Source organism: Elephas maximus, chromosome 2, assembly GCF_024166365.1.
Source record: "Elephas maximus indicus isolate mEleMax1 chromosome 2, mEleMax1 primary haplotype, whole genome shotgun sequence".
In the NCBI taxonomy this organism is placed as follows: domain Eukaryota; kingdom Metazoa; phylum Chordata; class Mammalia; order Proboscidea; family Elephantidae; genus Elephas; species Elephas maximus.
This window is the reverse complement of record NC_064820.1, coordinates 12,116,213-12,232,375: the sequence shown is the minus strand read 5'-3', so window position 1 is coordinate 12,232,375 and position 116,163 is coordinate 12,116,213. Positions and strand designations below refer to the sequence as shown.

Here is a 116,163-nt window from a genome sequence, read left to right as displayed (position 1 = left end):
AGCCTCCACCGACAGATGGGTGGTGGCTGTGCCCGAGATACATTGGTGGGGAATCAACCCTGGATCTCCAGCGTGGAAGTCGAGAATTCTGCCACTGAACCACCAATCCTCCCTAAAATAACAATAGTTCAAGGGGAACAAACAAAAATTTGGAGGTTTCAGTTCATTACAAGATCAATGTCAGCCAACAGGGCACTGTGGCTACAGAGAGGCACGTTCTGTAGCTCTGTGAAGAAAAGACCTTGAACTTTTGCATGTCTAACCATGCGGGGTGATGGGACCTTAACAAATCACTGCAGAGGAGGGCAGCTTGGAGCAAGGCGGAGCCTTAGAACCACATCCCAGAAGACAGCGTCATGGCAGCTCAGGGTGTTTAATCTGTGAAATAAGAATCTGCATGTATTAAGTTATGTAAAGACTTGGAAGGGGGAACAGAGAAGGGTGTGGGGTAGCTGACTCCAGGTATGCGATGGCTTTCAAGGGGAAAAGAGGTCCCTGGAGGACGTGTTCATGGGGGACAAGGAGAGTGCTGTGTGCAAGGGGGTGAGGGGGACCGAAGCCCAGTTCCATTGCTACCATTGACATGCCCTGGAGTGGCCATCTTTAGATGTAGGGGTCAATCGAATGAAAGGAGCCCCACATTCTTGGCTCCATCTTTGGGGTGAGGCAGTAGTGGCGATCACCCCTCCTTTGTAGGCATACTCCCAGCCATGTTGGTTGTGTTTCTTCTTGGCCCTTTGCTGGCCATCTTGGCTTCAATTGTCACCCATGGGAGCAAACGCCCTGTGGAAATGGCAGGGCTCCCAGGGTGTCAGGGTGGCAAGTGGCTGGACAAGGTCACTGTCACGCAACATTCATGAATTGTTCCGGCCACCAAATCGATTCTCTGCCCTCCCCCTTTATCTTGCCCACCACTCTGTACGGTGCTAATAGGGCTAAAAGAATCATCACCAACTGGTGCACCCAAGGGGCAGTGAACTGTCAGGGGCAGGATGTGGTTATTTAACTGGGCCATCTGTGTTTAAATCCCAGCACCCCTGCTGACCAGCTGAAGGCCCTTGGGTGAGCCCCGTGACCTCCGCCTGGCTCCTCGTCATCAGGGCATAGAAGGCTTTCTGGGAAGGTGGGTGTGCAGGTGAAATTTAAGTCCTGAGCAGGAGCTCCGAAAATGGGTGATTCCTAAGAATCGCACTCTCTCAGACGAATAGCAGCAAAATAGTGTCCTCTGCCTCCTGCCACCTGCAGCTTCATGCACTGAGGGCCTGTCTACCTTGTACCTGCAGAGCAGGCAATGCTGAGGGCAATCACTCAGACTGCCAGACACTGACTAGAAGGGCATCTGCGGGGCGGAGGGTGTAAGGTGGCCTTGCTGTGCCCCTTGTCGTCCCCTGGTCTCTGCTTACAGGAGTGTAGATTCGAGGGTCCTTTTGTCTGGCGTACAGGGAGTGTCGGGGGGGACAGACACAGGTCCACAGAGCCCACACAGGGTGGTCAGGGATTCTGAGAATGAGAGTGGAGCTGGCTGTTTTGCTCCCGTTGTGTCCCTTGTATGGGGGCGGGCTCTGGGCGGTGCAAAAGGTTAAGCGTTTAACTACTAACCAAAAGGTTGACAGTTCAAACCCACTCAGAGGCACCTCAGAAGAAAAGCCTGGTGATTTGCTTCCAAAAGGTCACAGCCTTGAAAACCCTATAGAGCACAGCTCTACCCTGCACTCATGGGGCCGCCCTAAGTTGGAATCGGTTTTCGGTGTCCCCCGTGCCCCAACAGGAGGCGCTCATTCTATGCCCCTCAGTGTTGGAAATGGTGAGGAGGCGGGCTCCTCTGAGAAGCTGTTCTTTGGGGGTGGCTCCTTGGCTTGCATCCTCCCCTCCATCCTGGCTGATTGACCGCCCCCCCCCGCCCACTGAGTTATCAGTGTGGGGGTTACAGGTCCTTGTCGATAAGAAACAGGAAGGCAGAGCTTGTCCACACTGCCAAGACCAAGGTCCCCAGGAGGATGAGCAAGCAGCTGAATTTCCCCTCTGCTGCTTCCTAATCGGCTCTCTGGAGAGGGTGCAGCTCCTATCTCTGGGATCCTGGGCAACATGTTTGGGTCCATCCTGCATTCATCCCAGGACATAAGGAACTGTGTTTACACCGTGTTCCCTGATGCCACGCTGACAGTGCAGAATCCCAACAGACATTTGCTGACAATACAAGTTAGGGGGCATAAGTTTCTTTACCGTCAGGTCATCTGGATCTTCCCAGGGGCACACCCTACTCAGTGAGTAGACAAAAGTCTTAGGCCCCCTTAGCTGTGTAGGGCTGAAGAAAACAGCAGGGCCGGTTCTGAGGACTCAGGCGCGCCTGACCCAAGCCATGGTATTTTCAATCACCTCATATGCATGTGAAACCTGGACAATGAATAAGGAAGATGGAAGAAGAACTGATGCCTTTGAATTATGGTGTCAGCAGAGAATGCTGAACATATCATGGCCTGCCAGAAGAATGAACAAATATGTCTTGGAAGAAGTACAGCCAGAACGCTCATTAGAAGCAAAGATGGCAAAACTTTGCCTTACATACTTTGGACATGCTATCAGGCGGGATCAGTCCCTGGAGAAGGACATGATGCTTGGTCAAGTAGAGGGTCAGTGAAAAAGAGGAAGAACCTCAACAAGATGGATTGACACAGTGGCTGCAACAATGAGCTCAAGCATAACCATGATTGTGAGCATGGTGCAGGACTGGGCAGTGTTTTGTTCTGTGTTACACCTGGTCACTATGAGTCAGAACTGATTTGATGGCACCTAATAAACAATGACAGAGCTGAACTGCAGGTCATGTGTCAGCAAAACACAGACTCCCATGATGTTTAGGGAACAAAAGCAGTGAATGACTACTGAGGGACATCTGAAATATAGAAAAGCACAGAGCAGGAAATGATGATTGATGACAATCACCCTACTAGATGGGGGGAAGGTAGTATGGGGTGGTGGTGTTTTGGTGGTAGACTTCTCACCTTCTCTGCGGGAGACCCAGGTTCGATTCCTGGTCAATGCATCTCATTCAAAGCCACCACTTATCTGTCAGGGGAGGCTTTCATGTTGCTATGATGCTGAACAGGTTTCAGTGGAGCTTCCAGACTAAGATGGACCAGGAAGAAAAGCCCGGCAATCTAATTCTGAAAACCAGCCAATGAAAACCCCATGGATCAACCCCATAGTGCATGGGTCCCCATGAGTTGGGGGACAGTCAACAGCTGTCAACAACAACAACAACCCTACTGGAGAAGGCCATAATGTATTTCGTTCTAATGTTGTTCTCCACGAACATGATTGTGTTTTTAAATGGAGCTGCTTCTTAGCTGTCTTTGCCACAGGGTAGTAAACAATAGTCCTACACAACCCCACTTTTGATGGCCACAGAGTACTTGGTCTCCTGTGCAGACAGCCAGCTGATTTAACCAGGTCTCTGCTGGTGGATAGAGGAGTCCTGTTGGTGCAGTGGTCAGAGTGCATGGATGCTAACCGAAAGGTTGGTGGTTTGAATCCACCAGCCTCTGAGGGAGGAAGGTGGGCAGCCTGCGGCCATAAAGCTTACAGCTTTGGAAACCCAACGGGACAGTTCTACTCTGTCCTATAGGGTTGTTACGTATTGGAATCGATTCAGTGGCAACAGGGTCACTGCTGGTAGATACCAAGGCTATCCCCAATGATCAATCTGGTAGAGAAGCCGGTGTTTTGTTACTGTGATGGTTTCCTAGAAATGGAACTCCCAGGTCAACGTCAACATATTTTTAAATCTTCACTTTTACTCTTATCGAGATAAATGCCTATTGTTTAACAAGGCATGTTTCCACAAGGTTTATAATAAAGACCAGCAGCCTTTGCCCCACCTCTCCCTTAACCGTTTCCTGGTGGCAGCCACTTCCAATCCAGTTAGCTTTCCTTGCCCTAGTATTTACCTTCATGTTTTAAAGACAAGCAAGCGAACCTATGCTGCTATTTCCTGATGCTCCCTTTGTTAGCTCTTTTCTGGTATGGAAAGTAGGAACTCAGCTCTCTTGCACCCCCTTCTGCCTTCTTTCCCAATTCCCTTCTCCTGACCCTCCCAAAAGAGTTACAATGCAATTTTTTGATAAATCTGTTGTATTGTAAAACAAAATAAAAAAAAAAAAGGGAAGAAAGAAGGGAGGAAGGAAGAAAGGAAGGAAACTAAATAAAAATGAAACACAAGCCTGGGCTAAAATTCCTTGGACCATGAGCCCTAAAATCACCCCAAACCCCAGACATGCCAGAGGGCAGGAGGCCAGGAATCCGTGTAGCCCCAGATGTGGCGGTGCAAAGGGAAATGAAGGCAGAGCCCCCTGGGGTGAGGTGGGGCAGAGATCACACAGAACACTGCAAGGACGCTCCTCTAGGGAGCTGGGCAGGGGCTCCCTACCCCGTCTCCTCTCCACCTCATTTCCTGACAGGGTAGCCTCACTGTGGGACCCTGTTTCTGCTTTGTTGTTGTGTGGTGGGCTGTGTGTGCTGGCTCACCCACCATTGGTGGCCCTGATAGGGAGGGTCAGTTTACCCAGAGGTCCTGGACTCAGGGTGGGGGAAGCCCCTGGAGGGACTTGGATGGGGGCTTGCAGAAAGGAGGACCGTCCCATCTTTGGTGCCTATTGGAGATGGATGACTGTGCACCAATATCTTGCTTGTCTTTCCATGACTTAAGAGTCCCCTGGTGGTGCAGTTAAGTGCTTAGCTGCTAACCTAAAGATTGGAGAGTCTAATCCACCCAGGGGAGCCTCAGAAGAAAGATCTCCCAATCTACTTCCAAAAACTCGGCCATTGAAAAATCTGTGGCGCACAGTTCTACTTGACACAGTGGGGTCACCATGAGTTGGAGTTGACTCAGTGGCAACTGGTTTGGTTTTTGTCTTTCATAACTTAGAAGTGTCTCTGGGAAACCGCACATCCTGAGGTACCCACAGGCCTCATTCTCTGGAATCAACAGCATTGCTTCCAAGCCAAGACTTTAAAAAGCTCCCCCCATCCCACTGATGAAGATGTTCAAGGTCCTAGAAGTCATGAAGGGGCATGATCTAGTGTACTTCCATCCCTGAGTCTCTGTGCAAAGAAACACCACCAACCAACCAGGAACAATCACTTGTGTTGTTCTGTGAGAAGTCAACTGTTGTCTTCGAGCCAAATTTGAAGTGTTCAGGTTGATTTGTGGCCTCTGAAAAATATGTTCAAGTTCTAAACCCAGGTACCTGTGGACGTGAACTTATTCGGAAATAAGTTCTTTGTAGGTGTGATCTGTTAAGATGAGGTCATACTGGAGCACAGGGCCTAATTCAACAGGAATGGTGTCCTTGTAAAAGGAGAAGACAGACACACAGACGCTGAGGGATGACGACCACGTGAAGACGGAGGCAGAGATAGGAGTGATGCTGCCACAAGCCAAAGAACACCTGGTGTGACCAGAAGCTGGAAAGTAGGTACCAGAGAGAGCACAGCCCTGCCGACACTGTAATTTTGACCTCCAGACCTGCGAGGGCCTATTTCTGCTGTTTTAAGCCATCCAGTGTGGGACTTCATTACTGCAGCCCTAGGAAGCAGCTCAGAGTCCATTTGTTCCTGAAGTTGTATGTGGTCCTAAATACAATATCTCTCCTTTGTCTCACATCTTTATCCCTGGGCCAGATTGACTGTAGGCATCTACAGGCCCTCACCCCACCCCAGCACAGAGGCAAGGAGCCTGGAAACACACTTACCAGATGCAAAGATGTCACACTTGAGGACTAAGGTGCACCTGACTCCAGCCATTGGTGTTTTCAACTGCCTCACATGCTTGTGAAAGCTGGGCAATGAATAAGGAAGACCTAAGAAGAGTTGATCCCTTTGAATTTAGATCTTGGTGAAGAATATTGAATATACCACAGACTGCCAGAAGAAGGAACAAATCTGTCTTGGAAGAAATACAGCCAAAATGCTCATTAGAAGCAATGACGGGAAGTCTTCATCTCACATACTTTGGACATGTTATCAGGAGGGATCAGTCCCTGGAGAAGGAGCATGCTTGGTAAGGTAAGCAAAAAAGAGAAAGACCCTCTACGAGATGGGATGGCACAGTGGCTGCAACAATGGGCTCAAGCATAACAACGATTGTGAGGATGGTGCAGGATTGGGCAGTGTTTCGTTCTGTTGCACACAGAGTGGCTATGAGTTGGAACCGACACGACGGCACCTGACAACAACAGATGCCCTTGCCAGCAGGGCTCAGGATCAGGTTCTACAATGGGAAGCACCTGCCTGAGATGGAAGGAGGAAGGAGGCAGAAGTTTATGTTCTGGCTGGGGTAGCAGTGTTTGGGGGAGGTGAGGGCCAGCACCTGTAGTGGCAGCACGAGGTGAGGAATCAGGAGCCTCCTGTAGGGTGGAGCAGCTTCCCGAACTTCCTCAACGCTGGGTCACACCTCGACACACAATTTTGTTCCTCCAAACATTTTTACCCTAATTCTCTGTATTAAATCCTTCTCTGTTTGCAATCTGTACAGTGGCTTCTGTTTTCTAGACTGAGATGTTTATATCATTAAAAAAAATTTTTTTTTTTTAGTGCCCTGGTTGGGTATTGGCAAGTTTTACAGCCGCTAACCAAAATGTTGGCAGTTCAAATCCACCAGCTGCTCCTTGGAAACTCTACGGGGCAGTTCTACCCTGCGCTATAGGGTCACTATGAGTTAGAGTCACCTCAATGGCAATGGGATTTTTTTTTATGTAGTGCTCTAGGATTTCATTTTCTTTCTTAGAATTTTTTTTCTTTTTTGCTTTCACTTGAGTTAGTAATTGCCTATTTTTTCATTGGTTAATTTTCCATATTCCTTTCATTAATTTGGAGGCCTGGTGGCACAGTGGTTAAGAGCTTGGCAGAAGGTTGGCACTCCTTGGAAACCCCATGGGGCAGTCCTACTCTTTCCTATAATGTCGCTATGAGTCGGAATCAACTCAATGGCAACATTTTTTTTTGTTGTTTATCATTAATTCATCACCAAACTCTCCAACAGAAGTGTAAATCTCCTCTAGAACCCGTACCAGTTGCTGTCAGATCGGCTCTGACTCATGGTGACTCCATGTGTGTGAGTAGAACTGCGATCCATAGAGTTTTCAAGGTGTGACCTTCTGGAAGAAGAACACAAGGCCTTTCTTCCAAGGCACCTCTGGGTGGGTTTGAACTGCCAACCTTTCTGTTAGTAGTTGCGTGCTTAACTGTTTATACCATTCAGGACCCATAAATCTCCTCTAGGTCTATTAGGTAGGTTAGGTCTAATTAAACCACAGGAGGCAACATGTCAGTATTTTGTTGTTGTCATTATTATTATTATTATCATGTAGGTCCTCCTCCAGGAGCCTTCTGCTTCCTTGCTCCAACATGAACAGCTTATTCTCTAGGCCCCTGCTCAGCTCTGGTCACCGCATTTCCCATCATGACAATTATGAGCACTCTTTTAAGCACTCTCCTCTGATGTAGCCCCAGTTCCTAGGATCCCACACGCTGGATGATATTTTATCATCGCTTATCACCACCACCCACTCTTCGGGTTGCCCCTGCATCACAAAGGAGAAGCCAGGAATTTCATTTCCCAGGGTCCCTTTCCCTTTATGTTTCTAGGCTACAGTGTGCCAATGAGATCAGGGAGTTAAAAGACGAGTAGAAGCTATTCTTCTCAAGATGTGTTGCAGTTAGAGTGTTGGAAGACTTAGCGGCTTCTTGGTGAGCTTCTTAGAACAACCTGCTCTGCTTCTACAGCCTGAGATGGTTGGAGACACTCAGAAATTCTTGAGAATTTGGCTTCTCATCAAATTACTTCTATTAAAACTATTCACACCTGGAATGCATACAGTGGCTTCTGTCTTGCTCAGGGCTTCAAACCGGTTTGTTCTGGTATGAACCCCTGCTGAGAATTCACATTTCCATCCCAGATATACTGAAACAGAATCTACATTTTAACAAGACCCCCAGGTGGTTCTTATGCAAAATAAATTTTGAGAACCACTGCTCTACTAGTGGAAACCCTGGTGGCATAGTGGTTAAGTGCTATGGCTGCTAACCAAAAGGTTGGCAGTTCGAACCCACCAGGCACTACCTGGAAACTCTATGGGGCAGGTCTACTCTGTTCTATAGCGTTGCTATAGGCTGGCTATGAGTCGGAATTGACTTGACGGCAATGGGTGGGCTTTACTGGTAGTTCTCAGAATTGGTCCCTAACCAGCAGCATTAGCATGGCCTGGGAACTTGTCAGAGAAACAAATTGCCAGCAGGGGTTTGAACCTGAACGAATGGGTTCAAGCCCTGGTTTTGCTGACTGAACCCTGACTGATACAGTTCAGATACTAGGAGGGAGCTGGGGCTTCTGACTACACTGGAGGACTTAAAGAAAGAAAACGACAAGCTCAAAGCTTTGAATTCCCATATCAAGGCAGGGATAGACAACCAGAGAGCTTCTATGTCTGCCCTGAAAGAAACCATTATTTGATTTGTAACCAAAGGGCCAAGATTTCAAAAAGTCAAAACAAAAGACTGTTTTCAGAGGTGGTAGAATTGCAGTGTGTGTTGAAGTCACAGCTTTGCCAGGTCTCTTATGTAAAATGTAGGGCACTGGTCAGGAAAAAGTAGGATCCTGAGAATTGAAATGGGTACATTTGGGCAATTTCTAATAAATATGGGTACCATAAACCTCCTAATCCCACCAAGTATCTCTTGACAGTGGAAGCAACTTCTATTCCCCTTTTGTAGAAGATTAGCTTCTCCTTATGGTGTTGGCGAAGAATATTGAATATACCATGGTTTGCCAGAAGAACAAACGAATATGTCTTGGAAGAAGTACAGCCAGAATGCTCATGAGAAGCAAGGATGGTGAGACTTAGTCTCACATAGTTTAGACATGTTATCAGGAGGAATTAGTCCCTGGAGAAGGACATCATGTTTGGTAAATTAGACCGTCAGTGAAAAAGAGGAAGACCCTCAATGAGATGGGTTGACACAGTGACTGAAGCAATGGGCTCAAGCGTAACAATGATTATGAGGATGGTGCAGGACTGGGAAGTGTGTTGCTCCGTTGTACATAGGGTCGCTATGAGTCAGAACCAAATCAACGGGACCTAACAACAACAAGAACAGATTCACCTTGTCTGGAGACTTTGCCATGGCCTCACCCAAGCCACTTGTCTTGCAGTGGGTTGCTGATTTTCTTCACGACCTACCCTTACTATGCTTCATTGCTTTCAGATCGATAACTAGCCTCAAATCCAGGCAGAACCCAGGGGGATAAGTAAAAACTCTGACCTGGAAAGAGGTGTCATACATATGAAATTATTATAAGAGTTTTCAATTTATATTGACATAAATTTGGGGAATATTCATAGGAATAGATTCTAAGGGTGCTGGACCAGGAAGAAAGGAATATTATGGTAGAAGAGCCCAAATTTGATTTGGACATAATTCTGGATTCAATTTTGTTAACCCTAATAGTTTTGCTTGGGTGACTGACTAAAATTTGGAATTTACAGGGCCCCACATTAAATGAGGAAACCCTGGTGGCATAGTGGTTAAGAGTTTGGCTGCTAACCAAAATGTTGACAGTTCGAATCCACCAGGCACTCCTTGGAAACCCCGTGGGGCATTCTACTCTGTCCTATAGGATCGCTATGAGTTGGAATCGACTCGACAGCAATGTTTTTTTTTTTCTTTACATTAAATGAAGTTGATATGCTAGACTTCCTTAGTTTACCAGAGAAAAAGGAATGTGAAGGCTCAGGGAAAATAGGAGTGCTGGAGTATATTTATTATGGCAACCTTCTTGCCAATTACCTACCTATGGTTCTAGGAATGTCCAGAGAACACTGTCTTCTCTCAGGCACTGAGAAGAAAGTTGGGAAGGGGAATGCAGGCCTTCTTGAAAAGCTATACAGAAGCTGTTTTGTGCAGGTCAAGGAAAACTGAGATGATGCCATTGAATTCAAGGTGAATGGTGGGATCTCAAAAGGGCAGAGGCTTGTGGTGTCACTTACGTGTCAGAGACAGGTGGGCAAAGTTACAATACTGAGCAGCAGGACCAGATGGATAATTATAGTGATTTTACCTACAGAGATCTTTGTTGGTGGCTCTTTAATCATGGCAACCCTACATCCCTACTTGAGCTATATGAATGAACAGATCTGGAGAACCCCTATTTTAAGTCAGCAGTAGAAACATGGTCCCTCCCCAGCCCACAGGCATGAGCCAGTTCATAATCCCAGAGCCCCAGGAACGGTGGCTGTCATTGGGGAAGGAGGCTTTCACATGGACAAAAATGTTTTATGGTAAATCTCTCCTCTCATTCCCCAAAGGGAACTAGTTTTTCACCAGGGTGACTGTATATTGGAGAAAGAGAAAAACCCAGGATTTGCAGAGAACAGCAGACTTTGAAGTGTGATTCGTAGCAATCCAACATGCTGTTTTGGTTCTTCCAAAGTAGGGGCTTATTTAATAAAGTGACAAATACGGTTTTGGTGCAGGTCCATTTTTCAGTGGGTCCTGCAGGCCCCCAAATTTACTCATAGTTGTTCCTTAGTTCTGGGAAGCACAGTTGAACTAGACATACTAAAACAAACAAACAAAAAACCAAAAACCAATTGCCATTGAGTGCGTTCCAACTCATAGTGACCCTATAGGACAGAGTAGAACTGCCCCATAGGGTTTCCAAGGCTGTAATCTTTACAGAGGCAGAGTGCTACATTTCTCTCTGGTAGAGTGGCTGGTGGGTTTGGACCACCGACCTTTCGGTTAGCCACTGAATGCTCAGCCATTGCACCACCAGGGGTCCTTAGACATACTCAGTATTTGGCAAAATCCCCATATTTATTTCCTGATCCGTGATGGTAGGAAGAGCAAAGCAAAAACCATTAGTACTGGTTTTCCTGATCAAAACATTCAACCGAAAGCATTGCTTCACCTCTATGTATTTGCCAAGATTGGTGCTGCTGTCAAAGGCTTGAAAAATACAGAGGTTGTGATTTCTAGCCCATCCCCATTCAACTTGGCTATTTGGCCCCAGCTCTTGGAGAATGGCAGAAGATTATCATAAACCTCATCAGATGGAGACTTCAGTTTTAGCTGTTTTTTTCAGGTTGGTCTCCTTACTGGAGTAAATTGGCACAAACCCTGGTCTACTGATGTGGTGAATGCCAGCGCTCCCCCACACTTGTTAGGACAGACTATAAGAAACTGTTTTCTTTTACTTGGCAGGGACAGCATTATTCCTTCACTGTGTTATCTTAGAGCTGTGTCCATTAACCAGCTTGCCAGCGTTTCTAGTACCTAGAGATGTTTATTAACTTGCCATTCCACAGGATATCACATTAGTCCACTACACTGATGACATCATACTGAATCAACTTGGTAAGCAAGAAATTAAAAAAAAAAAAAAAATACCAAGACTTGGTAAGACACATGCTTGCTAAAGATTGTTGTTGTTAGGTGCCATTGAGTCAGTTCTGACTCACAGCAACCTTATATATGACAGGATGAAACTCTGCCTGGTCCTGCACCATCCTCACAATCGTTATTGCGCTTGAGCCCATTGTTGCAGCCACTGTGTCAGTTCATCTCATTAAGGGTCTTCCTCTTTTTGCTGACTCTCTACTTTACCAAGCATGTTGTCCTTCTCCAGGGACTCGTCCCTCCTGATAACTTGTCCAAAGCAGGTGAGACAAAATCTTGTCATCCTTGCGTCTAAGGACCATTCTGGTTGTACTTCTTCCAAGACAGATTTTTGTTCGTTCTTTTGGCAGTCCATGGTATAGTCAATATTCTTTGCCAACATCATAATTCAAAGGAGTCAATTCTTCTTATGTCTTCCTTATTCGTTGCCCAGCTTTCACATGCATATGAGGCAACTGAAAAATATTATGGCTTGGGTCAGGCACACCTTAGTCCTTAAAGTGACATCTTTGCTTTCTAACACTTTGAAGAGGTCTTTTGCAGCAGATTTGCCCAATGCTATGGGTTGTTTGATTTCTTGACTGCTGCTTCCATGGGCGTTGATTGTGGATCCAAGTAAAATGAAAATAAAATGCTAAAGATTAGAGAAAAGTAAATATAAAAGTTTCAAAGCTTGACACCTTGGCAAATTTCTATGGCCCATTGGTCTGGGAGATGTCAAGAGACATATCCATGCAGAAACATAACTTGCTGCATCTTGCAATCCTGACACTAAGAAACAAGTCCAGCACCTGGCAAGCCTCTTTGGATTTTGAGGCAATATACTACACACTGAGGAGTGCCTCTCTGACCCATTTACGCAGTTAAAGCTTTCAATTTTGAGTAGGGCCAGAGAGAGAAAGACTTGCCAACAGTTCGGGATTCTTGAGCAATCAATCTCTTTTCCCAAGGGGGTAGTATAATCTAGTGCATTAGTTCTTCAACTTTAGAATGCATCAAAATCACCTAAACAAACTCCGGTGTGCATTAAAAACAGATTTCCGGGCCCCATACTCAGAGATTCTGATTCAGTAGGTCTGGAATTGTACCTGAGAACTTGCATTTCTAACAAGTCCCCAGATGATGCTAATGCTGCTGGTTTAGGGACCCCACTTTGAGAACCTCTGATCCTGCAGAACTAACAGGGCTTGAGAGATTTTTGGTGATAGAGGTGTTGTATGAAGCCTTTGGCAATGCCCTATAGGTGATTCACAGTGCAGACACTTCAGAGTTTTGGATAATAGCAAAATGTACTTCTCAAGATAATTATTCTCCTTTTGCATAATGTGCTGAGCCATACCCCAAAACCCACTGCTGTTGAATTGATTCCGACTTATAGTGACCCTATGGGACAGAGTAGAACTGCTCCATTGGGTGTCCAAGGAGAAGCTGGTGGATTTGAACTGTTGACCTTTCGGTTAGCAGCTGAATGGTTAACCACTGTGCCACCAGGGCTCCACTGAGCCACAGTAGAGACTCAATTTTTAACTGTGGAATGCCAAGCTGAGAAGCTCATTGTAAACTATTATTTGACCTGTACATCCATGAAGTTTGGTATAGACAGCAACTGGTCATCATCCAATGAAAGTAATGGGTAAGACATCGGGCTTGAGCGGGATCTGAAGACACAAATAAGTTGCATGAAGAAGTACACACTCTTGTGGCATTGATATTACTACCTTAACCCATACCTGTGGCTTCATGGGGAGTGTCTTATGACTTTTCGAGAAGTGAAAACAAAAATCAAGCCTGGCTTTTATATGGTTGTGCACAGTATACTGACTCCACCAGAAAGTGGAAGGCTGAAGCATTACCACACTCAAAGGGCATGAGGAAAGGGACTCTTCCCAATGGGCAGATATTCAAGCAGTGCATCAGGCTGTTCAGTTATCCAGGAAGGAGCGATGGCCAGAAGTACGAGTCTAAACTGATTCATGGGCATTGGCTAATGGTTTGGCTAGATAGGAAGAGACTTCAAAGAACATGGAAAAATTGATAACGATATCTTTATTGGCAGATTACACGATCATTTACACATAAAATGTTAATAAATCTACAGAATAACTACTAGAACTAATAAGTAAATTTAGAAAGGTTATAGGACATAACAAAAATCTTTGTATTTCTGTATAATAGGAGCTAACAATAAGGTTTAATTTTATTTTATTCACAGTAGCATCCAAAATAAAATGCTTAGGCATAAAATATGTGAAAGACATGTATACTGAAAAACTCGATGACAATGCCGAGAGAAACTTTAAAGAGGCCTAAATAAGAGAAATACCATGCTTACATTGAAACGTTCAGTATTATTAAGATGTCCCCAAATTGATATAGACATTCAACTCAGTCCCAATCAAAATCCTTTTTTTTTTGGCAGAAATTGACAAGTTGATTCTAAAATATACATGAAATGCAAAGGATCTAGAGTAGCCAAAACAATCTTGATAACGATGAAAGAAATTGGAGGACAGAGAAAATATGTCATAGTCCCATCATGCTAACAGAAACCCTGGTGGAGTAGTGGTTAAGTGCTATGGCTGCTCACCAAGAGGTTGGCAGTTGAAATCCAGCAGGTGCTCCTTGGAAACTCTATGGGGCAGTTCTACGCTGTCCTATAGGGTCGCTATGAGTTGGAATCGACTCAACGGCAGTGGGTTTTTTGGCAATTACCTTGTAATTCCTGCCCTCTTTTGAAAAACAGCATTCTTGAGGTATAACTGACATACAATAAACTGTTGTTGTTGTTAGGTGCCGTCAAGTTGGTTCTGACCCATAGTGACCCTGTGCACAACGGAACGAAACACTGCCTGGTCCTGAACCATCCTTACAATTGTTGTTATGCTTGAGCTCATTGTTGCAGCCACTGTGTCAATCCACCTCGTTGAGGGTCTTCCTCTTTTCCGCTGACCCTGTACTCTGCCAAGCATGACATCCTTCTCCAGGGACTGATCCCTCCTGACAATATGTCCAAAGTATGTAAGACACAGTCTCGCCATCCTTGCTTCTAAGGAGCATTCTGGTTGTACTTCCTCCAAGACAGATTTGTAAATGAACAAATACAATAAACTGCACATACTTAAAGTGTACAGTTTCATAAATTATGACATGTATGTAGCCGTGGAAACATAACCACAATCTAGATAACAAACATCCTTCCAAAACTTCCCTCATGTCACTTGGTAACACTTCCCTACTCCCACCCCTGATTCTCAGGCAACCACTTCTTTGCTTTCTATGACCATAAATGAGTTTCCATTTCCTAGGATTTTATATAAAGGGAATCATACAGTACTGTTGATTGGTCTGTTTTCTTTCAGCAATTTGAAATTACCCCATTTTCATGGCATGTATCAATAGTTAATTCCTTTTCATTGCTGACTAATATTCCATTCTCAAAACCTTGGTGGCTTAGTGGTTAAGTGTTACGGCTGCTTAACCAAAAGCTTGGAAGTTTGAATCCTCCAGGCGCTCCTTGGAAACTCTGTGGGGCAGTTCTACTATGTCCTACAGGGTCGCCATGAGTTGGAATAGACTCAATGGTAACGTGTAACATTCCATTCTACGGACATGCCATAATTTTTTCACTCACCTATTGGTGGACATTTGGCTACTGCAAATAAAGCTGCTATGAACATTTGTGTACAAGTCTGTACACGGACATGGGCTTTCATGAACACTTGTGTTGTTATGCTTTCTTGGTGAGCCTTCAGACCTGGTAACAGTCTCCACCGTGTAACTGACATTGCCTGATATTAAAACGGCCACTCCAGTTTTATTTTGATTAGTGTTAGCCTACTGTATCTTTTTCTAACCTTTTCGTGTCTTTATGTAAGTTCCTTGTAGGAAGCATGTAGTTGGGTCTTGCTTTTATATCCAATCTGATAATTTCTGCTGTTTAATTGGAGTGTTTAGGCCATTTACATTTAATGAAAATATGGATACCAAAACCCACTGCTGTCGAGTTGATTCCAACTTATAGCGACCTTATGGGACAGAGTAGAACTGCCCCATAGAGTTTCCAAGGAGCCCCTGGAGGATTTGAACTGCCGACCTCTTGGTTAGCAACTGTAGCACCTAACCACTATGCCACTAGGGTTTCCAATATGGATGCGGGTGGGTTTAAATCTACCATCTTGCTGTTTGTTTTCTATTTTTTTAGTGTGTTACCTGTTCACTTTTTCCTCCTTTTCTGCTTTCTGTCGAGTATTTTTTATTCCATTTTTTTCTCCTCTGCTGGATTTTTAGCTTCAGCTGCTTGTTTTGTTGCTTTGACAGACGGTTTAGTGTTTATAGAATTCATCTTTAATTTACCTCAGTCTACCTTCTGGTGAGCTATACCACTTCACACATGGTGTAAAAAGTTTAGGACAGTATATGTTTTTACCCTCTTCCCTCCTCCAGATTTTGAGCTATAGTTCTCGTACATTTTACTGCTACAGATGTTATGGACTCCAGGATGCCTTGTCAATTTTGCTTTAAATAGTCAATTATCTTTGACAGAGATATAAATAATGAGAAGAAAAGGTGTTTATGTTTACACATGTATTTAGCACTTCCAGGGCTCCACATTTCTTTGCGTAGATCCAGGTTTCCAAACGGTGTCATTTCCTTCTGCTTGAAGGAATTCTTTTAACATTTCTTGTAATGTGGGTCTGCTGGTGATGAATTCTTTTAGCTTTTCTGTTTCTGAAAAGTCTTTATATCTCTGTTTAAAAGATATGGGTAAAGAATGCTAGGCTAATGGTTTTTTTTTTTTTTTTCTTTCAGTGCCTGTTTACATAAATGCTGCTCCACTGTCTTCTAACTTGTATTATTACTAATGAGAAATCTGTTGTCATTCATATCTTTGTCCCTCTGTATGAAAAAAAATCAACAATTAGCACCCATGGGAACAGCAGTCAAGAAATCAAACGATGTATTGCATTGGGGAAATCTGCTGCAAAAGACCTCTTTGGAGTGTTAAAAAGCAAAGATGTCACTTTGAAGACTAAAGTATGGCTGACCCAAGCCATGGTATTTTTAATTGCCTCATATGCATGTGGAAACCAGACAATGAACAAGGATGACTGAAGAGTTGATGCATTTGAATTATGATGGTGAAGAATATTGAATTATACCACGGACTGCCAGAAGAACGAACAAATATGATGTGGAAGAAATACAGCCAGAAAGCCACTTAGGAGAAAAGACAGTGAGACTTAGTCTCATGTACTTTGGACATGGTACCAGGAGGGACCAGTCCCTTGAGAAGAACATCATGCTTGGTAAAGCAAAGGGTCAGTGAAAAAGAGGAAGACCCTCAACGAGATGGATTCACAGTGGTTGCAACAGTGGGCTCAAACATACCTACCATTGTGAGCATGGCACAGGACTGGGCAACGTTTGGTTGTTATACAGTGGGGCGCTATGGATCAGAACCAATCAACAGAGCCTAACAACTGTATGAAATGTGTCTCTCTTGTTGCTTTTAAGGTTTTTTCTCTTTATCATTAGTTCTAAGCATTTGATTATGATGTGCCTTTTTTTTTGGTGGCGCTTCCTTCGTGGCTCTTATGCTTGGGGGTTGTTGAGCTCCTTGGATCTCTGGATTTATAGTTAACATCAAATTTGGAAAATTTTCAGACATCATTTCTTCAAATATTTTTTTCTTTTTCCCCTTCTCCTTTGGGGACTCCAATGGCATGCATATCAGGCTGCTGTGCTTATTTTTTAGTCTTTTTTCTCTGTTTCGTTTTGAATAATTTACACTGCCATCTTCAAGTTCAGTTACCTTTACTTCTGCAATGTCAAATATACCCTTAATCCCAACTAGTATGCTTTTCATCTCACACATTGTAGTTTTTGTCTACAGAAGTTAGATTTATGTTCTTTAAAAAAAATCTTTCATATCTCTATTAAACATGTTCAATCTTACCTCTAACTAGCTTCCTGAAAACCACAATGTAATTATAAGAAGTGTCCCTATTGACTAATTTTCTCATCTGTGGCATTTCTGGGTGTTTCTATTGATTATGGGTCATATCTGTCTACTTTTTTGCATCATAGTAATTTCTGATTGGGTGCCGGTCACTATAAATTTTACCCTGTTAGGTGCTAGATTATTTTATATCCCATGAATATCCTAGAACATGATTTTGAGCATATAGTCTATTTTTATCAACTGCTTCACGTGCACTTGAAATGTCAATTAAGTAAACTTGGTAAAAACCAAAAAACCAAACCCATTGCTGTTGATTCCAAAGGAGAGCCTGGTGGATTAGAACTGCCGACCTTTTGTTTAGTAGCAAGCTCTTAACCTCTGTGCCACCAGGGCTCCAATTTGGTAAACAGGATTGTACAAATTTTCTACATAATTACATTTTTTCCCTGATGGCCCTTTCACTGGGAGAAATGTGTTAAAATCTCAGGGCTTCGAACTGTTTTTTTTTCTGGTTTGAACCCCTGCTGAGAATTTGCATTTCTAACAAGTTCCCAGGCAATGCTAACACTGCCGTTTAGAGACCAGTTCTGAGAACCACTAGCAGAGCAGTGGTTCTCAAAATTTATATACAGAAGAATCACCTGGGGATCTTGTTAAAATGGAGATTCTGATTCAGTGTATTTGGGATGGCAATGCAAATTCTCAGCAGGGGGTCAGTTCGAATCCCCGTAAAATCTCCGAATGTTTATTGATTTGCTTATTTCTTCTTTTAACTCTGTGAATGTTTGCTTCATATATTTTAAACTATGCCATTAGGTATGCAGAGCCCTGGTGGTGCAGTCAGTGCTTAAGAGCTTGGCAGCTAACCAAAATGTGGGCACTTCAGATCCACCAGCCACTGCCTGGAAACTCTCTGGGGCAATTCTACTCTATGAGTCACTATGAGTTGGACTGGATGGCAATGGTTTTTTTTGGGGGGAGCGTGTATCAGGTATGCAGAACTTTAGAATTATTGTGTTTTCCAGTTGAACTGAACCCTTCTTCATTCTGAAATGTCCCTCTAACTCTGGTAATCCTCCTTGTCTTCAAGAATGACTTAGTTGATGTTAATATTGCCATTTCAACTTTCTTATGCTTATGTTTGCGTGTTATATATCTTCCCATTCTTTTACTTTTAACAGTGTTTAAACAACATAGAGTTGGTTTTTTTTTTTTTTTTTTTAATTCAGCCTAGCAACCCTGTTGTTTAGGATTTTTAGTCTGTATTTAATGTAATTACTGGTACAGTTGTATATGTTAGTTATTATGTGCCATCGAGTCAGTTCTGACTCATAGCAACCCTCTGTACGACAGAATGAAATGCTGCCTGGTCCTGGGCCATCCTCACAGCCATTGTTATGCTCAATCCCATTGTTATAGCCACTGTGTCAGTCCATCTCATGGAGGGTCTTTGTCTTTTTCACTGACCCTCTACTTTACCAGGCATGATGTCTTTCTCCAGGGACTGGTCTTTCCTGACAACATGTCCAAAGTATGTGAGACAATTCTCACCACCCTCGCTTCCAAGCAACATTCTGGTCACACTTCTTCCAAGACAGATTTGTTCATTCTTTTGGCAGTCTATAGTATATTTAATATTCTTCTCCAGCACAATTCAAAGGCATCAATTCTTTTTTTTTTTTTTTCTTTATCATCATCCAGCTTTCACATGCATATGAGGCATCTGGTCGGATATAGGTTTGTCATTTTAACTGTTTGTTTTCTATCTGTATCACTCATTCTTTGTTCTTTTCTAATTTCCAGTTTATTTTGGATTAATATTTTAAAAATATCCCATTTCATCTCCACTATTGGATTATTAGATTATTAGCTATACTTCTGTTTTTTGGATTTGTTTTCTTTGAGGAGACTTACAATATACATATTTAATTATCATAGTCTACCTTCAAATATTTATCCTTTATGTAGAAATCAAATTTCCATATGGAATCTTTTTCTTTTTGCCCAAAGAACTTCTGTTAACATGAATTTATAATGCTGGTATGCTGACAATGAATTATCTTTTCTGTTTATTAAAATATTTTGCTTTGATTTTTGAAATTTTTTTTTTTCTGGTATAAAATTCTAAGTTGACCATTTTGGTGTTTAATCTTCAGAGGTGTCACCACGCAGTTTCTGGATTGCATAATTTCTCCTGGTAAGTCTGCTGTCATTCTTTGTTTCTTGAGTGTTCTTCCTTTTTGGCTACTTTCATGATTTTTTATTCATCAGTCATTTTCAGCAATTTGCTATAATAAACCTTGTTGTATTTTTTGTTCTATTTATTGCTTGAGGTTATTGAGCTTCCTGGATGTCTGGGTTTATAGTTTTCAGGCTATTATTTCTTTGAATAATTTTTTGTCCCAACCCTCCTTTCCTGGGACTCAAATTACATGTGTTAGATCACTGGATAGTGTCCCACAGGCCAGTGACATACACACGTGGGTTTCCCTAATTTTACAAAGCTCCATCTCCTAGAAGTGGCTGGCCTGACAGAATGACTTACTGAAGCTTCAGTTAAGATGCAAGTGGGAGACTGCACCCTAGCCTTGCAGAGTGTTAACAGATGTAACTTGTGCTTGCCCCATGGACCGATATGTGGTACTGTTTCAGTCAGAAGACACATCTGTGATGCAAAGGGGTGGGAGTAGGAATGCCTGTGATGCCTAGTAACCACCGTAGGGTAGACTGTCAATGCTCCTTCTTCGGTGGCCTTCTGTGCAGGATTACATACCTGTTGAGTTCAGTTGTGCCCATGTGATTCACTCTTGCCAGTGAAATAAGAGTGGAAGTGATATATTTTACTTCTAAATAGGAAATTCAGTCTGCTGCATGGTTTTCCCTCTCTCCCTGCCCTGCACCATTTGACTGAAAAAATCCCAGGAGATGGGCTCCTCTGTCAGGCTTGGGCAGGATGGAGATGCCACTGAGCAGAGCTGCAACTGCCCCCCCAGAAATGTAATGAGTGAAAAAGCAAATCTATTTTGCTGACTCCTAAATCTTAGTGCCTTGTTGAAAACAAGTAGATACCTATCCAAATATCTCACAAATACAAAACTCAATACATTCATTTTCTAAACCTCCTAATACCTTCCAATAACAAGCATGCACCCCAAGCCACACCAATGATCCCGCCATGCACACTATTTCCACTGCTCACATGGCCTGTCACTATTCTCATACCCAGGCCCAGGCTCTGGACTCAGGGTTTACTTAGCCGTTAGTCTTGCTCTGACTGTTACCAACTCCTTTTGATTCTTAGTAATAGTTTCCCAGTCTAGATTTAAATGTAAAATGTCTTTTATCCCTTTTCTTTACTAAAAAATTTAAACATATTTAACCAATTTCCAGAAGCCCTGGTGGAGCAGTGGTTAAACACTCAGCTGCTAACCAAAAGGTTGGTGGTTTGAACCCACCAGCTGCTCCATGGGACAAAGATGTGGCAGTCTGCTTCTGTAAAGATTATAGCCTTGGAAACCCTATGGGGCAGCTCTACCCTGGTCTATGGGGTTACTAGGAGTCGGAATTGACTCAAAGGCAGTTTTTTTTGTTCCTTTTTTGAAACCAATTTCAAAGGCTATACTCACTTATTAAACAGACTTGCTGTTTGTCTGCTTCTCTGACTTATTTTGGTGAACGATATCACTATCACTTGATCTGTGAAGGTGGTAGCTACAGAACCTTGATTTTTCATATAAAAAATTTGGTGGGAGCTCTATTTCTTCTACTTCTAAATCCCTTATTGACTCAATAGGACGATGGAATGCATGCCTATTTTTCTCTTTTCCTTAACTAAACGTATCTAAAGTGTGTGTGCTTAATGCAGAGGAATTATGTAAACACAACTCACCAGGTAGGCAAACAGCCATCGCATTTGAATTCTGTAAAACGTTTGCTACTGTCCACATAATATCGAGACACTGCAGAGCTTCCCTTTGCTGTCAGCAAAGCTTTCTCCACAGAATTTCAACAGCTGTGTTCTCAGAACATGCTAGAAAAGCACTGAGAGAAGGCTTTGTGTTGATGGTATCTCAGCTCACAGTCTAAGAGGTGTCTGGTAGGGCCTTTCTAATAAAAATCAACACGTAACAAAATACATCTTCAAGTATATAAGATCGTACATTTTATTTATTCCATTGGGAACCAAATCCATAAGTCTTCCCATGCCAACCACCCCATGGACCCTGGCCCTAGCCAGGCTGCTGCAGAGCCTGGCCCCTAGACCATCCTCTGTGGGTCCCCATCTCACAAACAGAGGGATTTTGACTAGGAGGCTATGTACATTCACAGTTCTGAACGCCGCTGACTCTAAGTTACAAGGTAAGAGAAAAGGGAATCAGGAGGAACAAACATCCATTACAAGTCTGCTTATCAGAGGTTTTTTTTTTTTTTTTCCTGAAAATACCAGAGGCATATCATTAAAAAAAAAAAAAAAAAAACCCTTCATGCACAGACCCAAGGGAACTGAGGCCACTGCCTGGCGCCCCTCCCCCAGAATATCTTCGTTTATTAACCTCCTTCATGGATCGTTTGCAGGCTTTTCTCTTAGGAATGACTCTTTATGCACTCCGTGATGGTAAAATCAATGACGGCAGCCGCCAAGGCTGTAACCAGGTTCCTTCCATGTCCGACCCCTCAAGAGCCCTGGCGTTCCTGCGGCCGGTCCCACTCACAGCGGGCGCCATCTGCTGGTCGGCAGTGTGCACGCCAGCGACAGGTCGCAGAGGACCCAGCAGAACTGAAGGTAAAGGTTGGGCTGTTTTTTTCACTTTCAATCTTTATTGGTGAGAAGAGCACACAGAACAATCTCTCAAGAGGTCAGTAAACATTTTTGTTCATATACTTACTGGCTCCGGTTGCCACTTCCTACGTAGATGCCCCAAATATAAAATCCGATTCATCTTAGGAATGCTGATATTCCCCCTCCCCAAACCAACCCGGAGGCTTTGCTTTAGGGAACGGCTACAGTCTATAGCTATGATTGTGCTTTAAGAATCCGTTTCTAATAACTCCAGAAATTGTGAACCAGACCGACATCACCAAGACGACAGGCGATGCCGCACGGCCCCGTGTTCCCAGTGATCCCAGGGAGCGCTGCTCTCTCCGTCTCTGACTCCAGCACCACAGGAGACCCCACACACAGGAGACGGTCTCCGTGCCCTGCGCAGAGGCCATCTCATTCCCTGACCGTGGTGACCAGCGAGGCAGCGCCACTGACGAGGAGAGGGCTTCCGGGTGTGTGCCCCGTGCCGGACCCCCGCCCTAACCCCCCCACGCCGCAGACCCCGCTCAGCCCTCTGTGGGAAGGGCAGCAGGATTCAGAGAAACGGCTAATGGGGGGGAGGGGGGACCAAACCAGCTGTCATCAAGCTGATTCCAACTCCTGGTGACCCCATGTGTGTCAGAGTAGAGCTGTGCTCCTTAGGGTTTTCAACAGCTGATTTTTGGGAAACAGATTGCCAGGATTTTCTTCTGAGGCACCTCGGTGTGGATTCAAACCTCCAACCTTTTGGTTAGCAGTCGAGTGTGTTAACCGTTTGCGCCACCCAGGAATTCCAAGTCACCATAGAAGTCGGAGCTAAGAGGAAGGAAAGGTCTATTTCCCCTGGGACTTGACCTGTCAGTGATGGAGGAACTGCTCAGTCTACCCCCAGAGCGTCACAGTCTGCCCGCAGCATAGAAAGTCACAACCACTCACAACATAGGTGGATAACGCCTAGCTCTTTCTTACCCTGAGGCCTAATCTATTTCACCCACTCTCAGCACTTCGCCTGGAGCTTAAGCCACAATGAAGCAGACCACGTTATCCTGAAGCAGACCCACCAAATGGTTAACGTTTATAAAACAAAGGGGCAGGGGACTCAGCAAGAATGGGGGAGAGCAGATACAGGGTTTTGGGGCCAGGTCCTCTTGGCCAAGCCTCCCTGGGGGTCCCCACCAACTGGGAGGAGAGAAATTTACCTGGTAGAGAGAGGCCTGGGAGAAATTTAAGTCAAAGCCCCAAAGAGCTTCAGAGCCTATCAAAAACGGGCCTGTGAATAAATATCCTCTGACCCTAAAAGGAAAAATGAAGTAGAAAAAACATTCTCTCTTTTTTAAAAAACGCTGAATGTTTCCTGAAGTACTGAAATGAAGTTTATAAAATACACATGGGTTTCCACACAAATATAGAAATATTTAAAAAATCAGACAATGCCATTGCAGCGCTGGGAACCCATGAGGTGGCGGGTAGTTTGTGCTGGAATGAAAACACGGTGACACGTTCCGGGTTTCAGGTGTGTGTGGTAGGTGTACAGAGGGCCCCTGCCTTCTCTGCATGCCACCGCCAACAGGCAAAACAGGCCATTAGGAAAGATAGTAAGGAAAACTGAAAACCAGGCTACTTTAGGTAAAGACACAGCAACACCTGGTGTCCACTGGGCCCTGCAAAGAAACTGGGCAGCCAGCAACCCCCTTGCAGAGGCATCCCACGGGCAGAAGACCAGACGGTGGGTATAAACACATGTGTGGCTTCCTGTCAGATACACACAGGGCACAGGATATACCCTGAAGCTGGGGTCTTAAACTGAAACTCTCCACAATGAAACAATGAAGACAAACCCCACCAAAAACCCAACCCATTGCTGTCGAGGCGATTCTGACTCATAGCAACCCTACAGGACAGAGCAGAACTGCCCTATAGGGTTTCCAAGGCTGTAATCCTTACGGAAGCAGACTGCCACATCTTTCTCCCGTGGAGCTGCTGGTGGATTTGAACCGCTGACCTTCCGGTTAGCAGCTGAGTGCTTTCCCATTGTACCACCAGGGCTCCTTACACACCCCAGGTCTTCTAGAACCTGGGTCTGGAGACAATAAACATAGAGAATGAGGGGAGAGAACATCAGATGTCCTCACGCGCGAATGGGGAGCCACAGCCCTGTGGAGGGCATGGCTACAGAGCTGGGAAGCTCTCATCTCTCTGGAACCTTCCGTCCTAGTCCAGTTTCCTATGGAGGGGCTGCCCCCCGGGGTCAGTGCTTTCAGGGCTGAAGTCAGTACAGAGGCCGTTCGGGGTTGGTGCTGATGCAGTCTGCGTGCAGCTTTCAAACCGTGTCTGGTCAGGATACAGGTATTCTTCTGCAAAGTTGGGGTACATGTCTGCAAATCTGGTGAAGTCGGCTGGGAAAGACAAAGGCAGTGTGGTTATGGGGATGTGGGAGGCGCCACCGCCTAGCACCTGGGGTCCTTTTCCTGAGCCCCAGTGGGTGTCCACCTCCCCTGACTCCCACACACCCTCGGGGAGGGTAGACTGACGAGCAGACACTTCTGCAGGTGACAAGAACTTGAGCCTCAGGTTTTCTTTGCTGGCACTAAGTCACTGTGAAAACAAAAGGGCAGCTTACCTGTCTCTTTACTGTTCCCGCTTTGGGGAAAAGCTAAAGAAAGCTTATGACTTTTTGATTCAATGGATATACTCTGGTTGTTTAACACAAGCAGCCCAGCTTATTGCCATCAGGTTGATTCCGACTCACAGCGATCCTGTGGGACAGAGGAGAACTGCCCCAAAGGGTTTCCAAGGCTGAAATCTTTACAGAGGAGGGTTGGTGGTGCAGTGGTTAAGTGCTCCGCTGCTAACCAAAGGGTCATGGTTCAAACCCACCAGCTGCTCCATAGGAGAAAGATGTGGCAGCCTGCCTCCATAAAGATTACAGACTTGGAAACCCTATGGGACAATTCTACTCTGTCCTGTAGGGTCGCTATAAGTCAGAATCGACTCGATGGCAATGGGTAATCGTTACAGAAGCAGGCTGCCACATCTTTCTCCCTCGAAGTGGCTGCTGGGTTTGAACCCCCCACCTTTCAGTTAGCAGCTAAGTGCTTTAACCACTGTGTCACCAGGGCTCCTAGTACATGCAAAGTACTGTTAATTGGAGAAAATGGTCTGAAGAAAATGTGTTCAGGTCATAATCTGACACTCTGGGAGGTAGAGACTATTGATCACTGTCATGGTTAATGTGTCGACTTGGCTAGGCCATGGTTCTCAGCAGTTGGCAGATACGATGTAATCATCCTTCATTTTGTGATCTGATGCGAGCAGTCAATCAGTTGGAAGGGGAGTTTCCTTGGGGGTGTGGCCTGCATCAAACACACACGGATATTCCAGCAAAATTCGTTTGCTCTTGACCCTGCATCCAACGCGTCATCCTCTGACCTCTAGTTCTTGGGGTGTGAGCCAGCAGCTTGCTATCCGAGCTGCTGATTTTGGGTTTGTCAGCCCCTGCCACCACATGGGTCAGGCAAGGCCCCCAGCCTGAAGCGGGACCTGTGGATTTGAGACTTGGCAGCCTCCACAACTGCACAAGCCACTTCCTTGAAACAAATCTCTAAGTTTATATGTATATACTTTGTATATATATTCATTAGTTTTGCCTCTCTAGAGAACTCAGCCTAAGACAGTCACACGTGGAGGAAACCAGGCGCGGCGGGGGCTACCACCTGACCTTCTTTGTGTTTGGGTCTGTGCCTGTCCCTGGTCGCCATGTGCCACCATGTCTGAATGGGGTTGGGTTTCCGCACACACCAGCACCGTGGGGGGGTTCTGCTGAGCACAAGGGGCTGGACGTATCAGATTACAGCCTTCAAGTGGCTCTGAAGGCACTGAAGACGCTGAAAGCCAGCGACACCTTGTGGAAAACCCCACAACAGTCCTTACTGGAAAGAGTCTACAATTGGTCAGCATTCATTAAAGAAATCCCCAACAACCACACGAAAACCAACCACGCCAAGCAGCATTATCCACTGTTAATGATGACAAAAACAAACACACAAACACATATAACACACACTACACACACACCACAAACATACATACCACACAGACACACCTACACACAGACACACACACACACCCACGGACACAGACACACCTTAGACACACATACACACATCCCACATAGACACATATACATACACCACGCATAACTGCAGACACACCCTGCACACTCAGATACACATACCACAGACATACACATACTACACACACATACACACCACATAGAAACACACACCACACCACAAAAAACACATACACACACCACACACAACTGCACACACACCCCACACACTCATAGATACACACACCAGACACATCACCCATACATACTACAGACACACACATACACACCACATAGAAACACACATGACACACACACACACCACAGACTCACACATACCACACCACACATATGCACACATACTAGACACACATACCCCTCCCCCCCACAAACACACACAGGTACCCAGGCACACACACACGTCACATGGGCACACGTACCACATGCACACACACACACCACAAACACACAGACCACACATGCACACAGCACACTACACATACGCCCCCCCCACAACACACCATGCAGACACACAGACCATGCAACACACCATACAGACACACACATACACACACATTCTGTGTCTGACAACTGGACACAATTTTAAGAACATATCTTAACAAGACATGAACGACGGCCATTCCAGAGATTTCCTTGGTCAAAAAGAACAGATGCTGGCGTGTGTCACAGTGATGATACACACTGATTCTGAAATGGGTGTGGTGGCATGCGTCCCGCCAGGCTGCCTTGGTGTTTCTGCACAGGGTTCCAGGGCCCCATTCCTGGGCATCTTTACTGGCTCACTTGGCTTGGGGACACTCTTTAGAGAAGTTTCCTGAGAATCTGCCTTCTTAGAATTACAGCCTCATTTTGCCTCCATGGCCCCAGATCCCATGCCCATCTTCTGACCTTGCTAGGGAGCGCTCGGTGCTTTCATGGAAGTTTTTCTCGCTTACTGAAGACAGTCATCCAAGGCTGGGTCACTGCACCCACCGTGAGACATGGGATGGGGTGCAGAGAGGCTCACCACGTGGACTTGGGGGGTGGGCGAGGAACGGGAGGGGTTGAAAGTCCCGCTGCATCACCCAATCCTTGCACCGGTACCCATCCACTTAAATGGGAGGGAGTCACACATGGGATGGCTTTCCTCACTGTCTACAGCGATATAAAAACCATGCCGCTTCTTGCCCTCAACCCTGGTCTCTGCCATCAACTGCCGTGCTCCAGAAACGCAATCACTGTCCTAGTGACCCAATGACACACCCCCAAGAGGCCAGTTCGCCGACAGGAAGAGTGTCTGCACTGGTCCTGGGGCACCCTCCCTGCGGATGGCCCTACGGAGGTGCAGTGGTATGGATGCATGCCTGTGGTGTGACAACACTAGAACTGCTCAGGGTGGAAGGACACCCTCCGAGCAGCCTTGGACTCACCCCTCCTGCACCCAGGACCCTGGTCACGGACCCTGGGAGTTGCCACCCCTGGATGGAAACAGCCTCTCTAATGGGCTGAGCTTCAGCACATGCTCGGAATTGGGTCATGTGAACCCATTGAAGAAGCGAGATTTGCAAGTTCCCTACCCATCCCTGCCAGCTTCCTGGCAGAACCTTCCTTTGAGAAAGGAATTTCCGTGTTGCTGAGGAAATGGGGAGCCTGGTGAAGAGGGTGGGGGCCTGGACTCCATGTACCCCACCCGCCCAACCAGGACACCTTAACTTTTCCCCACCCCTGCCCGGGTCCCTCGGGGCATAACCTCACTGTGCAGCCACTCACCAAAGGAGATTCTTCCCTTCCTGTCTTCATCGATAGCACTGAAGAGGTCAGTCACAGGGAGCTCTGCCACACCCAAGGCCGTCTTCAGAATGCAGGACAGGTCCTCCTCACTTATGCAGCCATCGTCCGGTGACGCATACATCTACAAGCAAAGGGGACATCGGTGCTCAGCTACCCCTGCCACGCCCACCCAGCCAGTCTTTCCAGGGCTGGGTCTGATTCTCCCCAGGGTTGGTTCCAGCTCTCCAGCAGGTCTGGTCCTGCCCTCCCAGGATCTCCAGGACAGCACTTATCAGCCCACCCAAGGGCACGCGAGCACCTAGGACAGGAGCCTGCAGGTCACAGGGCAGACAGGGGCTGCCAGGGCAGAGCCATGTTGTAAACTCTCTTGGACGTGGGCCTGCAGCACACTCCTGACACCTCGTGGACACTCAGCAAGTAATTCCAGACCCACAGACGTAGACTCTGCTGACCCCACCTGCATACTAACTTACTAAGGAACCAGTAGGACAATGAGATCACCAGTACTGTTGTTGTTGTTAAGTTGGTTCCGACTCATAGCCACCCTATGCACAACAGAACAAAACACTGCCCGGTCCTGAGCATCCTCACAATCGTTGTTATGCTTGAGCTCATTGTTGCAGCCACTGTGTCAGTCCACCTCGTTGAGGGTCTTCCTCTTTTCCGCTGACCCTGTACTCTGCCAAGCATGATGTCCTTCTCCAGGGACTGATCCCTCCTGACAACATGTCCAAAGTATGGAAGACGCAGTCTCACCATCGTGCTTCTAAGGGGCATTCTTGTTGTACTTCTTCCAATACAGATTTGTTCGTTCTTTTGGCAGTCCATGGTATATTCAATATTCTTCGCTAACACCACCATTCAAAGCCATCAATTCTTCTTTGGTCTTCCTTATTCATTGCCCAGCTTTCACATGCATATGATGTGGTTGAAAATACCAAGGCTTGGGTCAGGCACACCTTAGTCTTCAAGGTGACACCTTTGCTCTTCAACACTATAAAGAGGTCCTTTGCAGCAGATTTACCCAATGCAATGTGTCTTTTGATTTCTTGACTGCTGCTTCCATGGCTGTTGATTGTGGATCCAAGTAAAATGAAATCCCTGACAACTTCAATCTTTTCTCCATTTATCATGATGTTGCCCATTGGTCCGGTTGTGAGGATTTTTGTTTTCTTTATGTTGAGGTGTAATCCATACTGAAGGCTGTGGTCTTTGATCTTCATCAGTAAGTGCTTCAAGTCCTCTTCACTTTCAGCAAACAAGGTTGTGTTATTTGCATAACACAGGTTGTTAATGAGTCTTCCTCCAATCCTGATGCCCCGTTCTTCTTCATATAGTCCAGCTTCTCGGATTCTTTGTTCAGCATACAGATTGAATAGGTACTAAATCAACTGGCTCATGGCAACCCCTTGTGTGTCAAAGTAGAACTGTGCTCTGTAGGGTTTTCAATAGCTAACGCTCCTAGGAAAATCTCCAGGTCTTTTTTCAGAAGTGCCACGGGGAGGACTCCAACATACAACGTTTTGGTTAGCAGTCGAGTGTGTTAACCATTTGTACCTCCCAGGTACTCACAATGAGGTGATCGTCGTTGTTAGTTGGCGTAAGTCAATTCCAACTCACAGTGACCCCACATGTTACAGAGTAGAACTGCCTCATGGAGTTTCCTAGGCTGCGATCCTCACAGAAGCAGTTCGCCAGGACATTCTCCTGCAAAGTTGCTGGGTGGGTCCAAACCACCAACCCTTAGGTTAGCAATCCAGCACTTAACCGTCATGCCACCAGTGCTCTCACGATGAGATTAACTGAAAAAATTCACTGCCATCAAGTTAATTCTGACTCATAGTGACCCTACAGGATAGAACAGAACTGCCCCATAGGATTTCCAAGGCTCTAATCTTTACAGAAGCAGGCTGCCACATCTTTCTCCCGAGGAGTAGCTGGTGGGTTTGAACCATCAACCTTTTGGTTCGCAGCTGAGTGCTTTAACCACTGTGCCACCAAGGCCCCTTACAATGAGATTAGAAGGTGAATATTTAGCTGGGTTAGGAGGCTGTGCCTCAGAAATAGAAGTGATTCCCATTTGCAAAATGATGGGCAGGCCACAAGGAAAGTCCCAGGTGTCCTGCCCTGTTTGCAGAGTTCCATGGGCACTTGCCTTTAGGGATTCATGCTACAGGGAACATGTCCACAGCATTAACAGAAAGAAACAGGTGGGTGACGAGAGAGATGTAAGGACACCAAGCAGAAATGGGGACACAGGGAGGAGGCGAGTGGGAGGTACTGAGGGTGCTGGGGGCTCTGTGGGTCAGGGTGGGCACTGGGGAGCAGTGGGTGCCTAGACTCCCGCCCATCTCTAGCCCTCCTCCTGCTGCTGGGCCCTGGAGACAACACCCCAGTTCTGGATAGGGAGGCTCCTCTGCTCTGCCTTCTCTGCCTAGACCAGGGGCTTAGAAAGGTTGAGACCATCACCTGTGGACAGGTGCCTCAGAACACCTGTGCTCAGCCCCTGCTCAGCCAGGTCTGCAGCACCCCCCACCAGCTCCAGACCCTCACCTCTGTGCATTCCGCTGACCCTTGCCTGGCTTTGCAGCCCATCTCCCCACCTCTGCTTCATAAGGCCTCTATGATGGCCCCCCCCCCACTCATCCACTCAGAGCCCACCTCTCAGGAAGGTCCTACAGGTAGGCTCCTTGTGTGAGGCAGAACCAGAACAGCCTCCAGGCCCTGGGCTTGCATCCCCCTGGGTCCTGGAGCCCATGCCCATCCCATATGCCCTGGGTCATGGAACCCCCCCCCGCCCAACACATCCTGGGTCATGGGGCCCGCATTCCCCTGCCCATCGAGGCTGGCTCTGCAGTTAATTCCTCCTTTCCTGTTTTGTGGTCCCTGTTCTCAGTGACTTCACCCTCTTGGGACATGAACACATGTCCCTCTGGACCCTGGGCCTTCTGGATCCTGGTCTCCCTCCTTTCACTCCCAATCTTTCTTCAGCCAGAGTCATTCTGAAGGGGCCTTGTTGAGATCACTAGATCACAGTGCCCAAGTGGTCAGTCCTTGGTCTGGTCCTGTCCCTTCTGCTTGTGGCTCATTTGCTCTCAAACCTGCTAGCTTTGGGATGCATGCCCCTCCGGGCGGCCATGCCCTCCCAGAGGCCACGCCCCATCAGAGGCCACACCCTCCCAGAGGCCACTCCGCCAGCCTTCTCTTCCTTCCCATGCACTGAGCTCCAGCATACCCACATCCTGTGTGGTACTTTCTAGTTTACACTCTGCCACCTCCTCCCATCCACGGGGTGGCTCCCCAGGGCAGGACGTCCATTTGTCCCTTCAGCACTGGTCCAGATGCCTTGAGGACTGCAGATGCCACATGGGCAGTCATGGATGTTTGCTGGGTGGAGTGAATAAGCCAGTCTTCCCTGACCTGTCTGTGTGCTATCTGACCTGGCTGACAAGGCCCTCTTTGGACTTCTGCCACACATTCCATCCTGACCATGGGGTGTTCCCTGTCCCCGATGGGCACCGGTGTGTCTGAGGGCACGCTGTCTGGTGGCCCTACCTCTGCTGGGCAGCTCTTCCTCCCCACGTGACCTCCTGGGTACACATGGGCACACTTGGCTTCAAACCACAGCCTTTACCTGCTGGCGACTCTGTAATCTGCATCTTGGACCCCAAGTTTTCTCCTACCTTTAGACTTGTTGAAACAAATATCTGCATACTAAGTCCATCTGGGTGCTACTGGAAGCTCACGATTAACCTGGCAGAAACCCAAGGCACCTTTATCTGCCTCTCGCTCACCTGCCTCCACTCACTATACCCCCACCTCCCAGGCCAGAACAACCTGGGCCTCTTACCCCACCTAGTGGTCACACGGCTGATTCACCGGGGACGCAATATCCTGACTGAGCATGAATACTCTGCAGCTAGCTTTGCAGTTTCAGCTCTGAAAAAAGAGAGTGCTCTTCAGACAGGGATTGGACGGGACTATAGGACAGAAAATGATGCTGGTGAGAAGTGAGCTTCTTGGCTCAAGTAGACACATGAGACGATGTAGGCAGCTCTTGTCTGGAGGGGAGATGAGAAGGCAAAGGGGGACAGGAGCTGGCTGAATGGACACGGGGAACACAGAGTAGAGAGAGGGGGTGTGCTGTCTCGTTACGGGGAGAGCAGCTAGGGTTACACAGCAAGGTGTGTACAGCTTTTTGTATGAGAGACTGACTTGATTTGTAAACTTTCACTTAAGCACAATAAAAAAAAAGAGTGCTATAGATGGGTAATCCCCAATTTACAGCATATTTGAGTTACAACGTATCACACTTAAAACCATCCTTTTTTGGTACATCTTATCATTAAGAATCCGTGTTATATACGATGTTGCAGCATGTAGTCTGCTGATGCTATCATTCTCACGCCAACCCCCGACAAAGACAAAGACTAGATTTATAAAGACGCTGATAATAAAATAAAATAATGAAAACTAAAAAGCAAGCAAACAAAAAAAGGCATTTGACTTACATCAGAACCAGCTTATGATGGAGCTGTTAGAACGGAGTCCGGTTGTAAGTCAGGGACTACCTGTATAGTAAACCCTGCGAAAGCCAGAACCTCTGTAAGGTGGAAACCTGTCAGAGAGGGGAAACTCAAATATTTTCCACTAACGGTGACAAAAAAGTGGTGACTGTACCCTGTCAAAGGTGGAAAACTTACGAGACCCGGAAAAACAAGGCAGTCCAAATGAGTTCCGGCTCTCACAGGCTTCACTGTATATATATTTCTGTTTTCAGAAATTTTAGAAGAACGCGTAAGAAACTGCTGAGAAGAAGAACGGGGTCACAACAGTGCACAGAGAGCCCTCTGGGTTTTCATTTCCTACCTTTCCGAGCTGTCACGATTTCTACCATGACCACAGCTTTCGGTTTTATATAATAAGGTTTTATATATATGGTGCTACCGGATGCTCACATCATGCAGTTAATTCTGCGTAATCCCCCTGAAGACCGCAGCTGAATTTGCCAGGGCGGCCATGGAGTGGATACGCTGGGGTTGGAGTGAGAGCGGGGTTTCCCAAGCAGTGAGAAACAGATAGCTTGACTCACACATATGGCTTGTGTGAGTTTGGCTAGTGTGAGCCACTCCTTCGAGAAGCACCCACTGTGTTGCCCCGATAGGCAAAGCCAGACTTGGCTCCAACCCAGGTCTGGGTAAGGCAGGCGATTCTGTACGTAGGTCAGGACTCTATTACTCCAGAATCCCTGCACTCTGCCATCCGATGGAGGATGGCTCGGCCTTGGATTGACCCCAGGATCTGAGCTGAGCCGGGGCAGCTTCTTAGCTCTGCTTCCTGCCGTGGCCAATGGGCTGATGCAGGAGCCACGCTGCTGAGAGGCAATGAGGGGTGGGGGTCCTGCAACAGGAGGGACAGGGGCACACAGCAGCTCCACCCAGGCACCTGCCACTCAAGCAGCCCCTGCTCCAAGCCCTTGTTATGACTGTGCACCGTTAATCCCAGAAGGAAATAGATTCTTGGAGGTTTACTGGCAATTTAAAAAGAAGGGCTAACACAAGCTTACGTGAAAATAAAAGGTAGGCAAGTAGTAAATTTACCAAATATGTCATAAAGAATCTGGCCATCTGGGGAGGTAACCTCTCAATCTTTGCAATCTCCTGAGTGGTAGGAGAGTCTGTTATTCACAGTGGGCCTTTGAACCCCACCTGACAGCTTATGCTAAGGAAGTGACACAGTGACACAGTGGGGGGCACATGATATCAGCCTGACCTCCAGGGAGGGGAGGGGGCTGGAGACTGAACTCAGCCACGTGGCCAATGATTTAATCAACCATGACTAGGTAATGAAACCCCAGTAAAAACTGGAGGCTGAAGCTGGGTAAGCTTCTCTGGCTGGCAATCTTCTGTGCTTTGTTAGACATCAATGCACCAGGAGGGGTCGTGTCCCTGGGGACAGAGAGGCTTCACGTTTGGGACCCTCTCAGACCTGGCCCTGTGCCCATCTCCCTTTGGCTGGTTCTGACTTGTGCGTTTTTTGCTGTAACAAAACTGTAAATGTAAGTATAGCTCTTTTCTGAGCTCTGTGGGTCATTCTAGTGAGTTACAGAAACTGAGGGGTCATGGGAACCCCCAAATTTGTACTCATCTGGACAAAAGTCAGGGTGGGGCCCTGGGACCCCCAAACTTGCAGCTGGTGTCTGAAGTGAGGGCAGCCTTGTGGGGGCTGTGCCCTTACCCTGTGAATTTGCCCCCCTCCAAGTCCCAGCGTAGTAAGATTGCTTACACAGGCTTGACACAACCCACGTCTCATCTTCCCAGAGTGAAATGACACTCACCTTGAATGCCAGCTGGATGGTGTCCAGAGTCTTGGACGGTCTGCAGACGACAGACAAGGCGACCACATATTCCCGCAGGTCCATCTTGCCACTGCCGCTCTGTGGAAAAAAGGCACCGTCAGGTTATTGTCCAGCTGTCTTCTTCAGAACGGAGTAAAAGCCAGTGTTCAAAAACCTGGTAACAATTCAATGGTTAATTAAAGTCTTGCTTCATCATATTAGCCTAAAGGAAAACAACCTTCAGAAAAATATCCATAGCCCGCTAATTTCTCAACTGTACCCACATACATTTTTTGGGACGATTACAATTAATTTTCAGCCTATTAGAACCACTCAGGAGTCTCCAGGTGGCAAACAGTAAAGTACTTGACTACTAGCCAAAAGGTGGACAGTTTAAACCTACCCATGTGCACCATGGAAGACAAGCCTGGCCCTCTGCTTCTGGAAGGTCACAGCTTTGAAAAATCCTATCGAGCAGTTCTACTCTGTACACGAGTTCGCCATGAGTGGCAATCGACTCCATGGCAACTAACAAGAACAACAACAACATCAGAAACACCACATAAAGCTTCTCAACAGTCAACCAAAAACCAAAACCGCTGCCGTTGAGTCGATGGCAGCCCTGTGTGTGTAAATACAAAAAATGGCTGCCACCTTCTAAGGCTTCCGCTGTAGAAGATTAGCCCAGCAAACATCAGGGCTCCTAGTTGGGCCCTGAGAACGTGGTCTGTTTATGGCAAAATATCGAGCATCAGGAAAAGCAGGTTCCAGCAGCCGAACGTGGTACTGAGCACCCAGTGCTGTCGGCTGTGACACCCAGTCTGCTCAGTGCTAACTGTCCTCAGTGATGTGCTAGAGGTCCCTGTGTGGAAGGTGCTGCTCTTAAAGAGCAGGGAAGCCGGGGATGTGGAGTGTGTGTTTCTGACAAATACAAGGACATTCTAGACGGGGCCGGTAGACACAGCCAGGGCACAGGATCACTGTGGGAGGGTCATGCTGTACAGGGGCTGCTTCCCCCACAGCTTGAGGGAAATGTCCCCACGTCACCCTGGGAGCCACATTTTTACAGGAACAGGGGAAAATACATGGGAAAGGGGCCTCATGGACTAATTCTAGCACGCTGTCTCTAACTGATCCAAAAAACAAACCTCATTGCTGCCAAGTCGTTTTCAACTTAATAGTGACCCTATAGGAGGGTAGAACTGCCCCATAGGGTTTCCAAAGAGTGGCTGGTGGATTCGAACTGTCAACTTTCTGGTCAGAAGCCAAGGTCTTTAACGACTGTACCACCAGGGCTCCAACTAATCAAGAGTGACCCTCATTCATCAAAAAAGATTACATTTTACTCAAAGACTGCATATAGCCCTGCAATATCAATTCCTATCACAAAGGCAAACGCTTCAATCGAAGCCTTTAGGCGCCCGGAACATGGCATTCTGAAAGCAAACTAAGGGAAATACATCTCCGGAAACACAGACCTACCACCCCACCACCCACAGACGACCAGGAAATATTAAATAACAAGAGAGAGAGAAGGAGAAGGGGGGGAGGCAGTGGGATACAAGAAAAGAGGAAGTGAGGGAGAACAGGGAAGGACAGACAGAGGATCAGCTAAGCACTCTGGAAGGTCAGACATGGCCAACCGGAACTTCAGAAAGAAGGAACAGAGGAGGTATGGTGGGAGGGAACGCTCTAGGTGTGAGTCTTGCTCAGTGTCCAGCACCATGGATATAAAGTTTCCAACAACGCTGATTCAGGTCCAAAGAACAAGGAAAAGACTGAGAGCCCCCAGAGTAGCCACGAGGCACCAGGTACCTGGGATCACTGGGGTCACCTGTCCACAGCAACCTGGAAAATCCAAGCTCTCAGGGGAAATCATCTTCAACCCTATGTCCAGGCAGGCAATTAGTTCAGCAGGAGAGGGGGGACCTGTCCACGCATGAGCAACCACGAGGGTGGAGAAGCAGGAAGAGAGGGCCTCCTTGACCCCAGGATGACAGCTGCAGAGCCGGGGGGCAGGCCCAGGTCGGGAAGGGGATGGGGGGATGACAGGGCAAGACCATGGGGGAAAAAGCAACAGTGGATTTTCCTTTGGTGGGCTTGGAAAACAGCATCAATGGGCATTCAACAGATTGGAAGGAAAAGGCAGGAAAACTGTGGCTAGGTACCTGGAAAACAAGCGGCTTTTTTAAAAGGACGCAGTTACTGACTCCAAGAAAATAAAAATGCCGTAAGGATAGAAACAACCACAGGGTGTCGCGGGGTGGATAACATGAGAATTGACTTCTCATTTAAGCAGGACTAAAGACTCAGTTGGAAACCCTGGTGGTGTAGTGGTTAAGTGCTGCAGCTGCTAACCAAAAGGTCGGCAGTTCAAATCCACGAGGTGCTCCTTGGAAACTCTATGGGGCAGTTCTCCTCTGTCCTATAGGGTTGCTGTGAGTCGGAATCGACTCGAAGGCAATGGGTTTAGAGACTCAGTTACGATGTGCGGGTGGTGGAGTGAGAGAGAGGTGATTGTGTGCGAGGTTCTCCTGAGCCAACCACAAAGCCATAGAGGACTGCTAAACTGAGAATTGGAGAAAGAAGCCCATTATCTGCAAAGCCAGGGGGACGAGGAGGTCCTGTGGGTGGGGTGAGCGGTAGGCCAGGAGAAGGGGACCATGGGGAGACCCCTCCGGGTGGGAAGTGCTGTTTGATATTAATAGGCCTTTTTTTTTTTTTTTTAGTAATTGGATTAAAACACAAAAACAAACAACAACAACAAAACTACTGACATTTTTATCAGGAAAGGTTAATTTAAAACTCAAACTTCTACCTGCATTTAAAAGGATGAAAGGAAACATAAGAAAATGATAAGGATGAGTTACTAGTGTTCGCCAAAGAAGGGGGGTTTTCCGCTCTCTAGTCTCCATATTGCCTAAAATGTGCTTATCTTACGGTGAAAACAGCCCCCACCTCGTCAAACAGTGAGAACATGCCCTCCAGTGTGTCCGAAACGGGGACCTCCAGGTACGCAGCGAACTCTGACAGGTCTATCTTCTCGCCCTTCTTCAGCTTAGCGTTTTCTGCATATTTATCCAGATCTTTTTCAAGTTTTTCTGGCTTTAATCTAAAGGAAAGAGGGAAAGATTTCTTTCTTTTCAATAAAATTGCAGAATGCTAAAAAACAGATTTAATGTTATATATTTTAAAAATGAACAAAATATTAAAATTATTTATCTAATGATCAGTGAGTTTGTCTTCAGGAAATGTCACTCTAGCCAAATGAAGGTGCTGCGTGTATTTTTTCTGAGCATCTAAGCAGGTGTTTGTACCCCTCTCCAATCTGTGGAGCCCATAACCACCCAGCACCGTGGATTTGGGCATGGATGCCTCATGTGATGTTGGCCAGCAGGGGCCGCTGTACGCACTCTGTGGTGGCTACTCCTCGTTACCAGCAGCTCCTGGGGATGGGTGCCTTGGGGGCCCAGGTGGGACCAGGGCTGGGGCTGCAGAGGGCTGGGTGGCGGAAGGGGAGGCTGCCGTGGCCTCCACATCCGGAAAGGCACCTATACCACTGGTCTTCCAGTATGTCCACGCAGACTGCCCCTTAAGTGGTGGCCCTTGAGCCACATGCGGTGGCTTTAAAGAGGACAGCAGTGACCGGGCATCTGCTGTTAGCCTCAGGGATGGCCTGGCCTGGGGCCAATGCTCTGAGCATGGGGGCACCCACCTGGTCTGGCCAACTGGAAGCTACTGAAGCAGAGACCCCAGCGATCTTTACAAAAGTCCAGGTCTTCAGGACCGAGGCTGGGGGGTCTGGTTCAGTGGAACTGGTCTTTTGTTTGTCATCAAGTGTGTCAGAGTAGAACTGTGCTCCATAAGGTTTTCAATGGCTGATTTTTCGGAAATAGATAGCTAAGCCTTTCTTCTGAGGCACCTCTGGGTGGACTCAGCCCTCCAAACTTTCAGTTAGCAGCCAAGCATGTAAACCATCTGCACCACCCGGGGACTCCACCCTGGTCAGGAAATTTGTATTTCCTTCACGTTCCCTGTGACCTTCTGCTTAGAGAGTCTCTAGCTGAAAGCCCTGGTCAAGCCAGGCTTTGGGCCTCGGGAAATGAAGTTGGGGAGAGACAAAGGCTGGGCCTGACAGAGCCTAGACTCTTGAAGCATCTGTGGGGCCACTTTTCACTAACAGCTCATGAACAAGAATGAGCCGGGAGCTCACCCGAGGCCTCTCACAAGCCTGGCAAATTCCAGAAGGCAAGTGTCCGAGGGGAGACGGAGCTGTCCTTCTGCCAGGGCCAGCTGGCAGTCCTCGAACGTGTAATCCGTGATGGAGACGCCCAGGGCCCTGTGGGAGAGAAGAGCGACACTCTGAACCTACCTGCTGTAGAGCTGCCTGTCCCACACCTGCCCCTTGGGGACACCCGAGGTCACAGCACAGAGAAGGCCCAGGGCTGGGGCATCTGAAGGCACAGAAGGTCAAGTCCACCCTAGCTGTTTGCACCCTGGGAGCGACGCAGCAGAAACGGAGCAAGGGCCAAGAGCGAGGGCCAAGGCATGGGACGGTAGGAGGTAAGGCCATGCCAACTAGAGGAAGTCAGGGCTGGCGAGGAGCCAACTTCATTAAAAACAATAGCACCGGCCATCTAAGATACTCCACTGGTCCCACCCCATCTGGAGCAAGGGAGAATGAAGAAAACCAAAGACACAAGGAAAAGATTAGTCCAAAGAACTAATGGACCACAGCTACCACTGCCTCTACCAGACTGAGTCCAACACAACTAGATGGTGCCCGGCTACCACCACTGACTGCTCTGACAGGGATCACAATAGAGCGTCCTGGGTCAGAGCTGGAGGAAAATGTAGAACGAAATTCTAACTCACACTTACACACACACACACACAAGACCAGGGTTACTGGTCTGACAGTCTGGAGACACTCTGAGAGTATGGCCCCGGACACCCTTACAGCTCAGTACTGAAGTCACTCCTGAGGTTCACCCTTCAGCCAGAGATTGGACAAGCCCATAAAGACAAGACTAACGTGGCACACCAGCCCAGGGGCAAGGATGATAAGGCAGAAGGGCACAGGAAAGCTGGTAATGGGGAATCCAAGGTCAAGAAGGGAAGAGTGTTGACGTGTTGTGGGGTTGGCAACCAATGTCACAAAATATTACATGTGCTAATTGTTTAATGAGAAACTAATTTGCTCTGTAAACCTCCATCTAAAGTACAACAAAAATGACAATGACAACGGCACCCACTGCGTGGGGCTCCGGTCACCACAGGGGTATCTCCTGAGCCAGTGTGAATACCACGGAGCCACACGGCAGTGCAGGGTGGTGTCTACTGATGCCTCGCCTCAGGCCCACTCTGAGACCATCCACACGGCGGGTATGTGTCCATGAGACAGCAGGAGTTTTCTAAAGGCACCTCCTCTCCCCGTGGGATCTAAGAAGTAGCTCTGTCTGCACGGTAAACGATGCCTCTTCTGAGGTTTCAGTGTCCTTGCTTTGCAGTCTGCACAAAATATATTTTTTTAAAGTGTTAAACAAGGAAAGTAATATGAATACAGATGGGAGCTGTTACAGACTGAATTGTGTCCCCCAAAAATCTGTGTTGGAAGCCTAACCCCTAGACCTGTGGATGTAATCCTGTCTGGAAATAATGCTTTCTTTGTTATGTTAATGAGACTCCTATCAGCGCAGGGTGGGTCCTAAGTCTAATCATTTCTGAGATACAAAAATAGTAGATTAGACACACAAGTCGGCAAAAATGGAAGGGGGAAGATAGAAGTCACGCCAAGGAACCCAGGAGCGCCTGGCTACAGAAGCTGAGGCAAGGGTCTTTCTCCAGAGCCGACAGAAAGAGCCTTCCCGTATCTCTGGTGCCCTGAATTTAGACTTCCAGTCTCTTAAATTGTGAGAAAACAGATGTCTGTCAGTTAAACACACCCATTGTGGTATTTCTGTTACAGTAACACTAGGCAAATGAGACGGAGGCCAAGACAAAAGTGAAAGCCATGAACAGATTTTCCCAGAAGCAGGAACTGTTAGCTCTGACCTGAAAACCCCCTTGGTGTTCCCCCAGCGTGACTCAAGTCCTGGCCTCCCAGTGCTTCCAGAAACCACTCGAGGAAGCAAAACAAACCACCCATGTGTGAGAAGAGCCAACGTGAAGACCTTTAAAAAGTACTCCAAAGCACAAAGATACACTGGACTTGGCAGGCGGATCCTTAACTCAAGTCTTCATCTCGTTGAGGGTCTTCCTCTTCTTCACTGACCCTGTACTTTACCGAGCATGATGTCCTTCTCCAGGGACTGTTCCCTGCTGATAACATGTCCAAAGAACGTCAGAAAAGTCTCATCGTCCTCGCTGCCAAGGAGCACTCTGGCTGTACTTCTTCCAGGACAGATCTCTTCGTTCTTCGGGCAGTCCAGGGTACATTTGATATTCGTCAACACCACAATTCAAAGGAACATAAATTTCCTTTTTGGGGACCACAGTAGACCCTCCAGCTTCCCCAGGGCAAAAGAACATGGTGTGTGGAGAATCAGAGTAGGACTTAAGCAGAATTTTGAATTACTAAAAAGGAAAATGAATAACATTCTGCATTAACTCCGGAAAAATTCTACAAGTTCCTCCAAATCTGTTTTAGACAGAAGGATCTAGAATAACCACTGAGGCCCGTTAGCACTCTCTCATCCTTGAGTTTTGTAAAATCTGCTCTTCCTCTCATGTCCCCAGAGAAATTTGAGTCGCAGAGGGGCCTGGGGTGTAGGAGGCCAGGCTCACACACGTGGCTGGTGTCCCCTGGTTTAAGGTTCCCTCCAACTCAATGTCTGTGATTGTTAAGAGGTGCAGGCTGGTGAGACCCTGGGGCACAGAGACTCCATGACTTGCCTTGTACCCTCTGAATGGATGGGCTGGTCATAAAAGGACAAAAACGACCAGGCTGCACTCGCCACATGCCAGGTTAAGTATGGATGACATGATTCAGACGTCAGAGACGGGGATCACCAGTGCCATCTGAAGATGCCAGGCAGAGCAGTGGGTCTCAAAGCTAGACTGACAGCATTAGCAGCATTGGGGCTTTCAAGATGTGCAAGATCCTCAGCTCCGGCCTGGCGGTGTCAGGAACCCCAGGGCTGGCCCAGCACCTGAGTGCAGACAGCCCTCCTGGAGACTGACACAGCCGGCTGGCCGACACTCCACGGCAGAGGTCACTTTTCAGCTGACCCTCGTCACTGGTACCTGATCACAGCCCTGGAGGAAGAGACGGCACAGGCCCAGAGGGGAGGCGCTTCGTCAGGCAGGGGTGGGTGGAGAGGGTCATGGTTCCGGCTGGAGGCAAGGGCAGGAAGTGAATGTAGGGGACCTGTTTCAAGGAGGGGGCCTTGGGGTTCAGAAATGACAGTGCTTGAGTGAGTGAGCATGGGGAAGCACCATAGGCAGGGCCGCTGGACCAGCAGGAGGGTCGCAGGAGGTGAGGGCCCCACGACCCACCCTACCCATACCTCCATGCACCTGGTCAGCAGTGCGACCTGGGGACACACAGCTGGGGTGGGGTGGGGAATGTAGTCAGACATGGCAGCGGGGGGCTGGCTGCACAGGTAGGTCCCCACCAGGTGAGGTATCCAGGCACACTTCCTGTCACCACAGCCACAGGCTCTAGCGGCCGCCCAGTGGTGCCCAGACAAGGAGCTAGGCAGGGCATATACTGCTTTGGGGCAAACCAGGGAACCCCAGTTCACATCCCTCATCTGTGACTGGAGGAAGCTGCACTGAGATTCTAGGTCAGGTGTGGGGCAGTCTCGGGCTGTTGAGGCCAGGGGTCTGTGGGTACACTAACTGCCCTTTCCTGCTGACCACAGAAGCACTTCTCCTTCCATCAGTGTGGACAGCATTTGACACCGTAAGTTTCTTTGGGAGACAATTTTTAAAATAGTAATAATAGCTCAGGTACAGCAAAGTCCACTGTAGCACTCTTCGCAATAGCCAAAACCACCCTAGATGTCCATCATGAGATAAATGGATAAACACAGCGTGCTACATACTCAGGACGGACTATTACTCAGCCATAAAGAGAGATAAAGTTCCAATGCAAGCTACAACGTGGAGGAACCCTGAAAACATGCTGAGTGAAAAAAGTCAGTCACAAAAGGACAAATACTATATGATCCCACTTACGTGAAATATCTAGAATAAGCAAATGCATAAAAAACCAAAAAAACCCGTTGCCGTCCAGTTGATTCCGACTCATAGCGACCCTATAGGACAGAGTAGACCTGCCAGTTTATTAGCGGTTATCAAGGGTGACAGGGAGGGAGAAAGGAGAACTGACTGTTTCGGAAGCACTGAGTGCTCATGGTGATGGAAAACTTGACAACTGACACCGGGGATAACTGCACCAATGATTGATGTAATTGGTGTCGCTAAAAAGTATACGTAAAAAATACTGACTTGGTGCATGTTGTGTCATACATACTCTTAGCACAATAAAGTTTTTTTAAAAAATAATTAGACCCCCTAAATGAATCGTTCTGCCACTTGTCTGTCAGTTGGTTGTGCTGAGCTGGCTTGCATGTTGCTGTGATGCTAGAAGCTATGCCACTGGTATTTGTAATGCCAGCAGGGTCACCCATGGAGGACAGGTTTCAGAGGAACTTCCAGTATTACAATGAAACGTGCAAAGACCTGGATGGAGGTAGAGAGCCAAAAGGGAAGCACAGCCTCAGCATTTTTCAAGCTGAAAGAACTGAAGAAAAACATCAAGCCTCTAGTTGCAATGTTGAAGGATTCTATGGGCAAAATGTTGAAGGATGCAAGAAGCATCAAAAGAAGATGGAAGGAATACACAGAGTCACTGTACCAGAAAGAACCGGTCGACGTTCAACCATTTCAGGAGGTAGCGTACGATCAAGAACCAAGGGTACTGAAGGAAGAAGCTCAGGCTGCACTGAAGACATTAGTGAAAAACAAGTCCCCGCGAACTGAAGGAATACCAGCTGAGATGTTTCAAAAAATGGATGCAATGCTGGAAGCACTCACTCATCTCTCCCAAAAAATTTGGAATAGAACTACCTGGCCAACTAATGCTATCTGTGCCTATTCTAGAGGAAGATGATCCAAGAGAATGTGGAAATTATCAAACGATACCACTAATATCACACACAAGTAAAACTCTGCTGAAGATCATTCAAAAGCAGTTGCAGCAATACATCGACGGGGAACTGCCAGAAAATCAAACCGAATTCAGAAGAGGATGCAGAACGAGGGATATCACTGCTGCTGTCAGATGGATCTTGGCTTAAAGCACAGAATACGAGAAAGATGTTTACGTGTGTTTCATTGACTAGGCAAAGGCATTCGACTATGGGGATCATAACATATTATGGATAACATTGCAAAGAGTGGGAATTCTAGAACACTTAATTGTGCTCGAGGGGAACCTGCACATAGATCAAGAGGCAGTTATTTGAACAGAACAAGGGGACACTGTGTGGTTTAAAGTCAGGAAAGGCGTGTGTTAGGGTTGCATCCTTTCATCATACTTATTCAGTCTGTATGCTGAGAAAATAATCTGAGAAGCTGGACTATATGAAGAACAGGGCATCAGGATTGGAGGAAGACTCATTAACAATCTATGATAGGCAGATGACACAACCTTGCATGCTGAAAGTGAAGACGGCTTGAAGCACTAACTGAAGAAGATCAAAGACTACAGCCTTTAGTATGGATTACACGTCAACATAAAGAAAACAAAAATACATCTAGATCATTAAGCAACATCATGATAAATGGAGACAATAGTGAAGTTGTGAAGGATTTCATTTTATTTGGATCCCAATAGATGCCCACGGATGCCAACAGTTAAGAAATCATATGGTGTATTTATTGGGCAAATCTGCTACAAAAGACCTCTTTCAAGTGTTAAAATGCAAAGATGTCACTTTGAAGACTAAGGTGCACCTAACCCAAGCCATGGTATTTTTTTTCATATGCATGCGAAAGCTGCACAATGAATAAAGAAGACTGAAGGAGAACTGATGCATTTGAATTATGGTGTTGCCAGAGAATATTGAACATACTATGGACTGCCAGAAGAACAAACAAATTTGTCCTGGAAAAAGTATAGCCAGAACACTCCTTAGAAACAAGGATGGTGAGGCTTTGCCTCACGTACTTTAGACACGTTATCAGGAGGCCGATCCCTGGAGAAGGACATCATGCTTGGAAAAGCAGAGCATCAGCAAAAAAAGGAGGAAGATCCTCAATGAGATGGATTGACACAGTGGCTGCAACATAGCAGCAAAACTCAAACACAGCAACGATCGTGAGGATGGCGCAGGACTGGGCAGTGTCTCATTCTGTTGTAGATAGGGAGTTGGAACCGACAGCACCTAACAGCAACAACACGAACTAGTAGTTAAGGAGCCCTGGTGGTGTAATAGTTAAGCACTCACTCAGCTGCTAACCAAAAGGCTGGTAGTTCAAACCTGCCCGGTGGCTCCACGGGAGAAAGGGCCAGAGATCTGCTCCCGCACAGATTACAGCCAAGACGTTTTGGAGCAGTTCAAGTCTGTCACATGGAGTCACTGAGTGGAAGTTGACTCAGTGGCACCTAACAACATCAAATCAATAACTTATTTGAATATGTACTGAAAAAAAATCACTTGGCATGTCAAGCCTGTGATTCCATGGGCATTCTTTCTTTATGAAGGTTGAACAAAGGATGCCACGGACCGCTACAGCTACCTAAAAGTCGAGGGTTGGGTGTGCCCTTCTCACTGGCTGCTCCCCACATCTTCCTGTGAGCGATTCGGTGGGGGGGAAGGAAACAGAGCTCTGGAGGGTGAGGGTGCCCCAAGGAGACAAGGAAAGGGCTTAGGGGACCTCTGTCCCTCAGGTCTAACCTTCCAAGGAGTGTGCGGACATACAGCAGACAGAGTTGTAGTTCGTGTATGTTGAGGTGAAAAATTGTTTTATTCTACAGGGTCTCATAGAGTGTATTAGAACAGGGGCATGCCAAGTATAGTGAGAAGAAAGAACGTATTCTGGAAACCCAAAGTTGTATCACTTGAGCAACAGCACCCCCTGGTGCCCACACTGCACCCCTTGGCACGCTGGCCTGCCCGCTCTGTCCCCCTGCTGCCTGCATGGTCAGGGCACTCACTGTTCTGGCTGCTGCGCTGCTACCATTGAGGCACCTTGTGGGCTGAACTCAGAGGGAGCCCCTCCTGCCCAGGAATAGGAGAAGGGAAGTGGAGAAAATAGGAGGAAGGGGGAGTATGGGACACGGAGGGAGGAAAAGAGGTTAGAGAGCAGAGCAGAGAGGTCATGAGCTGATGCCACCATGGTCGGTAATAACCAAGGAGTGTATGGATAAAGGAAGCGAGATTCTCCATATCCCTACGCACATGCATACTTGATGGGAACTAGCACAAGTTATCTCACAAGGAAGCCTCTCAGAGAAGCTACAAGTAGCACCGTCAATGCAGTAAGGTGGGGCGAGAACGTCAGGAAGGTGGGGCGAGAACGTCAGGAAGGTGGGGCGAGAACGTCAGTAAGCACCAATGTGGGCAGATGAAGAAAGGCCAGCTGAGCAGACACTCCAACGAGACTCAAAGGTCTGCCCAGGACCCGTCCTCTTGCTGGGTCACTGCCGCTGCCATCCTAAACGGGCCCCGTGCGGAACACACCACCTGGCTGCCGGTGACTGTCAGCACTTTGCAAATTTGTAAAATTAAACGACAACTAAACACGTCCTGAGCAACCTGAAAAGTCGTTAGACAAAACCCCGACACGTGAAGTGTACAGCCAAGGCCACTACCATCAGCAAGCTAAGTCAACGCGTGCACACTCACTTTTGCGGGAACCCATTTTCCTAATGCTATTGGCCACTTGCTCTCATAGCAACGCTACAAAGAGGGGTACAGCAGTGAGGAAGAACGCAGAGTAACAGCGAGCTCATGGGGGTCATAAAAAGCCCCTCGTTGTTTAAAGAGGCATCTCCACACAAGGTGATGGAGGAAGGACGGGTGCTTACTTACTCCGCCATGACGCGCCTCACGTTGCTAGCATACAGTGCTGGGTTCCTCTTCTCCTCCTCTGAAGGGTGGTACACTGGGAGAAACTGCAAACAGGACTCCATTATTTCCACAGAGAGCACACACACCTGCCTTATAAAACCCACCACAAGTGACCATTGCGATTCTGATGAATGTAAGATCTGTCAAAGCACTTTGAATGAGAACCATCTGCAAAGTTCTCCCTCTCTCTCTCACACACAAACACACACAGGCATCCCATTCTTTACCAGTCGCTCCTGCTCCCGTCTGTGTTTGGAGCTCACGGGATCATCCGTGCACTGTATTTCTCATTTCACACCGGGTTTAGCCTTTAATGCAATAAATGACATCCATGTTTCCATTTCTAAAGGTCTCTGTTCTGTGTCAGGGATAGCACGACACATTACTTGTACATGAGAATAACTATCGTTAATTAACTTTTTGCCATCCACTCTATTTTGAAATGAAAATAAACTGTCAAGGAATGTGTGTCTTCGCGTGAGTGACTGGTGTCTGTACATTGTTTAAATGATGAGGTCTCATACTCTGTGTGAGAAGGCAAGAGACCATCACTGAATCCCCCTTTCTTTAATGTGGATATTTAAGAATACAGGAAATCCTATTAACCCTCATGTTACAACTCTAGTCTCACTCGCCACTACACTTTACAAAATTCTGCAAGTGCCAAGCTTCTCATGTGAGCAGGCGCCAGGCTCTCTCTGGTAGGAGGGACGTGAGCAAAAACATTCACCAGTGAGGTTGCAAAACCATACAGTTACCTTTCACCTCGAAAATATAGGTATTCAAGACAAAGCAAAACAAAGAACTTTGGGAAAGCCCCCACGCTGCCTAGGCATGTGTCCCTGTACTCTGGCAGCAGACTGGCCCCGTGTCTTCATCTGAGCCAAAGCCAGGACAGGCTCTCCTTCTGAACATAACATGTCCTAAGTAACAGGGTCTGTCACACTCAGACTTGGGCCGGGCCCTTTCTGCTCAGTCCTTTGTAATTACAGTGGCTTAGATTTTACTAATGTGAACTACCTGATTGAAAACCACAGTAGTTTATAAATTCGGTATTACTCAGTAGTTTTTGGAAGATAGCAAATTCTTTCAATAAATACTTCAGTTGCATATGGCACCTTTAGTTTTCAGATGCAGGAGTAGCATATTACTTCCCTTTTTAAGAAAAGAAACTCTTTTTGTCATCCACTCAGATAAAATTTACAGGCTGCATGAATGTGACAGCATATAATTTAGCCCAGAGAATGGGGATCTTGACTTCAGAGACAGCCAACGGGCTGAAAACCAGGAGACAGGTTAGAGTATCTGACAAGGTATTAGCAGAGGAGGGTAATAAGATAAAATCAACAGCATGCATTTATATTAAATACAAACAAAACAAAAAAAATAATTCACTTGGAACACTGTATCTACATGACATGCAAGAATATATAGATGGTGCGTAACGCTGTATCTAGGTGATGTATAACACTGCAAATGACAGGCAACGTTACACACAACATTGTATTCACACGGCATGTAACACTGTACCTAGATGATGTACAACATTGTATTGGCACAAACCTCAATCTCCACCTGATTGTGAAACTGACACAGTGTGAGCCACAGGATTTCCAACCTAAAACAACACATGGAATGGATTTATGACACTGGTTAAAAAGTTAAGGGTCTCCATTCTTTTCTGTTAAAATACTTCACATTCTGTGGGAAAATTTTTGGACTTGTTTCCCCTCTAGAGGGCACTACTGGGTAGTTGATTCTCCTCAGTCTAAATCCAAAGGTTAAAACACGTGATGGAGCGATAAGGCAGGCAGGCATCAGGACAAGCTTAAACCTAACCTGTTGCCGTCCAGTTGATTTTGACCCATAGTGACCCCACAGGTCAGAGTGGAACTGCCTCATAGGGTTTCCAAGGCTGTAAATCTTTATAGAAGCCGACTGCCACCATCTTTCTCCTGCAGAGTGGCTGGTGGATTCGAATCTCTGACCTTTCAGTTAGGAGCTAAGCGCTTTAACAACTGTGCCACCAGGGCTCCCCGAGGACAAGCCTACTGCTTACTAAATAGTGGTCTTCACTGCTCTATTTATACCCACGCCTGCGCCTTTAGGTGTCCCGCACTCCACCATCTCCCACGGTGTGCCCTCTAGCTCAGGAAACCTTATCTGCCCTGTACCTGGGCCCCTGCAGGTGACAGCTCTCCTTACCGCCCTACCAGCACGGCACACTGGGCAAGCCCAGTCACACCACCCTGCACCACACCTCGTTCCTGGGGTTCCTGACCTCAGTAACTGACATCCACCCCCTCCTGTTCGTGTGCATCAGAAATGGAAGTCATCCAGAGTCCCCCTCCTTGGACCCCACGCCTAATCCCCCAGTGGACAGTCAACCTCCTAGCCCTGTCCCCACCTCCCTGTTTCCGCATCATCATCTGCATCGGCACTGCCAGCCCCGAGCCCTGGTGCGGATTTGTCCATTTAGTTTCACGTGGGCTGAGCCTATGACTGTCAAACAGCAGAGGGTCACTTGTTTCAAGTGTCTGCATCTGCAAAGGTAACTAGCACACTGGTGATCCATGCCAGCAGCCTCTGAGGTCCCCATGTGACATGACAGACGGGGTGACGTGGTGTGTGACTTACGCTCTGGGTCCTTGCCACGTCCACGTGATCGTGTCCTAGGGGAAATAAACAGGCAGAATTAGTCATGATTGGAAGTCAGCATTCTAAGTACTCCACGAGTGCCAGTGATCGGCCCTTCCTATGGCCAGGAAGCCTGTCGCCTGCCCCAGCCACATTCCGGTGCACCTGTGACCCCAGAGGCACGTAACCTCTCCCTCTCTCCCAAGTTTGCTCTCAGGCAGAGGAGGAGAGGGGTGTACTGTCTCCATATCCTGAGCCACCCGGGGGCCAGAGCCTTCCCTCCTGCAGACGCATCTGGGCCTTCTCATAGTCCCACAGCTGTCAGTTTAAACCGAGAGCCAACCCCGGCTCTTTTTCTGCCTTCCCCCAGCTCAATATCCCTGGTAACTGTAATGTCTAATCTGAGGAGTCTCTTCCTCGTCCATTTGCTCTCTCAAGCTTGCTCAAGCCACCTCTGCATGCAGGGCAGTCACCTGCCCTGCTCTGGCCACTCAGCCACTTGATGCCATTGGAAAGCTCCATGGCAACTCCTCTCCAGCTGGTGCACTCCCCACATGGCCATGCATTGGTCAGCCCCCAGCCTCCGGAGCGGGCAGAGCAAACCTCTGCCACCCTGTGTGTGCCCAGGGCTGTCCCTCCCAGGGACATTTCCTATGCTCTCCACCCTTGACACATATACTTAGCCTCAGCGGCCACGCCGGCCACCTGACTGAGCGGCCTAGTAAGGACAGGTGACAAACACCCTGATCTCCCTCTTGACATTGGCCACCCATCTGTGACTTCCTTCTTCCCAGTCTCCTTAACACTAAATCCCACCTGCACCCCTCTTCTGGCTCCTGAATGTACCTCTGCCCAGGGTCTGCTCTCTACCCCGCCACTCGGCCCTCCTCTGCAGTGTCTGTGCCTAAACCTGCTCACACCAGTTACTGCAATTACAACAGGACGTGGAAAACAGTACACAGGGTGGCAGATGGGAACACACGGCAGAAATTCTGCTTCTCTGACAACAAAGAGGACCGCTTCTAGAAGACCCAGGAAAGGTACACTGCCTAAGAACAGCTGATGAAAATGTTTAAAGAAAAATCTAGGATTCTGCACAGATGACTTTATAGGTTCTTCTATTCTTGGGTTTATTCTTTTCACAGGAGACACATTTAGGGTGTAGCTCATGCAGACCAGATGGCCTCCAGCAGGAAATTGGCTAACAAGTGGATCTTGTCACAGTGCCAGTAAGACAGAATGGACCCCACCCATCAGCGTGTAGCTACCAGCTCTCTGACCAACCACTGCACTCACTCTCAGCTGACGGGACAGCCTCCCTGGCAACCATGTGCACTCCTCACTCCTCCCAGTAGAGTGGGATCTGCAGGTGACAAGGACCAGGTGTGTGCATCTTTGCATCCTCCAGGCCTGGCCTGACACCCCCGGCTCACAGTGCCGCGTGAGTCCGCAGCATCTGTATCAACAACTAGACCCTGCTGTGCCAGGAGCTGCACATGTTTCCTTTTAATAAACTTGCCTTTGACATCACAAAGGTGAACTACCATAAACAGAGAAGTGATGCCAGTAAAAAAAACCTGCCCCAAGGCTAGTTTATCAGACAGACTGCAGTACACACAGTGCTGCGTCAGGCCCCAGGGGGACAAGTCCTGAGAGCAGTCCCTCGGCTGCCAGCACCCGCAGCCCATAGAGGCGAGAGGACGCTGGTCCCAGAGGGAGCTGCAGATGAAGGTGACATGCAGGTGGCCCTGAGTGGGTGCCCAAAGGGAGTAGCTCCGTGCCACCCTCGGCTCTGGGGCCCAAGGAAGGAAGGGCTGACTGTCCCTGCCAGGTATGGAGCCTCCACCCATCACCTGGAGGAGGTACTGCAACTCCTAAGGGGTGGATGTAGACGCAGAGGCCGGGGCAGGAGGAACTTGCCCCGAAGTCTTGTCCAGGCTGTTACCACCCAGCTTGGCTATGTCAGTTACATCCCAGGAGCTCTCAGCCCCAGCTACCCTCTCCTTTATTTTGCTCTCAGAATAAACAAAAATCCCCACCTCAACCGGAGGTATGAGAAAAGCAAAATAACTACTTTTTTTTTTTCCCCAACTGTGATCAAACTAGTCCAGCTCATGTGTGTCAAAGTAGAACGGTGCCCCACAGGGCTTTCAAGGGCTGAGTTTTCAGAAGTCGATCTCCAGGCCTTTCTTCTAAGGTGCCTCTGGGTGGACAAAACCCTCCAACCTCTCAGCTAGCAGCTGAGCACATTAACTGTTTGCACCACTCAGGGACTCATAGCACTTGTGTGAACTCAGGCTTCAAACGTGTGTGACGACTGGCTTGTTAGGTGCTTTCAGCGAAGACTTTCCCTCTCTGTACCCCACGTTTACCCAGAGTCGAGGCAGATGGGCACAGATCTCACCATCAGCCTCGTTCCTTTCCCACCGGCTGCCTCCGGCCTTCTAGAAATTAACTGCCCAGAGTGTGGCCTGGACAGGCAGAGCTGGGAGCAAATGGGAAAGTTCCCACATCATGTCAGGGACACCCACAATGGGAAAGGACCGCTGTTTCCATGACCCATGAAGGAGGGACTTTGTGTATGGATCTCAGGAAGTGTCTGGGATACTGAGGTTTGTCAGACACGGATCTGTAGGTGAGGTCCGTCCTGACTCCAGGGCTGAGCGCGAGGAACTCAGCCCCGCACCCTGGAGAGTTTCCGCACTCTGTTCACGACGGTTGGGTTATGAAATGGATGCATTAAAATGCCACAGGAGTCTCATTCTCAGGCAATTCACCCGGATGTTCAAACCAAAAACCAAACCCATTGTTCCTGAGTTAATTTCGACTCCAAGCGACGCTACAGGGCAGGGCAGAACTGCCCCATGGGGTTTCCAAGGAACACCTGGTAGATTCGAACTGCTGACCTCTTGGTTAGGAGCTGTAGCACTTAACTACTATACCAGCCAGGTTAACCCACAGGAAAACAAAACTTACCAGCTTATTTGGGTATCGTAAAACCACAGGCTGGACAGGAACTCCGGGGATAAACGCACCTGAAAAGAAAGGCACAGCCTGTTTTATTTCCGTGGGAGCAAGTAGCCCAGCGAAGGCAGGTTCCCGCCCAGGCTTCGCACGCTGCTGGTGAAGTAAGGTGAGGTTTCCTCCCCTTCCATCCCTGTCAGCAAAGCCATTCCAATCGGGAAGATCTCCTCAGTACCTGTACTAACTGTAAAGGTTTAGTTGAAACTATAGTATTATTACATGAACTTGGCAAGAGACAAAAACCGTGTTTCCAGACTGAGGTGCATTTTGTAAAAGCCATTTGCTGTTGAGTTGACTCTGACCCACGACAACCCATGTGTGTCAGAGTAAAACTGTGCTCCATTGGGTTTTCTATGTCTAATTTTTTGGAAGTGGCTTGCCAGGCTTTTCTTCCAAGGTCCCTCTGGATAGTCTTGAGCCTTCAACCTTTTGGTTATCAGCTGAGTGCATTAACTGTGAGCACGACCCAAGGCCCCCACTCTTTGTAACACATGTGCAAACTGAAGGACTTGTGGGAAGGGAGCATGTTCCCTGCCTGTCTGCACCACAGAGGTGCTAGTCATCCAGCCTGTGTTCATCTACCACTTCGGGGTCTGCTTCCGACCAGCACACACACATACACACGCATGTACTCACAGGAGCACACATGTCAGCTGCAGGTCTCCATCACTGTCCCTCAGCCAGCCACCAGCACACACACACATGCACACGAGTGAGCACACACACACATCAGCCACAGGTCTCCACCACTGTCCCTCAGCCTGCCACCAGCACACACGCACCTGCACACGAGTGAGCACACACACACGTCAGCTGCAGGTCTCCACCACTGTCCCTCAGCCTGCCACCAGCACACACACACATGCACATGAGTGAGCACACACACACATCAGCCATAGGTCTCCACTACTGTCCCTCAGCCTGCCACCAGCACACACACATGCACATGAGTGAGCACACACACATGCACATGAGTGAGCACACACACACGTCAGCCGCAGGTCTCCACCACTGTCCCTCAGCCTGCCACCAGCACACACACACATGCACACGAGTGAGCACACACACACATCAGCCGCAGGTCTCCAGCACTGTCCCTCAGCCTGCCACTAGCACACACACACATGCACACAAGTGAGCACACACACACCAGTCACAGGTCTCCACCGTTTTTCAGCCTGCCACCGGCACATGCACACGTACACAAGTGAGCACACACATACCAGCCACAGGTCTTCTCCACTGTCCCTCAGCCTGCCACCAGCACACACACACATGCACAAGAGCGAGCACATACACACCAGCCATAGGTCTCCACCACTGTCCCTCAGCCTGCCACCAGCACACACACACAGACACACAGACACACACACGCACATGAGTGAGCACACACACACCAGTCACAGGTCTCCACCACTGTCCCTCATCCTGCCATGGGACAGGTCCAGCATGGAAGACTGACAGACACACTTGCCCTGGGGTTGGACTGCCCAAACCTGGGCCTTCCCTCCTCTGAGCAGCTGCCAGCCCCAGGAACACACAAGATGTAGTGAGTTAGAACTATCAACAGCACTGTTGCCCAAGGACCTCAGAACCTTCTAGCCCTCTCTTGGCACAACAGACACTACCCACCTGTTAGACTCCATTGGATGCATCTGCTTTCTACACAGCAGGCTGCCAACAAAACCAAAAAACCAAACAAACCCATTGCCGTCAGGTCGATTCTCATAGCAACCCTATAAGACAGAGTAAAACTGCCTCATAGGGTTTCCAAGGAGCAGCTGGTAGATTTGAACTGCCGGCCTTTTGGTTAGCAGCCTAACTTGTAACCGCTGCACCACCAGGGCCCCAGTGAGGCAACAAGGCTCCACAAATTGTCACCAAGCAGACCACTCAGTTCCCTGTTAAGACAGCTTTTAACTGGGAGCCACCCATGCTGGAGCACCAGTTTAAACTAACAAGAAGACATAACGAGGCACACACTGTTGGCTGGGATGGGGGCACGGAGCCACTGGGCAGTGTGTGGGCACTGGCTTCTGTCACGTGGCCCGGCCGTGGGGTGACCGTGTGGGGTTGGGCCTGTCCCGGGGGACAGAGGGATCCACCTCAGGGCAGGTTTCTGGTTTCCTCTATGGGGCATCCTGTTCACCAGTCCCAGGAATTCTGGGCTGGTTTTTGGTGTGGGGTTTCTGCACAGCTCTGGGAGAATGAAGCCCACGTTTGCTCACAGGCTGCTAGAAACATCTTGTTCTCTGGCCAGTTTTCCTTCCATGGCGGCTGGAGGCGTCAGGGTCACCGTGACTGAGATTATCGGTGGACACCCACCCAGATTTTGCCTTTTGCAGATCGCCCAGCTCCAGGCCCACCATCCAGCATTTAAACTCCAGGGGCTCCTGCAGCTCCAGGCCTCGTGGAGGCAGGCACTCTCGCTCCGTGCCAACTTCCTGCTGATATTTCACCATGAATCAGCTGGAAAGATGCTTGAGAGGTCCCTGTTTCATTCAAAAGTCCCTCCTCTGAAGTCAAAGTCCCCTAAAGGGCATATAAAACGAATAACTAAAAAGCTTCAAAGACAACAAAGGAGAAAAAAATGTTTGTATACAAAGGACTCTGTTAACTACCCTTCCCTGTTTATTTCTAGGACTCCACAGATGGGAAAATGCAACAATGTTATTTCTACCCCTAGAAGGGGCCCAGCTCATCACTATGCTTCTTCTCCGCCCATTTCTCTTCCTCCTAGTATCCAGCGCATTAGGGTTACTGGAAATAGCTGCCTCCATACTGTAAAGCAGCCAGGGTAAGAACCGACTCACGTTTGTTATGTTCCACTGATTGAAATGGCTTCTCCCAGTAGGTTTGCTTTGCCTGCATGTGCCCACGTACTCTTTTCATCACCTGGGCACCCTGAGATGCTGCACCAATGTTCACTTTCTTGGGGCCATGCTGGGGTGGGACTTCAGTAATTACACTGCCAGGTGTTTTGCTGCCTGATATGTCAGTATTTGCCCATGAAAAACACCAGTATGTTTCTTTTGGGGGCAGTGTTAATGGTTAGAGAAGGTTATAAGCCAGGCTTCTAGTATACAAAATATTATATTCTTATTAACAAAATAACAAATTCTCCCTGCAAAGACCAGGGCATCCATCCCTCCCAACACCTGGGCAATGAAAGTATTTACAAAGTCCTTCCACTCAAATTTCCTGGTTGCGACCGTTAGTTTTATGTGTCAACTTGGTGAGACCCTTATGCCCAATTGTCTGGTCTCACACTAGTCTAGGTAGGCTCTGTTATGATTAAATCAGCTAGGCTCAAGGAAAACAGATTACCCTCTATAACGTGGTGGGCCTCTTCTAATCAGTTAAAGGCCTCAGGAGGAAACAGGGACTTTCTCCGGGGTGTGTTCTGCCTCTAAACTATAAACAGGCATTTTGACAAAGCTCTTTCACTCTTCTTCTCACCTGATCTATGGATCTGGGGACGCAAGACTGCAGGAATCCCCAGCCTAAAGCCTAACCTACGGATTTTGGACTTTCCAGCACCCCCTACAATCGTGTGCACCAATTCCTTACAATAAATCCCTCTCTTGACACACACACACACACACACGCATCTATATATCTCTCACTGGTTCTGTTTGTCTAGACAACCCTCACTAAGACTAAGATGCTGATCAGCAACTTGCCACGTGCCAGACACCCCTGCTGCCATGGTCCTGGCGGCAGAGGGAGAATTTGAACTTGGGATTTCCCAGCCAGTGAGGAAGCGTGTGCTTGTCCACTACCTTGAACTGAACCCTCGCTGAGTTAGAAGATGGGATGATACCACCAACAAAACCTTGGACCCTGGACTGGACCGTCACCAAGAAAACATGACTGAATACATTATATCACACGCTCCTGCCTTTATTAATTTGTGAGTGACTCCCCCTGCCTGGAGGCCTCTTGATGGCAGGGACGGGGCCTTTTCTGTCTCTGAATTTCAGTGTCCGGCAGGGGCCTGATGCTGAGCAATGGTCCCTAAATGCGTGTCTGATGAACGACTAAAAAAAAATCATTTATCGCTGTTCAAAAGCTAAAGGAAAAGAAGGCTATCTTCACCCTCGTTAAACACCTACCGACAGCGGTCACGGAAGCAAATACTCAGGTAAAGGACTGGTGCTGAACTTGAACTATCCAAAGTAGCATGTTCTGATCACATAACTTGAAAGCCAGATGAAAACCAACGGTAACACCGCATGGAACAGACTGCTGTCATGCTAACACATCTAACTGGGGAGCAGCGTGTGGGGGACAAGGTGGAGTTACCTGGTGTGGCTTGGAGAGAGCTGGCAGGAAGGTGGACCAGCCCAAATAGCAGGTCATGGGGTAAAGGGAGAACGGGGTACACCTGAGGAGAGTTTTCCTGACTGTGGCACTGCCCTTGCTGTGAGATGTGGCGCTAGTGTGGGCAGGAGGCGCCAGACCACAGTGGGTGGTGGTGGGCTGGGGGAGTGGTGGGTAGCAGGGGTGGTGGGGAGTGGTGGTAGGCCGTGGGAGTGGTGGGTGGCAGGGGTGGTGGGGGGTGGTGGTGGGCCGTGGGAGTGGTGGGTGGCAGGGGTGGTGGTAGCCTGAAGGGGGGGTGGTGGGCCATGGGGGTAGTGGCAAGTCTTAGGGGTGGTGGTGGACCACGGGGATGGTAGTGGGCCTCAGGGGTGGTGGTGGGCCATGGGAGAGGTAGTGGCCTGTGGGAGTGGTGGCTGGCAGGGGTGGTGGGGGGTGATGGTGGGCCGTGGGAGTGGTGGGTGGCAGGGGTGGTGGCGGGCCATGGGGGTGGTAGTGGGCCTCAGGGGTGGTGGTAGGCTATGGGGCTGGTGGCAGGCAGCAGGAGTGGCGGCCAGCAGGGTGGTGGGCCTCAGGGGTAGTGGTGCACCCATCCAGGTCAGGCGCAGGGACAGGCCTGCTGCTGTGACGTGATGATGTGGGAGTGTCCTGCAAAAGTCCAGGTAAGCGCTGAGGGGCATGAGTGAGGATGGTGCAGACCACCCCGAAGAAAGAGGGAGAGCATGAGCCTGAGTGAGCTGGGCCCCTTGGAATAGTAACAGCCACCTCCAGAGCAGCCCTGAGCCTTCCCTCTCCTTCTTATTCCCAAGTCCCTGGTCGACTGGGAGTCCTGGCTCTTGGTGACTGGCCCAGCCCATGGATGAGCTCTTGGTCCACATCTCACAGCACCCAGTGAAGATCAAAGGGGTGCAGGGGGATGGCCCTCCTGCTCCTCCAGCCAGCAGGTGCACGGATGCTCAGGGAGGGTGGAAAACCAGGCCTGGACCAAGCAGCTTGTGACACCACTGAGAATCAACCTAAAAGCCAAAGAAGTGCTGGTGTGCTGCTCACACTTTCCAGAAAGAGCAAACACTGCCATATTGTGGATATTTTCTACAGAAAACATTCTAATTTCAGCTGCATGAAGTACCATCTTGGAACTCAAACATAATTTCTACGATACCAATTCCAAGAGCAACCAAACACTGCTTTTGGGTCCTGAAGGGATTCCAAGTGTGAAGATGAAAGATGAAGTCCCCAGTGTGCCCCCTGTCAGTCCCAGAGTAACACCTGTAAATCCCAGCACTGGGCTGAGAGACAAGCACCGTCCATGGGTTTCATCAAAAAGCAACTTGTGAAGCCGCCAGCCCTCACCCCCAGGGCGATGCCTCATCCTCACTGCGAGAGAAGGCGAGGGACGGCTTGGCACGTGGTCTCACAGGTGCCGTGAGCTCTCATCACACCTTGCTGCATCTGCCAAGCTGTGGAAATGGGGGAGTGGGATCCAGAGAGAGCCTGGGGCTCAGTCAGGTGTGTCAGATCCACACCTACCCCCTGTGCTCTACCTGTGAGCACGTCTGTGAGCTCTGGTTGTGTCTGAAGGCTAAGTGCCTGTATCTATAAAAGCAGGAGGAACAGAAGCTGGCAGGTGATGGCTGGGGTCTGCACACCTGGCATAGGGCAGAGGGAAGGCTGAAGGAGCTGTCTGAGTGACAGGGCGCCAGGTGTGACTGATGCAAAAACAAGGCGAGGCCAGACTCACCACCAGCAATAGCCATTAAGCCCTCCCATGGCCCAACTCTGCCCTTGAGAAGCCTCCAGTCTGGCATGAGACCGAGACTTGGGAGGGTCTTTGGGGCTGGACATACTCCGTAGGTGGAAGAGTCAGCAAAGGTGTCTGGATGGGGGTGGCTACAAAAATGTGACCCTGACACTGGAGGCCACATGGATGGGGAAATGGAGGAGAGGGAGACAGGTCAGGCAGATGGAGGTGTGTAAAACACTATTCAGAGAGAGCTGGGAGCTGGAGTGGCTGTGACTGGGTAATGGGAGACACAGGTGAGCCTCAGGTGTGGAGCTTGGTGACAACACAGGAACAGAACAAGGTTCAGATATACTTCAGGTGGGAAGCTGGGAGACCACATGAGGGACAGGACAGGGCACAGGTTTATCTCGTGTGTGATGCTTGGAGACAGTACAGGGATGGGACAGGGCACATGTGTGCCTCAGGTGTGAAGCTTGGAGACAGTACAGGGCACAGGTGTACCTCAGGTATGAAGCTTGGAACAGAACAGGGCACAGGTGTGCCTCAGGTCTGAGGTTTGGAGACCACACAGATAATGGGACAAGGCATGGGTGTGTCTCAGGTGTGAATTTCAAAATACCTCACAGGGGCAGGATGGGAACATCCCATGTGCTGCCTGGCTTTGATCCATACATCATAAAAGGATCAACTCACTTTAACTTTCCAACCTGAGGTCTGAAGCCTGATTAAAAAGCAGCCCAGGAAGAAGCAGAGTGCCTTGCAGATGCTGAAATGTGACTTGAGACACGTACAGGACCTCCCAGCATGGAAACCTGGCTCTCTGCAGCACATGGCTCTCATGCTGAGGGTGACTCAGCCTGCTGCTCACGGCTTTGCTTGCTGAAAATAGAGCTTCAGCCACGGATGCCGCCCCAACCTTCCCCACTGGATCCTGCATCCACAGCTATTTAGGGAACAGAGCCGTGTTTCCACTGAACGCAACATGAGTCCTCCCCTGGACACCTGCTATGTGGGGTACTCACTGCACATCATTTGCTCTCAGTTTTACCTGAGACGGTTTTGCTGAGGGTAAGCTATATGCTTTTTTCATTTCTATACTCCTTGCTCAGCACCTGAGGAGAAGCCACCTCAGAAACGAGTACAACAGGTGCTCCCCAGAAACTCTTCTCTCCTCAGAGGAAGGGGCTGTTGATGGTCCTGTGTAAGGAGACCTTCACATCCCTTAGCAGGTGTCCTCTGATGCTGAGCAAATGGCCAATATTTACAATGACTGACACTGTTCTAGGTGATGGCCCTCAGTCTTGCCTCACAGCCTCTGCAGGGTGGACCCAGCAGGTATGGACATGGGAGGGAGGCGGGGGGACACAATAGACTCTCGCCCATCACCGGACTACGGTCCACCCTCACAATCCCCCAGAGAGTGGCGGTGGCAGGCAGCCGGGGGTCACACCAGGTGTTTGCCCGGCTCTATCACTGCATCTGAGTAGTCACAGTTCAGAACAACACACTGGGAAAATGATGAAATCTTCTGAAATGAAGCACTTTCCATCTGTGCACTTCAGTCTCTGTCTGCGGAACCTGCTGTCCACCCACTCAGAGGCAGAGGGGGGCAGCCATGCAAGTCCCTGCAGGAAGGGCCATGGGCATGCACACAGGTGGGAGAAACGGCTGCCTGGATGGATGCCCCCTCCAGCTCAGCTTGGTGACCAGAGAGAGGCTCCCCTCCAGCTCAGCTCAGGGTCCAGAGGTCCCCCTCCAGCTCAGCTCAGTGCCCAGAGAGAGGTCCCCCTCCAGCTCAGCTCAGTGCCCAGAGGCTCCCCTCCAGCTCAGCTCAGGGTCCAGAGGTCCCCCTCCAGCTCAGCTCAGTGCCCAGAGAGAGGCCCCCCTCCAGCCCAGCAGGGTGCCCAGAGAGAGGCCCCCCTCCAGCTCAGCAGGGTGCCCAGAGAGAGGCTTGAGGCACGGGCCCCTCCCCATGCACTGGTGTCACGCAACTCCCTGAGGCACTGCACTGCACTTCCATGCCACAGGAAGCTGTCTACACACGCCAGGCTAAACACAGTTTACCAGGATGCGGACCACACCAGGGCAGCACCAATCTCCCAGAAGTACACCAAGAGATATGACATCACATCCTTTCATTCACTCTAACAAATGCCAAAGCCAAACTCACCCCGCCCACTCCCATGCCTTCACAGCTGGGGGCTCAGTGTCCTGCACAAGAACCTGGCACCCACAGGGGAGAAACCCGATCCACATGCATTTACCACCTGGTCCTGGTTCAGCAGGCAGAAGCTCTGACCACCTGGGTCTGCCACCTGCTCACAGACCTCTGTGTTTGGGATTTCCAGGGCTCTCTGAGCAGTCAGTTTCAGACCAAGAAGCCACCAGGTAGAGCTCCCAGAATCTGCCTGATCCTGCCTCGCTTTGAACCATTCCCAAAGGTGAAGGGGCCTATCTCAAATCCAGGACACCCACCAACCTGCACCTCAAAACAAAGCAAACACGTCCATTTCATTATAAACATTTTGAAACCGTGTCATCTTCATCCTCTTGCAAACACTATAATCCTTGGGCCAAATTCTAAAATTATTTTGTGATTTTGTTTATGGATGTTTTTAGGAACCGCCACATACGAGAGAAAAACAAATTTTTTGTTATTAACATACGATATTATTCTAAAAAATTATTTTAATATTTTCCCTTTCTCAAGGAGAAAAATAATTAAGAAAAACTACATACCAGGTTTGAAGGTAATCAGGCAGGTCCTGTTGGTACAAGTGCCTTCTGGAAAAATCATTATCTTGAAATGAAAAACAAACAAAAAAAGCCAACATTAAGGGTTACGTAACTCAGAGTTCACAGGCGTCCATCTGCACAGTATTATTTTCTCTGCTACTGAAATAACTCTGAGACTTTAATCGGATTCAGCTGAAACTCAGATTAAGTGCACACAGCTTCCTGTAGACAGCTGTATAGGTGGCTTCTGCTCTCCCCACGCATCATAAGCCATGGTACAATAACTATCTTGCTCGTGGAATATTGCACAGCTGTTAACAAAGACCAGCTAGCTCTCTGGAAGCCAGCAGGACTAGATCACTAAGTCCTGGTAGGCAGCGGCAGGTCACAGGATGATGTGAAATGCACAGTGTTTCTGAGAAACAAAGTGAATGACGGGCGACCTGCAAGATGCCTTCTGGGGACACACGGGTACATCTGTAAATGTGTTCGCGGAGGTCTGGAAGAACATGTGCGTGGTTATCCTTGTGAGAGACAAGGCTGTGTTGACTGGCTGGGTGTCCTTCTCAAAGGGACTGCAACCTTCTGTGATGTTTTAATTTTAACTTTTCACAAAGAAAAAAATGCATTTCTCTCTCTCACACACACATTTATATAAATCATGTAATTATTTATTTACATGTATAATTAAAAACTAAAAACCTGAGTTACTGCATGTACGCTTACTGTTGGCAGTTGTGCCACAAATCAAGGTGGACACCTCAATATCAGTGCCAGTCCAGCACCAGGCGAGGCTGCTGCCACTGCTCGGGACTCTGGAGCTTGCTCTCTGCTGTCTGCCACCTACCCAGCCACACTTGGTCCCATCCTGACCCCAGCCCTGCCCTCCACCCCAGCCTAGTCCCCTCCCCCAGGCCCTCCACCCCTTCTCCTCACCTCCTCAGGCACTGAGCGGCCCTGGCTTCCCAGGCTCCACCCAAGCCTGGCATAGCACATCCCTCTGATTTGGCTTTCAGGATGTGAAACTCAGACACAGAATGTCTGAGAGCCAGAACTTAAACCGAAATAGCACCAGAGCTTAACTAAGTTAGAAAAGAAGGAAATGACAGTCCATCCCTCTGGCGTCTCAGTGGAGACAGAGGCTACTTAGTGCAGACTTCTTTCTACACTGTGAGAGAGGCTAAGTGATAGAGTCTCACACTCCTGCCGCCAGAGCCCACTGTGGGCCCATACTCACACCACCGACAGAGGTGTCCTTTCATTCACTCTACTCACACCACCGACAGAGGTGTCCTTTCATTCACTCTACTCACACCACCGACAGAGGTCCTCCTTTCATGCACTCTACTCACACCACTGACAGAGGTCCTCCTTTCACTCACTCTACTCACACCACTGACAGAGGTCCTCCTTTCATTCATTCTACTCACACACCGACAGAGGTCCTCCTTTCACTCACCCTACTCACACACCGACAGAGGTCCTCCTTTCATTCACTCTACTCACACACCGACAGAGGTCCTCCTTTCACTCACTCTACTCACACCATCAACAGAGGTCCTCCTTTCACTCACCTTACTCACACACCAATAGAGGTCCTCCTTTCACTCACCCTACTCACACACCGACAGAGGTCCTCCTTTCACTCACTCTACTCACACCACCAACAGAGGTCCTCCTTTCATTCACTATACTCACACAACAGAGGTCCTCCTTTCACTCACTCTACTCACACACCGACAGAGGTCCTCCTTTCACTCACTCTACTCACACCACCAACAGAGGTCCTCCTTTCACTCACTCTACTCATACCAACAGAGGTCCTCCTTTCACTCACTCTACTCACACCACTGACAGAGGTCCTCCTTTCACTCACTCTACTCACACACCGACAGAGGTCCTCCTTTCACTCACTCTACTCACACCACCAACAGAGGTCCTGCTTTCATTCACTATACTCACACAACAGAGGTCCTCCTTTCACTCACTATACTCACACCATCAACAGAGGTCCTCCTTTCACTCACCCTACTCACACACCAACAGAGGTCCTCCTTTCATTCACCCTACTCACACACTGACAGAGGTTCTCCTTTCACTCACTCTACTCACACACCAACAGAGGTCCTCTTTTCATTCACTATACACACACGTCGACAGAGGTCCTCCTTTCATTCGCTCTACTCAAACCACCGACAGAGGTCCTCCTTTCACTCACTCTACTCACACACCGACAGATGTCCTCCTTTCACTCACTCTACTCACACACCAACAGATGTCCTCCTTTCATTCACTATACTCGCACCACCAACAGAGGTCCTCCTTTCACTCACTATATTTACACACCGACAGAGGTCCTCCTTTCATTCACTATGCTCACACCACCGACAGAAGTCCTCCTTTCACTCACTATACCCACACACCGACAGAGGTCCTCCTTTCACTCACCCAACTCACACACCAACAGAGGTCCTCCTTTCACTCACCCTACTCACACACTGACAGAGGTCCTCCTTTCACTCACTACTCACACACCGACAGAGGTCCTCCTTTCACTCACTCTACTCACACCATCGACAGAGGTCCTCCTTTCACTCACTCTACTCACACACTGACAGAGGTCCTCTTTTCATTCACTATACTCACACGTCGACAGAGGTCCTCCTTTCATTCACTCTACTCAAACCACCGACAGAGGTCCTCCTTTCACTCACCCTACTCACACACCGACAGAGGTCCTCCTTTCACTCACTCTACTCAAACCACCGACAGAGGTCCTCCTTTCACTCACTCTACTCACACACTGACAGAGGTCCTCCTTTCATTCACTATACTCGCACCACCAACAGAGGTCCTCCTTTCACTCACTATATTTACACACCGACAGAGATCCTCCTTTCATTCACTATGCTCACACCACCGACAGAGGTCCTCCTTTCACTCACTATATTTACACACCGACAGAGATCCTCCTTTCATTCACTATGCTCACACTCACACATCGACAGAGGTCCTCCTTTGACTCACTATACTCACGCCACTGACAGAGGCCCTCCTTTCACTCACTATACTCACACGTCGACAGAGGTCCTCCTTTCACTCACTCTACTCACACCACTGACAGAGGTCTTCTTTTCATTCAATTTGCTATACACACACACCGACAGAGGTCCTCCTTTCATTCACTCTACTCACACCGCTGACAGAGGTCCTCCTTTCATTCACTCTACTCACACACCAACAGAGGTCCTCCTTTCATTCACTCTACTCACACCGCTGACAGAGGTCCTCCTTTCATTCACTCTACTCACACTGCTGACAGAGGTCCTCCTTTCATTCACTCTACTCACACCGCTGACAGAGGTCCTCCTTTCATTCACTCTACTCACACCGCTGACAGAGGTCCTCCTTTCATTCACTCTACTCACACCGCTGACAGAGGTCCTCCTTTCATTCACTCTACTCACACCGCTGACAGAGGTCCTCCTTTCATTCACTCTACTCACACCGCTGACAGAGGTCCTCCTTTCATTCACTCTACTCACACCGCTGACAGAGGTCCTCCTTTCATTCACTCTACTCACACCGCTGACAGAGGTCCTCCTTTCATTCACTCTACTCACACCGCTGACAGAGGTCCTCCTTTCATTCACTCTACTCACACCGCTGACAGAGGTCCTCCTTTCATTCACTCTACTCACACCGCTGACAGAGGTCCTCCTTTCATTCACTCTACTCACACCGCTGACAGAGGTCCTCCTTTCATTCACTCTACTCACACCGCTGACAGAGGTCCTCCTTTCATTCACTCTACTCACACACCAACAGAGGTCCTCCTTTCATTCACTATGCTCACACACCGACAGAGGTCCTCCTTTCACTCACTATACTCACACCACCGACAGAGGTCCTTCTTTCATTCACTCCACTCACACCTTCCACAGAAGTACTCCTTTCATTCACTAAACTAACACCACAAACAAAGGTACTCCTTTCACACTGGTGCTTTCAGTTACCCTGACTCACACTGGATTCCCAATAAACTAAAATTACCCCCACTGTTGGGAAATGCCGCCTATGCAGTTGCTTTCCATTCTGGACAAGGAAGGAAGGCGATCTGTAGACAGCATGAAGCCAGTGTTACTCCAACCCCAGCACATCTGAGGGTTAGGCTGGTCAGCCAAACGGAGAAGCAGGGAGCAGTGGCGGGCAGCCTGGAGGTCAAAGACCTCTCAAAGGGCTGACCCTCGGCCAGCACCCAGCTCCCAAGGCTGACTTTGGGAGCCCATGCCTGTAAGCCAGACCCTCCAATTTCTCCAGTGCAGCTAGAACCCAGATAGTCACGTGACACTTCCAGGTTTTAAGTACTGGTCAACTGAAAGGAAAAACAAAAACAAAAACCCAACGTGGGCCACATAAACCTGTCTACAGAAAAACTGGGAAGCTGCCACTTCCCAGCTGGAGTCAGGCCCTCTGTGGCCGGCCTAGCTGACGTCGCCGCGGGAACCCCCACACATGCTGCCACGTTCAGTCCGGGAATTTTAGCACAGGTGATATGCCTTATACATAACACGTAACGCAGCAACACAGAGATTAGCCTGTGCTGACCACGGGGGGCAGGGTTCCAGCTCTCTCTGAGTCAGACCTCACAGAGCAATTAATTTTCAATCAAGATGACTCAGGAACTTGAGCTGCATTTGAGAATGCATCTTTCCTTATTTATTTGAATTTTAAAATTTAAGGCACCAAAAGCAAAGTATCAGTACCAGTGGCTGTCGAGTTGATTCTGACTTACGGCGACCCCACGTGCATTAGCGTAGAACTGTGCTCTACAGGGTTCTCAACGGCTGCTTTTTGGAAGGAGGTCACCAGGTCTTTCTCCTGAGGTGCCTCTGGGTGGACTTGAACCTCCAAACTTTTGGTTAGTAGCCAAGTGCGTAACCATTTGTGCCACCCAAGGCCTCCTAAAACCAAAGTATCTACTATTTAACACCTTCCTGGATTCTCTCCCTCTCTGTCAGGCGCGCGCGCGCGCGCACACACACACACACACACACACACACACACGAAAGGAAATGAAACTCAGCCTCCAGAGAAGATCGTTTCGTTTCTTCTTTTTCCTCTCAACCTCAAAGTTCACATTCTTTGAAATGGACCCATTCACAACGCTAGTGAGGCTGCGTACCTGTGGCCACTTCCCGTTCGACTGTGCCCGTCTCTTTATCTCTTCCACGGTTTTCCTGCGCGAGTCCTGGTCTGATCGGGACACAAACACTGGCCGGATGTACTTGATCAGAGCTAGAAACAGAGAAGGCGAGGCTGTAATGCTACAGTGCACAGCTCCTGTCAAGGTCAGAGGGGCAGGGCAGGTCAGTGGTGCACCGGCTGATGGCAGGGGTGCTGCCCCAGGGCCCCGTGAGACGTGAGACCCTGGAGATGCCCAGTGGGCAAGACTAACAAGTCAGGGCTGCACTGTGGCAGGCTGCACATCGGCCACCAGCCTTTGAGCAACGTGTGTAACAGTACCCGGCCGACAGCCCACAAGGCCAAAAGTGACACAAACTGCCTGTTCACAGGCCAGTACATCAGGATAAAGTGTACAGAGTGGAAGCCTGGTCTGTCTCTGGTTACCCATGATAACAGAGGAGGTGGTAGGTGAGGGAGACCCAAGGGTCTGGAGTCAAAGAGAACCAGATCGTACAGCCGAGCCCCCACCAACCCTCCTGTTGAACTGTGTCCCCAAAACCATATGGTTAAGTCCTAACCCCGAGTACGTGTGAATGTGGTCTGATTTGGAAATAGTGTCTTTGCAGACGTAGTTAGGTAAATTAGCACGAGGTCATACTGGGGTAGGGTGGGCCCTCATCCAGTATGATGAGTGTCTTTACAAAAAGAGAAGAAACACAGAGACAGACACGGAGAAGAAGGCCACGTGAAGACAGAAGCCAAGGAACACGTGGAGCCACCAGAAGCTGGAAGAGGCAAGGAAGGGTCCCTGTAGCCTCCAGAGGGAGAAGACCCTGCCGACACCTTGATTCTAGACTTCTGGCCTCCACGGGCAGGAAGAATTAAATTTCTGTTGTTTTCAGTCACCAGTCTGTGGCAGTTTGTTACAGTGGGCACAGAAACTGATACACCCCTCCATTCCAGCCCCTGCACCATAAGGCCTCTCCTAGGTGTGGGGCTAGGGTCACAAGTCACACACACTGCCGTGAAGGACGCTGCTCACCCAGCCTAAAGTGGCAGCAACAACCAAAACATCAGCCCTCTCTCCCAGGGGGACTTTAAAAGTGGAGAGATTTCTCCTTACTAAACTCCAAACAGACTATGGAATAAAATTATCCCCCTTCGTTAAACAGCTTCCTCCTTTGAGAGACTATGATAAGTTGGATGCCTCGGCAGACACGCCAACCCGCCGACCCTCCTGGTGCCTGTTGAGGGAGGCGTCATCACTGTCTACCTTGAGCTGGTGAGGCTACGTGGGTCAATCCTCCCTGGGTCCCACGTCTAGATTTTGAGTTTCTTTCCTGAGCGTTTTTACTATTTCTAAGGAATACTACTTCATGACTTTCATCCTTTCTTGGAGGTCTTCCAAACAGTAAAGAGAAAAATTATTTTAAGAAAAGAGTGAAATTCCTTCTATTTTGCAACTACCAGATGGGTCCATGGGACCCTTTTAAAAAATTTAAGATATATGGTGGATCGCAAGGATCTTATTTTTCCTGTCTTGAAACATTTGTCTGTTCCACCATTCTAGGAATGATTTCAGCCTTATTTACTGAGTATTCCTAACGCTGCTAAAAATGACTAAATGAGCAGAAAAGGGGAGGACGACGGAACTGTCTAGAAGGACAATGGTGTGGTTAGATGCCGTGGAGTTGGCTCCAACACACAGCGACCCCATGTGTAACAGAAGGAAGCGCTGCCTGATCCTGCACCATTTCCATGACCGTTGTTATGTTTGAGTCCACCGTTGTGGTTACTGTGTCAGTCCATCTCATTGAGGGTTTCCCTCATTTTCCTTGACCCCTCTGCTTTACCAGACAGGATGTTCTTTCCTAGTGATTGTTATATGTAGGGTTTTCATGGGCTAATTTTCAGAAGCAGATTGCCAGGCTTTTCTTTTCTTCCTAGTCTGTCTTAGTCTAGAAGCTGCACTGAAACCTGTCCACCATGGGCGACCCCGCTGGTATTTGAAATACTGGTGGCACAGCTTCAAGCGTCACAGCAACAGGCAAGTCACCACAGTACGACAGACGGACAGAGAGGTGGTGGAGGAGGACAGTGCAACAGAGAAACAAGCGATCCCAACTGCACCATCTTTTAGTTTCCTTATCCTTTTGCCCAAAGTGCTGCACCTCTCTCAACAGGGCCTAAGAGCAGTCTGCAGACACCATCTTTGTAGTCTGGCTGGTTGGTTTGTTTCACGGAACAGTGCTGAGATCTCGGAAGTTCTCGTTTTCTGTCCATAATGGCAAAGAAGAGAAAATTGACAGAGGGAGGCACTTCATGATTCTCAGACGGTTCAGGAGATAAATGGGGTGAGAGAGAACAGCTCTCTAGACTCTTAAGGATGATGGGTGAAAATGACTGAGCAAAGTCTCAACTGTGCGTCTTCCAATGGTGACTCTCGAGGTAAATTTTCTCAAACTCAAGAATCGGAAGTGAACGGTGTGTTTCTGGGACAAACAGCAAATACGGCTGGCTTCTCATCCTGTTAGCCCTTCAACAGGAAGGAATTCACCCCACACTGCTTGGCAACAAGAACTTGGACTGTTCTAATGTTCTTTTTTTAAAAAAAAAAAAAGTGTGGCTGCATTCTTTCACCTTTTTTTGACATTTATGCATCAACATTTACTTGATAAGGTTTGTAAATAGACAAACGCCAAAGGCAGTGTGTATATAAAGGTGACTGAAAGGAAACAAGAGCCCTGGTGACACGGTGGTTAAGAGCCTGGCTGCTAACCAAGCCGGAAGTTCAAATCTACCAGGCATTCCTTGGAAACCCTATGGGGCAGTTCTACTCTGTCCTACACGGTTGCTATGAGACAGAATTGGCAACGCGTTTAGTTTGTTTTTGTTTTTGTTTTTTTTAAAGGAAAAAAAGATGAAAAAAATCATTGGCTCGATCATTCTAATTGGTATTTATAAATCTAAAAATGAAAATAATTTTGTAATTATGGAGCAGAACAGGTAACTGCCGTCTCTTCAACAAAACTGTGAACTGTCAGAGAGCCGAAAAGTACTGTGCGTCACGAAACAAGTACAAGAAGAAGAGCCAGGAGTAAGGACCAGCTGGGGCCCACTAGAGATGGAGCTGAACTCCAGCGTCTGCATTCACACGAAGGATGTGTTCCAGGCTAATGCTGGACAGGGGATGAGCAGAGAGCCACTTTCCTAGAGCCGTGTCCCTCTCAGACACACATACTGTCAAAATCAGGAAAAGATGAAATAAAATTTTATGTGTGTTGTATTTAAATTCTTATTAAAATTTCTGATAAAAGTTGTCACTATCTCTTTACTCTTGCTTCTACAAATTATTCATAAAATGACTTAAAATAGGAAACTATATACAGAGGACCCACTGGACACAGAGAGAACATGGTGGTGACTGTTTTCCCTGATACCCTGAGGGTTAAGGTCAGTAGTGGGCTGGGCCAGGAACCCAGCTCTGATCTCAAAGCCTGTTGTTAGTTACCGTCTAGTTGGCTCTGACTCAGGGAGATCCCACGTACAACAGAACAAAATGTTGCCCGGTCCTGAACCGTCTTCACGATCACTGGCATGCTCAAGTCCGTTGCTGTGGCCACTGTGTATTCTGAGTGTCTTCCAACCTCAGGGGCTTGTCTTCAAGTACTGTATCAGACAATGTTCTGTTGTGGTCTGTCTTAGCCACCTAGCGCTGCTATAACAGAAATACCACAAGCGGACGGCTTTAACGAAGAGAAGTTTATTCTCTCACGGTTCAGTAGGCTACAAGTCTGAATCCAGGGTGCGGGCTCCGGGGAGGCTTTCCTCTCTCTGTCAGCTCTGGAGGAGGGTCCTTGTCATCAGCCTGTTCTTGGTCTGGGAGCATCTCGGAGCAGGAACTTCAGCACTGCTTTCTTGGTGGCATGAGGCTCCCATGTCTCTCTGCTCACTTCAAAACTTCTGTCTTTTATATCTCAGAAGAGATTGGCTTAAGGCACTACCTAATCTTACAGACCTCATCAGTATAACTGCTAATCCATCGTACTACATCGCAGTCATAGTATTTACAACACATAGGAAAATCACACAAAATGGTGGATAATCACACAATACTGAGAATCATGGCCCAGCCAAGTTGACATGTATTTTTGGGGACACAATTCAATCTATGACATGATCCGTAAGGTTTTCACTGGCTAATTTTCAGAAGTAGATCACCACACCATTCTTCCTAATCTTAGTCTGGAAGCTCTGCTGAAACCTGTCCACCGTATGTGACCCTGCTGGGGTTGGAAATACCGGTGGCATGGCTTCCAGCATCACTGGCACACACACGTCCCCACAGTATGACAAACTGACAAGATGGTGGTGGTCTCAAAGCCTAGCTCCCAGCAGGTCAACTAACAAAGTCAGCTTCTGATGCCCTGAACTCAAGAACAGAGACGAGTAAACCCGATTACGACCTGCACTGATTCTAACTGCTGCCTCGAGGCTTAACCAAAGCCAAGGTTTTAGAAGGATTTTGCAGAGCTGAATGACAGTGAGATGACATCATTCCCCAATGCCAGAACTTCTGAAATGCTGAGTCCACAGCCTCAAGCCTAAAAACTGCAAAGAAGCAAACAGAATAAGCTCCTTTTCCGGAAAACCCCAAACATTTTTCCAGTTCTTTGACCAGCGACTGTGCTCCTTTACACCTAGAGATCTGCAGTGACCTCTCAGAGTTACTAAAGTCAACTGTAAATCTTACGATGATCTCTGCCCAGCTTTCGGAAAATTCCTAGAAATTAACTTGATTTTCCAGGCACTTGTTACATAAGCCTTTCTTTGGAAAAGCTGGTTCTCCACGGCCTAATTGCCCCATGACAGGAGTCCACTGGCATTTGTAAACCTTCTCTCTAGGAATCTCGGTCAATTTAGAGGTGGGGCTCCCCACCCCGCTTTTTCTGGGCCACGCATCTGTGAGGTGCATGCCTTCTCTGCATTTTTTTTTTTATTTAACATCACTGAAAACTGATAACTCCCATAGTGCAATCTGCTACGCTGTTTGTGGTGACAAGATCACAAACCATCCAAGTGTCTGCCTCCTAGCTGGTCTCCCAGCCAGGCTGAAGCCAAACTGAGCTTGACAAAGACCACAGTGATTCTTTGATTTCATGATCCCAACAAAGCCACAAAGCCACAGCCCAGCCGCTGACCCATGGAATCAGTGTTAACTGTCTCATGGCCAAGGAAGCAAACTCCCACTGCAGATGGACAGGCGCCCGGGTGAGAAATAGAGGTAGAATTCACACTTGGATCCACCCAGCCTCCAACGACCTCACTTTCACCACTCTCCCAAAATGCTTCCCAAGTCCACTGCACGAGGAGGGGTGTGCATTTCCCATGAAAATGACCCACTGGGTTGGGATCCTTCCAGGGGGTGTGGGCACAGGGAGGGAACGTCAATGCTGCAGAAACTGTCTGAGAAGTGGGATCTGGCGGCAGTTCGTTTCAGCAGGCACTTAGTGACTGGTTCATGGCAAAGTAACTAGTACGCCTAGTCAGGGTCATTAAGTTGTTCTCAAAGACCTCTAGAACTTACTATCTGATAAAGGCAATTAAAAAAAATTGCTCTCTAGTCCATTCTGACTCATGACTCCATGTGTGTCAGAGTAGAACTGCACTCTATAGGGTTTTCAACGGATGATTTTTCAAAGTAGATAGCCAGGCCTTTCCTCGAGGTGCCTCTGGGTGGACTCAAACCTCCAACTTTTCCATTAGCAATTGAGTGTGTTAACCATTATTCCACCGAGGGACTCCTGATAAAAGTAATACATACTTGTTAAGTATAACTTGAATAAGCACTTCAATGTTAGGATATTTGAAGGCACTTGGGTGAGAATAAAAATAAAAATCACAACAATGCTTTCAACGAGGAAAGCCACAGCACAGAGAAGACAAGGGGATGAAGGTGAGCCCTGCTTGGTGTGGGCACGGCTCCTGGTCAGAGCTGCCTGGGAGGGTGGGTGAGTGGGCACACTTACTTCCCCATATCGGGATGTCCCTGCTCTCTGCCTTCATCACAATGGACGACATTGTCATGGTCACAGGGATGGCGTCAAAGTACGAGGAGTGTGGTGCCAGGGTCAGGATGGTCGCCTCAGTCGGCAGGGCCTGTCGCCCCTTCACGGCCACCCGGTGGAAGCCGCCGGCAAACCACATGGTCCGCATGATGGCCTTGAGCAGCAAGTCCACGACCCTGCAAGAGAAGGCGCTGCCGTGAGACCTGAAGCCAAGAGGTGGTACAGGCAAGACTCCAGTGCTGGGAATCAAACCATCCAAAAATGTCACTACTGCAGGTTTTAATTAACTCTAATCCCAAAGATGCTGGCGTGAGGACCTAAGCTTGGGGATCTGTGCAAGTAACTATCCCGGGTGTAGGTTCAGACCAACCAGTATTTGCAAGAGCTGTTACCGAGATGTCCACCTGAGGGAAGAAAATTGGTACTGCGCTTTCTCTTCCCTCTGACTTTCGATGCTCAGTTATATGTCTTCTTCATTCATTTATTCAAAGACACTAAATGCATCAATACAACACAGGGCTTTAGAATGATAACAGAACACGGCACAGAAGCCAAAGCTAAAGCAGCGAAGACCTTAAATGTTAAACAGTTATCTACTTGCATTCTAAGCATGTATTTTTATATTGAGATCTGCCAGGTAGAACTCCCCAAGGTTCCAAGAACACCCGAGGTTCCTGGAATCAGATGTTAGTAAAAGGAGCCATTTCTGGATGAAATCAGATGACCATAAATTTGGAAAATAAAGGTCAGCCTAGATTTGCTGAATCTGTTCCTGATTTACTTCTCTTTAAAATACATGTGCATTTAAGCATCTAAATCTGGGCATTTCTGTTCACAGTAATCCCTCTGACAAGCTACAAATCAGATCATCACTCAGCTCGTCACATAACTGCTCTGTGGGCGAAGGGCCCTTGATGTGTGAGTAACCATGAGCTCCACAAACCTTAGTCCCCGGAGAGAAGAATTCATCTTTACAAAGAGCCAAATCTCATTTAGTCACTGGGCTAAGTGGGTGATCAAATTGCACAAAATCACTACACACAGCAAAATGAGACACTGAAAACGTACCAGATTGATTTTCCTAAGTGGCTGAAAAACACTGTCTCAAGAGAATGCCAAAAGGTGAGTCCCAACCCACCTGAGTAGCGGCCCATCCCTGGAAGGGCACAGGGCCTCTCCTGGTGCCACCTAGAAAAGGCTATTATTATCTGGATGATAAACAACTACTGGGTGGCCACACACTGAGGCACGGGGGACCAAGCTTTAGTTTTTTATTGCTATTATTTAAAAAAAAAAAAAATTTGTGTTATTGTACTTTAGATAAAGGTTTACAGAGCAAATTAGTATCTCATTAAACAATTAATAGATGTATTGTTGTGTGACATTGGCTGCTAACCCCACGATGTGTCAACACTCTCCCTTCTCGACCTCGGGGTCCCCATTACCAGCTTTCCTGTTCCCTCCTGCCTTCTCATCCTTGCCCTGGGCTGTTGTGCCCCTTTGGTCTCATTTTGTTTTATGGGCCTGTCTAATCTTTGGCTGAAGGGTGAGTCTCAGGAGTGACTTCAGTACTGAGCTAAAAGGGTGTTCAGAAGTCATACTCTTAGGGTTTCTCCAGTCTCCGTCAGGCCAGTAAGTATGGACTCTTTTTGTGAGTTAGAATTTTGTTCAATGTTTTTCTCCAGCTCTGTCCAGGACCCTCTATTGTGATCCCTGTCAGAGCAGCCAGTGGTGGTAGCCAGGCACCATCTAGTTGTGCTGGACTCAGTCTGGTGGACGCTGTGGTAGTTGTGGTCCACCAGCCCTTTGGGCTAATCTTTCCCCTGCGTCTTCGGTTTTCTTCACTCTCCCTTGCTCCAGATTGGGTGAGACCAGTGGAGTATCTTAGATGGCCACTCACAAGCTTTTAAGACCTCAGACACTACTCACCCAAGTAGGAAGTAGAACATTTTCTTAATAAACTATGTTACGTCAAATGAGCTAGATGTCCCCCCAGACTATGCTTTAGTTTTTAAAACTAATTTGGATCTTTCATTAATCAGTCCAAGCAACCAACAGGATTTGGGAGGAGAAGTTATTTAAGGAAAAGTGTTTATGATTTAAGATAGCAGATGTTGTTGTCATTAGATGCCACTGAGTCAGCAACTGACTCATGGCAACCCCATGCATGATGGGATTAAATGCTGCCTGGTGCCGCACCATCCCCACGATCAGTTGCTGATCAGACCCTTGTGAGCCATAGGGTTTCCACTGGCTGATTTCCAGAAAAAGATCACCGGACCCTTCTTTCTGGTCTGTGTTAGGCCGGAAGCTCCGCTGAAACCTGTTCGGCATCATAGCGGCATACAAGCCTCCGCTGATGGATGGGTGGTGGCTGTGCCTGTCGTGCACTAGCCAGGAATCAAACCTGGGTCTCCTGTATGGAAGGCAAGAATTCTACCACTGAAGCACCAACGCCCTCATGATAGCAGATGTGTCTCAGGGTTTGCCTCCTTCTCTTGAAGACCCCAAATCAAACGTTAATACAGCAGACACCGCCCCGAACAGCAAGGAGCACCGTTTGGCAGGTGAGAAACTCACCGCCGGACCACATCTTTGGACGAAAGAAGGCAGATGGGGAATTTTCTCAAATATCCTCTGTATGTTTCTAATAATGATCTCAAATCCCACAGGGCATAAGTCACTGCTGCACGTTCAAAGTGCACTCGTATCAACACATAATATAAACCTAAAAGCAGAAATATGTCTACCTTCGTGAGACTCTAACGCTAACTGCAAGTCACTGGAAACTATAAGCCATGAGAAAGTTATTCAGAAAATTTCTGAACTTTGACACAGAAACACAGAAGCATGAGAAGTATGTAAAGAATGTAAACAGCCTCTAAGTTCACTCTGACTTGGCATGCTGTGACACAGGACAACATAACATAAACCCCAAACGATCTTCCTAACCTTGAAGAAAAGATACGCCATTGGGTTACTCTCTAACCCTGGAGAAAAGACATAATATAGTCTTTGATGTCATGCTGGCCCCTGTGATTTGGAACCAAGGTGACAAATTCACATATAAACCCTAAATTTCTGCTCACTCACTGAGAGAAGGCAGAGATGGAACTGAGATTCTGTTTGCTGCCGCCGACCTCAGACCCTCGCTACGAGGGACCTCCACCGAGGTCAAGCCACGGTTAAGCCTTCCTCCCTAGACCTCTTGTTAAAGGTCAAAGCCTGAACCTGAAAGATTTAGACCCTAGCCACTGGACTACCATTGTAACTGTAATTGTTACTTCTGCCTCTCTGGCTCTAAATGAATGCTGTAAGGTCCTGCGTGCCCTGCCAAAACTACCTTGCAGTAAACTAAACAAGTTGATGCATGTCAAACCTGAGTATCTATTAACTTTCTGAGATAAAATCTTACACAATACCAAATTAGATTCAACAAAGAATCTCCTTTTAACTAACATCAATCTATTCAAAACCGTGCATCACATAAAACAGCTGGAATTCCCTATGCTGCTACGCAACTGTTCTTTAGCCACAGTGTTGGACACTCGGAGTTCAGCTATTTCTAAAAGTGTCTCTTCCTAATCCCCGCTGCTCATATCCAGGCACTTTTACTTTTACTGCGGTGATTTTCTCAGAGGGGTTTGCTGTGAATGTTTGTTCTTCCTTCTTTTTCCCCTCAAGTACCGAGCCCAGGGTGGGGCACCGAGTGAGCTTTTTAATAAATGCTGCTGAGGAGAAACGCTGAGGGTTGTTTGTGGACAGGGACACAACGAGGTACAGCACATGCATGGAATGATATGTGTTTGTAGCACATGTGCTGTGTGCACATGGAATGACACGCGGGTATGGCACATGTAGAGGACACACGTGGAATGACACATGGTGCGGCACACGTACAGGACACATAAGGAATGACACACGTGTTGCACACATACAGGGCACACGTGGAATGACACACGGTACGACACATGTACAGGGCACACGGGGAATGACACACGGTTAATCCCCACTCACACTGACACTGAGTGAGTGACACATGAAATCTCAATGCTTAACTCTCATGGAACACTTCACAGACTCCCGTGACATAGGTATTAAAGAAGCTTTGAGGTACTGGAACCTAGAGTCTGTTGTGGACTGTTTATCAGATAATCTGATAAAGCCAAGTAAATTATTCACAGGCCAGAAAAGCAGCACCAGGGTGAGTACGTGGGGAAAGGAAAACCACCAGAGCAACTGATCTTAGAAAGACAGAAATCACAGCTGTGTCAGGATCCCAGTCACGGGAGAGGAGAACAGAGTGTGTGGCGGAGGGGGCCAGTCCAGGAAGAGAGATGGAGAAACAGAAAATTAAGACAAAAAGTGCTGGGAACGGTTCCTTAAACTACCATCGCTCAAAACCAAAACTTAATCAAGTCGCCAAGAATTTGTCAAAAATGACAAAATCTCCCTTTCTAGTTACAGTTTCTCAACCGAGCCAAACTGAAATTCTAATTCTGACTTGGTCTAGGTTTTGTTTGATTATATATTTGACACCAAATTTATATTTTATGATTAAAGCAACCTTTAAAAAATGAACCTCAAGGTAAAGCGTGCTCTTCAAAGGGAATTTAGGAAACAACAGCAGTGGGTAAAGTGGAAAAAAGGATGAAACCAAAACCCAGCAATGGTCCCAGCACCCCTAAGTAACCACATTTCACATCGCCCAGACAGTCAGCACGACGTTTGTTGTCAGTCAGTCAGGCAGCCAGTCAGCTAGTTGGTCAGTCACTCTCGGGAAATTCTTCCCCAGCAGCCCCAAGGCCCAGGTGCTGTGGCAGGTACAGGTGGTGAAGACAGCCACCCAGGGAGGAAGAAACACCGCAGTCCACTAGAGACATCTGTGGAGAGCTGTCCGAGAATGGGAAATGCCACGAGAAGGCTGCATGAAGACCCAGTGTAAGGGTGTTGCTAAGGCGCTCAGACTGCCACACAGCACAGCAGTGACATGCCTGGATGTAGCCTTCACTGGGTCAAATGGGGGTGCCGCCTTCCCATGCACACAAGGGTATCAGCAAGAACCAGTGTCAGAGACACAAGCTGCTTCTATGCCTCATGTCAATATCGCCACATACAAAGCCCAAACATCAGATAATGCTAGAGAAAGGTGTACTGGGCAAATCCATTACACTACAGGGCTAGGTGGTGAATATTTTAGAGTTTGTGGGTCATTCTGTCTCTGTCACAACTGCTCAGCTCTGCCACTGCATAGCAAAAGCAGCCACAGATAGTATGTAGATCAATGTGCATGGATGTGTTCCAATAAAACTTTATTTACACAAACAGGCAGTGGATGGACTTGGCCCTCGTGTTGTAGATTGCCAAGCCCTGAACTCGATTACTGATATTTCTGTTTCTGAATAAACTGTTCAAGGACCCCTCATGATTGATTAGAGGTGTCAGCATAGAGAAGGGTTGTCAGCCCTTTGGTTTTATGACATGAATTACAGCTTTTAAGACACTGAAAATACTTGTATCTCAACTACTTATTTATTAATGGCATATATCTTCAGCTAAATGAACAGCTCTAGGAATTTAAATGTAACAAGAAAAAAAACTGTGATTTTATTTCCTTTTTTAATTATATTTTGGCCTTCATTTGATCTTTAATTAGGATATGTTCACAGCATGCCTGTTGACAGACGGAGGGGTTTACTTATACTTCATGGTTAGGGAGAGCACAGTTTAGATGCCTGAAACAAGGGGAAAGGGGGCACTAACCCTGCAGAGCCCACAGCAGGAGGCAGGCGAGTGGTGGGCGCGGGGCCTCAGGACGGGAAGAAGGATGAGTGTGGGTGGGGGGACGAGGACACTGGGGTGGAGTAGGGTTTGTTCTGGCTGCGCTGCCCCGTGCACATGGCATGCTGGGGGGCCCACAATCGCCACCAATCGACTTACTTCCGCCACAAGGCCAGGGGCTGTTCCGGTTCTTTCCCATCAGATCCCAGTGAAGCCACAAACGCGAAGGGCCAGGCGAGCAGCATCATGAAGGCGGCGAACAGGAGCCGGATGGGGAAGAGGGTCAGTGTCATGATGGCGATCTGGGGGACAGAGAGGGTGTTACTCAGAAGCACTGCCACCCACACCGTTTCGTAAAGCAACCCGGGGGGACAGCGCTCAGGACACAGGCCCCCTGCGAACCCAGGGCTCTGTCTTTGTGCTCGGTGGCACAGGCCGCCCTGTGGAGCATGCTGCATGGGACACATACCTACCAAGCACCCTGTCCCTGCGTTCTAACCCCACCCTTTCCTTACTAGCCTCCCACCAATGGGGACTTAGGAATGAGATGGGGCGTTTTCTCCTGCAAGGTCATGGAGGCTCCGGTCCAACTCACACAGGCACCCCCAGGGGCTCTGCACCGGGAGCTGGGGCCTCACTTGTTGTCATCTGCACAGAAGAAATGCTACCCCCATCTTAGCTTCCCCTGGAAAACGATCACCACGATCGGAAAACGCTCACATGACGATAGGCAGGGACTGTGAAAAGGCCAGCCAGTCCGTATGGAACAGATTAACATGAGGCCCAAGGTGCAGCTTTCCAGCTCGAGGAAGACCTGGAGCACAGGGAATGGGCTGGGGGAAGGGCAGGAGCCCAGGAACTCAGAGGCTGCAGCTCAGCGCAGGTTCAGTGGAAGACGGCTCCCCTTCCTCACAGAGACTCGGGCTCAATTTCCGGCCAATGCGCCTCATGCGCAGGCACCACCCGTCTGTCCTGGTGGCCTGCATGTTGCTAGGATACTGAACAGGTGTCAGTGGAGCTTCCAGACTAAGATGGACTAGAAAGAAAGGCCTGGCGACCTACTTCTGAAAATCAGCCAAGGAAAACCCTAGGGATCACAATGGTCCAACCTGCAACTGATCACAGGGATGGCGCAGGACTGGACAGCATTTCCTTCTACTGTGCTTGAGGCCTCCGTGAGCAGGGGGCTGACTCAACAGCAGCTAACAACATCGAAGCTTAGGGCAAATGAATGAAGACCATGTTTTAGGTCGAGAAGACACCACGAAAGGCTGCATAGGGATCCACAAAGAGGGGAACTGGGCCCTGGAGGTAAAGGCGGAGGAGCAGCGAGGACAGGGTGGGAGCCAGGGTATGGAGACAACCTCCTGTGTCCGCACCAAGAAGATAACAGAGGGGCAAGGATGGACACGGGTCCACGGGAACACGAGAGTCGAGGCTAACAGGAGACATAACCACTGTGAAGGAACTGCTGCACAACTCTATGTTCTAAACATACTATCAAGCACTTTGAGTGGGATGCAGACCTCAAATTATAGTAAAAAGACAAGACTTAATGGTCTGACTGAGACTGGAGGGACCCCAGGGGTCACGGCCCCCAGATGCTCTGTTAGCCCAAAACTGGAGAGGAGTGAGCTTCTTAGCTCAAATAGACACATGAGACTATGTAGGCAGCTCCTGTCTGGAGGCGAGATGAGAAGGCAGAGGGGGACAGGAGCTAGCTGAATGGACTAAGGAAATACACGGTGGAGAGGATGAGTGCGCTGTCACATTGTAGGGAGAACAACTAGGGCCACATAACAATGTGTGTATAAGTATCTGTATGAGAAACTGACTTGAACCGTCAACTTTCACTTAAAGCACATTAAAAAAAGAAAAGAAGATTGGCCTATGGCAATCATCACCATCTCACTCCCCACGCTAGTGCTGGTTCACATGGGCCGGTGACATAATTCCGCCCGATGAGACAGAGGGAAGATCTGCTGAAGTCTTCCAGAACAGGTTTCCTCACTCATAAAAAGACACGGAGTAGACAACACCTCTACTTCTGCTCTGGGTAGCAGGAACCTGGAGTGGCTGCAGCCACCTTGTGGTCATGAGGAACGTGGCTTACAAGCTGCAGAGAGGAAGCAGAAAAGATGGAAGAGACCCAGATCTGCAGTTATGTATGTCTCTGGGCTTTGCAGTTACCTAAGCCTAAGCTCCCCCATGTGTCTGTCAGTTTGTGGTACTGTGGGGGCTTGCGTGTTGCTGTGATGCTGGAAGCTATGCCACTGGTATTCAGATACCAGCAGGGTCAACCATGGAGGACAGGTTTCAGCTGAGCTTCCAGATTAAGACAGACTAGGAAGAAGGACCCGGCAGTCTACTTCTGAAAAGTATTAGCCAGTGAAAACCTTATGAATAGCAGCAGAACATTGTGCTGGAAGATGAGCCCCCCAGGTTGGAAGGCACTCAAAAGATGACGGGGGAAGAGCTGCCTCCTCAAAATAGAGTCAACCTTAACGACATGGATGGAGTAAAGCTTTCCGGACCTTCATTTACTGATGCGGCATGACTCAAAATGAGAAGAAACAGCTGCAAACATCCATTAATAATCAGAGCCTGGAACGTATGAAGTATGAATCTAGGAAAATTAGAAATCGTCAAAAATGAAATGGAACACATAAACATCGATATCCTAGGCATTAGTGAGCTGAAATGGACTGGTATTGGCCGTTTTGAATAGGACAATCATACAGTCTACTATGCTGGGAATGACAACTTGAAGAGGAATGGTGTTGCATTCATCATCAAAAAGAACATTTCAAGTTCCATCCTGAAGTATAATGCTGCCAGTGACAGGAAACTATCCATACGCCTACAAGGAAGACCAGTTAATACGACTATTATTCAAATTAACGCACCAACCACTAGGGCCAAAGGTGAAGAAATAGAAGATTTTTATCAGCTGCTGCAGTCTGAAATTGATCGAACATGCAATCAAGATGCATGGATAATTACTGGTGATTTTAATGCAAAAGCTGGAACAAAGAAGAAGGATCAGTAGTTAGAAAATATGGCCTTGGTGACAGAAACGATGCAGGAGACCGAATGATAGAATTTTGCAAGGCCAATGACTTCTTCATTACAAATACCTTCTTTCATCAACATAAACAACAACTATAGGCATAGACCTTACCAGATGGAACACACAGAATTCAAATTGAACACATCTGTGGAAGGAGAGGATGGAAAACCTCAATATCATCAGTCAGAACAAGGCCAGGGGGCGACTGTGGAACAGACCACCAATTGCTCATATGCAAGTTCAAGCTGGAACTGAAGAAAATCAGAGCAAGTCCACGAGAGCCAAACTATGACCTTGAGTATATCCCACCTGACTTTAGAGACCATCTGAAGAACAGATTTGACGCACTGAACACTAGTGACCGAAGACCAGACAAGTTGTGGAATGACATCAAGGACATCGTCCATTAGGAAAGCAAGAGGTCACTGAAAACACAGGAAAGAAAGAAAAGACCAAGATGGATGTCGGAGGAGACTCTGAAACTTGCTCTCGAATGTCGAGCAGCTAAAGCAAAAGAATTGATGAAGTAAAAGAACTGAAGATTTCAAAGGGTGGCTCAAGAAGACAAAGTATTATAATGACATGTGCAAAGAGCTGGAAATGGAAAACCAAAAGGGAAGAACACACTCGGTATTTCTCAAGCTGAAAGAGCTGAAGAAAAAATTCAAGCCTCGAGTTGCAATAGTGAAGGATTCCATGGGGAAAATATTAAACAAAGCAGGAAGCATCAAAAGAAGATGGAAGGAATACACAGAGTCATTATACCAAAACAAAAAGAATTAGTCGATGTTCAACCATTTCAGGAGGTGGCATATGATCAGGAACCAATGGTACTGAAGGAAGAAGTTCAAGCTGCTCTGAAGGCATTGGTGAAAAACAAAGCTCCGGGAATTGATGGAATATCAATTGAGATGTTTCAACAAACAGATGCAGCACTGGAGGTGCCCACTCGTCTATGCCAAGAAATATGGAAGACAGCTTCCTGGCCAACTGACTGGAAGAGATCCATATTTATGCCTATTCCCAAGAAAGGTGATCCAACTGAATGTGGAAATTATAGAACAATATCATTAATATCACACGCAAGCAAAATTCTTATGAAGATCATTCAAAAATGACTGCAGCAGTATATCGACAGGGAACTGCCAGAAATTCAGGCTGGTTTCAGAAGAGGATGTGGAACCAGGGATATCACTGCCGATGTCAGATGGATCCTGGCTGAAAGCAGAGAATACCAGAAGGATGTTTACCTGTGTTTTATTGACTATGCAAAGGCATTCGACTGTGTGGATCATAACAAACTATGAATAACATTGCGAAGAATGGGAATTCCAGAACACTTAATTGTGCTCATGAGGAACCTTTACATAGATCAAGAGGCAGTTGTTTGGACAGAACAAGGGGATACTGATTGGTTTAAAGTCAGGAAAGGTGTGTGTCAGGGTTGTATTCTTTCACCATACCTATTCAATCTGTATGCCGAGCAAATAATCTGAGAAGCTGGACTTAATGAAGAACAGGGCATCAGGATTGGAGGAAGACTCATTGACAACCTGCGTTATACAGATGACACAACCTTGCTTGCTGAAAGTGAAGAGGACTTGAAGCACTTACTAATGAAGATCAAAGACCACAGCCTTCAGTATGGATTGCACCTCAACATAAAGAAAACCAAAATCCTCACAACTGGACCAATGAGCAACATCATGATAAATGGAGAAAAGATTGAAGTTGTCAAGGATTTCATTTTACTTGGATCCACAATCAACAGCCATAGAAGCAGCAGTCAAGAAATCAAAAGACACATTGCATGGGGTAAATCCGCTGCAAAGGACCTCTTTAAAGTGTGAAAGAGCAAAGATGTCAGCCTGAAGACTAAGGTGCGCCCGACCCAAGCCATGGTATTTTCAATTGCATCATGTGCATGTGAAAGCTGGACAATGAATAAGGAAGACCGAAGAAGAATTGATGGCTTTGAATTGTGGCGTTGGCGAAGAATACTGAATGTACTATGGACTGCCAAAAGAACGAACAAATCTGTCTTAGAAGTACAACCAGAATGCTCCTTAGAAGCAAGGATGGCGAGACTGCGTCTTACATACTTTGGACATGTTGTCAGGAGGGATCAGTCTCTGGAGAAGGACATCATGCTTGGCAAAGTACAGGGTCAGCGGAAAAGAGGAAGACCCTCAACGAGGTGGATTGACACAGTGGCTGCAACAATGGGCTCAAGCATAACAACAACTGTAAGGATGGCACAGGACTGGGCAGTGTTTCGTTCTGTTGTGCATGGGGTTGCTATGAGTTGGAACCGACTTGACGGCACCTAACAACAACTACAAGCCTAAGATGTCCCACCCCCCAAGTCACCTTCCTGGCTTTTCTGTTCCTTGCAACTGAGATCACTTGGACATTGTTCCCATGGTTTCTCTCTGTGTTCTTTTGGGTTTTCTATCAAGACCAGCACTGCCCAAAAGAAATAGTATGTGAGCCACCTATACAGTTAAAAATTTTCTAGTGGCCACATTTAAAAAAGAAAAAGGAGGTAAAATCATTATTATAGTTTATTTTACCCAAAGTATCTGAAATAAGGAGTCCTGGTAGTACAATGATTAAACACTTGGCTGCTCATCTAGCAGCTCCGAGGGAGAAGGACTTGGTGACCTACTTCCATAAAGATTACAGCCTAGAAAACCCTATGGGCAGTTTGACTCTGCCATATGGGGTCGCCATGAATCTAAGTTGATTCAATACCACCTACCAATAACAGCATCTCTGAAATAATATTTCAACATGCACTCAGTATAAAAATTATTAATGAGATAATTTACATTTCTGTCACTGGAAGTCCAGGGTGGATCTTATACTTACAAAAAAAAAAACAAAAAAACAAACCCATTGCCATCGAGCCTATTCCAACTTCAGATTTGCCACGTTTCAAGCGCTCAATAGCCACATATGGCTCATGCATACTGGACACCACCAAGCTAGACAATCGTATGGTTTCAAATGATGAAAACTGTTAACCCCTTTCTCCTTGTGGGGGGCTGGTTACTGACCTGGCTGGAACCTCTGGGGTCAGTTTCAGGTTGACTGCAAGCAGTTTGAAAACAGAGCTGTTGTCTTGGTGTCGACGTTCGCCAGAATATTTCAGCATGAAGCGGGAAACCTGCTATATAGGTTGCCCGTAAATACTCTAGGAACGAACGTACCTTTCTGTCTCTAGTTTTCTAAGAGTTTTGTTTATTTAAAAACATGAATGGGTGCTGAATTTTATCAGACGTCTCTTCTGCATCTATTGGGATAATTACGTGCCGGTTCTCACTTAATCTGCTAAAGCAATACATTATATTAACAGTGTTTCCAGAATTAAAAGCGTGCTTACAGTGCTGTGAAGCTACCTGTTAGGATGGATTTTTAAAGAACTGCTGGGTTTGTCTGCTGACACGTTTGGGGCTGGCTCTTTACCAAGCTGTATGCAAGACTAACGCCTTGCTTCTCCCCTTGTACGGTGTTCCTGGGTTGTGACATCACTGCGGCAACAATGTTACACCACCACTGAGCTACTTCTTTCCTCTAGGGTTTCTGTGTAGATTTCTGGCTGCAGTTTCAGGGTTTCTAAGACTGTTCTCTAGATTTCAGATTTTTCTTTCTGTCAATTTCAATAGCCTCCCCAAGCTGCCCATCTTGTGTGTATGTGTTCAAGTTCACTGGCAGGACGTTGTTCATTGTATCCCCCCATGAATTTAAACCAACGCTGACATGTGGTTTCTTTTCTAATAGTACTTGTGCCTCTTCAACTTTTTAGCCCATATCGCCAGATACTCACCTATTTTATTAATCTGGTCAAAAAGCCAGTTTTGGTTGTCCAATCGTCACCTATCCAGTAACACTGACTTTGCCTCTCTCAAGACCACCTTCTTTCTACTTTGAGTGTACGCCAATGTCCTCTTTAACCTTTTGAAGTGAAAACGTGACTCGTTATTTTCAGGAACTTTTTCTTTTCCAAAGATTCATATTTAAGGACATACAGCTTCCTTTAAGAGCCTCTTTAGCTTCACCTCAAACCTACCTGAACCCACTGCCAATGAGTCGATTCTGACCCCGGGCAACCCTACAGGACAGAGCAGAACCGCCCCTCAGTGTTTTCAAGGCTGTAAATCTTTACGGAAGCAGACTGCGACATCTTTCTCCCAAGGAGTGGCTAGTGGATTCCAACCACTGATCTTCTGGCTGGCAGGCAAGCGCTTCAACCACTGTGCCACCAGCGCTCCTGGCTTCATCTTACATGTTTTAAAATGTAGCCTGTTCTTCATGTTTAAAATTGAGCTTTAAACATTTTTCTATTTTTTTCACCCTTTCCAATTATCATATAATTCTGTGGCAGAGTGACAAGAGAACGCAGTCTGCAGACAACGACTGTTTGCTATTTGTAAGCCTTCTGCCAACCTCATGTCTACATCCCTGTTTTCAGTCCCTGGGCCATCTCAGGGCGTCCTCTGCTGCCCAGGGCTCTTAGCCACAGGGCTCAGGCTCAATGTGGGGAGGTCTGTTCTAGGAGCTTCAGATACCTGCTCTGCTATTAAAACTAACTGCTAGCAGTCTTTCCTATTCACAGAGAAACTAGGTTACTGGACAGAAGTAGATTTATTTGCTTCCATAAATTGTTCTTAAAAGTTGGTGCTCCCAGCATTTGCCTGCGCAAGGCAGACACGATGAACAGGAAGCCAAAAATATGAACAGAAAGTCTCAAAGTTTACTGTACTCAGGCTGCTCTTCTGTGATGAGCTGGCTCACAAATGTACTTTTTTTATCAGGCACCTACTGTATTAGTCATTTTCGCTGCCAAGGCAGTTTTTACTACAAATAATGGAATAAAATAGCAGTAGTTCATGGCGTGCTAGGGAGCCCACAGGTAAGTTGGGCTGGGACTACAAACCTAAGATGAGTTGTCCTGGCTCCTGCCTAGCTGAGGGAGTAGCAACAACCTGCCCCCGTGGAAGTGCTTGGCCTCATCAATAACAGGATGGTGGGCAAAGCTTTCCTGCCACAGGGAAGCCACTGAAGCCGTCTGGAAGAGGGGAGAGGGCAGTTTTACTTGATCCTGTTAGCATTTTGTTGTTGTAGCTGTTTTTGTTAGTTGCCATCAAGTCGATTCTGACTCACGGCGACCCCATGGATGCAGAGTAGAACTGCTCCATGGGGTTTTCAAGGTTGTGACCTTTTGGAAGCAGACTGCCAGGCCTTTCTTCCAAGGTGTCTCTGTGTGGCTTTGAACTGCCAACTTAACCGTTTTTTACTCAACCATTTGTGCCATCCAGAGACTTTCCCTTTTTTTTTTTGCTTTGCAAGGACATCTGCCTTAAGAAGCCCAGATGGTACCGGGAGGTGCCCGGCTCTCCTGGGTTAGGAGCCCACGTGTTTTCACGGGCTGCTCTGCTAGGTCTCCATGGTTTGCCTTCAGTCTAAGACTAGGAAATCAGCTCATTCTGTGAAGCTGCTCAGTAAAAGGGGGGAAGAACCAGATTTTCACGCTACCTTTCCCATGAAAACTCTCCCTCGGGGGTGCCAAGAAGTGCATGAGGGGAAGCGTCTCCCCAAAGAAGTGTGAACGATGGGATGAATGAGATGGTATGAAGCCTGGGGTTTGCTTCAAAATAACCTCAGGGTGGGAGATAGTGTTGCTGTTGCTGTTGCTGTTAGGTGCAGTCAAGTCAGCTCCGACTCATCGTGACCCCAGGTACAACAGAGAGAAAAGCTGCCAGGTCCTGTGCCACCCTCACATTGCTGTGTTTGAGCCCACTGCTACAGCCACTGTGTCGATCCATCTCATTGAGGGTCTTCCCCTCTTTCGCTGACCTTCTATTTACCAAGCATGATGTCCTTCTCCAAGGGTTGGTCCTTGCTGATGACACATTCAAAGTACATGAGATGAAGTCTTGCCATCCTTGCTCCTGAGGAACATTCTGGCTGTACTTCTGCCAAGACAGATCTGTTCATCCTTCTGGCAGTCCATGATATATTCAATGTTCTTCTCCAACGCTGTAATTCAAAGGCATCAACTCTTCTTCGGTCTTCCTTATTCACCGTCCAGCTTTCACAGGCACATGAGGCGATTGAAAACACCATGGCTTGGGTCAGGCACATCTTAGCCCTCAAAGTGACATCTTTGCTTTCTAACACTTTAAAGATGCCTTTTGCAGCAGATTTGCCCAATGCAACACATCTTTTGATTTCTTGGCTGCTGCTTCCATGGGCATTGACTGTGGATCCCAGTAAAATGAAATCCTTAAAAACTTCAGTCTTTTCTCCGTTTATCATGGTAGTAAGGACAGTGGTAGGAATCCATGGGCATTGACTGTGGATCCCAGGAAAATGAAATCCTTAAAAACTTCAGTCTTTTCTCCGTTTATCATGGTAGTAAGGACAGTGGTAGGAATAGTAAGCTGCATAAATGAAACAAGATGGGCTATAAATTGGTTACTTCTGAGGCTGGGTGACGGGTACATGGGGGTTCATTACATTTTTCTCTACTTTTCTATAGGGCTGAAATTTCCCACGATAAGAAGGTGAAAAAGTGCTGACTCTTTTTAAGTGTAAAACAGTGACTTCCTAATTCACCAGCTCAGAATCTTCCGAAGAGAAGTTACCTGAAGTTACAATGCCCCAGCTTAGACCCTCCACTGTGTTAAACCAAAAAACCAGTTGCTGTTGGGCTGACTCCAACTCATGGCAACCCTGTGCATGTCAGAGTAGAATTATGCCCTACAGGGTTTTCAATGGGTGAGTTTTGGGAAGTAGATCACCAGGCTTTTCTTTCGAGGCAGCTCTGAGGGAACTCGAACCTCCAACCTTTTGGTTAGCAGCCGAGCGCATTAATCACTTGCACTACACTACACTTGCTTTTTGTTGAAAAGTAGAGATGTCACCTTGAAGACTAAGGTGCCCCTGACCCAAGCCATGGTATTTTCAATCACATCATACGCATGTGAAAGCTGGACAATGAATAAGGAAGACCAAAGAAGAGCTGACGCCTTTGAATTGTGGGGTTGGCGAAGAATACTGAATATACCATGGACTGCCAAAAGAATGGACAAATCTGTCTTAGAAGTACAACCAGAATGCTCCTTAGAAGCAAGGATGGCGAGACTACATCTCACATACTTTGGACATGTTGTCAGGAGGGATCAGTCCCTGGAGAAGGACATCGTGCTTGGCAAAGTATAGGGTCAGCGGAAAAGAGGAAGACCCTCAATGAGGTGGACTGACACAGTGGCTGGAACAATGGGCTCAAGCATAACAACGATTGTGAGGATGGCACAGTGTTTCACTCTGTTGTGTATAGGGTCGCTATGAGTCAGAACCGACTTGATGGCACCTAACACCACCACCACCACCATGCAGGGACTCTCTACTGTGTTAAGCAGTCAAGTAATTACCCCCTCTCTGCAGGGGTCACAAGGCTGTAAGTAACTCCAGACCCTTGGCACTACCTGTGTGCAAGACTGGTCCAAGGGCCTGGGTGTCAGAACAAATGCTGAACTGCCAATTTGTTACTTAAGAGGCAAAGATCTCTGTAAGCACATGTGGCCCTCTTGTTTCTACCCACACTGTCCTCTGCCAGGCGGGATGCTAGCATGAAACACAGCCTCACCAGAGTAGACCAGCATGGCTACCTTCACCCAGGAAGGGGCCCGGGCCAGTGGGGGTGTTGCAACGCTGCGTCCCCTTGAGCATGTGGTTCTGCAATGTTCTGACAACTCCACACCAGCCAGGATGTGAGCCTCTACTCTAACACCTGAGTCAGGTATGATGATTCAGACAGGTCAGGGTGCCCCACTCGAAGTCTAGAAGAGCATAATGTACCATGACATCATTGACAAGAGGGCCTTTCAAAACACCTGGTAAGATGCTGATGAGTTCCCATCCTGAGTCAGCCTAACAGGTAATTTATAGGGAAACCTTTCTCATGAAGGTACATTCCAACACCAAGTGTGGTCTCATTGTAGGGGAAAAAATAAATACATAAAAATTATCACCATTCGAAAGGATATGTGAAAATGTTTTCACAAGTACATTAAAGAGAAATTTACTCCCTCATATAATTAAAGAAAATATAAGATGACAACAGCAGAAAACAGCTGATCAAAAAAAAAAAAAAATTCTGCAGCCAGATTGTCTTAGTCACCTAGTGCTGCTATATGAAAAATGCCACAAGTAGCTGGCTTCAACCAACAGAAATTTATCTTCTCACAGTTTAGGAGGCCAGAAGTCCAAATTCAGAGTGCCGACTCTAGGAGAAGGCCTGCTCTGTCGGCTCTGGAGGAAGGTCCCTGTCTCTTCAGATTCTGCTTTCTGGTTCCTTGGAGATCTCCATGTGTCTTGGCATCTGTCTTACCCCATCTCTCTTCCCCTCTCTGCTTGCTCGCTTGTCCTAATCTGTTCTTTTTATATCTTATAAGAGAGTGACTCAAAACACACCCTATACTAATCCTACCTCATTAACATGACAAAGACAACCCATTCCCAAATGGGATGATAACCACAGACACAGAGGTTAGGATTTACAACACATATTTCTGAACAAGTACGGGCTAGCTGTGCAGTGGGTGGGCTGCCCGCAGAGGGGGAGCTGGGCTCCAAAACCTTCTCTCACTCCTTGTGCTGGTGCCTGAACCCCCACAGTGGGTAATGGGACCAGACAGGTGGGTGGACCCTTCCCTGGATACTGAAGAAGCTTGCATGGTAGAAGAGCTAGGAGGGTGCGCCAGGGCACTGGGTCCAGAACAGGAGGCTTGAGACACAGCCATCACCTTGGGGGACCTAAGGACTACCCTTTGAAACAAAGCATACCCTGGGGTCCAGAAACTGGGGTAGAGCTGGGCTGGGTCTTCTGTGTTCCTCAAACACTGCCCTGGCTCAGCATGGCATGTGAGTGGGGGGAGGGGGGCCTGGCTAGCTGGCTAGCTGGCAGCCCCTCCCAGGGACAGATTAGAGATGAGACCTGTGAACTCTGCAGAAAGACCCTCAGGGCAATGTGAGACACAGAATAACTGTGCCCTGGGAGCAGATCTTTTCATTGCTGTGACTTACAAATACATTCGAAGCAAGCTATTTTTGAGACTCCTGAGTTAGATTAGATAGAATATCCTAAAACTAGGAATCTAACAACTAAGGCTCTGGACCCACAGAGGGCTCACGTGGAGGCCTAGAGTGAACTTTCCAGTCCAGCCACTCCTCCCTACTAGGGCTAATTGATCCTGCCACATGCAAGACCAAAGAGATGCATTTAATTTTGTTACTTTTTCTTTTTAATGAAAGAACAATTTTTGAAAAGCCTGGTAATTCTCACAGGAGTCCCATCAGCTGGTGTGATCAAAAGCCCTTTCATCAGAAAACGCCAGCAGCCGCAGAATCTTTGCATCTGTAGCTGCTCACAGCTTCAAAAGCCAACACGTCTACATCCCACGTTTCACAGATACAATTCTGAGTAAATTCACCTCAAAAAACGTATTCCTTTTCTGTTTTCTCCCAAATCCCCCAAAACATAAAATTCCTTCTGGTCCAAATTATATGCAGCATTTAAATAAACATTTAGTCTTCAAAATTAACTCTTAATTAATTTTAACACTTAAAATGCTGAAAGCAATAGTGAAACAGAACAAGCTGGCACTTTAAACTCTGCTGCTGTTGGAGTTCGCGTTTCTCACACACACACACACACACACACGCACACGTACACAGCTGCTCAAATCTTGAACCTTCTGAACCTAACCTCTTTATGACGAGACAAAACACAGTGTGGCCCACTCTGTACACTGGAAACCCATAGCCGACTGCCAGGGTCCATGGAGAGGTGGATGACAAGGAGGGTGACAGCAGGAGGGTGGGGTGCACAAGCCATATCTGTGAGGGCAGCTGGGGTGGTGGAGGGCAGAACAAAGGTGTTCAGAGGCCGGTAGGAAAGGAACCTTCCATACATATCGCTGAGTCAAAGAACCCAGTCTGAAAAGGTTCATAATGTATGATTCCAACTATTAGACACTCTAGAAGAAGCAAAACTAGAAAGATAGTGAAACGATTAGCAGTTGACAGGGGCTCAAGGGGAGAAGGGAGAGATGAATAGGTGGGACACGGCATTTTTAGCGCAGTGACACTACTCTGCACGAAACTGTAATGGTGGACACATGACATTGTGCATTTTTCAAAACCCATAACCCATTGCCCTTGAGTCAATTCCGACCCTCAGCGACCCTATAGACAGAGAAGAACTGCCCCACAGAGTTTCCAAGAAGCACCTGGTAGATTCAAACTGCTGACCTTTTGGTTAGCAGCAGTAGCTCTTAACCACTATACCACCAGATGGCCCATATGACAATGCGAAACAAAGAGTAAACCCTAATGTAAACTCTGGACTTTAGTTAACAACACTGTATCAATATTGGTGAGGGAATTCTAATGTAAACTATGGAGTTTAGTTAGTAACACTACCAATATTGGTGAGGAAATCCTAATGTAAACCATAGATTTTAGTTAGTAACTCTGTATCAGTATCTGTGAGGAAATCCTAATGTAAACCATGGACTTTAGTTAATAACCCTGTATCAATATTGGCCCATCAATTACAACAAATGTACCACAGGAACCGAGATGTTAATAACAGGGCACACAGTGTGCAGCGAGAAAGGGGACACGGGGAGGGGACACAGTGTGCAGGGAGAGAGGGGACGTGGGGAGAATACAAGGAGTGCAGGGAGACAGCAGACATGGGAAGGGGACACGGCGTGCAGGGGAGAGAGGGGGACATGGGAAGGGGACACAGTGTTCAGGGAAAGAGGGGACATGGGAAGGGGACACGGTGTGCAAGGAGAGAGGGGACATGGAAACTTGCTCTTTCTGCACAAGTTTTCTGAAAACTTAAATAATTAATAAAGTCTGTTAATTAAAACATCAACAACAAAAAGGAGGTTAAGGAGGGAATGGATGTTGAAGTTGAGGCAGCTCCCCTGCAGTGATGTCAGCACTGAAGGCCAAGGTCCCTGAGCCCAGAGGCAGAAGACCCAGACACAGGGGGTCACTGGGAGCTGTGAACAAAACCTGGAGTCACTTGACCCCATGGCCCGTGATGGACAGTCCCCTGCCGTCTCTACGTGCTCACCCACACGAACCCATATCCAGGCTCCTTCAGTCTCATGTTGATGCCTGTCTGTCTGCCCAGAAGGCTTCTGTACAAGCTGCTCCTCAAATGTAGTGTCGTCTCTACTTCACTAGTCGCGTTTATGCTCTCCTCATCCTTAGCTCTCTCCTTGACCCTCTTCTCACCTCCCTGGCTGGGTCTAACCTCTTGGCACCACACACCTCTCCCTGTGGTGTTACCCACTGCCACTGTCCTGTCCACACGGCTGGGTGACGGGCTGGTGGCTCGCCGTGGGCAGGGCTGCACTGAATGCTCCGTCCCCACAGCGGGCACACAGCACACCCTGGGCTAACACGGACATATGCAAGAGTTTGTGGGTGAATGAATGAGTGAATGAATGAATGAACAAAGAAGGCAGGCTCTATTCCTTGCTCCGCCCTCAAAGCCCATGGATATCAGGGAGAGTTTCAAAGCGGAAACCCTGGTGGCGTAGTGGTTAAGAGCTTGGCTACCATCCAAGAGGTCGGCAGTTCGAATCCGCCAGGTGCTCCTTGGAAACTCTATGGGGCAGTTCTACTCTGTCCTACAGGGTCGCTATGAGTCGGAATCGACTCCACGGCAGTGGGTTTTTGGTTTTCATTCAAAGTATCAACAAAGCATTTACAACCAGGGTAGGATTCTGCCTCAAACAAGCCTCCCCACCGTTCACAGCCAGTGGTTGGGGAGAGGAACATGGAAGGTAGTGTGTTCTCTTTTGCTCTTAGGGGACTCTTGGTATAGAAGCCCTCTGTCATTCTCAAGCTTTCCAGGTGCTTGGTTGACCAGCTCACACACCACCCCCCAACCCTGAGCCCCTGGTTCAAACTCCCCCCCACCCCAACAGAGCCCCGTTAGGAGGGATGGCCCAGCGAGAGCTTAACATGACCTCCAGGTCCAAACAACGGGGCCTCCACTGGCTCTGTGAGCCAAGATTCCAGCGAGCTCTGCTCAGCCCTGCAAGGCTGTGTGGGGTGGACCCCGTATGGCCTCTCCCTGCAGTGACCAACAGACAGGGACCACACCCTCTCCACAGTGCCAGTGCCCCGGCTGCCTGGGCCAGCCAGTCCAACCACTGTCCATCTGTCCTAGAGCATGTCAGACCCCCTAGTTCCAAAGCAGTGGTTCTCAGTCGGGGGTGATTCTGGTGATGAAAAGGAGACATTTTTGGTTGTCACAAATGCAGTGGGCGCTACTGGCTTCTAGTGAATAGAGGCCAAGGATGCTGTTAAACATCCTACAATACACGGGACGGCTCCGGCCACAGATGGCAACTGCAGGGAGGTTGAGAAACCAGTTCTAAAAAAGAGCCCCCTCCCCCACAGCACCTCACCCTCTGGCCAAACTGCCCCCATGAACCAGGAAGTGGGGGCTGAGTCTGTCCCACGCGGACAGAGCTCTGGGCTTAGGGTCCCATATGGATGTAGGTTCTGCAGAACTAAGCTTGGTCTGTGCTCCCCAGTACATTATGCAGAAGATCACTCCGACGGGTTTGAGGGTTGTGGCTCAAGAAAGGAGTCCCACATGCGGAAGGGGTTGTGAAATGCTGGGATCAAGAATGTTCTTGAAGGCTTCTCAGAGTTTGGAGGAAACTGACATGTGTTTGTGCCTCTCAAACTCGTGGACAGAGAGCCCTGGGTACCCGGGCGTCTCTCCCCACCCTCACAGGTGTGGCTTTAAAAAAACCAAACCCACTGCTGCCGAGTCAGTTCTGGTTCTGACCCATAGCAAACTGTGGCTTTACAACAGCTCATTTTCCAGTCTGCGCTATACATACGTGCACCTTTCTTGCCCTATCAGTGGAGTTTACTCCCCTCCCCTCCCCTCCCCTCGAGCCCGGCCAAATGATCTGTACTGCCTAACTGGACAGGGAAGAAGGTTTGCACTAAACTCTGAGTTCTTTGAGGCCCTGCCGCCTCTGCCTCCTCCCCCTGAATTCTGACCCCATGAGGAGGCCCCGAGGCCCTGCAGGAGTGGGTACCTTGGAAAGGCGAAATGCCTGGCCACCCCTACTTGTCCCGGCCAGGCCCCAGGAGCCAGCCAGGTGAGTGAAGACCCCACCTGGGACCTCCCACCCACAGACACCTCAGGAAGCAGAGCCGGCCCCTGCTGAGCCCAGCCCACCCTGAGAAGAATGAGAAAAACCATACATGACTGCTGTTCTAAGCCAGTGAGTTTTGGGGTGGCGTATTATGCCTCAATATATTCTTGAGGGAAACCCTGGTGATGTAGTGGTTAAGTGCTACGGCTGCTAACCAAAGGGTTGGCAGTTCGAATCCGCCAGGCACTCCTTGGAAACCCTATGGGGCAGTTTTACCCTGTCCTATAGGATCGCTATGAGTCGGAATCGACTTGACGGCACCGGGGTTTGGTTTTTCTGGGTTTACATTTCTGAAACACCATAAAAACATACTATTAAATAGTGTTATTAGAATTAAGAAAATGGCCTTATAATATCTACGACGTTAGGCAACTTGTTTACAGTAACAGTATTCAAGACCTAGTTGACGCACGTCTGAGTCACTGCTGTTCAAGGCAGCAGGCATGCCATCCCAGAATATATCATGTTCTATATACCATACCTAATGAGGGACACAGGATGCTTCTAATTTTTCATTATTATTACTGCTATGAATATTCTTTTTCATGTCCACTGAGGCACATGAACGAGGATTTCTCTAAGGTCTATTGTGGGGTCTGAAAGTATCTGCATCTTCAGATTTGCTTGTTGTTACTCAGACTCATGGCGACCCCACGTACAAGAGAACAAAACACTGACCAGTCCTGTGCCATCTTCACGATCGCTGGTGTGCTCGCGTCCGCTGGCTGTTGCAGCCACTGTGTACTTTCAGCGCCTTCCAACCTAAGGAGCTCATTTTTCAGCCCTATATCAGACAATATTCTGTTGTGCTCCACAGGGTTTTCATTGGCTAATTTTCGGAAGTAGATCGCCAGGCCTTTCTTCCTTGTAAATTTGAATAATAAATAGTTGTATTAACTGGTCTTCCTTGTAGGCATGTGGCTATTACCCTATCACTGACAGCACTGTACTTCAGGACAGGACTTGAAATGTTCTTTTTGATGAATAACATGGCACTGTTTCATAACAGACCACAGGAGTACCTGATTCAAAATGGCCAATACCAGTCCATTTCAGCTCACTAAGGAAATCCTCACTAGAATATCTATCTTCAAGCATTCCATTTCATTTTTGATAACTTCTAATTTTCCTAGATTTGTACTTCGTACATTCCACATTCCCATTATTAATGGATGTTTGCAGCTGTTTATTCTCATTTTGAGTCTTGCCACATCAGCAAATGAAGGTCCCAAAAACTTGACTCCATCCACATCATTAAGGTTGACTCACTTTGAGGAGGCAGCTCTTTCCCAGCCATCTTTGGAGTGCCTTCCAACCTGGGGGGCTCATCTTCCAGCACTATATCAGACTTTGTTCCTCTGCTATTCATAAGGTTTCCACTGGCTAATGCTTTTCAGAAGTAGACTGCCGGGTCCTTCTTCCTAGTCTGGAAGCTCAGCTGACACCTGTCCTCCATGGGTGACCCCGCTCGTATCTGAATACTGGTGGCATAGCTTCCAACATCACAGCAACACACAAGACGCCAAAGTACAAAAAACTGAGACAGGTGGTGGTCAAATTTGCTACATACTGCCAAATTACTCTCCCTACTAAAAGAGTATTATCCTTATTGAAGGGTAGTATCTGGGCAGACAAGCACACAGAATTGCTGGCTCACTGTGAGCGGCCATCTAGGATACTCCACTGGTCTCACCCGTTCAGGAGCAAGGAAGAATGAAGAAAACCAAAGATACAAGGGAAAGATTAGTCCAAAGGACTAATGGACCACATTTACCATGGCCTCCATGAGACTGAGTCCAGTACAACGAGATGGGACCTGGCTACCACCACTGACTGCTTTGACAAGAATCACAATAGAGGGTCGTGGACAGAGCTGGAGGAAAATGCAGAACAAAATTCTAACTTGAAAAGAAAGACCAGGCTTGCTGGCCTGACAGAGACTGGAGAAACCCTGACAGTATGGCCCCTGGACACCCTTTCATCTCAGTAATGAAGTCACTCCTTCAGCCAAAGATTGAAGAGGCCCATAAAACAAAATGAGACTAAAGGGGCACACCAGCCCAGGGGCAAGGACTAGAAGGCAGGAGGGGACAGGAAATCTGGTAAGAGGGAGCCCAGGGTTGAGAAGGCAGAGTGTTGACATGTCATGGGGTTGGCAACCAAAGTCATAAAACAATATGTGTACTGTGTAATGAGAAACTAGTTTGTTCTGTAAACCTTCATCTAAAGCACAACTGAAAAAAAAAAAAAAAAAAAAAAAGAATCGTTGGCTCAGGTAATTTTGACCAGCTCAACTTCCCTGTGCTCTCAGCAGTCAGACTCAGAAGCCAAATATCACCACCTGCACCTTCAGTCCCTGAGTGTTCCATTTCTCCACGTGCTGCACAATGCTCGGGCTGGCAAAGTCTTTAGATGTTTATCTATCTGATGGACATAGAGATTATGACTATATATTATATATGAATAATCATTTTAATTTGCAGTTATAAATGTGAAATGGAAAGCATTTTATGTTTATTGGCTGTTTGCGCTTCTTTTTCCGGGACTTGCCATTGATATCAATCCTTTGTCCGAATTTATAGTGAGCTGTCTTTTTCTCAAAATGTGTGAACGTTGACTGCCTCCGACCTTACCAGGTGCTGCTGAGTTAATCCAACTCATGGCGAGCCCACGTGTGTCGGGGTAAAACTGTGTTTCATAAGGTTTTCAATGGCTAATTTTTCAGCAGTAGACTGCCAGACCTTTCTTCTGAGTGCCTCTGGGTGGAACCAAACGTCCAACCTTTTGGTTAGCAGCTGAGCGTGTGAACCGTTTGTACCATCCGGGGACTCCTTTAGACCTTGGGTTTCAACTATATCATCTTCTTAAGCTTTGTATCCACCTCGATGAGTATCAGGATGATCTATGTCCCAACTCCGGAATTACTTTCTTTCTAAAGCCTGTGCCTACTGCTATATATAAGCTATTTCTTTTTAGCTCTCCCACTCAAATCTAAAATTAAATATAGCTTTTCTAAAACTGAGCTTATTTTTCTTTTCCAATATCCTCAACCAGCCCCAACTTCCCCACCATCGCTGTCATCTCTACTCAAGAGCTCCCACAGAAGTCTTAGCATTTGCCACCCAATCTGGATGCTCCTGGCCTGCGAAGTGGAAGCATCTTCTAGGAACTCGCTCTGAGCTCACCAATCCGTCCCTGCGTGCTATGCAGAGCATTCTCCTAGACAGCTCTGCTCACCACTGTCAGCATGCTCAGGGGAGAGGCCCATCCCCAGGTGTTTTACCAGGAAGCAATGAACATGCAGAAGGAACTTGTATGCAGCCCTTCACTGGGCCAGAATCACTCTGGCGTAAGGCAGCTGTCATGGATTGAATTATGTCCCCCCAAAAATATGTGTCAACTTGGTTAGGCCATGATTCCCAGTATCGTGTGGTTGTCCTCCATTTTGTGATTGTAATTTTATGTTGAGAGGATTAGATGGGATTGTAACACCCTTACTAAGGTCACCTCCCTGATCCAAGGTAAAGGGAGTTTCCCTGGGGTGTGGCCTGTACCACCTTTTATCTCTCAAGAGATAAAAGGAAAGGGAAGCAAGCAGAGAGTTGGGGACCTCATAGCACCAAGAAAGCAGCACCAGAAGCAGAGCGCATCCTTTGGACCCAGGGTCCCTGCACCTGAGAAGCTCCTTGACCAGGGGAAGATTGAGGAGAAAGACCTTCCTCTAGAGCCGACAGAGAGACAGAGAGAGAAAGCCTTCCCCTGGAGCTGACACCCTGAATTTGGACTTTTAGCCTACTAGGCTGTGAGGAAATAAATTTGTCTTTGTTAAGCCATCCACTTGTATTTCTGTTATGGCAGCACTAGATGACTAAGACCAAACCAAAACCAAACCCGCTGCTGTCGAGTCGATTCCAATTCATAGCAACCCTATAGGACAGAATAGAACTGCCCCATAGAGTTTCCAAGGAGCGCCTGGTGGATTTGAACTGCCAACCTCTTGGTTAGTAGCCATAGCACTTAATCACTACGCCACCAGGGTTTCCATGACTAAGACAGCAGCTCTAAATCACGATGTCCTGCCACTATGGGAACCCTAAGAGGGAAATCAACAACACCAAACCAGGCCGTCTTTCTTTGCCTCCCCCTTTCAGCCAACTTCCAGAAGGTTCCAGCAGAGTGGCCCTAGAGGCCCTCCATGTCAGCCCATCCCCTCACAGTACAGAGGAAGCATTGGGGACAAGGAGAAGATTTGCCCAAGACGAAAAGCACTGATGGCTGGGCTGGCTTGGGGCCCCATGTCCTTGCTCTCCCATCCACACAGCCTCAAGCAGCACAGAGCAATGCACCCAATATGCCACAAAATAACTCAGAATAAAAAATATACAAACACACAGCCAGGCTTTTGTAGGAAATTGGTATGAATGCCAGTAACACAGAGAAACGCTCACGGGCCTTGAAAACTGGAAGCCACGCTCACAAGTAAATGTGGAAATTGCAATCAGGGAACTTCCAGCTGCGTGTCCCGAGGACAGGAAAACACAAACCAGCGTGCTCTGTCACTGTGTGAACCACCCCCAGGAAATGACCCCTCACAGGCATCAACACACAGCACCCCAACCTCCTGCAGTAGGAGGACAGTACCCCAACCACTGAGCCTGGACCCCCAACCTTCACAGCCTCCAACCATACGCTTCCTCAGGCTTCCTCAGAAGTGGCTGAAGGTTTAGAAGGCATAGATGCTCAGAGAGGTGCACAGAGCAGCACGTGGCATCGGGGGAGTCTGTATCTGTGTGACACAAATGAAAAATGAGTGAGGGGCACTGTCGGTTTGGAGGCGCTCAGGAAAGGGCAGAGCCGGGGGCCCTGCATCTCGCTTGGCTCTGCCATGGGGCCATCAACCAGGCTTCCTGTCTCGCCCACCGAAGCTAGCTTCCGGCAGACGGGGTCAGAGAGCGCAGGGGAGCTTCCCAAGTAGGGTCACACCACGGCAGTCTGGGTGGCAGAGATGGACTCCCTATAGAAGGGGGCCTGTGCCTGGTGGGCGGGTGACCATCAGCCCCTGACCCAAGCCTCTCCTCACCTGGACAACAAAGCCTGCTCTTCCTCCTCTGTTCCCAGGTAGTCAAGCCCTCACACCTGCCTCTTGGCAAACAAACCAAACCAAAAGAACCAAACTAGCTGCCGCCGAGTTGATTCTGACTCATGGTGATCCCATGTGTATCAGAGTAGAACTGTGTTCCAAAGGGTTTTGAATGGATGGCTTTTTGGAAGTAGATTGCCAAGACTTTCTTCCAAGGTACCCCCGCATAGACTGAAACCTCCAACCTTTCAGCCGAGAGTGTTAACCGTTTGCACTACCCAGGGCCTGCCTTGGCAAACAAAGGCCTCATGACACAGATGTATCAGTCAGGGCAGACTGTGCTGTGCTGTGCTGCTATAACAAGCAGCCCAGGTCTCCGTGGTAGGAGTACAGCGTTGTCTCCTGTTCTCATTACGCGTCCATCACAGCCGGCTGGGCTCTACACTGCCCCAGGCTGAGGCTGAGGCAGCTCTACACTGCTGCTGAAATTTCTGCCCATTTCACGCAAAGTGCATTCCACGGCCCACTGACACGCGTTGGCAGGGTAGTGTCCTTGCTAATGCCACCAGGGGCGGGGACGGAGGACAACTTCAGGGGTGCCCCCTGCTCACCTGAATGGTCTGCACAGGCAGCCCAGGGCAGGACAGGGCAGGAAGACACCCAGCTGCCACTGCAACACCGCGGCCAGGTGGCGTGCTGCGCCCGCGTCCCGACTCGCCTTTATCTTCAAACTCACAGTGCCCCATCACAGACCTGTCATCGACCCCTTACAGAGCTTGGAGCGGCCATACGGCTCATCAGCCTGAGGGCACACAGCCAAGGAGGGGCTAGAGAGGACCTTCCACACAGAAAGACACCTTTCTTATTTCCTATCACCTGAATACACAGTCTCAACACCTCAGGGTAACGAGCCCTGGAACCCACCCACCCCTGCATTCTAGGTCAGGAGCTCCTGCAGGCGGCTTAGGACAGACACAGTTTGCTGAAGTCTTCATGGAGGTCAATGTGGATTCCCAGACACCCCCAGACTTGGCAACATGCCTGTCCCCTGGGCACCCCTCAATTGCACTGGTCCCTCCTCCTTGCAGCCTGCTGAGTTTACCCCAGTGTGCCCCTGCCCCTACTCCCACATTAATTGGTGACTGTTGTCTCGACACAGGTCTCCCCATTAGACTGTGGGGCCCCTGAGGCCAGGCCAGACTCATTCACATCTGTTACTCCAGCACAGAGCATGGTGGCTGCAAACAGCCCAGTGCTCAAACGTTGGTGCGGTGATTAAATAACTGAAGGAAAGCTTTTTTTAATTGAAAATACTGCTGTTTAAAAAGATGACTGCTTCTTAGAAAAGGACTTCCTGTTTGGTAGAGGGTCAGCACAACCACAACAACAATCATGAAGACGGCACAGGACTGGACAACGTTCCCCTTATATACAGGGTTGCCATGAGTCAGAGTCGGCTGGACAGCAACTAATAAAAAAATAGAATATAAGTTTTTATGCACTCGGCCAATGTTTACCGAGTACCTGTGAGGTATAGGCACTGTTCCAGGTGCAGGGTGACAGCCAGGACCTGCATGCCAACTGCTGGTGCACCTGTGGAGGAGCAGGTATGCAGATAAGCAGAGAGCTGACCAGGTGTGGTGAGTATGGGGTGACAGTCAGGACCTGCATGCCCACTGCTGGTGCACCTGTGGAGGAGCAGGTATGCAGATGAGCAGAGAGCTGACCATGTGTGGTGAGTATGGGGTGACAGTCAGGGCCTGTGCCCCACAGCTGGTGCACCTGTGGCGCAGGTATGCAGATGAGTAGATGGTGGGCCAGTTATGGTGAGTGCAGGGGTGGGTGGTAGGGGGACACCTTTCTCCAGGAGAGTCCAGAAAAGCCTCTACAGTGACTGGTGGTACTTAAGCAAAGAAGGAAGTTCAAGGCTGAGGATGGGAGGGTGTAAGTGAGGGACTTCCACACACAGAACGAACAGCAAGTGCAAAGGCCCTGAGACAGGAGGGGTTGCACTTAAGGAGCAGAAAGTCAACACGGCTTTCGGTTAGAGCCCCCTCCCCAACACCCTGCCCCCCACCCCAGCTGTGGGAGTCACCCCTCAACATCCTGACTCTGAAAATAGAACACTGATGCTCTGATCCCTGCTTTGGGGTGGCCACTCGTTGGCAGGCCGGTGCATCTGGAGTTGCCTCTCTGGGTCCCCTGGTTGGTCCCAGCTGCCATCTCACAAGCTCCCCTGGCTTCCCTTACTCCTCCGCCTTAACTGCCAAGCCCCCTCCCATGGGAAGGGATGGAGCAGCGCTTTGGCTCCCTGGGGCTGTCAGGGTCCTCCAGCCTCTGACCACAGCTCTGTCCCTGGGCTCCCTGCAGCCCCCAGATGTGAAATCGACATCACATCAGACACAGACCCAAGGCCCTTGTATGGCTGCCCCACGTGCTGCTGGGCGCTCAGCCCCTACCAGGCCCGGCTCGTGGCAGGTGCTCAGGGAGAGAACGGAGCGTGGAGAGAGGCAGCGAACAGACGCTGAGAGTGCAAGCTGTCAGGGCTGGACAAATTCCACCCTGTGAACCAGGCTCCACTCCAAGGCAGAGATGGCCTCAAAACCCTTAGCTAAAGGCTTCCAGGAACTCGCTTACACTTGACCCATTTCCGGAACCCACGCACCTGTGGAGCCATGACAACCTGTAATTACATTTCTGTGCCGGAAGGGAGCTTTTGAAGATCTGAGGTCTCATCTGCAGGGAAGGACTCTGGAGGCCTCGTGCCCACAAGCAGATGGAGACACACAGGTGGGGCCGTAGCCTGATGGGAGTGCAGGGCCCACCCCAAATCAGCCTGGTGGCATGAGGGCCATCCCAAGAGGCACCGTGTTCATCCTTGGGAACGTTCCAGCCTGAGGGGGTGAGGAAGCCAGGTGGAGGCCCCAGAGGGGTACCCGCTTCTGTTTCACTGCTATACACAGGCCTGGCAAGAAGTGGTCCTCACCCACATCGGCCGGCCAAGGGACATCAAAAGACAGCACAGGATCAAAATACTGACAGTGCCACCGAGGCCCCTCAGGGACGTCTACATGAGAGGGCGTCATATGCTTCATGAAGAGGAGCTATTGTGGGCACCAGCTGGCAGAAAAGGTACTGACTAGTTTGTTCATGTAGCAGATGGTTCCTGAGCTCCAGGCTCTGTGCCAGGCAAGGGGCACAGGGCAGAGTGGGGCTCCCTGCCCTTGGGGGCTCTCATTCCAGAGGGGCCAGAGATGACAAAGCAAGTCAAAGAGCATGTGTCACTGACCCTAGTGGGCACACTTGTTCACGTCTTAACTCTGTGGGTACCACCAATGGCGAGACAAGGTATAATGGGTGACATGGTGGCTCGTTGGTGTCACATAAAGCAATGGCGTGCCTTACACTGGGGGGGGGGCACAGAGTCCAGGAATTACACCTGGCAGGTGCTGAGCACATGGTGCTAAGGGGCTCCAAAGGCAAGAAAGCTGGGAAGGAAGACGGGGGCGTGGGTGCATTACAATGAGGTGGACCAGGTAGTGGCCTCACGGAGATGCCAACAGTGATTCTGAAAGCAGAACACTGATGATTCCAGCAATAAAGACCCACCTGTGCACACGAACAGGCCTGAGAGGCAAGGGTCCTACCCCTCGGCCCCTGACTGCCTGCCACCCCCAACTGCAGCTGCCCCACCCACCTCAGGAACCCCATCTCCCCACAGGCTGCCCCCCGTCCTAGCTCAGAGCACAGGGGCAGAAGACAGACCCACCCTGCTCCCTGTCACAAGGAAGCTCCTTATCTTAGGACATTACTATATGATCTGAGAAAAAGAATCCTGAAATTTGAGATCTGTGGCACTCCCAACAGCTTTCGTTTGCTTAGGGAATATCTGGGAAAGTCAACACGGCCTTGGGTTAGAACACACCCTGCACCCTGAGCTGCAGGAGTTCCCTCAGACACCATGCCCTCCCCAGCCGTGGGAGTCTCCCCCCTATCAATATCCTGTACCTCCCAGCTATGGGGAGTCCCCCAGGCACATCCTGATGACACCCCAAAGAAGCCCCTGGCCCACCAGCAGCATTTGTGGGACAAGGCCCAGGGCAACGGCTGGTCTGGCCCCCAGACCTGGTGCAGATCCTCAGGGCGGGCCTGGAATGGAGAGGAGGCAGAGGCCTGATGTAGTGTGACTCCTAGTGAGTGTGGCCACTCCTGAGAGCAGTGAGGATGTGTGGGGACCAACGGACAAGTTTCTTAGAAAGATGGCACAGGTGCAGCTGGAGACAAAGTAGGATGATGAGATGGAGCAGAGGGCAGCTAGAAGGCCCCTTCACGTGGGCAGGAGCCATCTAGGAGACCCCTTTACCTGGGCAGAAGCCACCTACGAGACCCCTTCACCTGGGCAGGGACCAGCAAGAAGACCCCTTCACCTGAACAGGGGCCAGCTAGGAAACCCCTTCGCCTGGGCAGGGACCAGCTAGGAGACCCCTTCACATGGGCAGCGACCAGCTAGGAGACTCCTTCACCTGGGCAGGAGCCAACTAGGAGACCCCTTCACATGGGCAGGAGCTACCTACGAGACCTCTTCACCTGGGCAGGGACCAGCAAGAAGTCCCCTTCACCTGAACAGGGGCCAGCTAGGAAATCCCTTCACCTGGGTAGTGACCAGCTAGGAGACCACCTGACCTGGGCAGGGACCAGCTAGGAGACCCCTCCACCTGGGCAGGGACCAGCAAGGAGACCCCTTCACCTGGGCAGGGACCAGCAACGAGACCCCTTCACCTAGGCAGGTGGGAAGCTGGGGGATCCCCTCACCTGGGCAGAGGCTGATGGGGAGGGGGGAAATGGGCAGGAGGCAAAAGTGGCCCTGATCATGGTAGGGTGGGGAAGAAGAGGGCTTCCTCCTTTCCACATAGACTTATCCACTCTCCGCGGGCGCTGGGTGGTGGGTGGGGCGACTGACCAGCAGAATGAGCAGAGCAGGTGTGGAGGGGAAGGGAGACAAGGGGTCCAGTGTAGGATGCACCCAGCCTGAGGAACCCGTGGGATCTTGCAAGGACACCATGATAAAGACTCACAGGGTAAGTTCTTCCTATGGCTGATTGAAGACCTACTGCAACAAAAGGCAGGGTTCCACAGTTTGCTCTGTATGGGGGTACATCACCCCTCCTTGGAGGCAGCTTGGGAAAATAAATGGATTCCTAGATAAAAACTCCACCCATCCAGGGGTGTGACACTCAGTGCCTGATTCAAAACATGCCCCACCCGCCGTCAGGAGACACTGAGGTCACTTCTGAGGGTGCTCGGGGCCTGTGCAGTGGCAAGGTGGGGTCCTCTCCTGGGCCTCAGTGACACAGCAGAGCCCAGCTCCACGTCCTCATCTAAGGGTCTGAAATATTATAAACTGTGAAGGATGTTGTTTTGGTTTTTTTTTAAAAAGTGCTCATGTGGCAAATAACTTTTTAGGAAAAAAAAAAATCATTCTTCTGGCTCTCCAGTGGGAATATAACTTTCAAGAGAAAAATCCTTCTGGGAAAAGGCCACGCCCGCAGGCAGCAGCCTCCCACCACCCTGCATGTCCCTCCACACTCACACAGCTGCAAGACGGTGGTGGGACAAGCAGCTCCACTGAGACACTGCTATCTGTCATGGTACCACTGGAGGGTCCCCAGTGCCAGCACCAGAGGAAACACTCTGAGCATGACAGGAAGCTGGGGGAGCCTGGCTCCCAGGTTCAAGTTTAATAGCAGCATTCCACAACTTTGAAAACACGCAAGCTCACGATTCCAGAACGTGGTTTAAACGGCCAAGGAACGCTCTAATCATTTATAATGCAGCAGAAAGTAGCATCTGAAGTTGCAATGTGAGTTTTGCTTTGCTTTAGAAGGACAAATGCTGGGATCGCATTTAAAATGTAATGGTATTTCCGAACCCACATCAAGCATTAGGCTTTTTCCTCTGGCTCCTTTACAAAGTAATTCACAAATCTACATGGTGCAACTAGACTAAAGGCTTAAGGAAAACTTGAAATGTCAGAAACACTAGCTTGGGAATGGCGAGGGCACCTAGCATACCCTTGAGGACTCGGTGTGGAGTGGCTGTTGCATCTGGCCACTCTGGGAAGGGTGGCACTTTTGTCCTGGATGGACAGGACAGAAAAAATGATGGGGCAAAGCCATTGGGAAGGCTCCTCCTGGGATTCTAGTCAAGGTGGCGCCGGGGACGTGGCTTTGTGAAATACAGATGGTTTTGGGGCAACCAAGCTGCTGGTGAACCCAGGGCACCTCCTCGGATACAAACCATGAAAGGGACCTGCCAGTGGCCTTCTTCACCCCTGTGGTCTCCATGCCCAGACCAGCTCCAGGGGAGTCCCCCGCGTACTGACGGGAGAGCGGGCAGGGACCAGTGGCCCAGCAAGTGAAGGAGGGCAATTCCAGTGCCTGCCCCACTGAGGGGCTTTTTATGTGGCTAACCGTTTCAGGGACAAAACCTCTGATTTTTTAAAATGAGAAATAGATAACTCAGTTGCAGAAACTACAGTTATGTCCATGGGAGGCAGAAAATATTTAAATGAAAAGGAGCCAAGAAAACGAAAACTGGCACCGAGTTGACGTTTTCTAGACTACAGTCCATACAGGGACAGGGACATCAGGGGAGAGTTGGCAACCAGCAAGTATTCTGAAAACAGGTCCTCAGGCCATTTCTCACTAAAGAAAATGGAAGTCAGGGTGGAAATGAGTTTACCATGCTCAGGAGTTTTCCGATGCTCAAGAAGAGTTCAAAAGTTCAGTGTGACCCAGGTGGCCTCGGGCGTGCCTCAGGCCTGGCTATGAAGTCAGAGGGTCAGCAGCAACTCAGGGCTCGTGATGAACCAACCATGGCGGGCCCACAGTGTCAGTGGGAGGCGCGGGGGCTCAGCACGCGGCTCTGCAGCTTGTTGCAAGCCCACTCACATTCGTTCGTGTGTCAGCACAGCATTGGTCACCTCTGCCCTTCACGGGCAGGATGCAGGTGCAGGCTGACCAACTCACCAGACGCCCTGTAGCGAGAAAACGTGACTCACGGTTTAAACCAAGGGGCCTAAAAAGGGAACTTTGGTAAAAAATACCGCTGCAAAAAAAGGGGGTGGGGAAGAAGGTTGGATTTCAAGTCCACCCAGAGGTACCTAGGAAGGCAGGCCTGGGGATCTATTTGTGAACCATCAGCCATTGAGAACCCTACGGAACGCAGGTCTACTCTGACATACACGGGGTTGCCGCGAGTAGGAGCTGACCCCGCGGCAACTGGTAAGGTAAAAGGGGGAAATACAAGAGACCACCTGACCGCTCTTCCCTTGGACGTAGTAACACCGAGTCCTCCGAGCACTGAAAACGGGCCTGCTGCTCCCGGCAGCGAGTTCTGCCGCCTGGAAACTGGGCAGGGACCAGCGCAGGCCAGGGGCCAACGCGGTCCCAGGTCCACAGGAGAGAGAGGCAAGTCCTGCCAACCTCTGAGCAGTGTGGAGGCCAACCCAGGCAAGGGTCCGGGACAGGTGTTAAGTCTGTAAACATACGTGCTCCCCTAGCGTTCTGCACCCTGTGATGCGACAAGTGACGTCAACTCTCGAAGCTTAGTGTTCTGTCGTCTATAAAATGGAAATGTGTGGTAGGGGGCAGGGAGGGGACATGTGCACAGCACGGAGCTCGGTCACATGTGTGACGGAAGCCCATGACCTTCACTAAGACTGGTGACAGGGTGCTGGGTAAGCCTCAGACCTCGCAACTGAGGCTTTAACAATCAATGCAAGATCACTGTTGACAATATAACGGAAAACTACTCTTTCTAATTTCTTAGAAGAAATACAACCAGATTCCTCCTTAGAAGCTAGGATAACAAGGCTTCCATTTGCTTACTTTGGACATATCCTCAGGAAACACCAATCATTAGAAAAGGACATACTGTTTGGTAAAGTAGAGGGTCAGCGAAAACAAGGGAAACCCTCACTGAGGTGGACTGACACACGAGCCACAACGATGGACTCAAACGTATCGACGATGACGAAGATGGCGCAGGACCAGGCGGCCACTCATTCTGTTACACGGAAGGTCACCGTGAACTAGAGCCAGCTCAACGGCAACCAGCACCAGCTCCAAAGACAGAACGTTAACCGTGGTGTAAGGATGGTTAGCATTTTTAAGAATGTAATTCCTAGGAGTCAGTGTCAGCTGAAGACATGTTTTCTACCACAATTGTAGGCGGCTCACTAGGACTGACTGTGCTTTGCCCAGTACTATGAAACTTAAAAAGCTGTAAAACAAAACTACACACCAAACCAAAAAAACCCGCTGCTGTCATGTCGATTTCGACTCCTAGTGACAGAGTAGAACTGCCCCGTTGTGTTTCCAAGGAGCGCCTGGTGGATTTGAACTGCTCACCTTTTCGTTAGCAGCTGTAGCTCTTAACTACTACACCATCAGGGTTTCCAAACTATATACACACTCATGTTAAAAACTCAAATTTTAGGACAGAAGAGTATAAAAATGAGTTAAAGTCTTCTTCAACCTTGAGTCTCCCGCTTCCCATTCTTTAACGTCAGTCACAATGAAGTTTTACACATTCACCCAAAAATTAGCGTAGTATTACAGGAAAGCTGTCTTGAAGGTTCAGAAGAGAAAGCCCAGTTTCCCGAGGGCCCTGGTGCCCTGAGACGCCGAGTAGAATGTCCACACTGAGCCAGCCCCACCTGCCCTGGAGGACCCGGAGTCCAGCATCATGTCTGGGCCTCAGTCTCCTTATCTTTGACCTGGGGAACATGACACCTGGCTCCTGCTGGCCCACCTCCCAGGGTTGAGGCTGAGTGGGGCCAGATGGTAAGACATTGGGGAAATACCCATGAATCTGCACTATGCCATCCATGCAGCCCACGGAGACGGCGCCAGCTGGCTGGCAAGTCAACTGCGTGGGGGCTCTCTCCCAGGCATCTTGTGGAGGGGGGATGGGGCACTGGCTCCTGCCTGAAGCCCTCTGGCCAGGGTGTGCAGGGAGGGGCTGGACTCTGCTGCAGTCCCAGCCTTCTCCACCTTCCCTGTGGGACACATGGTCTCCCTGCCAGGTTCCACTGGAGGGCTCCTGCCCCCAGTGCTGCAGCTGTATCTTCATTACCGACGGCCTCCCAGAACACCAGCATCAGGGGTCAGGACCCTCGTCCCCCATATTTCTAGCCCCCATCCCGGGCAGAGCACTTGGGTCACAGAAGGGGCTGGATAAAGAGCTGTTCATCATTAAGTCTGTACAGCCTTTCCCAAGCTGCCCCAATGGGGCAGCAGGAGTAGGCGAGGGTGGCAGGGTGGGGAGGAACAGAATCCGGGAATTGTGGCAGGGCCCTGGTAGGCCTGGGAAGAATGAGGAAAACCACCGTCCCTGTGTTCTGGGGAGAGGGGGGGAGGCGGTAATGGGGGCCTTGAGGGCAGTGGAGAGTTTACTACCCATCCATGCATGTGGCTGGGGGAAGCGCAAGGCACTCTGGTGGTTTGCAGGAGGTGGAATTCCCTGTTCAGAAACGGCCATGTCTATCGCAAGATTAGGGGGCAGTGGTGGTTCAATGGTAAAATTATTTGCCTTCCACGCAGGAGACTCAGGTTCAATTCCCTGTCAATTCCCTGCCAGTGCACAGCCACCACCCATCTGTCAGTGGAGGCATGAGTGTTGCTATGATGCTGAACAGGTTTCAGGTGGGGGGCTTCTAGGCTAAGGTGGACTAGAAAGAAAGGCTTGGAGATCTACTTCTGCAACTCAGCCAATGAAAACCAAATGGATCACAACGGCCCAATCCACAACCAATCACCGGGATGGTGCAGGACTCGGCAACATTTTGTTGCCTTGTGCATGGGGTCACCATGATTTGGGGGCTGACTCAACAGCTGCAAACAACTCAGGATCAAGGCTGAGACCAGATACGTCCTGCTGCTTCTCTGTCATCATAACCCTGGCATTAGGAATAAGAATTTGGGAAGACGAGGCTGTCTACTTTTGAGTCATTAGATCCCATACAGGGCCACTGCACAGATATGAAGGGAGGGCAGTGTCTCCTTCCCAGCTTAGGGTGGACTCTGACTCCGGATTCGGCCCTCATCAGTAATCCTCTCTGTGGACTAGGCTGAGGGTCTGGTGGAGGAGACCAGGACAACAGTGGGCTCAGCACCCTCCTCTACCTGGACCCCTGAATCCACGCCACTGCTCCGAGGACCAGCGCCAAGGCATACAGGAAGCAATGCTGCTTTCCAGGAAGTAAATCTGAATGGACTGGCTCAGAGCAGCAGAGATTCAGAAACGGGAAATGTGGTGGCTCAGTGGGAATTCAGAGCTAAAAGTCAGGATGCGTTCACATCCATCAACTTCAACGTGAAGTACTTTTTAAAACCCTGAGTGATACAAAATCACTTCCCATCTACAACAGCAACACACTAACATGTGACTAGAAAAACCTTTACCAGAAGGCACCAGGATCCAATATTGTACTAGTCAAGCTTATGTTCTTAAATGTGTATTCTTTCTTTAGTCGGGGGCGGGGCGGGGGGTAAAATAGTACATTTTAGAGACCCCCACACCCACGGCTTCAAGAGCTCTTTTCACCTCTTAATCTGTTGTTTTCCTGTCCACTGAGAGTCATAAGCTCCTTACTGAATCTGTAGTTAAATAACAGATGGGCTGGCTGAAAGAGGTAGGTGACACCTCGTTAATCCTCGGACACAGTCCATCCACCCCAAACAGTAGCCCCCCCCCCCCCGCCAGGAGCAAACCTGAACAAGTCAGTGCAGGCAACCCACCTGCTCATTACAGCTCAGTGCTTAGGCCGAGTTTCTGGACAGCACCATCCCGGTGATTGGTTGTGGATTGGGCCGTTGCGATCCATGAGGTTTTCACTGGCTGAGTTGCAGAAGTAGATCACCAAGCCTTTCTTTCCAGTCCATCTTAGCCTAGAAGCCCCCCCACCTGAAACCTGTTCAGCATCATAGCAACACTCATGCCTCCACTGACAGACAGGTGGCGGCTGTGCACTCGCAGGGAATTGCTGGATTCATTTATTTATTTGGGGTCAGGTTTTTTTTGCTTGAAATACAGGCTACTTCACTCCATGGAGTCTTTAGGATGATACATAGTATAAAGGTAAAAGGTTCGCAAAGCACTGTTTCGCGGTAAGCAAAATGCTTACTGCAGGGCTGAACTCCGAGAGTTGACAAGTGACATGACCTGCCTCAGACTGGGGCCACCTGGGCAGTAACTACTAAGTTACAATTACTTACAGGATTACTCAGATATCGGCCAACAGGGAACACTGCAACAATGCACACACAAAGTATCTCCCTCTCTCTAGGAGGCTCAAATAGCTCAGCACACCAGTTCTTTTTCTGAATGCCAACTAAGGTATATGGGGGAGAAACAACACCAATCACCATGGAGTTGATTCTGACTCTTGACAATGTAGTGTAGAACTGTGCTCCATAGGGTTTTCATGGCTGTGACCTTTTGGAAGCAGATCACAAAGCCTTACTTTTTACGAGCCTCTGGGTGGGTTCAAACCACCAATCTCTCAGTTAGTGGCCCTCTACCTAACTGTCTGTGCCACCCAGGAACTCCTATACAGGGGAGGGGAACATGTAAAACCAGGATATGGGCCTTGTAGCCAGGCTCGCTGACAAACAGCTGGTGGGAGAGAAGCTTCATTTATCTCCAATTTTGAGAACCTCCCACTTTCAGCAGCATGGCAGAACCTCTCAGGGACCCCCTGCCAGAGAGGACGTGGGAATAGCTTCCATCCAGAGCTTACAGGGGCAGAAAGCTGGCCGGAGTTGGGGATTTCTGAGGCTGCTCTGAGAGCCAGCCTCCCGGGTTCATTTGCTCACTCAGCAACCCTGAGCTGAATCTCTGCCAAGGGCTCCGCCAGGCAGCAGGCCACACATGTAGGCAGGACAGCCTGGGCTGCTGTGCACCCACACTACCATGCTACCTGGACCTCCAGGGAGGGAGGCTCTTCTTCCAGGACGGAGCAGCAGAGGTGGCGAAGGGCAGAGGGCAGGAGGGTGGATGAGCATCCACGGAATGTCTGACAGAGGATGGCCCTTGGGCAGCAGGAGCTAGGCGCAAGGGTGTGGGTGACAGGGCAAGGAAGGGCCTCAGAAACCATGAGAAAGGGTACCCTGGGGCGGGGGTGGGGGGTTAAGCAGCAGCACAGCGGAAAGAAGGAGAGAGGCTTACGGGGCCACAGGAGAGAAGCTGGTGGCTGGACCAGGGCTTCCAACTCTCGCTGAGAATGTGCATTTCCACCACAGACATACTGAATCAGAATCTACATGTTAACAAATCCCCAAGTGATTCTAACGTATAATCAATTTTGAGAACCACTGCCCTACTGGGGCTTCTCAGAATTAGTCCCTAACCAGCAACATCAGCATCTCTTGGGAACTTGTTGGAGCCCCGGTGGCACAGTGGTTAAGAGCCACGACTGCTAACCAAATGGTTGGCAGTTCGAGTCCACAGCCACTCCTTGGAAACCCTATGGGGCAGTTCTTCTCTGTCCTATAGGGTCACTACAACTCAGGCTGGACTGCCTGGGCTAGGGGAGGCGGGGTATGAGGGGTGAAGAGGAGTGGGCAGGTTCAGGAGCACTGAGGAAGTGATGGTCTTAACCCCTCCTGCACCAGGCACAGCACCTGGCAGGTAACACACAGTGAGTGAATGAATGCAGCAGCCAGAGGAGAAAAGAGGCAGAGGTGCCGGGGGCAGCAAGGGGTAATACTACCAGCTACTCTGGTGTCTGGCTCCAGACACACAGAGACATGGAGGGCATGGCCCTGAAGGCTACCCGGGACAAGCTGGCCCTTCTGTGTCCAAAGACCACCAGGAGGGGTGCTGCCCTCTCCATTCTCTCTTCTGTCTGCCATGTCCCTTCGCTCAGATGATGACCACCACCCAGAAGGAAAACCAGGTGTCTGGGAGACTGACCAGCTTAACTGGATTTCAAGAGCTTTTCATTATACCATTATTTTAGATTAATTACACATCTAAAAAAACCCCAATCTCCTCAAAAGAAGAAGTGTTCTTACAGTTGGAAATATACTCCCCACGAACTGGGAAGGTCCAGAAGGGGGCTTGCTCCTAAGTGTTATTTTGGAATCAAAAGAAAGACCCCTTTGTGGGCAACCTCTCAGAAATGCAAACACAAGCAGCAACTAGATACTACAGGAATGTCAGCTCTGAAACTCAACACACTTAAAAAATATATATATTCCACAGGCTGGAAACACGTGGGAGAAAGAGGGACAGATGTCAGGCGATGCTGCTTCCTCTGGCTGGCTCCCTTGACATGGCACATTGGCCTCTCTCAGAACCACTCACAAATAAAACATCTAAGCAAAGCGCACTGTTCAGTGTCATGTTAGCACCCAGAGCTCAGGAAAACGATCTGGCGACACACAAATCCCCAGGGACGCTGGCGTTAGAGCCAGGATGGGGCACACAACCCAGAAACCGATCTGCAAACGTGAATGTGGGAAGGAAGCCTCACCGATCTGCAAACGTGAATGTGGGAAGGAAGCCTCACCGCTCGGTTGGCTCAGGGGACCCTACGCAGCCTTGACGACCCGCTGTGCCGGTACCGACTCAAAGCACCATGCAGATTCTCCCACGCCAGCCTCCCTAGTGACGCTGCCCCGCCGCAAAGGGGAAGCCCGCTCGGGCCACCCCAGGGAGCGCGCGAGGCCTGCACTGGCAGAGCGGATGATGGACCCCAGGTGCAGACGGCGGGGACACCGGGTGCGGGGACCGGGAACCAGGATGAGAGCGGCAGGGATCCGGGGTGCAGGGACCTGGGGACCAGAATGAGAGCAGCGGGGACCCAGGATGCAGGCGGCGGAGGGCGGGGTGCGGGGTCGGACTCCGGGTGCGGGCGGCGGGGACTCGGGGCGTGGGGGACCCGGGGACCAGGATGAGAGCAGCGGGGGCTCCCAGCGCGGGGACCCGGCGTGCGGGCGGCGGGATCTCGGGGTGCGCGGGACCCAAGGACCAGAATGAGAGGGGCGGGGCCCCGGGATGTGGTAACGGAGGGCGGGCTGAAGGGGCCTGGGCCCGTGAGGTGGGCGGCCGTGGAGAGGGCCGCGGGGTCCGGGCCGGGTTGGGCCGCGCGCGCCGCCGGGCCCCCCGCCCGGACCGCAGCCCTTGCTCTTCTCCGCTGCAGCCCCGGCGCCGGCCGAGGACCGCGGCACCCACCTGGGCCTTCTGCAGGGCGCTGAAGCGCAGCTCGTGCACGAAGGGGTTCCGCCCCGGGGGCGCCAGCCGCCGCGCGTCGCCGGCCCCCGCGCTGGAGGAGGCGGCCGCGGCCGAGGAGGTGGCGGCCTGCGGGCCGGGTCTCCGCAGCCGCATGGCCGCCGCCGCGAGGGGAGCCGGAGCGGGCCGAGGCGGGCTGGCGGGCTGGCGGGCTGGCGGGCTGGCGGGCTGGCGGGCGGACGCACAGGGGGCGCCGGCGGCGCGGGCAGGGGATGCGCCAGCGGCGGGAGCTGGGCCGGCGGCGGGCCGCGCAGGCGCGCGAGGGAGACGTGACGTGGGCGGGACGGGGCGGGGCGGGGCGGGGGCGCCGGCGGGGGGCGAGGCGCCGGCGGGGGCGGGGCGCCGGTGGGGGCGGGGCGCCGGCGAGTCCCGCCTCCCGCTGGCCGGTGAAGCACCCCCACCCGCCTTCCCGCGCGCACCCACGGCAGTTGGGGCTCGGGCACTTCCTGGGGTCTAGTGTGGGGAGGCGGTGGGGGGCCGGGCGCCTCTCCTCCCCGTCGCCGGGCCCCGGTGGCTCCGTCGGCCCCAGAGCACGCGGACCTGCCGCCTGGCCTGTTCCCTGGAGGAGAGGCCTGGTCTTCGTCACCGTGAAGCCGGCGACGTCGTCCCTCTCCGCCGCCCCGGCCCGCCAGCACACGGGTCTGGGAGAGCGCGGCCTCGGAGCCCTGACGCACGGACTGCTGCCTGGGGACGGATATTGTGGGACTGAGGCTGTGGCCGGGCGAGCAGGCATCCACACGCGCTGCACCCGTGCCCATGGCCACCCCAACGACCTGGCCCCGGAAGGCGCGTCGGACCTGCCGGGTCGCGATGAGAGCCAGCTCGGACTCCACCGAGTCCCCGCTAGGACCTGCCCCAGACTCATCTTCCAGCTGCTTTCCTGACTTCTCACCTCTCCTCGTGCCTGTTGTCGCTTCAGATCCTGCTACTCGGGAAACCCTGCCTTGTGGATGAAGAAAGTTCTTTCAGCGCAGGCCACCTGATTTCACCTCTGATTACACTCGAGCACAAGCGGCTACCTGCTGCTCCAGTCTGTGTCAGTCCTGTGGGCTGACCAGAACTCCTGAGGGCAAGCCCGAGCCCAGATGGATGGAGCCCACTCAGGTCACCGAGTCTACTCACAAGGCAAGGTCCACTCAGGCCACTGAACCCGTTCAGAAGACAGAGTCCACTCAGGCCACGGAGTCCACTCAGACCACAGGGTCCACTCAGACAACAGGGTCCACTCAGGCCACAGAGCCCACTCAGATCACAGAGTCTTCTCAGACCACAGGGTTCACTTAGGCCACAGGGTCCACTCAGGCCACAGAGTCCCTCAGACCACAGGGTTCACTCAGGCCACAGAGTCCACTCAGACTGCAGAATCCACTCTGATCACAGGGCCCACTCAGGCCACAGAGTCCCCCAGACCACAGGGTCCACTCAGGCCACAGGGTCCCCTCAGAGCACAGGGTCCACTCAGGCCACAGAGTCCACTCAGACCACAGGGTCTACTCAGAGCACAGGGTCCACTCAGACTGCAGGGTCCACTCAGGCCATGGAGTCCACTCAGACCGCAGGGTCCACTCAGGCCACAGGGTCCACTCAGGCCACAGAGTTCCTCAGACCACAGGGTTCACTCAGGCCACAGAGTCCCTCAGACTGCAGGATCCACTCCAATCACAGGGTCCACTCAGGCCACAGAGTCCCCCAGACCTCAGGGTCCACTCAGGCCACAGGGTCCACTCAGTCCATAGGGTCCACTCAGACCATAGGGTCCACTCACAGCACAGGGTTCACTCAGGCCACAGAGTCCACTCAGACCGCAGGGCCCACTCAGGCTACAGAGTCCACTCAGACCACAGGGACCTCTCAGGCCACAGGGTCCACTCAGACCGCAGGGTCCACTCAGGCCACAGGGTCCACTCAGGCCACAGGGTCCACTCAGGCCAAGGAGTCCACTCAGACCGCAGGGTCCACTCAGACCACAGGGTCCACTCAGACCCAGGTCCACTAAGACTGCAGAGTCTACTCATTCTGCAGGGTCCACTCAGACCACAGAGTCCAGTCAGACTGCAGGGTCCACTAAGACCACATTGTCCAGTCAGGCCAAGAAGTCCACTCAGACCTCAGGGTCCACTCAGGCCAAGGAACCCACTCAGACTGCAGGGTCCTGTCAGGCCACAGAACCCACTAAGACTGTAAGGTCCACTCAGACCACAGGGTCCACTAGGCCACGGAGTATTCTCAGACTGCAGGGTCTGCTCAGGCCATGGAGTCCACTCAGACCGCTGAGTCCACTCAGATCTCAGAGTCCACTCAGACCTCAGAGTGCACTCAGACTGCAGGGACCTTGATGGAGAGAGAAAAGTGGAGGGGACAAAAGCCACGGCCAGCGATTTTGCTGCTTGTCTACAGCAGCCTAC

At 49.0% G+C, this 116,163-nt stretch overlaps 1 protein-coding gene across 1 annotated transcript; it reads right to left on the bottom strand.

Moving 5' to 3' along the window:
- Positions 1–21,565: 21,565 nt before the first annotated feature.
- On the bottom strand, positions 21,566–113,993 carry LPCAT1 (lysophosphatidylcholine acyltransferase 1). Its single transcript, XM_049861060.1, has 14 exons — positions 113,702–113,993; positions 78,196–78,338; positions 72,217–72,431; positions 66,186–66,298; positions 61,004–61,064; positions 52,153–52,211; positions 49,177–49,211; positions 48,103–48,157; positions 46,501–46,583; positions 38,670–38,795; positions 37,415–37,568; positions 34,457–34,555; positions 28,099–28,240; positions 21,566–24,613 (listed from the first exon to the last, which is right to left on the bottom strand). Exons 1-14 carry the CDS (start codon positions 113,852–113,854, stop codon positions 24,429–24,431), a joined length of 1,623 nt encoding a protein of 540 aa, XP_049717017.1. The 5' UTR covers positions 113,855–113,993; the 3' UTR covers positions 21,566–24,428.
- Positions 113,994–116,163: the final 2,170 nt, after the last annotated feature.

Coding starts and splice junctions, on each gene's coding strand:
- LPCAT1 (XM_049861060.1), bottom strand. CDS start 113,854: ATGCGGCTGCGGAGACCCGGCCCGCAGGCCGCCACCTCCTCGGCCGCG. Junction 78,339..113,701: donor GCGCCCTGCAGAAGGCCCAG/GTGGGTGCCGCG, acceptor TCTGTCCCCCAG/ATCGCCATCATGACACTGAC. Junction 52,212..61,003: donor CCTGATTACCTTCAAACCTG/GTATGTAGTTTT, acceptor CTTTCTTTTCAG/GTGCGTTTATCCCCGGAGTT.